The sequence below is a fragment of the Pleurodeles waltl genome, chromosome 1_1 (genome assembly GCF_031143425.1).
Source record: "Pleurodeles waltl isolate 20211129_DDA chromosome 1_1, aPleWal1.hap1.20221129, whole genome shotgun sequence".
Taxonomy (NCBI): domain Eukaryota; kingdom Metazoa; phylum Chordata; class Amphibia; order Caudata; family Salamandridae; genus Pleurodeles; species Pleurodeles waltl.
This window is the reverse complement of record NC_090436.1, coordinates 9,630,921-9,775,099: the sequence shown is the minus strand read 5'-3', so window position 1 is coordinate 9,775,099 and position 144,179 is coordinate 9,630,921. Positions and strand designations below refer to the sequence as shown.

The 144,179-nt window shown below is 48.3% G+C and overlaps 1 protein-coding gene across 1 annotated transcript; it reads right to left on the bottom strand.

Moving 5' to 3' along the window:
* Nucleotides 1-39,343: 39,343 nt before the first annotated feature.
* On the bottom strand, nt 39,344-143,772 carry CCDC142 (coiled-coil domain containing 142). Its single transcript, XM_069205747.1, has 12 exons — nt 143,679-143,772; nt 140,063-140,278; nt 137,682-137,848; nt 128,968-130,596; nt 126,482-126,568; nt 116,463-116,627; nt 103,729-103,886; nt 88,186-88,335; nt 84,833-84,947; nt 79,828-80,005; nt 56,852-57,063; nt 39,344-39,853 (listed from the first exon to the last, which is right to left on the bottom strand). The coding sequence occupies exons 3-12, from the start codon at nt 137,803-137,805 to the stop codon at nt 39,591-39,593; spliced, it is 3,081 nt and encodes a 1,026-aa protein (XP_069061848.1). The 5' UTR covers nt 137,806-137,848; nt 140,063-140,278; nt 143,679-143,772; the 3' UTR covers nt 39,344-39,590.
* Between the last annotated feature and the right edge of the window lie 407 nt (nt 143,773-144,179).

Below are 144,179 nucleotides of genomic sequence, written 5' to 3'. Positions count from 1 at the left end.
ATGCTCATTGAACAAGATAAGACCTTAGTTGGCACCTCTGGTGAGAGATTGGCTGATGGTTCACACTCTGACTCTGGGGCACCCCCAGTGAAAGGGTTAGAAGGGGACCTTCCAACCTGCCCCCTAGCAGGCCACCTAGCATGGCTGGTACTAATGTGAGTTCTCATCATAGTATAGAGGTAACCCCTTTAGGCCAGGTTGTTAGAGTGCCATCTGTTAGGGACAGGTCTCCCTCTGTTCATTCACACCATTCTTCTGTGTCAAGGCATGCCCAACCCACCCTCCCTGAAGACAGAATGTTAGAAAGGGAACTCAATAGATTGAGAGTGGAAGAGTCCAGGCTGAAGCTTAAAAAGCAACAGCTGGATCTAGACAGGGAAGCATTTGACTTAGAAAAAGAAAGGCAGAGGTTGGGGTTTGGACCCCATGGTGGCAGCAGCAGTATTCCAAATAGTCATCCTGTAAAAGATCATGATTCTAGAAATCTGCACAAGATAGTTACAAGGAGGGGGATGACATTAACAAGTGGTTTGCTGCACTTGAGAGGGCCTGTGTTGTACAAGAGGTCCCTCAAAGGCAGTAGGCTGCTATCCTTTCAGTGGAAAGGGTAGGGATAGGCTCCTTACTGTTAAATAAAGTGATGCCAATAATTTTACAGTTCTTAAGAATGCACTCCTAGATGGTTATGGCTTAACCACTGAACAGTACAGGATCAAGTTCAGAGAAACCAAAAAGGAGTCTTCACAAGACTGGGTAGACTTTGTTGACCATTCAGTGAAGGCCATGGAGGGGTGGTTACATGGCAGTAAAGTTTCTGACTATGAAAGCCTGTATAACTTAATCATGAGAGAGCATATTCTTAATAATTGTGTGTCTGATTTGTTGCACCAGTACCTAGTAGACTCTGATCTGACCTCTCCCCAAGAATTGGGAAAGAAGGCAGACAAATGGGTCAGAACAAGGGCGAACAGAAAAGTTCATACAGGGGGTGGCAAGGATGGCAAGAAGAAGGATGGTAAGTCTTCTGACAAGGGTGGGGACAAATCTAAAAATGAGTCTTCATCAGGCCCACAAAAACACTCTGGTGGGGGTGGTGGGCCCAAATCCTCTTCAAATCAAAACAAAGAAAAGAAACCATGGTGCTATTTATGTAAAATAAAAGGCCATTGGACAACAGATCCCAGTTGTCCAAAGAAAAGCACCAAGCCTCCCACTAACACAACCCGTACTGCTACACCTAGGGCCCCTAGTAATAGCAGTGGTGGTGGGAGCAAACCTACTAATAGCCAATCCAAGGGAGTAGCTGGGCTCACTTTTGGTAATTTAGTTGGGGTTGGTCTTGTTAGGGAGACCACAGAGGCTGTGCTAGTCTCTGAAGGTGCCATTGATTTAGCCACCTTGGTTGCTTGTCCCCTTAATATGGATAAGTACAAGCAACATCCCCTAATAAATGGTGTTGAGGTTCAGGCCTATAGGAACACAGGTGCCAGTGTTACCATGGTAATAGAGAAACTGGTCCACCCTGAACAACACCTACTTGGTCACCAGTACCAAGTGACTGATGCTCATAACAACACTCTTAGCCACCCCATGGCTGTTGTGAATCTCAACTGGGGAGGGGTTACTGGTCCAAAGAAAGTTGTGGTTGCCTCAGATTTACCTGTAGACTGTCTACTAGGGAACGATTTAGAGACATCAGCTTGGGCAGAAGTGGAGTTGGAGGCTCATGCAGCAATGCTGGGCATTCCAGGGCATATTTTTGCTTTGACTAGGGCTCAGGCCAAAAAGCAAAAAGGACAGGGTGACTTGGATCCTGGAAGAATGGACCAAGTGCTCCCTAAAGCTAGGGTTAGTAAAGGTAAAACACTACCTACTATCCCTCCCTCTACAGTGGATTCAACTTCTGAGGAAGAAGAATTTCCACCCTGTGCAGAACCTTCACCAGAGGAGCTGGAAGCAGACACTGCTGAGCTTTTGGGTGGAGGGGGGCCTGCCAGGGAGGTGCTGAGTGTGGCACAGCATACCTGTCCCTCACTAGAGGGTATAAGACAGCAAGCTGTCAAACAAGCAAATGGGGATGTCAGTGACTCTCAAAGAGTTTACTGGGAGGACAACCTCTTGTATACTGAAGCAAGGGATCCAAAACCAGGAGCTGCCAGGAGATTGGTGATTCCTCAGCAATACAGAGGGTTCCTCCTAACTCTAGCCCACGACATTCCCTTAGCTGGGCATTTGGGGCAGATGAAAACTTGGGACAGGATTGTCCCCTTGTTTCATTGGCCTAGAATGTCAGAGGACACAAGGGAATTTTGTAAGTCCTGTGAAACCTGTCAAGCCAGTGGCAAAACTCCAAAACTCCAAAGGCACCCCTTATTCCACTGCCTGCCTGTGGTTGGGGTTCCCTTTAAAAGGGTAGAGGTTGACATAGTTGGCCCCATTTACCCTCCTACTGCTTCAGGCAATAGGTTTATTTTGGTGGTAGTGGACCATGCCACCAGATATCCTGAAGCAATTCCTCTAAGGACCACTACAGCTCCTGCAGTGGCAAAAGCCCTCCTGGGAATCTTTTCCAGAGTGGGCTTCCCAAAAGAGGTGGTATCAGACAGGGGAAGCAATTTCATGTCTGCTTACTTAAAGGCCATGTGGAAGGAATGTGCTGTGACATACAAGTTCACCACACCCTATCATCCACAAACAAAGGGACTGGTTGAGAGGTTTAATAAAACTCTCAAAGGAATGATAATGGGACTCCCTGAAAAACTCCGCAGGAGATGGGATGCCCTGTTAGCTTGCCTCCTTTTTGCTTACAGGGAGGTACCCCAAAAGGGAGTGGGCTTCAGCCCCTTTGAACTCCTATTTGGACACCCTGTGAGAGGTCCTCTAACACTTGTGAAAGAGGGTTGGGAACAACCTTTAAAAGCTCCTAAGCAAGACTTAGTGGACTAAGTACTTGGCCTAAGATCTAGGATAGCTGAGTACATGAAAAAGGCCAGTAAAAACCTTCAGGCCAGCCAAGAGCTCCAAAAGCAATGGCATGACCAGAAGGCTGTTCTGATTCAGTACCAACCAGGGCAGAAAGTGTGGGTCTTGGAGCCTGTGGCCCCAAGAGCACTCCATGACAAATGGAGTGGTCCCCACATTATTGTTGAGAAAAAGGGAGAAGTCACCTACTTAGTTGACTTAGGCACTGCCAGGAGTCCCCTTAGGGTGCGCCATGTCAATCGCCTGAAACCCTACTATGACAGGGCTGATCTCACCCTGCTCATGGCAACAGAGGAAGGACAGGAAGAAGAGAGTGACCCTCTCCCTGATCTTTTCTCTTCCACAGAACAAGATGCTCTAGTGGAAGGTGTAGTTCTGGCAGATTGTCTTACTGCTGAGCAGAAAGACCACTGCATAAATCTCCTGGGTCAGTTTTCTGAACTCTTTTCTATTGTGCCAGGCACCACTTCTTGGTGTGAGCACACTATAGATACTGGAGACAGCTTGCCTGTCAAAAGTAAGATCTATAGGCAGCCTGACCATGTTAGGGACTGCATAAAACAAGAGGTTCATAAAATGCTTGAACTGGGAGTGGTTGAGCACTCTGAAAGTCCATGGGCCTCTCCTGTGGTACTTGTACCAAAACCTCATTCCAAAGATGCAAAGAAGGAAATTAGATTTTGTGTAGATTACAGAGGTCTCAACCTAGTAACTAAAACTGATGCTCACCCTATACCCAGGGCAGATGAGCTAATAGATACACTGGCATCTGCCAAGTATCTAAGCACCTTTCATTTGACTGCAGGGTATTGGCAGATCAAATTATCAGAGGATGCTAAAGCAAAAGCTGCATTTTCTACCATTGGAGGGCACTACCAATTCACAGTAATGCCTTTTGGGTTGAAAAATGCACCTGCCACTTTTCAGAGGTTGGTGAATACAGTCCTGCAAGGTTTGGAGGCTTTTAGTGCAGCATATCTAGATGATATAGCTGTCTTTAGCTCCACCTGGGATGATCACCTGATCCACCTGTGGAAAGTTTTGGAGGCCCTGCAAAAGGCAGGCCTCACTATCAAGGCTTCAAAGTGCCAGATAGGGCAGGGCAAAGTGGTTTATCTGGGACACTTGGGCCCATATTTATACTTTTTGACGCTAAACTGCGCTAACGCAGTTTAGCGTCAAAAAGTTTTGCGCCGTCTAACGCCATTCTGAAGCGCCATGCGGGCGCCGTATTTATGGAATGGCGTTAGACGGCGCAATCAGACCGGCGCTGCCTGGTTTGCGTGGGAAGAAACCACGTAGACCAGACAGCGCCGGCGTAGGGGGAAAATGGCGCATGGGCGTCTTAAAATGGGGCAAGTCAGGTTACGTCGAAAAAATCGTCTTAACCCGACTTGCGCCATTTTTTAACGACGCCCATCCCCCATCAACATGACTCCTATCATTGTAAAGATAGGAGTCATGCCCCCTTGCCCAATGGCCATGCCCAGGGGACTTCTGTCCCCTGGGCATGGTCATTGGGCATAGTGGCATGTAGGGGGGCACAAATAAGGCCCCCCTATGCCACCAAAATAAAATATAAAAAATAAAAAATAAAACTTACCTGAACTTACCTGAATGTCCCTGGGGTGGGTCCCTCCATCCTTGGGTGTCCTCCTGGGGTGGGCAAGGGTGGCAGGGGGGGTCCCTGGGGGCATGGGAGGGCACCTGTGGGCTCATTTTGAGCCCACAGGCCCCTTAACGCCTGCCCTGAGCAGGCGTTAAAAAGTGGCGCAAATGCGCCGTTTTTTGCCACGCCAACTCCCGGGCGTCTCTTTTGCCCGGGAGTATAAATACCACGTAAAGGCCTGGGAGTCATTTTTTAGACGGGAACGCCTCCCTTGCATATCATTAACGCAAGGAAGGGGTTCACGCTAAAAAATGACGCACATTCCGGGAACTTTGGCGCTATTCGCCTCTAACGCCATAGTATAAATATGGCGTTAGTTGGCGTTAGTTTTGCGTCGAAATTGCGTCAAAAAAAACGACGCAATTTCGGCGCAAACGGAGTATAAATATGGCCCTTGGTAGGTGGAGAACAGATGCACCACTTCAGGGGAAAATCCAAACTATTATAGATTGGGTTCCCCCTACAACTCAGACCCAGGTGAGAGCCTTCTTAGGCCTCACTGGGTATTACAGGAGGTTCATAAAGAACTATGGCTCCATTGCAGCCCCTCTTAATGAACTCACATCTAAGAAAATGCCTAAAAAGGTATTATGGACAGCTAGCTGTCAGAAAGCTTTTGAGGAGTTGAAGTAGGCCATGTGCTCTGCACCTGTCCTGAAAAGCTCCTGTTACTCCAAAAAATTCATTGTCCAAACTGATGCATCTGAATTAGGGATAGGGGCAGTCTTATCACAACTTAATTCTGAGGGCCAGGATCAACCTGTTGCTTTTATCAGCAGGAGGTTGACCCCTAGAGAAAAGCGTTGGTCTGCCATAGAGAGGGAGGCCTTTTCTGTGGTCTGGGCACTGAAGAAGTTGAGACCATACCTGTTTGGCACTCACTTCATTGTTCAGACAGACCACAAACCTCTACTTTGGCTAAAACAAATGAAAGGTGAAAACCCTAAATTGTTGAGGTGGTCCATATCCCTACAGGGAATGGACTATACAGTGGAACATAGACCTGGGAGTACCCACTCCAATGCAGATGGACTCTCCAGATATTTCCACTTAGACAATGAAGACTCATCAGGTCATGGCTAGTCTTATTGTCCTTCGTTTGGGGGGGGGGGGGGGTTGTGTAGGAAAGTACCATCTTGCCTGGCATGTTAAACCCATATTTCACTGTATATATGTTGTTTTAGTTGTATGTGTCACTGGGACCCTGCCAGCCAGGGCCCCAGTGCTCATAAGTGTGCCCTGTATGTGTTACCTGTGTTATGACTAACTGTCTCACTGAGTGTAGCCGGGCGCCTTCGGACGCCGCGGCTTGGTCAGAGAAGACGGCCGCCGACGGATACCCCAGGGGCATCCCAGGAACTCCTGACGTGATGACGTCTAACGTCATCCGTCAGGAAGAAATACGAAAGCAGGAAGACGGACAAGGAACGGAACGAAGGAGCGAGAGAGACGCCGACACCACGAGGAGCACCTCCGAACGCAGCAACCCACTGAGTCCGGAGGAAAACCCCGCCGCGAGAGGAGAAGGACGCGCGAAGAACGGAACACCCAGGGCACCTCCCGCCCCTGCAGAAGACAAGTCGGGAGACTGTCTAAAAGCCGGCCGCGTCCCTGGAGGGGCGTGGCCCAACCAGGTACGAGCGTACCAAGGGTGGAATTGGGGCTACGGGTGGCTGACTGGGCGGAAGGACGGCAAGGAGAGGGAGTTAAGTTCCTGCAAAGAGGGGGAGGTAGTATAAATGGGACCCTGGACCCTGCCTATAACTACAACCACGACCTAACCCAGAAACAGCAAGAAAAGCTAAGAGTAAAGGGGTCACCAAGAGGGCACTATAAGGAATTAAGAGACATAGCTTCACCTACCCCCCCCCCCCCACTACCTCGTCCCTCACTTCCTACTAACCGTAAAGGAAACAGGATATAAAGTATATTCCCCACTTACCTGTGCCTTATTTTTCTTTCTTCTTTATTTTGGGGAATCCGGTCCCACTGAGCGTCGGGGGAACAAGGTCTCTCTCCACACCGGACCAGGCCATTCCCGGAACTCTCGGCCCTGAAAGAAAAGGGATTCATATTAGTTTCTGGACTCTGACAACACCAAAGTTTTGTGACACGAGCTAGTGTCCCATCCGAGCAGATAGAAATAAAAGCACTAACCCTTAAAAACCCTGAGTCTGTCGCCTTCTTCCAATATCCTTTCGATTCGGGATAAAGAACCCGCTACACTGAGGCTCTGCTATCCAGAACCTCAGTGGTTATGCTCTCTCATTTCTTTCCAAATTGTCACTAACAGGCTAGTGACCAATTTCACCAATTTACATTGGCTTACTGGAACACCCTTATAATTCCCTAGTATATGGTACTGAGGTACCCAGGGTATTGGGGTTCCAGGAGATCCCTATGGGCTGCAGCATTTCTTTTGCCACCCATAGGGAGCTCTTACAATTCTTACACAGGCCTGCCATTGCAGCCTGAGTGAAATAACGACCACGTTATTTCACAGCCATTTACCACTGCACTTAAGTAACTTATAAGTCACCTATATGTCTAACCTTTACCTGGTAAAGGTTGGGTGCTAAGTTACTTAGTGTGTGGGCACCCTGGCACTAGCCAAGGTGCCCCCACATTGTTCAGGGCAAATTCCCCGGACTTTGTGAGTGCGGGGACACCATTACACGTGTGCACTATACATAGGTCATTACCTATGTATAGCTTCACAATGGTAACTCCGAATATGGCCATGTAACATGTCTAAGATCATGGAATTGCCCCCCCAATGAGACAATCCCATGATCCCACGGGTCTCTAGCACAGACCCGGGTACTGCCAAACTACCTTTTCCGGGGTTTCACTGCAGCTGCTGCTGCTGCCAACCCCTCAGACAGGTTGCTGCCGTCCTGGGGTCCAGCCAGGCTTGGCCCAGGAAGGCAGAACAAAGAACTTCCTCAGAGAGAGGGTGTTACACCCTCTCCCTTTGGAATAAGGTATCAGGGCTGGGGAGGAGTAGCCTCCCCCAGCCTCTGGAAATGCTTTCATGGGCACAGATGGTGCCCATTTCTGCATAAGCCAGTCTACACCGGTTCAGGGATCCCCCAGCCCTGCTCTGGCGCGAAACTGGACAAAGGAAAGGGGAGTGACCACTCCCCTGACCTGCACCTCCCCTGGGAGGTGCCCAGAGCTCCTCCAGTGTGCTCCAGACCTCTGCCATCTTGGAAACAGAGGTGCTGCTGGCACACTGGACTGCTCTGAGTGGCCAGGGCCAGCAGGTGACGTCAGAGACTCCTTCTGATAGGCTCCTCCAGGTGTTGCTAGCCTATCCTCTCTCCTAAGTAGCCAAACCTCCTTTTCTGGCTATTTAGGGTCTCTGCTTTGGGGAATTCTTTAGATAACGAATGCAAGAGCTCATCAGAGTTCCTCTGCATCTCTCTCTTCACCTTCTGCCAAGGAATCGACTGCTGACCGCACTGGAAGCCTGCAAAACTGCAACAAAGTACAAAGACGACTACTGCGACCTTGTAACGCTGATCCTGCTGCCTTCTCGACTGTTTTCCTGGTGGTGCATGCTGTGGGGGTAGTCTGCCTCCTCTCTGCACTAGAAGCTCCAAAGAAATCTCCCGTGGGTCGACGGAATCTTCCCCCTGCAACCGCAGGCACCAAAAGACTGCATCACCGGTCCTCTGGGTCTCCTCTCAGCACGACAAGCGAGGTCCCTTGAACTCAGCAACTCTGTCCAAGTGACTCCCACAGTCCAGTGACTCTTCAGTCCAAGTTTGGTGGATGTAAGTCCTTGCCTCCCCACGCTAGACTGCACTGCTGGGTACCGCATGATTTGCAGCTGCTCCGGCTCCTGTGCACTCTTCCAGGATTTCCTTTGTGCACAGCCAAGTCTGGGTCCCCGACACTCTACCCTGCAGTGCACGACCTCCTGAGTTGTCCTCCGGCGTCATGGGACCTTCCTTTGTGACTTCGGGTGAGCTCCGGTTCACTCCACTTCGTAGTGCCTGTTCCGGCAATTCTGCGGGTGCTGCTTGCTTCTGAGTGGGCTCCTTGTCTTGCTGGGCGCCCCCTCTGTCTCCTCACGCAATTGGCGACATCCTGGTCCCTCCTGGGTCACAGCAGCATCCAAAAACCCTAACCGCAACCCTTGCAGCTAGCGAGGCTTGTTTGCGGTCTTTCTGCACAGAAACACCTCTGCAAGCTTCTTCACGACGTGGGACATCCATCCTCCAAAGGGGAAGTTTCTAGCACTTGTCGTTCTTGCAGAATCCTCAGCTTCTACCATCCGGTGGCAGCTTCTTTACACCCACAGCTGGCATTTCCTGGGCATCTGCCCACTCCCGACTTGATCGTGACTCTTGGACTTGGTCCCCTTGTTCCACAGGTACTCTCGCCTGGAAATCCATTGTTGTTGCATTGCTGGTGTTGGTCTTCCTTGCAGAATTCCCCTATCACAACTTCTGTGCTCTTTGGGGAACTTACGTGCACTTTGCACCCACTTTTCAGGGTCTTGGGGTGGGCTATTTTTCACATAGGTTTGGGGTCCATTTGTGATTCGCATTCCACTTTTGGAGTATATGGTTTGTGTTGCCCCTATACCTATGTGCTCTCATTGCAATCTATTGTGACTGTACATTGCTTGCATTGCTTTCTATTGCTATTACTGCATATTTTTGGTATTGTGTACATATATCTTGTGTATATTTGCTATCGTCATACTGAGGGTACTCACTGAGATACTTTTGGCATATTGTCATAAAAATAAAGTACCTTTATTTTTAGTTTATCTGTGTATTGTGTTTTCTTATGATATTGTGCATATGACACCAGTGGTATAGTAGGAGCTTTGCATGTCTCCTAGTTCAGCCTAAGATGCTCTGCTAAGCTACCTTTTCTATCAGCCTAAGCTGCTAGACACCCCTCTACACTAATAAGGGATACCTGGACCTGGTGCAAGGTGTAAGTACCCCTTGGTACCCACTACAAGCCAGGCCAGCCTCCTACACATACCATGGTCTGAATTGCTTCGGTGGGGGGCCCCATTATGTGCTGCATCAGCCATTTCTTATCGTTTCATGTGTGGTGTGTGTAAGGATCCAGGGTGTGATTACTTATACTTTTGAAATAGTAACTCTGTGACACAGGTCCGTCTTCCCAGGCCCCAGTTGGAACCTGTACATGTGTGGTCATTGGCTCTGCTGTGTAAATCCTTATCTAGAGTCTCAGATGCCTGAAAACCTCAGTCAGCAACAGGAGAAAGACCGCTCATGGGAAGAACCAGTCAATCTGGGCCAGTCTGGGACTGGAGCATGAACATGGAGGCTGAAGAGAAGGGATCATGGAGGTGGGGGGAGCAGACCTGAAGATCCGAGGAGACAGAGGCAGGGACAAGGCTGTTGTGTTTCCCAGCACCTTGCGTCACTAGCTGTCTCATGTAGTTTTTTCTCTGCATCCTGGGACTTGTAGTCTGGTTTTCCAATATTACTGGCCCCAATGCAAAGAAAAAACCTGGACAGGGCATGTCTACTCATCGTTATTTCCAAACGTCATCTGTACACAGTGTTTCTTTCACATAAAAGGCACATTATAGAGAAATGAAGAACGTGTGTGTTATTGTGCATGGTGCACAAACCGAACTACCCTGTAATGTGGAAAATGGTCCTCAAACCCTATCAATAACTTGTTTTTTAAAAATAGGGCTTCCTACTACACAACTGTCATTTCTAAGCACTGTAGATAACTGGTAATACAGTACACAAAAAGAGGGGTCATCGTGAAATTAATTTATTTTCATGGCCATGACGGATTTGAGCTACTCTTTTAAAAGTATTACATCTAAGTCATTAGAATGTCACAGATAGTCACAGTGAAAACATATGTAAGGAAATTGCTCCCTGTTGCAGTTACCCCCCCCCCTACTTTTTGCCTGATACTGATGCTGACTTGACTGAGAAGTGTGCTGGGACCCTGCTAACCAGGCCCCAGCACCAGTGTTCTTTCACCTAAAATGTACCATTGTTTCCACAATTGGCACACAGATACATCCCTTGTAAAATGTACCAGTGGTACCAAGGGCCCTGTGACCAGGGAAGGCCCCTAAGGGCTGCAGCATGTGTTGTGCCACCCTAAGGGACCCCTCACCTAACACATGCACACTGCCATTGCAGATTGTGTGTGCTGGTGGGGAGAAAAAGGCAAAGTCGACATGGCATCCCCCTCAGGATGCCATGCACACAAAATACTGCCTGTGGCATAGGTAAGTCATCCCTCTAGCAGGCATTACAGCCCTAAGGCAGGGTGCACTATACCACAGGTGAGGGCATAGCTGCATGAGAAATATGCCCCCTACAGTGTCTAAGTCTATTCTTAGACATTGTAAGTACAGTGTGGCCATATTAAGTATATGGTCTGGGAGTTTGTCAAAAACTCCACAGCTCCATATGGCTACACTGAATACTGGGAAGTTTGGTATCAAACTTCTCAGAATTATAAACCCACACTGATGCCAGTGTTGGATTTATTAAAACAATGCACACCGAGGGCATCTTAGAGTTTTACCCAATTGTTCAGTGCAGGACTGACTGGTCTGTGTCAGCCTGCTGCTGAGAGACGAATTTCTGACCCCATGTGGTGAGGGCCTTTGTGCTCTCTGAGGACAGAAACAAAAGCCTACTCTGGGTGGAGGTGCTCCACACCTCCCCCCTGCAGGAACTGTAACACCTAGCAGTGAGCCTCAAAGGCTCAGGCTTCGTGTTACAATGCCCCAGGGCACTCCAGCTAGTGGAGATGCCGGCCCCCAGGACAAAGCCTCCAGTTTTGGCGGCAAGTCCAGGGGAGATAATGAGAAAAACAAGGAGGAGTCACCCACAAGTCAGGACAGCCCCAAAGGTGTCCTGAGCTGAGGTGACCCCTGCCTTTAGAAATCCTCCATCTTGATTTTGGAGGATTCCCCCAATAGGATTAGGGATGTGCCCCCCTCCCCACAGGGAGGAGGCACAAAGAGGGTGTAGCCACCCTCAAGGACAGTAGCCATTGCCTACTGCCCCCCCCAGACCTAAACACCCCCCTAAATCCAGTATTTAGGGGCTCCCCAGAACCTAGGAAACTAGATTCCTGCAACCTGAAGACGAAGAAGGACTGCTGACCTGAAGCCCTGCAGAGAAGACGGAGACACCAACTGCTTTGGCCCCAGCCCTACCGGCCTGTCTCCCCACTTCAAGAAAAACTGCAACAGCGACGCATACCCCAGGGTCCAGCGACCTCTGAAGCCTCGGAGAACTACCCTGCATCTAAAAGAACCAAGAACTCCAGAGGACAGCGGCCCTGTTCCAAAGAAACTGCAACTTTGCATCAAAGAAGCAACTTTTAAAGACCACACGTTTCCCGCCGGAAGCGTGAGACTTTCCACTCTGCACCCGATGCCCCCAGCTCGACCTGCAGAAAACTAACACTACAGGGAGGACTCCCCAGCAACTGCGACCCCGTGAGTAGGCAGAGTTGACCCCCCTGAGCCCCCACAGCGACGCCTGCAGAGTGAAACCAGAGGCTCCCCCTGACCGCGACTGCCTGCTTCCCGACGCCTGGTAAAGACACTGCACCCGCAGCCCCCAGGACCTGAAGGAACTGAACTCCAGTGCAGGAGTGACCCCCAGGTGGCCCTCTTCCTAGCCTGAGTGGTGGCTACCCCGAGGAGCCCCCCCCCCGCATCGCTGAAGAGACCCCCAGGTCTCCCATTGAAACCTATTGCAAACCCGACACCTGTTTGCACTCTGCACCCGGCCGCCCCTGTACCGCTGAAGGTGTACTTTCTGTGCTGACTTGTGTCCCCCCCAGTGCCCTACAAAACCCCCCTGGTCTGCCCTCCGAAGTCGCGGGTACTTACCTGCTGGCAGACTGGAACTGGGGCACCCCTATTTCCATTGAAGCCTATGTGTTTTGGGCACCACTTTGACCTCTGCACCTGACCGGCCCTGAGCTGCTGGTGTGGTAACTTTGAGGTTGCCTTGAACCCCCAACGGTGGGCTACCTTGGACTCAACTTTGAACCCAGTAAGTGCTTTACTTACCTGTGAACCTAACAAATACTTACCTCCCCAGGAACTGTTGATTTTTGCAGTGTCCATTTTTAAATTAGCTTATTGCCATTTTTGCCAAAACTGTACATGCTATTGTGATGATTCAAAGTTCCTAAGATACCTGAGTGAAATACCTTTCATTTAAAGTATTGTTTGTTAAATCTTGAACCTGTGGTTCTTAAAATAAACTAAGAAAATTTATATTTTTCTATATAAAAAACGATTGACCTGGAATTGTCTTTGAGTGCGTGTTCCTCATTTATTGCCTGTGTGTGTACAACAAATGCTTAACACTACCCTCTGATAAGCCTACTGCTCGACCACACTACCACAAAATAGAGCATTAGAATTATCTAATTTTGCCACTATCTTACCTCTAAGGGGAACCCTTGGATTCTGTGCATACTATTTCTTACTTTGAAATAGTATATACAGAGCCAACTTCCTACAACATAGAAATGTCACGTATAAGTCCAATGAAAACTTGGCAGCTGAGTGTCTAAGCAGTGCTGCACACACCTTACATTTGTCTACCTTTGTCTGTTCCCTTCCATGCCCATTTACTAACGTGTAATGAGCACTGCCCAAATCTCTGTAAGGAGCCTGTAGCATCACAGACCTCAGGTCTCACGGATCACGTGTGAGACTGAACCTTATTGATCAGAGAATGAGCTTTCACAAAGAAACAGCCGATTGTCACATACTGTGGTGTATTACCCAGGGGAAAAGTGCTAATAGGACATACACGAAAGCCTGGTCAATGTTGGCCAAGATTCCTCCTGAGAGCCTGTCAAAGCCAGGCCAAGAGCTATTATTAGTGAATTCTATGCAAGATTTTCAAGTGGATCACACTTAATGCCAGACAAACAGTCACCTAAGCTCTTATCACAAGTACACTTGTCTGTGGAAAAGCCCTGTACTTTGGAATCCCAGCCCATGTTCTATGCCGACTCCAAACCACCCAGAACACCGCTGGCAGACTCATACGGAACATGCTGCAAAATAACTGCATCTCTCCACACCACAACAATCTCCATTGGCTCCCAGTCCAGAAAAGATGTAAGTTCAAGCTACTCACCCACACCTACAAAGCTCTCCATAACACCGGCCCAGCATATCTTAACCACCTCCTCAGCTTCTACCAACCCAGCAAACACCGTTGATCTGCGTCCCAGGCAAGAGTACACCTCCCTCGCATCAAGAAGGCCAGAAGCCATAAACGTCTGAAGGAATCTCAAGACAAAGCTTTTCCAGATGAAACAGGCATGATCTCTGCTTCCCCTCTCAGGCTTGCCATACCCAGTGCCTGGATACCCTCAAGGGTGATTAACCGTGCTCTACAAATCCACATAATATAACAATGTCATCAGGTGGAGACTCCCTGGGCTTCGGGTCTGGGCTTGCACTCTCCTGAATTACAAAGTCATTCCTATCCGAGTCCTACGTAGGTGGAGTATCTTGTGGAGTTGCCTTATCACCATGTAGGAAAGTACCCTCTTTTTGGCATGTTACCCCCAATTTCTGCCTGATGTCAGTGTGCTTGACTGTGTCACTGGGATCCTGCTAGCCAGGAACCCAGTGCTTATAGTTTATGGCTTGCTTGTCAGTATGTTTCACTGGTTTTGAAAGTATGCTTGACTGTGTCACTGGAGTTCTGCTAACCAGGACCCCAGTGCTTATGTGCTCCCTGTTTCTAAATTGATCACTACATACTGGTAACTCAGTATTTCACTCCAAATTGGCATACTGGCCCCCTCTTATAACTCCCTAGTATACGGTACCTAGGCACCCAGGGCATGGGGAGTCCAGGGGATCCCTATGGGCTGCAGCATTACTTTTGCCATCCATAGGGAGCCCATGCAAAGGCTTCTGTGGGACTGCTATTGCAGCCTGAGTTAAATGGTGCATGGCCCTTTCACAGCAATTTTCACTGCACCAGGTCACTTATAAGTCATCTGTATGTCAGGCCTTCCAACCGTAAAGGCTGGGTGTAAAGTACCTGTGTGTGAGGGCACCCCTGCACTAGCAGAGGTGCCTCCACGTCGTCCAGGACCATTTTCGTGAGTGCGGGGACGCCATTTTACACATGCACTGAACATAGGACAATACTTATGTCCAGCTTCACAATGGTAACCCAGAATATGGCCATGTAAGGTGTCTAACAACTGGGAATTGTACCCCAATACTGATTCCAGTATCGGTTGCACAATCCCATGCATTCTGGGGGCTCCACAGTAGAGCCCCAGTACTGCCATACCAGCCTTCTGAGGTTTTCAAGGCAGCCCCAGCTGCTGCCACCTCACAGACAGGTTTCTGCCCTCCTGAGGGCTGAGCATCTCAGGCCCAGGAAGGCAGAACAAATCATTTCCTTTTGGAGAGGGGTGTTACACCCTCTCCCTTTGGAAATAGGTGTTACAGGCTTGGGAGGGGTAGCCTCACAGAGCCTCTGGAAATGCTTTGAAGGGCACAGATGTCTAAAAATGACCCTCTTAAACCAGTGAATCAGTCCACTGGGAAGCACAAATCACTATATAATTATAATAAACAAGCACTGGAAATGCCAACAGGTATGGCTTACAAATGAAAGTGCCTCTTCAGACATTAATGGGTTTACTCAATACATCATCACACATGCACCTAGTTGCTCATCCTTGCATTCCTATATCCCTTCAGCCATCCACTGATGTATTCTTGATTTCACACTTTCACTATTATATAAAACACAAGAATACATGCAAGTCAACTTAATACTGTAAAAGTAGAAAAAAGAAAACATGCTGCCTAGACAGGGCCAGGATATGCTTAAATTACAAAGGAATTAAACCTAGTAGCAGGTAGCCATTGTGCAACGATATTGTACATAGTGTATTATTTTTTTAAAGTTCCAGTATAGCTGCCACATTTAGAACCAATGTGCAGGCCATGTTCAAATGATAAAACAGTGGAATGCTATGAACACTGTAGGAAGTTGACTATATATACTATCACAAAGAGAGAGATAGTGAGCACAGAGCCCAAGGGTTCCCCTTAGAGGTTGATAGTGGCAAAATTAGATAATACTAATGCTCTATTGTGGTAGTGTGGTCGAGCAGTAGGCTTATCAGAGGGTAGTGTTAAGCATTTGTTGTACACACACAGGCAATAAATGAGGAACACACACTCAAAGACTTAATTCCAGGCCAATAGTTTTTATATAGAAAAATATATATTCTTAAATTATTTTAGAACCAGAAGATTCAAGATTTGAGGTAAGTACATAAAATGCAAGGTACTTCACACAGGTAAGTAGAGAATTTTGATTTAAAACAGTAGTTCACACAGTTTTAGGTAAAATGTCAATAAGCTATTTTAAAAGTGGACACTGTGCAAAAATCAACAGTTCCTGGGGGAGGTAAGTTCTTTGTGCACAGCACAGCTTAGGCCCCCAGCACTCCATCCTGTGACGCACAGCTTCCTGAGTGGTTCTCCGGCTGCATTGGATCCCTTTGTGTCCTGCTGCGTGGGCCTCCATTTCCACCTTCTTTGTCCCCATGCTGTGGGACTCCTGTGTGCGCTGCCTGGTCTTCTGAAGGCTCTCTGAGTTGCTGAGAACCCCCTCTGTCTCCCTCTCCTGGGTAGAGGCCACTAGGTCCCTCCTGGTCTCGGGCAGCGCCATTTTCCGCTCACCGTGAGCCTTGTGTGTGCCAAGGCTTGTCTGCGGAATCCAGCGATGCAAACCAGACTGCAATCATCCATCCGGCACGGGACATCATCTGCACCAAGCAGGAACCCGCATCTGTCTTCTTTGGTGCATAACTGACTTTGGGGGTCATTATGACCCTGGCGGTCCTGCTCCGCCACACGGGTGGCGGCCAGACTGCCAACAGCATGGCGGTGCAGGACCACCAAATTATGACATTTTAAGTAAACTGGCTGTATTGCAGTCAGTTCAACACCTGTACCGCCTGCCCGAAGGTTTCCCACCTTCGACCCAGCAGTCCACCTAACACCGCCCGCAGTATTTTGAGCATCCTTACCGCCAGGGATTCTGTGGCGGCAGCCCAGCCACGGAATCCTGGCGGTAACAATACTGGCGACAGGAATGCTCATTCCTGTCGCCACTGCAGGACTCCCTAACCCCCCCCCTCCATGTAGGACCCTTCCCCCACCCAGACCCCATCTGAAGCCCCCCAAGCAGTGACACCCCTCGCACCCTGATCCCCATTCTGAACCCCCCACCCCGATCCCCATTCCAAACCCCCCACCCCGATCCCCATTCCAAACCCCCCACCCCAGTACATCAACGCACACTCATTCACATACACACACAGCCACGACACCCCCTACCCCCTGCAAACACGCATTTACACATGTACACATACACTTGCAAACACATGCACACAAACACACACGACTCCCCCGCCCCCTCCATACATACATACACACACGCGCGCGCACACACACACACACCCCATTCACACACACAACACTCAACACCCCCCTCCCCTGTCGGTCAATCACCTTACCTGATGGTCGCGGTGGTCGTCCAGGAGGGAACGGGGTCCATGGCGCTTTTTCTGCCACCAGCGCCCGCCAACACAACACCGCCACGCCTACTACTAAGTCGTAATAGACGTGGCAGTGTTCTGTTGACGTGGCGGTGCCAGCGGAGCAATCTCCACTGCACTGCCAACCGCCAGTATGGCTGCCGGTGGCTTTCCGGCCAATTTATGGTGGAGAGCCGCCAGCAGTCATAATATGGCGGTCTCATGACTGCCATCACTGGCGGACTTGTGGCTGGCAGGACAAAGTCATAATGAGGGCCTTTGTCTTATCACCGGTGGTTCTTCTTTTGCACCTTCATCCACGTTAGCAGGGGCTCCTGCTCTTCCTGGCCTCTTCAGTGCTTCTTGGAATTGGTCCCCTTCTTCCACAGGTCTTCAGGTTTAGGAATCCATCGTTGGTGTCTTGCTGTCTCTTCTGTTTCTTGCATAATCTTCTATCATGACTTCCTGTGTGTTTCAGGAAACATACTGTGATTTACTCCTGTTTTCTTGGGCTCTGGGGTGGCGTCTATTACTTACCTTTGGTGTTTTCTTAGACTCCCAGCACCCCTCTACACACTACACTTACCTAGGTGGGAAACCGACTTTCGCATTCCACTATTTTAGTATATGGTTTGTGTTCCGCCTAGGCCCAGTGCAACCTATTGTGATTTTCACTGTTTGCACTGTTTTCTGACTGTGTACTTACCTGTTTTTGGTTACTAGTGTACATATTGAGTATAATACTTACCCCCTAAGGAAGTATAGGCTCTTAGGTATTTTTGGCATTATGTCACTAAAATAAAGTACCTTTATTTTTGTAACACTGAGTATTTTCTTTCATGTGTGTGAGTACTGGGTGACTACAGTGGTATTCCAAGAGCTTTGCATGTCTCCTAGTTCAGCCTCGGCTGCTCTAGACAGACTGGCTTCTAGGCACTGATTACACTTCACTGATAAGGGATAACTGGACGTGTTATAAGTACCCTTGGTATCCACTACAAGCCAGGCCAGCCTCCTACATTGGTAGTGCAGCGGTGGGATAAGTACTTGCACATGCCTTATCACCCTATCACCGGTGCTTTCCACAGGAAAGTGTACCCTATACCTAGAGCTATGGAAAAATATACCTAGTCTTTCCACTTGCTTGCTAAAAGACTAAAAGTTAGGTAAAGTGGGTCTTTCTCTTGACTTTCACTTTACTCTAACTTTCTAAACTATGTCGTCCTCTGAGGCCACCCCTGGAGTCATAGGAACTCCTAATGAGAACCTGTCTTTCAAAGTCTTAAGGGGGCTTTGCTCAGAGAGAGGATTAGAGGTTGGGAAGAACCCTAACAAGAGTTTCCTTTTGAATCTCCTTCTCCAGGATGACCAGGAGCAGTCTGGTAACCAAGAGGAGAGAGAGGGAGGGAGATTCTAACCCCCTAGACTCAGGGGAGCAGCCTGAAGATTCAGGGGAGGGCTCTTCACAAAATCTTCCCCCTAGCAAACCATCTAGTGTAGCTGGCAGTGGGAGGGGTTCACACACCAGTAGGACCCCCTTCACACCCAGAGGTCAGGTCACTAGAGTGAGTAAGCCTAGGGAAAGATCTGCCTCTGCACATTCTCATGTCACCTCAGTCTGAGGGGCTCACATATCCAATTCAGGGGATGACTCCCTAGACAGGGAACTAAGAAGGCTGAGATTGGGGGAGGCTAGACTGAGGCTGCAACAGTTGGCCCTAGATAGGGAGGTCTTAGCTGTGGAACGGGAAGGCAGGGTTTGGGGTTAGTTCCCTGTGCTGGCAGCAGCAACAGCAGTTTCAGGAGTTATGGTGTTAAGGAGGATACCTTTGATTCCAGGAACTTGCACAAGATTATTCCCCCTTACAAGGAGGGGGGTGACATTAACAAGTGGTTTGCTGCACTTGAGAGGGCCTGCGAAGTACAGTGGGTCCCTCAGATGCAGTGGGCTGCTATTCTGTGGTTGTCTTTTTCTGGCAAAGGGAGAGATAGACTCCTCACTGTCATGGAGGAAGATTCAGATAACTACAATGTTTTGAAGACCGCATTCTTGGATGGATTTGGCTTAACCACTGAACAATACAGTATTAAGCTCAAAGAAACCAGAAAAGAGTCTTCACAAGACTGGATAAACTTTGTGGACTGTTTAGTGTAGGATTTAGAAGGTTGGTTACATGGCAGCAAAGTGTCTGACTAGGAGGGTCTTTATAATCTGATCCTGAGAGAGCATATTCTTAACAATTGTGTGTCTGACTTGTTGCACCAGTACTTGGTACACTCAGATCTGACCTCTCCCCAAGAATTGGGAAAGAAGGCAGACAAATGGGTCAGAACAAGGGTGAACAGAAAAGTGCATATAGGGGGTGACAAGGACAAGAAGGATGGTAAGTCACATGATAAGGGTGGGGACAAAGATAAAAGGTCAGGATATTCATCAGGCCCACAAAAATCTTCTGGGGGTGGGCACAAATCCTTTTCCAACCAACAGAAAAAGCCTGGGTGTTACCTGTGTAAAAACAAAGGCCACTGGGCAAGTGTCCCCACTTGTCCCAAGAAGAACACCAAACCGCCCACCACCACAACCCCCACAGCTTCCACTAGTGCCCGTAGTAATAGCAGTGGTGGTGGGAAAAACACTACAAATAACCAGACCAAGGGTGTAGCTGGGCTCACTTTGGGTAATGTATTGGGGGTTGGTTTAGTTAGGAAAACCACTGGGGCTGTTTTAAGTCTCAGATGGTGGCATTGACCTTGCCACCCTTGTCGCTTGTCCCCTTAACGTGGATAAGTACAAGCAACAACCCCTAATAAATGGTGCTCAGGTTGAGTCCTACAAGGACACAGGTGCCAGTGTCACTATGGTGATGGAAAAACTGGTGGTCCCTGAGCAACACCTACTTAGTCATCAGTACCAGGTGACTGACGCCCATAGTAACACTGTTTGCCACCCCATGGCTGTTGTGAATCTCAACTGTGGGGTTGGGGGCTACTCGTTCAAAGAAAGTTGTGGTATCCACTGACCTACCTGTAGAATGTCTACTGGGCAATGATTTGGAGACTTCAGCTTGGGCTGAAGTGGAATTGGAGGCCCATGCAGCAATGCTGGGCATTCCTGGGCACATCTTTGCTCTCACCAGGGCTCAGGCCAAGAGATAAAGAGGACAGGGAAACTTGGATCCTGGAACAATGGACCAAGTGCTCCCAAAAAATAGGGGTAGAAAGGGCAAATCCTTGTCAACTATACCTCCCTCCCTAGAGGATTCCCCTTTTGATAAGAAGGAGTCAATTCCTTGTACAGAACCTATATCAGAAGCACTTCAGGCTGACACAGCTGAGCTCTTGGGTACAGGGGGGGGCCTGCCAGGGAGATACTGAGGGTGGCACATCAGACCTGTCCCACATTAGAGAGTTTAAGACAGCAAGTTGTCAAACAAGAAACAGGGGATGTCAGAGTTTTCTGGGAGAACAATCTCCTTTATACTGAGGCAAGGGACCCAACACCTGGTGCTACCAGGAGACTGGTCATTCCCTTGCAGTATAGGGAATTCCTCCTAACACTGTCACATGACATTCCCCTTGCTGGACATTTGAGGCAAAGTAAGACTTGGGACAGATTGGTCCCTCACCTTTACTGGCCTCATATGTCAGAGGACACAAAACTGTTCTGTCGCTCTTGTGTCTCTTGCCAATCCAGTAGCAAGACTGGTGGCACTCCAAAGGCCCCCTTGATCCCGCTGCTTGTGGTTGGGGTGCCCTTTGAGAAGGTGGGGGTTGGCATTGTTGGCCCTCTTGACTCTCCTACTGCTTCTGGCAATAGATTCATCTTAGTGGCAGTGGACCATGCCACTAGATATCCAGAAGCCATCCCTTTAAGGACCACTACAGCTCCTGCAGTAGCAAAGGCATTCCTGGGAATCTTTTCCAGGGTGGGCTTCCACAAAGAGGTAGTATCAGACAGGGGTAGTAACTTAATGTCTGCATACTTGAAGGCAATGTGGAAGGAATGTGGTGTAACATACAAATTCACCACACCTTATCTACAGACAAATGGATTGGTTGAGAGGTTTAATAAAACTCTCAAAGGTATGATCATAGGACTATCTGAAAAGCTCAGGGCATGGGATGTCCTATTGCCATGCCTCCTCTTTGCCTACAGGGAGGTACCCCAGAATGGAGTGGGCTACAGCCCATTTAAACTCCCTTTTTGGTCACCCTGTTAGGGGTCCACTTGCAGTTGTGAAGGAGGGGTGGGAGCAACCATTGAAGCTCCTGAAACAATACATTATGAATAATGTGCTTGGCCTTAGATCAAGAATAGCTCAGTACATGAGAAAAGCCTCAGACAAGCCAAGAGTTACAGAAACAATGGCATGACCAGAAGGCTGTCCTGACTGAGTACCAACAAGGACAGAAGGTGTGGGTATTGGAGCCTGTGGCACCAAGAGCACTCCAGGACAAATGGAGTGGTCCACATCTGATAGTGGAAAAGAAGGGTATGGTAACTTATTTAGTGGACCTAGGTACTCCCAGAAGCCCTCTAAGAGTACTTCATGGGAACCTCCTGAAACCCTACCATGATAGGGCAGACTTAACCCTACTTATGGCCACAGACGAGGGGCAGGAGGAAAAGAGTGACCCTCTCCCTGACCTCTTCTCCAACACTGCAGCTGGTGGCTCAGTGGAAGCAATTATCCTTGTAGACTGCCTTACAGCAGAGCAAAAGGAGGACTGCAGGAACCTCTTAGGTCAATTTTCTGAACTCTTTTCTCTGACACCTGGTCAGACCAGTTGGTGTGAACACACCATAGATACTGGAGACAGTTTACCTATCAAAAGTAAGATTTATACACAGCCAGACAATGTCAGGGACTGCATTAAATCTAAAGTTCAGAAGATGTTGGACAAAGGAGTGACTGAGCACTCAGATAGCCGCGGGGCCGCGCAGTGGTGTTAGTACCAAATCCTCAATCTCAAAATGGGAAAAGGGAGATGAGGTTTTGTGTTGATTACAGAGGGCTCAACACAGTCACCAAGACTGATGCTCACCCTATACCCAGGGCATCTGCCAAGTATCTGAGCACTTTTGACTTGACTGCAGGGTATTGGCAGATCAAGTTACCAGACGATGCAAAACCTAAAACTGCACTCTCTACCATTGGAGGGCATTACCAATTTACAGTCATGCCCTTGGTTTGAAGAATGCACCTGCCACTTTCCAAAGGCTGGTGAATACAGTCCACCAAGGTCTGTTAGCTTTCAGTGCAGCATATTTAGATGATATTGCTGTATTCAGCTCCACCTGGGATGACCACCTGGTCCACCTGTGGTAAGTTTTGGAGGCCCTGCAAAAGGCAGGCCTCACTATCAAGGCTTCAAAGTGCCATATACGGCAGGGGAAGGTGGTTTATCTGGGACACCTAGTTGATGGGGAACAGATTGAACCACTACAAGGGAAGATCCAGACTATTTTGGACTGGTCTCCCCCTTCTACTCAGTCCTAGGTCAGAGCCTTTCTTGGTCTCACTGGATACTACAGGAGGTTCATTAAGAATTATGGTTCCATTTTTGCCCCTCTTAATGACATCACTTCCAAGAAATTGCGCAAGAAGGTATTATGGACAGTCATCTGTCAAAAAGCTTTTTAGGAGCTTAAGCAGGCTATGTGTACTGCACCTGTCCGAAAAAGCCCAAACCATTCAGTTAGAAATGGGGTCTCCAGTTGGCAGTCGGTTTGCACCCTGTCCAAGTAGGGACCCTCACTCTAGTCAGGATAAGGGAGATACCACTCAGATAACCCCTGCTCACCCTCTTGGTAGCTTGGCACAAGCAGTCAGGCATGTCTCAGAAGCAATGTGTAAAGCATTTGCACATAACACACAATAAGTGAAAACACTACAAAAGGACACCACACCAGTTTTAGAAAAATAGCCAATATTTATCTATATAAAACAAGACCAAATACGATAAAAATCCAACATACAGTAATAAAAATATGAATGCTGAAAGATGTACTTAACAATACAGTTCCTTGAAGTCAATAACTCCACCTGGGGCTATCACGGCGTCGTGAACAACAAAACCAAAAGTTCAGCCTGGCCTCGGCGTCGGGGGCCAGCTGCAGTGTCGGGAAGACCCACAAACAGTACCTTGGATTTGCAGGGCGTCGTGACCCTCGCGATGAGCGGCGCCGCCGGCGTCGGTTCCGGAGTCGGTGGGCCCTTGAAGTCTCGTACCTCGGGGATCGAACTCCGGGCTGATGAAATCAGGCGCGCTGGCGGGGATGGCGTCGGGGCTGCGGTGCGAAGCGGGACAATGCGACGTGCGGTGCCCAAAGGTCACGGTGCAGGCAACGGCTCGGTGACGGCGTCGGTGAGACCAGGGCTGTGGTGTGAAGCGAGGCGGTGCAATGTGCGGTGTCCACAGATCATGGTGCAGGCAGCGGCGGCGTTGTTGCGGACGCGCTGTAGTCGGTAGGCCCAAGCCAGCGGTGCGGGATGGGACGGTGCTTCGTGACCCTCACAAGCGGTGTCCACAGACCACGGTGCAGGCAAGGATGCCTGGTGACGACACTGAAGCCGATGGTGCTGGCGTCGGTGGATCGGGGCTGCGGCGCGGGACGGGACGGTGCCTCGTGCTCCTCACGAGCAGTGTCCACAGGCCACGGTGCAGGCAGCGGCGCCGGTGTCAGCAGTAGCGACGTCGTCGGGGATGGCCAGGCTGCGGTGTGAGCAGGTGACGCTGGAGTGCGGGGACCTCAGGTCGCGGTGCGAGCAGCAGCTTGGTGAAGTCGTCCGATGACGGCGTCGGTGAGATCCGGGTCGCTGTGCGAAGCGGGGCAATGCGACTCCATGCGGCGTCGGCAGGTCACGGTGCAGGCCAGTGGCGGCGGCGCAGTGGTTTCTCCTCTTGAACAGCACAAAACACACTGTTCCCAGTGCTGCAGGTCGAGGAAACTGAAGTCTTTGGTGTCCCTGAGACTTCCAACAGGAGGCAAACTCTACTCCAAGCCCTTGGAGCATTTTCTCAAGCAGGACACACAGCAAAGTTCACCCTTTGCACTCTTTTCAGGCAGAAGCAGCAACTGCAGCCCAGTCCAGCAAAGCAACACAGCAAAGGGACAGTACTCCTCCTTCAGCTCTTCTCCTGGGCAGAGGTTCCTCTTGATTCCAGAAAGATTCTAAAAGTCTGGGGTTTTGGGTCTGCTTCTTATACCCAGTTCTGCCTTTGAAGTTTGCAAACTTCAAAGCAAAGTCTCAAGTGTTTGCAAGATCCTTCCTTGTCCAGGCCAGGCGCCAGACACTCACCAGGGGGTCGGAGACGGCATTGTGTGAGGGGAGGCACAGTCCTTTCAGGTGTGAGTGACCACTCCTCCCCTCCCCTCCAGCACAGATGGCTAATCAAGATATGCAGGCTACACCCCAGCCCCCTTTGTGTCACTGTCTAGAGGAGAGGTGTGAACAGCCCAACTGTCAAGCTGACCCAGACAGGGAATCCACAAACAGGCACAGAATGGATGAAGCAAGAAAATGCCTACTTTCTAAAAGTGGCATTTTCAAAAACACAATCTTAAAATCAACTTTACTAAAAGATGTATTTTTAATTTGTGAGCTCAGAGACCCCAAACTCCACATGTCCATCCGCTCCCAAAGGGAATCTACACTTTAATTAGATTTAAAGGTAGCCCCAATGTTAACCTATGAGAGGGACGGGCCTTGCAACAGTGAAAAACGAATTTAGCAATATTTCACTGTCCGGACATATAAAATACATTACTATATGTCCTACCTTAACCATACACTGCACCCTGCCCAGGGGGCTACCTAGGCCCTACCTTAGGGGTGTCTTACATGTAAGAAAAGGGAAGGTTTAGGCCTGGCAAGTGGGTAAACTTGCCAAGTCGAAGTTACAGTAAAAACTGCACACACAAACACTGCAGTGGCAGGTCTGAGACATGATTATAGAGCTACTTATGTGGGTGGCACAACCATTGCTGCAGGCCCACTAGTAGCATTTGATTTATAGGCCCTAGGCACCTCTAGTGCACTTTACTAGGGACTTACTAGTAAATAAAATATGCCAATTATGGATGAACCAGTACACAGTACAATTTATATGGGGAGCACTTGCACTTTAGCACTGATTAGCAGTGGTGAAGTGCGCAGAGACAGTAAACCAGCAAAAACAGATTCCAAAACCAGGAGGTCAGAAGCCAAAAAGACAGGGGAGACACGCTAAAAAGCTGCCAGGTCTAACACATTCTAAAAAGTTTATTGTCCAGACAAATGCTTCTGAGGTAGGGGTTGGGCAGTGTTATCACAGCTAAACTCAGAAGGCCAGGATCAACCTGTTGCTTTTATTAGTAGAAGGTTGACCCCTAGAGAAAAGCGTTGGTCAGCCAGAGAGAGGGAGGCCTTTACTGTGGTCTGGGCCCTGGAGAATCTAAGACCTAACTTATTTGGGACTCACTTCATAGTTCAGACAGACCACAAATTTCTCTTATGGTTAAAACAAATGAAAGGAGAAAACACTAAATTGTTGAGGTGGTCCATTTCCCTACAGGGGATGGACTTTACAGTGGAACATAGACCTGGCAGTAACCACTCCAATGCAGATGGGCTCTCCAGATATTTCCACTTAAACAATAAAGACTCGTCTGGGCAAGGTTAGCTTTATTGTCCCTCATTTGGGGAGGGGGGGTTTGTTTAGGAAAGTGCCCTCTTTTTGGCATGTTACCCCCAATTTCTGCCTGATGTCAGTGTGTTTTGGCTGTGTCACTGGGATCCTGCTAGCCAGGAACCCAGTGCTTATAGTTTATGGCTTGCTTGTCAGTATGTTTCACTGTTTTTGAAAGTATGCTTGACTGTGTCACTGGAGTCCTGCTAACCAGGACCCCAGTGCTTATGCGCCCCCTGTTTCTAAATTGATCACTACATACTGGTAACTCAGTATTTCACTCCAAATTGGCATACTGGTCCCCTCTTATAAGTCCCTAGTATATGGAACCTAGGTACCCAGAGCATTGGGGTTCCAGGGCATCCCTATGAGCTGCAGCATTACTTTTGCCACCCGTTGGGAGCCCATGCAAAGCAAAGGCTTCTGCAGGACTGCATTGCAGCGTGCGTGAAATGGTGCATGCACCCTCTAACATCCATTTTCACTGCACCAGGTCGCTTATAAGTCACCTATACATCAGGCTTTCCAACCCTGAAGGCTGGGTGCAAAGTACCTGTGTGTGAGAGCACCCCTGCACTAGCAGAGGTGCCCACACATCATCCAGGACCATTTTCCCAGACTTCGTGAGTGTGGGGACAATATTTTACGCGTGCACTGGACATAGGTCAATACCTATGTCCAGCTTTGCAATGGTAACTCTGAATATGTCCATGTAAGGTGTCTAACAACTGGGAATTGTACCCAAATACTGATTCAAGTATTGGTTGCACAATCCCATGCACTCTGGGGGCTCCACAGTGGACCCCAATACTGCCATACCAGCCTTCTGAGGTTTTCAAGGCAGCCGCAGCTGCTGCCACCTCACAGACAGGTTTCTGCCCTCCCAGGGCTTGAGCAGCTCAGGCCCAGCAAGACAGAACAAAGCATTTTCTTTTGGAGAGGGGTGTTACACCCTCTCCCTTTGGAAATACGTGTTACAGGCTTGGGAGAGGCAGCCTCCCAGAGCCTCTGGAAATGCTTTGAAGGGCATAGATGGTGCCCTCCTTGCATAATTCAATCTACACCGGTTCAGGGACCCCCAGTCCCTGCTCTGGCGCGAGTGTCCCTGGGTTTTGCCATCTTGGATTCCAAGGTGGTGGGGCACTCTGGGAGCATCTGAGTGGCCAGTGCCAGCAGGTGACATCAGAGACCCCTCCTGATAGCTGCTTACCTGTTTAGGTGACCAATTTGGGTCTCTCCTCTTGGTGTTTCTTCAGATTCGGATTGCAAGACTCCAGCAGGACTCTTCTGCATCCATTACTTCATCTTCTACTGACGGAACAACCGCTGACTGCTCCAGGAGTTTTAGAACTTGCAACAAAGAAGTAAAGATGACTTCTGCAACCTTGTAACTTCAGCTCCTGCCAGCAACTGCAACAGTTTCCAGGTCGTGCTTCCTCCGAGGACTGCCTCATTTCAGCCTGCACCAGAAGAACCGAAGGAATATCCCGTGGAATGATGGAGTCACTTCCCTGCTTCAGCAGGCACCTCTCTGCAACAACGACCAGTGGTGTGGGTCCCCTCTCCAGACGACAAGCGTGTATCCAGCAACACGGGTGGTGGACTAAAGTGACCCAGACAGTCCCAAGGTCCAGCTGTTCAACTTTGGTGGAGGTAAGAGCTTGCCTCCCCACACAAGACAGTACTCCTGTGCACCACACGACTTGCAGTTGCCAAGGATTGTGTATGACCTTACACGAAGTTCTTCATCTACAGCACAGCTGAGGCCCCCAGCACTCCATCCTGTGACGCAAAGCTTCCTGGGTGGTTCTCCGGCAGCGTGGGATCCCTTTGTGTTGTGCTGCGTGGGCCTCCATTTGCACCTTCTTTGTCCCTGTGCTGTGAGACTCCTGTGCACGCTGCCTGGTCTTCTGAGGGCTCTCTGAGTTGCTGAGAGCCCCCTCTGTCTCCCCCTCCTGGGTAGAAGCCACCAGGTCCCTCCTGATCCCGGGCATGGCAATTTTCCACTAACCAAGAGCTTTGCGCATGCCAAGGCTTGCTGGCGGAATCCAGCCACACAAACCAGACTGCAATCATCCATTTGGCGTGAGACATCTTCTGCACCAACCAGGAACCCGCATCTGTCTTCTTTGGTACATAACTGACTGTCTTCTCACCGGTGGTTCTTCTTTTGCACCTTCATCCGTGTTAGCAGGGGCTCCTGCTCTTCCTGGACTCTTCAGTGCTTCTTGGACTTGGTCCCCTTCTTCCACAGCTCTTCTGGTCTAGGAATCCATCATTGGTGTCTTGCAGTCTATTCTGGTTCTTGCATTATCTTCTATCGCGACTTCTTGTGTCTTTCAGGAAACTTACTGTGATTTACTCCTGTTTTCCTGGGCTCCTAGGTGGGGTATATTACTTACCTTTGGTGTTATCTTACACTCCCAACACCCCTCTACACACACCTAGGTGGGAAAATGACTTTCGCATTCCACTATTTTAGTATATGGTTTGTGTTCCCTCTAGGCCAGAGGTCTTCAAACTTTTTGATGCTGGGACCCGCTCTCAAAACCTTTTAGGCATAAGGACCCCCCTCCTGACAAAAAGTTCTAGAACCTGGTACTCCTCATCATCGACAATCATAAACATCCCTAATTCCCACTGCAAATAATTTTTACATTGAGGAAATAATATGAAACGGTGTTTAGCAAACCAAAGGTCAGTGAGTGTCAAGGGTGTGGCTAAAAACAAAGGTCCTCATTTATGAGGAATTGGCGTGGGGCAGCACCGCAAGTCTTTTTGCTACACTGCCCTATCCAAATATAAAAGGGCAAGAATGTACTGTATATATGAAATACAGCGCATTCCTGTCCGTACCCCCTGCGCTGTGCACAAATTGTGGCCTTGCGCCAACGTAGGCAGGATTGTTTTTGGCCAGGAAGTGGCACCTTCCTGTACAAAAACATCCTGAGAGGTGTTTTCCTCTTTCCATGTGCGCAGCAGAATGCAACACACATGGAAAGAGGAAAAAAGTAGGAGAAAGGAAGACATTTCTCCTCCTTATGTCTGTATAAGGTTTTGGCACTGCTCCAGTTTACGTTGTTTTGTAAAACCTGGACAGCGTCAAAATCATCCATAGGTGTAGCATAGGAACTCCCACTGCAACGCCCATGGAACGCCTCCTTGACATAGAGTAAGGCAACGCAACGGCTTGCACTGCTTTGACTTACTCCATATCTATGAGGCCGTGCAAAGCCGCGTAGGGTGGCTGTGCGTCGCCTCATAGGTATGACTGAAAGGCTTGTTCTGACGGAGCCCCAATAAAAGTGATGCTCTGGTGGCGCAAGCCTCTCATAAATATGTCCCAAAATATTCGGTACGTTTTTTTTTAGGTCTTTCACCGTCGGGCACCTGAATATAAAATAACAGGCAGTGGTTACTCATTGGGAAATGCACTGTAGTGCATTATGAAACCTCTATTAGTTAATGCACTGCAGAGGTCTGTGTGTAACCAGAGAGCCACAGAATTAAATCTTGTTTGGTGCAGTGGAGAATAGTGACTTGTGCATTTTTAGTGCCACAAGGTCACAGCCTGTGACAGAAAGCACTGTGAAAATGTAAGTCATTATTTTATACGTGCATTACACACTGTATAAGATAGGCCACCACAAAATGCACAAAAAAGGTTTAAGATGAAATGGTGTTTCCAAAATGTAGATTTATGTAATACCAGACCATATGTAATACATTTTTTTTAACAGCTGTCCCGTCAACACCCCCTCAGGGGTATTAAACACTATGTATATACAATTACAATTAAAAGTACACACTTCACAGCCCAGTTGTTAACTCTTTGCACTATCACTCAAAAAGAACAAATCTTTGTCATCACAAAGCTTTGAGTGATTGAATCATGTTGTATATTTGATCATTTGCAGACCAACTCGTATCTCACATTTGCATTTCATTCAGGAAGCAGGTGCCCTGGCAGAAAGGATTCTTCAGCTATCTGCACAGCTTCCTGTCACAGCACAGGAAACTCAATCAATAAAAGTTCAGCTGAAGCATTTTACGATCGGCTGGGGGAATGCGTGACCCCCTTTCCAGGACTCCACGGCCCACCTGGGGGTCGCGACCCACAGACTGAAGACCTCTGCCCTAGGCCCATTGCAATCTATTGTGATTTTCCCTATTTGCACTGTTTTCTGACCATGTTCTTAACTGTTTTTGATTACTAGTGTATATATTGTGTATAATACTTACCTCCTAAGGGAGTATAGTCTCTAGGGTATTTTTGGCCATAAGTCACTAAAATAAAGTACCTTTATTTTTGGTAACACTGAGTATTGTCTTTCCTGTGTTTAAGTACTGTGCAACTACAGTGGTATCGCAAGAGCTTTGCATGTCTCCTAGTTCAGCCTTGGCTGCTCTGCTACAGCTACCTCTAGACACTGACTACATTTCATTAATAAGGGATAACGGGACCTGGTATAAGTACACTTGGTATCAACTACAAACCAGACCAGCCTCCTACACACCGTTATCAAACATTTGGGAAAGTGGAGAGTTTCCTCTGTCTGTGTCATCTGGAACATCAAATGCCCATGAAGGCAGTGGTGATTCACCTTCTGGAGAAGGCACATCACAGTCAGTGTATGCGCACGGTCTATTTGGTGAATCTAATGTTTTAGTAAAATCCAGTTGTTGTAGATTTTTTGATGGAGGTGGAGTGGATCTATTAGTAATAGATTTTGGTGGCCCTGGAGTTTACAGTGCCTGTGAATTAGCATGAAAGAAGGTTATCTTTAGCAAATATATTTGACCATCTGCTGTAAATCACTGAACATCTCCCATGGTATCGCCACCATCTGTGGTGCAGGTCGCTCTGAACTGAAGCGATGCTACCAATAGTTGGATATTCTTGATGAATTCAGCTCTCAGGTTTTGGGAAAGAGAATGTGTGGTTCCTTCTCAATGTGTGAAACATATTTTTAAACCAAATGGTTTAACAACCTCATCAGTGTCATCGTCTTCCTTACTGAAAAAGGCCTGTATTTCAACCATGTTAGGGTCATCTTCGAAGTCTGGACCTGAAAAATAATCTTGTAGTAATTTTCTTGGTGGGATTAGTGGTACCAGAGAAATAAAGGTGTACGAAGTCAGTGCCAGTGCTTGTTCTGTTGAAGGTTTCTTTAACTTTGCCTGATGTCGAGGAGGAAATGCCGCAGTCGATGACTGTTTCACTGGTGTCATTGACGATGAGAGTCATCAATTCAGTACTTAAGTTGAGAAAAATAAAATAGCAGGACCCTCATCAGGGGGTCACTGCAGTTTGCACCACCCTCTTCCAGTGCCAAAGCTGCCAATGACAGCAGCAAAACACTGCTAATCATCACACTCTATTATTTATTTCTATTGCGTATTCAACTACTGAACATTTGTTGTGCTTATCTCTAAATTCGACTGTCAGCACCACCATGTGGCAGACTGTCTTTATTCCCGGTGTTGACAATTAAGTGCTGGTGTTGAGTACTGGAAACCACCAGCTCAAATTAAGCAGTGCTTCAACTATGTAACCATTAATGATAATTCTTTTGACACAGTCAGCAGCTTTGTTACTTTTAAATCTCCTGACAAGTGCGTAGATGGTGCAGTTGATGGGTGTTTCGTCGATATTTCACTAGTGGTTGTCTGCATCTCAGCAAAGAGATCACCGTCAACAGTACGGTTGTCATCAACAAGTTTTTCGTTGTCAACACTGATAAAGTAATGTCCCCCACAGACACATTTTCAGTTGCCATCATCGGGGAGGATTTGCAAACAGGTGGCTCACCTGGCTGTCATAATTCTTGCTCCGTTGACTTATTTCGAATGTCTAACATCAGTTTTTTCAGTCATGGATTTCTCGCCCAACTCAGCCTTTCATTTCCTTTTTTTTGGTATGCTTCTTAGGTTCATGAATAATTTCCAAAGAAGTAGTGGGCAGTGTTTGAGGAGTTGCCTGACTCTTAGAAGCAGAGTCTTTTAGCCTGCTTAGAAGGCTTGCTGACGTCTGTGACTAAGCCTCATCATCTTTCTCCTGGCCCGACAGTGTGGCCTTGTGCTCCTTCTCTTCTAAAATGGTTGACACCAATCTTCTTTCTCTGCCTTTAATAGTCTTTGAGGAGAAAGTAAGGCACATGCTGATTGTTTTTAGATTATTGGAGGCAGTAAATGAAGAGTGGGTTATCCATGTAGATCTTTTTCTTCCCACATGCCTTTCATCCCCTGAATAGAGATTTCTTTTTTTTGTCCCAGCTCAGACATGTTGAAAAAAGTTGTCTTCAGTTGAAAGAATTCTAAAGAAAAATCTTCCAAATAGAGAGCTTCTTCTGCGGGTTCCTCGCTGCGATGTGGGGAAAGAAACATCTCACAGCTGGAAGCCTTTGGCAGGGGAACGCCTGAGGGAGCAAGTCTCAGATTGGCTGAAGTTTGGACCATATTAATGGTGTGAATGGGTTACTGAAGTCTATTGTAAAATTCAATGCGAGTGTAGAGCTTACACTGATATTTTAACATTGTTACAGAGCAGATCCTAGTCAGGTAACGGAGAATAATTCAAGCATGTGAACCTATGAAGGATCTAATACTGGAGAACAACATTTACCCCTGATACCCATGAGATTGTCCGGCAAGGCCTCACTGAATGGCAGAAAGAGGATTGCTCAGGCTGTAAGATTTCATTGAGGATGCTACAGCGAATGAAGCTGTTTCATACTTTAAAAGGCCAGGAACATAATCCAGCCCAGTGTCAGAGGAGGCGCCCTACTCACCGCCCAACCTCCAACCTCACTTTTGAGGTGGAACTGAGTCAACACAGAGCCGGACACCACCACCTACTGGGGGGGCATGGGTATGCCGCAAACTCTTCCAGATCCAGTCTGACGCCTGGGGATATTCTAGGAGGGAGGAATCTAATGGGTAGAAGTAAACTTCATAAATATCATTTAAATACAATAAGTTATGCCTAATACAGGAATCTGCAGAAAGAGTAGAAGGGACTTGTTAAATGGAACACAAGGCAGACATTGGAAAGTCTTTGAACCAAGTGCAAGCAGGTGCTCAGAATAATCACTATAAGCTGTTTAGGAAGACAGGAGGATACAGAAGAAGTAATTGGAAGAATACATTAGGAGGGTGAACACTAAATGGATTATTCATCCTGGGGCAGAGATACTATCAATCTGGTTTGTTGGAAGTTCACTGAAATAAATAGAAATGAAATTAAAGAAGTTATAAAACCTTACGCCATTTCAGGCATTTGGCCCAGATGATGTATAGAAGATGGTCTATAAAATGGACCCAGAGATCTGGAGCTGGATACCTCTCAACATATTTTAATCTTATTGCACATCTAGGTTGCATCACTGGGAGCTGGAAAGGTTCATTGATTAGGAGCATTCCCCCCAAAAATATAACCTAGATGATCCAATGTTGCACTGATTAGTATCACTTCTTGAAGTCTCACTTAAAATATAAGGGAGAATGCGGATTATTTCTTTAAAGAGTTGAGCGCTAGCTGAGTTAATCCCTCTGGAGCAGGCCGGGTTCCACAATGGACACATCGGCACATTATAGCTCTGCCTCAGATTATATCATTTGTACAGTAACGTGCACAGATGCTTCAAGTGTTTGTTTTGTGGACTTTAAATCTCTTTTCACTCTGTGGATAGGGATAGATTATAGTAGAAAAGCCATAAAAGGGGCATTCCATAGGGATTGTCACCTTTACTGTTTCCTCTCCATACTAATCCTTGAACTCAGATCTATGTGGGTATGCAGAGAGAGAACCACCAGAATTTATACTGTTTTGGTTTCAAGAAAGAGTACACGTTTATAGCTTTACTTTTTTCTCTTTTTCTGCATGACAATCAAGAAACTATTAAAACAGCAAATGGTTATCTGCTAACAATAAACTGGCAGACATAATAATACTTTTTAATACACAAATGATTTGGCAATCCTGGATTGCGCTCCAGTAGGGCTGCAGAAGCAGCTAAATGGTTATTGTACCCCCTTATATGTTTAATTAGAATTTATATTGGATGTTATACAGCAAAAGATTGACTGATATAGTTAGGGTGTTACTTATAATAAAACGTTACAGTAGTTTTTTAATAAGGGGTTGACACTTATAAAAGTTTGCATGTTCGTGGTATCTGTAGAGTGTGAAGCCGAAAGGCACCAGAGAGCTGTACAACCAACCAGTGCTAGGAGAGGAAGCTGGTTCTGGGTGCAGAGGTGTGCAGGTAATGCAGCAAGATGTGATGTAACTGAAAGGATGTCCAAGCAGGTGGAAGGACTGGGCTTCTCTGAGAGGCCTTAGTGAAAAGCTTGTTGAGCTACAGTGGTTCCTAAAATCACATGTGGTCCCCGGGTTATTTAAGGACAACTCCCTCAGAGTTCAATGGTTTGAAAGACGAGCACTGAGGAATGCATTTTGGATTTCGCAGCCACCGGAGTAAAGGCCTTAAGGCTTGAGCAGTGGTTTCTTTCCATAAGCTCAGAAAGCGAAAATTAAAATATAAGATTTTTACCTTCACTGCTCAAACAAAATGTTTGTGGTGCCAGAATGTTTTAAAAATTAATGTTTAAGTGAATTACAATTTAAATAAGAATAAAGAACTTCAATAAGTTATTTAATAAACATCAGCTTTAGCTCAATCAAGTGACATTTACTAGACGTGACCCTCCATTATTGGGCAGAAAAAGGTCCCTGAAGTGAAGTCTATAGAATTGGTGTGTATATCTGAAACCAATTTCATTGAAATCTTTGCTGCACTTATCTCCGAACAGGGAGGTATCGGAGACTGGGAGGTAACTAATGAGCATGCCCAGTTCAACTTTACTCAGAATTGTTTTGTTGTTTCGTTTTGGGCAATTTATTACAATTCACAATACTACATGATAGTCAACTGCAGTTACGCGCAAGTGTTTGCACAGAGACCACGATGGACTTCTGCATGTCCTGTCCCTCCATCCCGTCCTGTTCTCTGAGAGGAAGAGAGATCGTAAGCCACTCTTGCATAACACAGGCCTCACAGTCTCTGAAGCATTTCTATTTCTTGGTTTTCTGTGTTCGGACAGGTGCTTTGTCCATAATGAAACTAAGGAGAAACAAAAGGTCCTGTGTTTGAAGCTCGTACCCTCCTATTTATTGCTCTATTTATAGCAAATGTAAAATATTTGAGATACACAGTTGAGTTCCCTTGTATTAAACACTATGGGATAGCTGTTTATAGGAACCTTGAAGTCATCATAGATACATCATTATTACGATAACATGATTCAGTTTGTTTGCAATAATATACACATTCAAAGATGCATCTTCCAACACTGTACCTTCTAAATGTTCCAGCAAAGAACACCTCTAAGCAGATACAGACTGCTTTGGGGTAACTGCAGTAAACATGTGGGGGCTCCAATCAGCATCCATGGTTGATGACATCAGCACTGGCAAACAATATTATTCTGCGTATAAGAATCTCACCAGTGGGATCACATTGTAGGAAAGTACCCTCTTTTTGGCATGGTTACCCCCACTTTTTGCCTGCTGTCAGTATGTTTTGACTGTGTTTAAAGGGACCCTGATATCCAGGACCCCAGAAACTGTGCTCTCCCCCTCTGGATTTGGTTGTCCCTAACATTTTACACCCCACAATTGGCATACTGGTGCCCCCATATAAGTCCCTAGTATATGGTACCTAGGTGCTCAGGGTATCGGGGCACTAGGGGTTCCCCATGGGCTGCAGCATGCATTATGCCACCCATAGGAGGCCATGCAAAGTGTTCAGCAGGCCTGCCATTGCAGCATGCGTGAAAGGGTGCATGCACCACGTCACTGTAAATCACCCCTATGGCAGGCCCTCCTAGCCTAGAGGGCAGGGTGCAAGTACCTGTATGTGAGGGCACCCTTGCATGAGTAGAGGTGCTTCCACGAACTCTAGCTCCATTTTCCTTGAATTCATGAGTGCTGGGAAGCCATTTTACCCTCCTACTGGACATAGGTCACTACCTATGTCCAGCTACATAATGGTAACTCTGAACCTGGGCATGTTTGGTATCAAACATGTTGGAATCATACCCCAATACTGTTGCCAATATTGGTTGTAAGATTCCATGAACTCTGGGGGCTCCTTAGAGGACCCCCAGCTTCGCTCCTACCAGTTTGCAGTGTTTTCCCGGGCGGCCTGCGCTGCTGCCATCCTTAAAACGAGTTTCAGCCCTCCTGCTGCTGGAACATCTCAACCCAGGAAGGCAGAAGACAGGATTTCCTTTGGGAGAAGGAGGCAACACCCTCTCCCTTTGGAAATAGGTGTTACATGGCTTGGGGAGGGGTAGCTTTCCCAAGCCACTGGTATGCTTTGAAGGGCACATTTGGTGTCCTCCTTGCATAAACCAGTCTGCACAGGTTCAGAGACCTTCAATTCCTGCTCTGGACCGAAACTGGACAATGGAAAGGGGAGTTACCACTCCCCTGTCAATCACTACTCCAGGGGTGGTGCCCAGAGCTCCTCTAGGTGGTCACTTGGTTCAGCCATCGTGAATCCAAGGTGGGCAGAGGCCTCTGGGAGCATCTGAGTGGCCAGGTTAGGAAGGTGATGTCACAGCCCCATCCTGATAGGTGGTCACCTTGCTAGGTGACCAATCCCCCGTCCAGGGCTGTTTAGGGTCTCCCTCTTGGGTGGGTGCTCAGATTCAACGTACAAGATTCCAGCAGGACTCCTCTGTAACGTTTACTTCAACTTCTGGCCACTGGAACCGCAACTGGACTTCACAGGAACCTACAATTTGCAGCTTAAGCGGTGACTTCGCTGTGCAACATTATTTCTCCAGCTCCTTCCAGCAACCGGCTGAGCATCCTCTGAGGGCAGCAAGTCTTCATTATGCACCAAGAAGAAAGAAGGAATCTCCCTTGGAGTGAAGGAGTCACTCCCCTGCATCCGCAGGGACCAACTGCAACGACAACCAGCTACGTGGGTCCTCTCTCCTGCAACTCTGTGTGGATCCTGCAACAGGTGTGCCTAGTGGGCCTCACTGCGACTCAATTAATCAGGGAATTTGTAAAGCGCACTACACACCCGTGAGCGCTGGGAAGGGGGAAGCGGGGTCTGCTCTGCTCGGACAGCCATGCCTTGAGATGTCTCCTCAAGGTAAGTAGGCCCTTAGTCTGACGCAGGTGGGTGGGAAGTGTTCCAAGTCTTGGTGGCGAGGTGGGAGAACGATCTGCTGCCGGCGGTTGTTCTGCAGATGCGGGGGGACAGTGGCGAGGGCAAGGTCCGCGGAGCAAAGCTGTCAGGTCGGGGTGTAGAAGGAGAGCCGTCTGTTGAGGTATTCTGGTCCGGTGTTGTGCAGTGCCTTGTGGGCGAGGAGTTTGAACAGGACTCTCTTGTTGGCAGGGAGCCAGTGTGATGTGGCAGTGGCGGGGGATGTCCAGGATGAGGTGTGCGGAGGCGTTCTGGATGCATTGCAGCCTCTTCTGGAGTTTTGCTGTGGTTCCTGCGTAGAGTGCATTGCCGTAGTCCAGTTTGCTGCTTACGAGGGCTTGGGTGACCGTTCTTCTGGTTTCAGTGGGAATCCATTTGTAGATCTTCCGAAGCATGCCAAGGGTGTTGAAGCAGGAGGAAGAGATGGCGTTGACTTGCTGGATCACAGACAGTGAAGAGTCCAGGATGACTAACAGGTTGCGTGCGTGGTCGTCGTGTGGTTCCCAGTGTGGCAGGCCACCAGAAGTCATCCCATGAGGAGGGGGTGGAGCTGAAGATGAGGACCTCAGTCTTGTCAGAATTCAGTTTCAGGCAGCTGTTCTTCATCCATTCGGCGATGGCCTTCATTCCTTCGTGGAGGTTGGTCATGGCGGTGGCGGGGTCCTTGGTGAGGGAGAGGATCAGCTGGGTGTCATCGGTATATCAGATGATGTTGAGGTTGTGAGATCGGGCGATGTTAGCGAGTGGAGCCATTTAGATGTTGAAGAGAGTCGGGCTGAGGGACGAACCCTGGGGTACTCTGCAGATGATTTTGGTGGCTTCAGAGCAAAATGGTGGGGGGACTCTCCGAGTTCTGTGCCTGCGACTCCTGTGCCTGCTGCATGTGAGTTGCCTGTGGGAGCTGCAATCACGACTTCTTGCTCTCCTGAATGCTGGAGGATGCCTGGGACTCCCCTTCCTTGGTCCCTGGCAGCTCCGCACATCTTCTTCTGCAACTTTTGCCTTTGCCAAGGCTTGTTGGTGGTTTTTCAGACTGCAACTCTTCTTCGGGCATGGGACATCGACTGCATCACTTATGGAACTCTTCCTCTGCTCCTGTGCTGCATAGCCAACTCCTGGTCTTCACCGTCGACCTGGTCCTGCATCTCCAGAAGGGTGGGTAATGTCTCCTGCCCCAAAAGGACACTCCAAATGGAACTGGATTTGAGCCCCTTGATTTGCAGGTGCTCTTCTGTCTGGATCCATCTTCTGTTTCTTGCAGTGTGGCTTGGGTCTTGCACAGTCCTTTTCTAAAGTTTCTCTGTGGGTTTTGGAAAACCAGGTACTTACCTCTTATCTCCTGGTCACTGGAGGGCACTCTCGTACTTACCTTGTGGGATACCTAGTTCCTCCAGCTCCCCTCTACAGATTCCACTTACCTGGGTGGGAGGGTCAAACAGTCGCATTCCATTTTTTTAGTATATGGTTTGAGCTCCCCCTAGATTCACTATTGTCTATTGTTATTGCACTGTTTTCTATTACTTTCTATGCTCATTCCTGGCAACTAAAGTGTATATAATAGTGTGTTTACTCACATGCTAGTAGGGTATTCCCTATATAGTATTTGTATCACTAACAAAGTATCTTTATTTTTGTAACACTGAGGGTTTTCTTTCATGTGTGTGAGTGCTGTGTGACTACAGTGGTATTACTTGAGCTTTGCATGTCTCCTAGATAAGCCTTGGCTGCTCATCCACAGCTACCTCTAGAGAGCCCTGGCTTCTAGGCACTGCCTACACTTCACTGAGAGGGGATACCTGGACCTGGTATAAGGTGATAATACCATAGGTACTCACCACACATCAGACCAGCATCCTATAAACATGATATGCAGAATCTACAACCAGACTACCTGTAACAACTGCCTAGTCCTGCAGTGACTACAGACAGGTGGCAATGCACCGAACCATTGCACCATTTTCGTAGGAGGGCATTCACTGTTGAACCTGGCCCTTACGAAGTCACAGCAAACCACTTCCATTTCTCTGTGTAGGCAATTTGTTAATATATTGCCTTTTTCTAAATATTCGTTGAGCATGTACACCACTCTAGCAGATTGAGTCACCCCCAAATTTAGTTTCGAAATTACATTTAACATTTCGCTTGAAAATTGGGTCTCAGCAGCTATGCATAAAAAACTACCACAAAACAATGAAAATTATTTCAGAAAATGTTTCTTATTTAAATCCAACAAAACATTTGTGCTTAAGTTATGAAAATAAAGTTAAATATTTTATCAAAATAGCATAAGGAAATAGGGAGCCTCCAGTCACTGAGAAGTGAAGTTTGAACGCAGGAAGGGAGTTTTCTGGCATAATACATGATTTGTCTAACCAGACACCGGGAGTAAATCTCTGCACAATTTTGTTCTCATGGTTCTGAATGATTGGCTGTGAGTGGGCAGGTCAAGGCTCTGGTGTCCTACTGACACAAGAGAGGCCAGGCATTCTCCAGCGCCGTCCACGGTGTAGGCGTAGAGAGAGCCACCCCTGCTGGTTTACCATCAGATAGGACTCTGGGTTGCTGCTGCTACGCATCTTGCTTAGAAGGTCCGCAGTGGCTGAAGAATGGGCTTCGAGCACTGTCCCGTTCCTCACAGTCTGGATGTCCAGGCTTTCAAGGCTGTTCAAGCTGCCACTGTTGAAGTCTTCATGGTGATTGCAGGCACCTGAAATGAGCACAAGAACAAAGGGTGATATTCCAGCGAACCTCTGAGCAACAACAGATCAAGTGGCGTAAGTACTGAAAAGAAGGTACCAATTTGTTTCATGGATATGGCTCAGGGTAAACAGCACAACTAAACACTTAGGGATAAGAAAAGGTTTATGTTGGACAGCTGACGTAGAAGGGACAAATATGGATGCTCTTCTGAGAAATGGAAAACGAGAGTCAGCACATATCTATATTTACTATCAGGAAAATGCAATCACATGGTCTCAGGTGAAGTCATGTGCCACATTATTCCAGTCAAAGCTTCTAAAAAATTATGCCTTTATTCATTCATATCGAAGATTAAATTATTCACATGGAAATTCAAATGGTGATCAATCTTTCCATAGCCAACGCGTTTCGTCCTTACGGACTTTTTCAGGGCTTACGGTCAACGATTATAACGTGCTCCCTAGTACAATTCCATCTGGTGACACTCATGCAAATGCTCTTCTGAATAATGTAAACACGGACAAAGCTGTCAATGCGGGCATTAGAATCGTCAGGAAGGATAAGTTACTTACCTGTAAATCCTAGTTCTCTTCCAGGGGTATCCTCATCAAAGTCATAAACATTGAATATTCCCGCCCTTGTGCGGAGACCCCGGAGCATATATAAAATACACACATATTAACATGTGTAAAAAACAGCAATGCAGGCTATAATGTTAAAAACAGGCTAAAATGCTTTATTTCTATGAAGTTTTTTTTTTTTTTTTTTTTATATTATAAAGCTACAATAGAGAATAAATATCTACCCAAGCCCCTCAAGCTAGGCTTAGGGAAGTAAGCAGCAGCAAACTCTAGAGAAAAAGAGAAAAAACTGCATTGAAAAACAATGAAGCATTCTTAGCCAATAGGCTGCATGCAGGTTAACACAGGAGAACCATAAAAACTTTGGCACCGTGCCTTTAAGACCCTGAGCACCTCCAGTATCCCACCATGCCTCAGGGGTGAAGGAAAGGTGACAGTTGGTTCACAGTTAGGTCAGTTCTTTTTACGGTGACAATTTGTATAACTGATTCAAAACACAGTCTGTCCTGCACTTCTAGGAGACGTGCGTCCGGGGAGGAGGGTGGGTTGTTTATGACTTTGATGAGGATACCCCTGGAAGAGAACTAGGATTTACAGGTAAGTAACTTATCCTTCTCTTCCAGGGGATCCTCATCAATAGTCATAAACATTGAATAGATTAGCAAGCCCATCCCTAAACCCAGCGGACTGTCCGATAGAAGTGCAGGAATAGATATGTCTTACGGAAATAGATTTCTTAGAGAGGCCTGCCCCACTTGGGCATCCGCTCTTGCATCTGAGTCTAAACAATAATGCCTTGTAAACATATGGACAGACTTCCATGTAGCAGCTTTACAAATCTCAGATATCGGAACATTGTTAAGGAGAGCAGCAGTAGCCGCTTTACCCCTTGTGGAATGCGCTCTAGGCCGCGCTAGCAATTGTTTATTAGCTAGCTGGTAAGTATTAACAATGCAAGAAACTATCCATCTTGATATTGTTCGTTTAGAAGCTGCCTCTCCTGTCCTTAAATGACCATAGTTTACAAACAAGCGGTTAGAGTGTCTAATCGATTTTGTCTTGTCCAGATAAAATTTCAGCACTCTTTTCAAGTCTAATGAGTGCAATGCTTTCTCTGCCGGAGTCTCCGGATTGGGAAAGAACGTTGGTAAAGTTATGGTCTGATTAATATGGAATTCTGACACCACCTTCGGAAGGAAAGATGGGTGAGTTCGCAGAACCACTCTATTGTCATGAAAAACCGTGTACGGTTCTTTTGCAGACAAGGCCTGGATTTCACTGACCCTCCTCGCCGAAGTAATGGCCACTAGAAAAGCCGTCTTCCACGTAAGGTGTTGTAAAGAGGCCTTATGGATAGGCTCGAAAGGAGGGCCCATAAGTTTTGCCAGGACTATGTTCAGTTCCCATGGAGGAGAAGGCCTCCGAATTGGCGGAAAAACTTTCTTCAAACCTTCTAAGAAATCCTTGACTACAGGTTTTGTAAAGAAGGATTCCTGAGAAGGTGATTTGCGATAGGCAGTAATAGCAGACAAATGTACCTTAATAGATGATACCTGCAGACCGGACTTCGCTAGATGAAGCAAATAGGACAGTATGACATCCTCCTGCGCCCGTATGGGATTATGACCTTTCTGACAGCACCATATGTAGAATCTCTTCCACTTAAAAGCGTAGGAACGCCGCGTGGAAGGTCGTTTGGACTCTTTCAAGATGCTCATGCACTCCTGCGAGAGTCCTAGGTGCCCATACTGCAGGAATTCAGGAGCCATGCTGTTAAGCTCAGAGAGGGTAGGTTGGGATGTAGGATCCTGCCCTCCATTCTGCTCAGAAGATCCGGTCTGCACGGCAGCCTCCTGTGAGGTTCTTCCGACAGGTTGAGGAGATCCGTGTACCAGAACTGTCGGGGCCATTGCGGCGCTATAAGAATCATTCTGGTCCTGGATCTGTAAAGTTTGCTGATCACTGCCGGAATGAGGGGAATCGGCGGAAAAGCGTAAAGAAATGTCCCTGACCAGTCGATCAACAGGGCATTCCCTCGAGATCCCGGACGGTAGAACCTGGATGCGAAGTCTGGGCATTTCTTGTTTACTTCGTCTGCGAAGAGGTCCAGTTGAGGCCGACCCCATTGCACGAAGATGTACTCTGCGACTTCGCCGTGCAGGACCCAATCGTGAACGTCCTCCAGGTGTCTGCTTAGAAAGTCTGCTTCCACGTTCTGCTGACCTGGCAGGTGAACTGCTGTCATTGAAATTCCTCTGGCCAGGAGCCAATGCCATATCGCTTGGGACTCTCGCGATAGGGGTAGGGACCTCGTTCCCCCCTGTTTGTTCAAGTAATACATCGTGGTTGTATTGTCCGTCTGTATCAAGAGAGTTTTCCCCTGAATTAGCGGTATGAAGGACTTGAGAGCGAGATGGACCGCTCTGAGTTCTAGCAGATTGATGTGGTACTGCTTTTCCTTGTCTGACCACAGACCCTGTGCTTGAAAAGGACCCAGATGAGCCCCCCATCCCTGAAGAGATGCATCCGTTACTAGGGTGTCAGATGGAAGCACCTGGTGAAACGGAGCACCCACTGACAGGTGAGGTCTGTGCATCCACCATCTCAATGACTGAAGTGCTACCTCCGGTAGCCGCACCGTGTCCTCCCAGCGACCTGTTCTCTGGCTCCAGTTGGTCTCCAATGCCTCTTGGAGGGGTCTCATGTGGAGTCTGGCATTTGGGACAATAAAAATGCACGATGCCATAGAGCCCAGTAGTGATGTCACCTGACGTGCCGTAGGTGCGCTGGCTCTCAACAGGTCCTGGCACTTCTTGTTTATTGAGGATAGTCGTTCCTCCGAAGGATACACTTTTTGTAGTTCTGTGTTTATGATAGCTCCTAGGTAGTGAAGATTCTGCGTTGGAGTCAAGGTTGACTTCTGGTAATTGACCTGAAGACTTAGAGCTTCGCAAACTCCTAGTACAATGTCCCGATGGCTTCTCGCCTGCTCCGGAGAAGAAGCCTTTAGTAGCCAGTCGTCTAGGTATGGATATATGTATATCCTATGTCTTCGGAGATGTGCCGCCACCACTGCCATACATTTCGAGAAAACTCTTGGGGCAGATTTCAGGCCAAAGGGTAGAACCCTGAACTGGTAATGCTGTAACGCTACTCGGAAGCGCAGGAATTTTTGATGTTTGGGAGCTATTGGGATGTGAAAGTACGCATCCTGCAGGTCGATGGAGCACATCCAGTCTCCCTGATGCAGTTGAGGGAAAATCTGGTGAAGCGCTAGCATTCTGAACTTCTGCTTCCTTATGTATTTGTTCAGCAGCCGTAGGTCCAGGATTGGCCTGAAAACGCCCTCTCGACCCTTCTTTGCCACTAGAAAGTAACAGGAGTAGACCCCCTGTCCTCTTCGTGCCGGTGGAACCTTTTCTATGGCATTCTTTCTTAGGAGGGCGAGAGCCTCCTTGCGTAGCAAGCTGAGATGAGATGGATTGTCTTTGGTTGGTGGCAAGTGTGGTGGAGGCTGTTTGAAAAGAAGAGAATAGCCATGTTCGACAATATTGAGCACCCATTTGTCTCTTGTGATAGAGTGCCACTCGTGAAGATAAGCCGTAATACTTCCCCCCACCGGAGTGGTGTACAGTGTCGAGGGAAGCGAGATTTCATTGCTTGGTGGGTGCTTTTGGAGTGGATTGTTGAGGTCTGCTTGACCCTCGCTCCCTTGTGTTTCTTCGTTGAAAAAGAGGTCGTCCCTGTCGCTGCTGTGACCTTTGCGCCCAATGAGGGGTTTGAACCCTCTGCTGGAAAGGGCGTCTATCATACGGCCTGTACCTCCTCCTGAAATCTTTCTTTCTTTCGAGGCCCACCGCCTTCAAGGTATCCACCTCTGTCTTCATGCGGGCCATCTCTTCGTCTGCATGGGCACCGAATAGAGAGCTCCCGGCAAATGGGAGATTCAGGATGCGTTGCTGTGCTTCCTGTTTCAAGCCTGTGAGCCTCAGCCAGGAAGATCTCCTCGCACAGATACCATGTGCATACCAATGAGCAGCCAAATCCGCCCCATCCGCTGCCGCGCTGATAACCTGGTTGGATACCAGGCATCCTTCTTGTAGTATCTCCTGGAAATCTTGCCTGTCTTCTCTGGGCAATTTTTCCGTAAATCTACTGAGGGAATCCCACAGAGAACGATCGTACCTGCCCAGGAGCGCAGACGCACTGGAGACCTTCATTGCTGAAGCCGCCGTCCCGCATATCTTTCTCCCTAGAGAGTCTAAATGCCTGCTCTCTTTATCCGGGGGTACCGTGGATGAAGAAGCCACTGAGTGGGTCTTTCGGGCGGCAGCTATGATCACCGAGTCCGGTGGCGGATCTTTTCTAAGGAATAAAGGGTCTTGTTCTGGAGCCTTGTATTTCTTGAGAATCCTAGCCGGTGCAGACTTAAGCGAGGCTGGGGCCAGAAAAGTGTCCATAGTTGGCTGCAGCAAGCCAGGCACCAGAGGCAGCAACTTTTTCGACGCTGATCTCTGTTGTAGAGTCTCAAAGATAATCGATGAGGAGGTAGATGGTTCTGGAACCTCAATGTTGAGTTTCTGCGCTCCTCTTAGCAACACCTCGTTGAATGTGGTAATATCATCCACCGGTGAGACTCTAGCAGGTGGTGAATCTGTAAGGGTGGGTGAGTAACGCCCGACAGAAGAACCTGATGAAGACCAAGAGGGTGATCTTCTCCTTGACCGCGACCTGGATCTCCGTTGAGAGCGAGATCTGCTGCGAGACGCTGTAGCAGAGCGTCTAGGCCTCGCGGTCGGTTGGCGAGGAGCTGAACGAGCCCGTTCTGCCCTGGCTGTCGGTGATGGCGTTCTTGGCAGGGAGGCAGTAGGTAAATACATTCGCGAATACTGCGAATCTGGGGATGCCGCTGGTCTGTTGAGGCTCTCCAGCCATCTCGGAGATAGATTGATGGGCGAGACATGCCCAGATGATGCCGCTCTAGACCGAGAAGAGCCGCTCGGTATGGAGACCACTGGAGATGGTGCCTTGTCTGGCGTGGGGCGATGTTCTGCTCCCTGTGGGACAGGTAAAACCTGCATCGACGTCGATGGCTGTTTCGACGTCGAGTGGGCGCCCAGCCGTTTGTTCCTGTCTCGCCGTTGAGTGCCTCGTTGTTGAATGTCTTGACGTCGAACGACGTTCCTTAGACCTCGACCTGCTCGCCATCGTGTGCCTCGACGTGGAGCGATGGGAGGTTGACGGCGGATGTTTCTCGTGCCGTCGTGGTGATGACGACGCCGTGTGTCCTGACGTCGGGGGGCGCACAGCCTTTGGCGGCGACCGGGCACGCCGGCGGTGGCTCGACGTCGATCGGCGGGCTGCCGTCAACGGAGACCTGCCCCTGCTCTGATGTCCCTTTGACGCCGTTCCCTTCGACGTCGGGTGTGTCGCCGTCGACGGCGATCTATGCCGGTGAGACGGTGGTAGCGACGACGTCGACGGTGAACAAACAGGTATTTTCCTACCTGTCGACATCGACCAGGCCATTCTCTCCTGAGAATGGCCTTCTGGATGTCTGGGAAGTGAGGAGGACGATGTTCTTTTCCTCTCCTGAAGCCCATGAAGCCGGATCTTCTCTCTGTCTTTCAGAGTCCTCCTAGACATGTTCTTGCAGTACTTACAAGTGTCAGGGCAGTGACTCTGAGGCAGGCACACTATGCACAGAGAGTGGGGATCTGACTGGGCCTTCTTCTTCCCACAAGCAGGGCATTTGACAAAAAGAGAAGGCATTTTTCTGTCAGAAAAAACCTTCCTAGCTCAGACAAAGATGTTATTTGGCGAGTGAAAAATGAAAAACGCTTTTTTAAATAATTTTTCTGAGAAAAAACTCAGAAAAACTGAGAGCTCAATGCTCCAGGATCCTCTCAGAAGAAGCCGGAAAAAAGAACTGACCTAACTGTGAACCAACTGTCACCTTTCCTTCACCCCTGAGGCATGGTGGGATACTGGAGGTGCTCAGGGTCTTAAAGGCACGGTGCCAAAGTTTTTATGGTTCTCCTGTGTTAACCTGCATGCAGCCTATTGGCTAAGAATGCTTCATTGTTTTTCAATGCAGTTTTTTCTCTTTTTCTCTAGAGTTTGCTGCTGCTTACTTCCCTAAGCCTAGTTTGAGGGGCTTGGGTAGATATGTATTCTCTATTGTAGCTTTATAATATAAAAAAAAAAAAAAAAAAAAAAAAAACTTCATAGAAATAAAGCATTTTAGCCTGTTTTTAACATTATAGCCTGCATTGCTGTTTTTTACACATGTTAATATGTGTGTATTTTATATATGCTCCGGGGTCCCCACACAAAGGCGGGAATATTCAATGTTTATGACTATTGATGAGGATCCCCTGGAAGAGAATTATCTAGTCAAATCTGAGTTCCCTTTGGATCTAAAATTATCCAACTAGACAGCTGCCCTAATCATAAGGGCAGTTAGAAATTCCAAAGCTCAGGACCATGAATGGGATAAGATTCCCTATTTGAGGTGTTTATCAATGTTTACCTACAGCCATGGTTGGAGTCTACAAACGAGAACTGAAGTAGCAAAACACGTAAAGCCATCAAATAGAGGGCACACTTCCCCTATAAGGTCATCGGTGATCATTGAGATACTATGATTGATAAGGACAATAAATGCTTCCTTCTCCATTTACTAAAGAGGTTCTGCAAGCAGGCTGAGGAGCGTTTTAATACACAGAGTCAATTCACCCATTTACATATCATCTACAATATCACGATAGATGGTTGTCACTTTTGGATAGAAAAGTTAAGTAGAAATGATTAAAGGTTAAGGTGGTATAATTTTTTTTTTTTTAATCAATCTGGCAATACATGAGAAACTCGTAGGTTTAGTGCTCAGGTAATAAACCTGCAGCTTCTGGTCAAACAATGCAAGCAAAGTCGCAAAGAAAAACCACCCCTGTTGCCCTCCCTCAGCCCACTTCCATTCCTGCAGCTCGTCCTGTCTTCTCGCCAACATATGTGCTGCCAGTTTCCCTTGGTCACCTTTACTGTGGAAGAAAACAGGAAAAACCTAGTAGATCTTGTCACCAAGAAGGGAAGAGCTAATGGAACCTTCCACTATACACTGAAGGGGAGGCCGAGCTTCCCTATGAATTGTCTGTAACTAATTTGAACTTGATCTCAAGCTACAAAAAAGGGTAACAGCTAGATCCAACTCTATTTTTCTTTCTTAACTGACCTTGTCCTGCCACTTTTTTCCAGAGTTTTGGGACAAGCATTCTTGAGTATATGAACTTATGGCAAAGGTACTATTTTGTATACATTTAGCATTTTTCCACTGGCCACGAGCTGACGGAGACCCATCTTCTAGTGCTCACCAATATATGTTTTATTCAGGTAAATATTGCTCTGTACCTCCAGTTGTTTCTGTTATTTCCGGCTGGTGCCTGCTGTCTCTGTGACTCACATGAGCTTTAGCACTGCACGTTTCTCTGGTATGAGACATTGGTCAGTTTTCCATGCACAACCTCACTTGATGAAGGTGGGTCTGATGAATCGCCATTAGCATATGAACAATGTAGTTTATTAATAGCAAAAAATTATGCGGAGTTCTGAAACAAATTAGGAGTCAACCAATGCTGTATCTGCTTGGGACACATTTAAACTGTCTACTTCAGGCCACATAATAGAAATTTGATTAGATCCGAGACAAGCTCTCTTATATTGCAGCAAATCGTACTAATATTACTTAAGAGGGTTTACAGAGGCCTCTCCTGTGACTTTTTTCCCAGTGTAATTGTGGGACTGAGTTAAGTTGGTGTTCAGGGTCCAACTAAGAGGACAGTGCAGAACCTGCTGAAAAGTGAATATTTTTTGTCTGACTAAAATAAGCCCTAGTGGGAAACAACAGGTTGAACGATGGGCTATTTCGCCCGAGTAACTACATGGACAAATGTGACTTCCTAAACTCTTCATAACTGCTAAATTGTCTCTTGCAGGTCTGGGTGCTAGAACAAAGACCATGTACAGATGTAGTTGAGTGAAATGGACCACATCCCATAGAATCAGCTAAGATTTATTGGGATTATTAAAAATCCTAGTTACCTCCATAAATGTTACTATGGAAGTTTTGTTTTGTAGCACAACTGAATGAAGAATATTACAGAATGGTTTTACAAGTCTTTATAACCAAAATGTGCCATTGTACTTGGTTATGTACATGGATGGTATTCAAATTGATAAATTCCATCATAAGATTAAGCTTTCTCTCTTACTGTAGGATCTCAGGGTGGCGACCTGTTCTGACGATTGTAAGGAGGATGAGTGTATATACATTGCTAATTTTGGCTATTTAGAAGAAGGACTATTGAAGACACAGGGAATATTTGACAGCTGTGCTAGGATATTTTCAAGTATGGTTCATCTGAGGGTGCACCAGCTAAATTAAGACACACCGTGGTAATTTTAAGATGGATATGTGCCTCAGTTCTCACAGAGTTTTAGTTCAGTTCTTAGATTATATATTTTTTTCTTTCACTGTTTTTTTATAATCATTGCTTCTTCTAATGTGGGCTGAATTCTTATAGTATCTGCATTTTTTTTTTTAATGAGTTTTTATACGCATAGACGCTAGATATTTGTGCTAACAGCGCCGAGCCCCGTTCATGCATTATGGCACTCCTGGCATCCTTTCTTGATGAGTGAATGAAACGGACATCTGCCAATCCAGAGACCAGCCAGTCTCCTGACAGCAAGGCCTTCAGTACTGAGCCAGAGAAGCAATTCAGGAAAGAGCTGAAAAGGGCGACTGCACTGATTCCGGATTGGTTGCAGTCTCCCGAAGGAACGTTTATTGAAGACATGAACAAAAGAATATTCCCACATACGTGTGGGGACCCCAGAACACTATAGCCCAAATAGAAGAGCACAGCTCAGGGCACCAAAAAAGCATCTGAAATGCCCATTTGTCAGACCCGATGCAGGGGCAGCTACTCAAAGCAGCGCAGCAGTGCCCGGCCACAACGATGCTAGCAGCGGGAGAAGGACACAATGTGGCACAATGATGTCCACCGCTCTAGGCCTCTGTTCTTCTGCAGCACACTACAGCACGGGGACAAACATCACTGGCTCAGTTCTTCTGTGGGCAACCACCACACTGACACAGGTCCAGTTGCAAGGGGCAGCACTCCAATTCAATGGTGTTTGCATGTTTTTTTCCCCAGTCCCTGGTAGTGAGGGTGCCCATGATAGTATTATGGTGATTCATGTCCAAGGCTATGGAGGGCTAAGATTGCCATGGCTCCAGAATTACCCTCCCTTTATTTTACCTTATTCTCAGATTCTTGTTGTTAATTTTACCTCCTTTGCTCCTTAGTTCTGTTCTTACCACCTCTTTGTGTTTCTTCCTGACGTTGTCTGGCTAAGATACAGCACAAGATCATATCTTGGATAAAAGAAAGTAAGACACATTTTTAGGTCAAACGCTCAAGGGCTTTTACCTGTCGTAAGTACTTTGGGCTTTTAACCACACCCACCTCATGCCCATCACTTTCATTCATTCGTGGTCTTGCCTTTCAAAACCGCCTTGCAGACTGACCCTCTTACATGGATTATGGCACGATTGCCGATAAGTTTTGTCAGCGAACTACTTTTTCCTTTTGTCTCTCTCCTTCGTGCTCATGGCAGCCGTGGCGCTTTGAATCTGCTTGCACTGCCGTCCCTAGCACCTCCCGGCTGTCCCTCAGTTTCCCGTTTGTGTCTGCCGTCCCCACCACCATTCCCACATCATTCCTTGTTATTTAACTTTAGTCACAAATCGCTGACATCTTTAAATGCCAACATTTCCTTGCCATTGTATTCAATCCCGCAGCTAATAGGTTTCAAAGACTTTATTACAAAGGCCTTGATGATATTAGATTGCCTGAAGCCTAAGTTTGTTCATATTTGCATTATATTTATTTATTTTTTGTAACATTGCATTTGAAGAAACACACATTTGCAGGCAGAGTTGACCAAGTTATGAAAAGCAAGAAAAGTCCGGTTAGAAGTTTACAATGGTAATAGCTCTAACTCAAGCAAACGCGAGACCCAATGCATACCAAATGCTTGTTAGTATTGTGGTTATAATACTGAGGACACCCCAACAAGAGAGAGATGTCCTACAAAGGTTCTTCTGAATTTGTTGCACAGATACTACACATGTCTACTACTCGCGATGGCGACTTCAAAACTCCACCACACAGAACATGTGGATGCCCAAAACCAGGCAGCCCTCTCTGGATTTCTCCTCTAGGAAGAGGCTTTGCAGGGATATCTCCAGTTCCCCTCTCTTGGTTCCTCAGTACCCCTTAAAAGACTGATACCCAGAAGCAAGTTGCAGTCCTCTCTGGGACGGTACCTCACCCCCTAGAAAACCATGCAGTCAGAGACTCCAAACCTGCATCACGTGTCTTCCTGTAGCCTAGTGGCTGCAGCCTCCCTTGGTCATGATGAATCTTGGAACACTGATAAGTAGCTCTAATCACGGTTTACACAGTCTTTCCAGGCATCTTTTTTAGATTTCGGGCCTCTGTTCACAAAAGATTTCTAGAAAGTTCACCATTTGGTATAAAGGCTGCTACCTGCTTTCAGGCACTTTGGGTACTTAACTCTCTTATCTTACCCAATTCCATCTCAAAACAAGCACTGGCAAAGCCAACAGGTCTCGCCTATGCAAGAGCTACTTACTTTGCCACTGTGTTTTAGCCATGTTGTACAGCAGCTTGGCTGCTGTTCAGCGTCGCGAAAAGCTAGTGACGTACAGGAGAATGCAGTGAAGCAGAAGGGTGATGAGCACCCTGGAGTTGCTTATAGTGGAGTGGCGTGTCCAAGAGTGTAGCGTTGTACAGATGAGTGTTGTGGAGTGTTCTAGAGTGTTGTAAGGTGGAGTGGGGTGTCGTAGATCGGAGTGGGTGTCATGGAGCAGAGTGAAGTGTCGTGGAGCACAGTAGAGTGGTGTACATTGAAGTAGAGTGGCTTAGAGTAGAGTGGCGTAGAGCGGCTTAGAGTAGAGTGGTGTAGAGTGGCATCGAGTGGAGGGGCACAGAGTGGAATGAGTGGATTAGAGAATCAGAGTGGAGTGGCATAAAGTATTGTAGAGTGGGGTGGCCTAGGGTTGAGTGGCATAGAGTGGGGTGGCCTAGGGTTGAGTGGCATAGAGTGGGGTGGCACAGAGTGGAGTAGTGTAGAGTGGGGTGGCGTAGAGTGGCACAGAGTGGGGTGGCGTAGAGTGGGGTGGCGTAGAGTGGAGTGGCGTGGAGTGGAGTGGAGTGGAGTGGCGTAGAGTGGAGTGGAGTGGAGTGGAGTAGAGTAGAGTGGAGTGGAGTGGCGTGGCGTGGAGTGGCGTGGCGTGGAGTGGAGTGGAGTGGCGTAGAGTGGAGTGGCGTAGAGTGGAGTGGCGGGTCGTGAAGTGTGGTAGAGTAGAGTGTCAGAGCAGCGACAAAGAAGAGTTTCATACAGCGTCAGAGTAGAGCGTGGTAGAGCAGAGTGTCAAAGTAGAGTGTTGTGAAGTGGAGTGACTTAGAGTGGAGTAATGCGTCATTGAAAAGGGTGGAGTAGATTGGAGTGTCAGGGTGGAGCGTCAGTGTTGGAGGCTTGCTCTCTATGTTGTGTGCAAAGCTAGGCACACTGTGCAGGAAGTCCGGGCAACCACACGTTGGTTTACAGGGGTAAAAACTAGACCACCTAATGCTCGAAGTTTTATGGTAGCTTGGTTGAGCAGTTAGGCCAATCCTGGGGAAGTGCAAAGCATATGCAATACTCACAGCATCAATCTCGAAACTCACATGCTCAAAGGAATAACTCAAGATAAATTTATAAAAATACTTCAGATTTTTATGTACATTTTAAATCCAAGATCATCAGAATTGGCTAAGTACGTTTCAAGAAATGAATTTTTGAAGTTTAATAAAGATAGTCTTTCTGTGGTAATTATGCACCATAGGAATCAATGGAGGATAACCTTTAAAAATACACAGTAAATCACACAGTTGGTTTACCAAGTTCTTCTTTTGCAGGTTAGTCGAAGTCGTCGGTGGACACTCTGTGCCAGCTGGAGAAGTTTGGGCGGTCTCAGTTCTGGCAGAAGCCGCAGGGAAAGGTCTCTGGAGCTGATGCAGGGCCACTGCGAGGGACCACTTGGAAAAGCACTGCACAGGGAAGTTTAAAGGTGAATCCTGGGGGTCCCCCTGGAGTGTTGTGGTCGCAAAGGGTGGGGGACCCTTAGGGCACAGCAGGGTTTTTGGTGCAGGGCACAGGCAGCAGGGTGCAGAGCGAATCGGTGAGCCAAGAGCTGTGAGTAAAAGTGCCCTCAGAAGCAGGAGGTAGGCAGGGTAAAGGGTCGTTTGCAGGGGAACGGGGGCACTCTGGTGGGAGGTGTGGGTTGTTTCTGAAGTCCCTCGACTGGGGCTTCCGCTTGGGCCTTTTTCAGCCCTGGGCGAGTTCAACTTCCTTATGTCCGATGTGGGCTGGTTTGGCCGCTAGAGGGCGCAGTGCCACCAAACTTCGCACTCTGGCAGGGGTTGTCCTCGCGGTCGTTGGGATGCAGTTTGGGCCAGCTGTGAGATCCAGATCGGGAGTTACCGGCTGGTCAGTGAAGTGACCCTCACTGGCTTGCTGGTTTCTTTGTGGTTTTAGAGTGGTACCTCCACTCTGGAGTGAGTTATCTGGCGATTTGTGGAACCTGGAGGTCCTCTGGGGCTTTTGTACAGTTGTCCAGCAACTCCTCAGCCGCAATTGTCAGGTCCGGGGTGCAGCAGGCAGGGTTTGGTGCCTTTTCTTTGATACAGCAGGTCCACAGTTCTCGCACTTTGGATCTTCTTGGTGCTGGTCTTCTTTGCTGTTGAATCTGAGTTCTTAGTCTAGAGATGCCCATTAAATACTGTATTTAGTGGACGTTTTAGGAGGAACCTGGTAGTGACCAATGGGTCATCTACCTTAGGGTGGCTACACCCACTAAGTGACCACTTCCGGTGGGCAGAGGTCACATCCCTACACCTGATTGGCTATGTTGCTTCCATCCAAGATGGGGGGGAAATGAAATGGAGAGTCCAACTTGCATGCAACACCTTAGTGGTGGTACATGCTAGGTAGGGCAACTCCTGTCATCCAGGTTTGAATTTCCCACTGCTGCTCCCACCAAAAGTAGGGGTTTGCAACAAGGCAACCATTTGCTGTTAGCAGCAGGCCTGGAGGTCGAGTTTCAAAGGTGGTAAGCCCTTTGAAGCTCGCCAACAGGGCAGTGCACATTCCCGAGGGTGGAGGTGTTAGCACCTCCACCCAGGAAGGGCTTTGTCTTGTATCTCAAAGGGCTGAACACCTCACCCCAGACCAGGAAGTGTCTGGAAGTGGCAGGCTGGTTAGGACCAGTCAGGAACTATGTCAGGATTGTTTGCCTTTGCAGGGGTCACCTCTAAGGTGACCCCTGGGTACATTTTATAATATATCCAACACTGGTACGAGTTTGGATTTATCATTCTGAGTTGTTTGATACCAAACAACCCAGGGTTCAGAGTGGCCATCATGTAGCTGGGAAACCCGTACTGACCAGTGTTCAGCACATGTATTAAAATGGCTGCTCTGTTAACTCACTATGTCCCAGGTTTGGCAAGGACGCAGTTGGGGCATATTGTTCATGCAGCTATGTCCTCACATACAGTATGGTGCACCCTGCCTTATGGCTGTAAGGCCTGCCAGAGGGGTGCCTTACCCAAAGTGCATGCAGTGCAAAATGAGTAGGGCACACAGTCAATGTGCCATGCCGAGTTTGTGTTTTTGGTTTTGGTTTGCACCAGGGCACTTAGCCTACAATGGTATGTCTGGGTGCATCTGGATGCCTGGCCTAGAGGGTGGCACAATCAGTGCTGCTGCCCTCTGGGGCCTACCCTTAGTACCTCATGTCCTGGTTACCTAAGTACCATTTACTAGGGGCTTATAGTGGCAGCTAAAGATATTGCCAATTGTGCCAATGCATCACAACAGTTTAGGGAAAGAGCTCTGGCCCAGGGAACCTGGTTAGCAGGGGACCTCGGTACTACAACTTCTAGGCTGCATCATACATCAGGCAAAAAGTGGGGACTGACCATGTTAGAAAGGGGCCTCTCCTCACAGTCAAAGTGGACTGTCAGCCAACGTTGTTGTAGAACAGAGTGAGGTAGAGTAGGGTGCCACAGATTAGGGAGTTGTAGAGCGGAGGGTCATAGTACAGTAAAGTGTCAGTGTGCAGTGTGGTGGCATAGGGTGGAGTAAAGTGTGGAGTGTCGAAGTGGCGTAGAGTGGAATCGCTTAGAGGGGCATAAAGCCTTGTAGAATGTTGTAGGATGGGGTGACATGGAGTGTCAGAGTGGAGTGGCGTGTAGAGGGGCCTAGAGTGAAGCGGCATAGAGGGTCACAGAGTAAAGTGTCAGAGTGGAATGGTATAGGGTATAGTGTCAGAGCGGAGTAGAATGGAGTGGGATAGAATGGAGTGGAGAGTTGTAGAAAGGAGTGGCATGGACTGGAGCATACGAGTGGAGTGGTGTGGAGTTGCATAGAGTGACCTAGAGTGGCTCAGAGTGGAGTAGAGTGCTGTAGAGTAGTGAGTCACAGAGTGGAGGTGCACAGAGTGTAAGTGCACAGAGTGTAAGTGCACAGAGTGTAAGTGCACAGAGTGTAAGTGCACAGAGTGTAAGTGCACAGAGTGAAGATGCATAGAGTGGAATAGAGCAGCTTAGAGTGAAGTCAAGCATAGAGGTGTGAAATGGCAGCGTGGGGTGGTGTAGAGTTGCATAGAGTGACCTAGAGTGGCTCAGAGTGGAGTAGAGTGCTGTAGAGTAGTGAGTCACAGAGTGGAGGTGCACAGACTGGAGGTGCACAGAGTGTAAGTGCACAGAGTGTAAGTGCACAGAGTGGAGATGCACAGAGTGGAGATGCACAGAGTGGAGATGCACAGAGTGGAATAGAGCAGCTTGGAGTGAAGTCAAGCAAAGAAGTGTGAAATGGCAGTGTGGGGTGGTGTAGAGTTGCATAGAGTGACCTAGAGTGGAGTAGAGTGCTGTAGAGTAGTGAGTCACAGAGTGCAGGTGCATAGAGTGGAGATGCATATTGTGGAGATGCGTAGAGTGGAGGGAGTACAGCAGCTTGGAGTGAAGTCAAGCATAGAGGTGTGAAGTGGCATAGAGTGGACTGGTTTTAGTGGAGTGCAGTAGTGTGTCAGAGTGGGGCAGAATGGCGTAGAGTGAACTGTCAGAGTGAAGCATCCGAATGGACTATCACAGAGTGGAGTCTGAGAGTGTGGCAGAGTGGTGTGGCAGTAGTGTGTTGTGGAGTAGAGGGGAAGGTCGTAGAGTGGAGTGGAGTAAGGTGTCAGAATAGAGTAGGGTGGAGTGTCGTAGCATAGAGTGGAGTAAGAGTGGCGTAGAATGCAGCAGCGCAGACTGTCACGGAGTGTCAGTGAGTTGTAGAGTGGAGGGTTGTAGAGTAAAGTGGACGGAGAGCAGTGGGGCATAGAGTGTTGTAGAGTGGAGTATTGGAGAGGGCAGTGGCTTAGCGCAGAGTGGAGTAAAGTGCAGTAGAGTAGAGTGCCATAGAGCATTGCAGCGTGGAGTGTCGTGAAAACTTGTAGACTGGAGTGGATTGGAATACAGTGGAGTGGTGCAGAGCAGAGTGCAGTGACCTTGAGTGAAGTGGCGTAGAGTGGATTGGAGTTTTTCGTAGTGTGGTGTGATGTAGAGTGTCATAGTGGAGTGGGACAGAGTGGAGTGGAGCGTTGTGGAGTAGATCAGAATGGTGTAGAATGGTGTGGAGTAGAGTGACCTAGAATGGCGTAGAGTGTAGGTGAGTACAGAGCCGTAGAGTGTCATGGAATGAAGTGGAGTGAAGTGGCACAGCATTGAGTGTCAGAGTGGTTTGGCGTGGAGAGGCGTAGAGTGGAGTAGTGTGTCACAGAGTAGGGTGGGGTGGAATAGAGTGGAGTGTCAGAGTGAAGCGTCAGATTGTCTATCAGAGTGGAGTGTTGTAGAGTACACTTTGGTACTGGAGTCTCAGATTAGAGTGTTGTGGAGTCGTAGAGGGAAAAATCGCAGAGTGGAGGGTCATGGAGTGGAGCAGAGTGGAGTACAGTGTAGTAGAGTGGAGTGGAGTGTCATAGCGTAAAGTGAAGTAAAGTAGGGTGGTGTGGTAAGGTTGTACACTCACTGCAGTTCCCGAGTGTACCATTAAAGACATGAATAGTGGATTGGAGTTTGGCAAGGACATACTCACTGCGATTAGTTTTCGAGTACTTTCTAAGGCATTGATATCGGACTTCAGCATGGTAAAGATATATATATATTCACTGTAGTTCAGGTAAGTACCACCAAAGGCAAAAATAGTAGATTATGAAGAAATGTGCAGGTTTGTAAGGGCATCCTACTCACAGCAGTTTCGGAAAGGGTGCCAGGCTTCTGAGGGCATGTACGTCTTGCTGGTCGGCTGCTGCAACAGGCATATGATGGCGTTATCTGCATGCTGGAACACTCTGTGGGACAAAACTGCTTGTCTTACGTCCTGAGATAGGTTGGAATCCTGCGACTGGATCACATGCCGTACCATGTCAAAGTCCTGCTTCAGCTGTAAGGCTCCCTGAAGGCTATAAAAATATTGGCTCAGGTCAAATAAGACGGGCACACTAAATAAAGAACCAATACATTTAGAAACATCTTTTTTTTGTTCAAAAGAAAAGAGGAAGAGGAAAAGAAAACAAGTTTCTCTCCTGTTATAGTGTTCCAGACCCACCACCTCGGCTAGGCAGTGTAGGAGGCTGGACTGGCTTGTAGTGAGTACCAAGGGGTACTTGCACCTTGCACCAGGCCCAGTTATCCCTTATTAGTGTATAGGGTGTCTAGCAGCTTAGGCTGATAGATAATGGTAGCTTAGCAAAGCAGCTCAGGCTGAACTAGGAGACGTGTGAAGCTACTACAGTACCACTTAGTGTCATATGCACAATATCATAAGAAAACACAATACACAGTTATACTAAAAATAAAGGTACTTTATTTTTATGACAATATGCCAAAGTATCTTAGAGTGTACCCTCAGTGAGAGGATAGGAAATATACACAAGATATATATACACAATAGCAAAAATATGCAGTATAGTCTTAGAAAACAGTGCAAACAATGTATAGTTACAATAGGATGCAATGGGGAAACATAGGGATAGGGGCAACACAAACCATATACTCCAAAAGTGGAATGTGAACCACGAATGGACCCCAAACCTATGTGACCTTGTAGAGGGTCGCTGGGACTATTAGAAAATAGTGAGAGTTAGAAAAATAACCCTCCCCAAGACCCTGAAAAGTGAGTGCAAAGTGCACCAAAGTTCCCCTAAGGACAAAATAGTCGTGTTAGAGGGAAAATGCAAGGAAAACACAAATCAGCAATGCAACAACGATGGATTCCTGACTGAGGGTACCTGTGGAACAAGGGGACCAAGTCCAAAAGTCACAAGCAGCTCGGAGATGGGCAGATGCCCAAGAAATGCCAGCGGTTGGTGCAAGGAAGCTCTTACTAGGCTGAAGAACTGTGAATACTGCAGGAACGACAAGGGCTAGAGACTTCCCCTTTGGAGGATGGATCCCCCACGCCTTGGAGAGTCGTGCAGAAGTGTTTTCCCGCCGGATGGACGCCAACAAGCCTTGCTACACGCAAATCGTGCGTTTGGCGTTTTTGGACGCTGCTGGGGCCCAGGAGGGACCAGGAGGTCGCAAATTGGACCTGCAGAGAGAAGGGACGTCGTGCAAGACAAGGAGCCCTCACTGAAGCAGGTAGCACCCGGAGAAGTGCCAGAAACAGGCACTACGAGGATGCGTGAAACGGTGCTCGCCGAAGTTGCACAAAGGAGTCCCACGTCGCCGGAGACCAACTTAGAAAGTCGTGCAATGCAGGTTAGAGTGCCGTGGACCCAGGCTTGGCTGTGCACACAGGATTTCCGCCGGAAGTGCACAGGGGCCGGAGAAGCTTGCAAAGTCGCGGTTCCCAGCAATGCAGCCCAGCGAGGTGAGGCAAGGACTTACCTCCACCAAACTTGGGCTGAAGAGTCACTGGACTGTGGGGGTCACTTGGACGGTGTCGCTGGATTCGAGGGACCTCGCTCGTCGTGCTGAGAGGAGACCCAAGGGACCGGAAATGCAGCTTTTTGGTGCCTGCGGTTGCAGGGGGAAGATTCCGTCGACCCACGGGAGATTTCTTCGGAGCTTCTGGTGCAGAGAGGAGGCAGACTACCCCCACAGCATGCACAAGCAGGAAAACAGTCGAGAAGGCGGCAGGATCAGCGTTACAGAGTTGCAGTAGTCATCTTTGCTACTATGTTGCAGGTTTGCAGGCTTCCAGCGCGGTCAGCGGTCGATTCCTTATCAGAAGGTGAAGAGGGAGATGCAGAGGAACTCGGCTGAGCTCATGCATTCGTTATCTAGAGTTTCCCCAGAGACAGAGACCCTAAATAGCCAGAAAAGAGGGTTTGGCTACCTAGGAGAGAGGATAGGCTACTAACACCTGAAGGAGCCTATCAGCAGGAGTCTCTGACGTCACCTGGTGGCACTGGCCACTCAGAGCAGTCCAGTGTGCCAGCAGCACCTCTGTTTCCAAGATGGCAGAGGTCTGGAGCACACTGGAGGAGCTCTGGACACCTCCCAGGGGAGGTGCAGGTCAGGGGAGTGGTCACTCCCCTTTCCTTTGTCCAGTTTCGCGCCAGAGCAGGGGCTAAGGGGTCCCTGAACCGGTGTAGACTGGCTTATGCAGAATTGGGCACCTCTGTGCCCAACAAAGCATTTCCAGAGGCTGGGGGAGGCTACTCCTCCCCTGCCTTCACACCATTTTCCAAAGGGAGAGGGTGTCACACCCTCTCTCAGAGGAAGTTCTTTGTTCTGCCATCCTGGGCCAGGCCTGGCTGGACCCCAGGAGGGCAGATGCCTGTGTGAGGGGTTGGCAGCAGCAGCAGCTGCAGTGAAACCCCAGGAAGGGCAGTTTGGCAGTACCAGGGTCTGTGCTACAGACCACTGGGATCATGGGATTGTGCCAACTATGCCAGGATGGCATAGAGGGGGCAATTCCATGATCATAGACATGTTACATGGCCATATTCGGAGTTACCATTGTGAAGCTACATATAGGTAGTGACCTATATGTAGTGCACGCGTGTAATGGTGTCCCCGCACTCACAAAGTTCAGGGAATTGGCTCTGAACAATGTGGGGGCACCTTGGCTAGTGCCAGGGTGCCCTCACACTAAGTTACTTTGCACCTAACATTTACCAGGTAAAGGTTAGACATATAGGTGACTTATAAGTTACTTAAGTGCAGTGTAAAATGGCTGTGAAATAACGTGGACGTTATTTTACTCAGGCTGCAGTGGCAGGCCTGTGTAAGAATTGTCAGAGCTCCCTATGGGTGGCAAAAGAAATGCTGCAGCCCATAGGGATCTCCTGGAACCCCAATACCCTGGGTACCTCAGTACCATATACTAGGGAATTATAAGGGTGTTCCAGTAAGCCAATGTAAATTGGTAAAAATGGTCACTAGCCTGTCAGTGACAATTTGAAAGTAATGAGAGAGCATAACCACTGAGGTTCTGGTTAGCAGAGCCTCAGTGAGACAGTTAGGCACCACACAGGGAACATATACATGCACACCTATGAGCACTGGGGCCCTGTGTGACAGGGTCCCAGTGACACATCCATATAGGCCACAAACCTATGAGCACTGGGGTCCTGACCAGCAGGATCCCATTGACACATAACAACCATACTGAAAACATGGTGTTTTCACTATGAGCACTGAGGCCTGGCTATCAGGATCCCAGTGAGACAGTGAAAACAGTGACAAAACACCCTGACATACACTCACAAACAGGCCAAAAGTGGGGGTAACAAGGCTAGAAAGAGGCTACCTTCTCACAGGCAGGATAGACACTTTTTGCAACTATCAAAGAAGGTCTCCTGACAGAGACGTGGGGCCTAATTCAGATATTGGCGGAGAGGTTACTCTGTTACAACAGTGCTGGATTTCCCACCCGCTGAAATCGAAGTCCCATAAAGTATAATGTGACTTAGATTTCGGCGGACAGGAAATCCGTCAGCACTGTGACGGAGTAATGTGTCCGCCAATATGTAAATCAGGCCCTTCATCTGCCGTGCAAGCAATCAAGGGTAGGTTTTGGCTACTATAGGACTTGGACTTCATGTTCAACAATGTGGCAGGAAGGCAGCGTACGGAAGCAATATAAACACCTGGAATAAACATGATTGAGACGGGGTCCAAACTCTCTCTACTTCTTATCTATCATCATAAGGTTCTCTGAGAAAGTAATGTGGTTAAAAATGGCTTTTGTGAGGCCCAAAACGGCGTCTTAACTGGGAACAGGCAATGAAGTGGACTAGTGGGAAGGACCAAGGGCATTGAAAATATACTCGTCTTAGTTCTCCATAATAAATATTTTTAAACTGCGTATTTCCACCCATGTGCACTATCACACAGCACATATTTGATTGTCAAATTTACGTTTTATTTTTTATGAGAGAAAAAAATCTAGTTTCCCAAAGGTGTTTTTCATAGATTCGTCTGATGTGTCCCCCAGACAAGCATGGATCTCCGTTGTCCAGAAAATACTTGGAAAATCTCACTCATGACTACAGACACCAAGTGACGGATACAACAAAGAGCCTCATTATTGACTTTTCCAAGACAGGCAGAACCACTATTACGTTACACCTTAATTAAGACCAATAGGCCACAGCTAAACTTGTGTCCGTTGTCATACCACCGGTTGTGAGGAGATGGGGTGCATTATGTGGTGTGGTTATGCGGCCTCACTGTGTAATACGTTACCAAATCCTTTAGGACCAGTGGGTTTTGTTTGTCAGACCTTGAGCTCAACCCTGGGTGGCTGCGGCTCTGAGCAGCAAGGCTCACACAAAGGAAAAGTTGTAAAGCATTTAAACAGCACCAAAACAACTGAAGAAGAAATTTGACAAGACACTCAAGAAATCCAACATGAATTTATAAAATGGACTGTATTTTATGCATTTTGAGACACCACAACTAAAAAGACCCACTGGAATGTTTTGAAGCTAGAGAATTTACAAGGTATAGTAAATCAAAGCATTTCACGCACTGACAAATTCACCAAATTTGACACTTAGAAAGCTTTTCATCAAAAAGTTTGGGCTAGCTGTAATGCGGTCACTTAGAATCACTTTAGGCGACCCACTGCAGTAGGAAGCAAGTCAAGGGTACACACAAGGTCCTCAGAATCAGCTGCCTCAGCAGGAGGAGCAGTCCTGAGCCAGTTCCAGGCACTTTGATCCTTTGAAGGGCTTTCCTATGGAAGTGGTCCCAATGCAAGGGATGAAGGATGCTGAAGATGCTCAAGGTTTGCAATGGATTCCTATGGAATGGTCCTGATGCAAGGGATGAAGGACGCTGAAGATGCTCAAGGTTTGCAATGGATTCCTGTGGCGTGGTCCTGATGCAAGGGATGAAGGACGGTGAGGATGCTCAAAGTTTACATTGGATTCCTGAAGACTGGTCCTGATGCAAGGGATGAAGGACGCTGAAGATGCTCAAGGTTTCCAATGGTTTCCTATGGAAGGGGTCCTAATGCAAGGGATGAAGGATGTTGAAGATGCTCAAAGGATGTTGCAGGTGTGATGCGGGCAACGGGGGGTTTCTGCGACTTCTCCTTATTCCACGAAAGGGGTGAGGAAGTCAAGGTTACAGTGCCGACATCCCACAAAGTCTTCTTGGTGCTGGCAGAAGCCCAAGCCCCACTGGACTACCGGTTGCCCAGTATTGCGGTGACAGGCCAATCCTTCCTGAGTCGAAGGGTGCAACAAACTTGGCTTCAACTTTTGTGCCAGGTCCTGGTCCCAGGTGCTGTATGTTGGAGGTTGGTGGCGGGGTGAAGACTTTGAGCTACCAACTTGCCCCAGCAGGCATCTCAGCTGTTGTGTCCCTGTGCTGTCAGCAGGCGGCCCGATCACTGACCCTTGCTGTCTCTTGGCTTTGGCTGGGCTCTGGAGACGGCTTCTCCTCAAGCAGGACACAACAGGCACATTCCCTCTCTCATTGGCTAGTCACCAGGTGCAGTCCACTCCGGTGCAGTTCCTCTTTGCTGGTTCCACGGTGCAGCTGGACAGCCCTTCTTCCAATCCAATCGATATCTGAGTTTGAGATGCCATGGGTGTCCTACTCAGAAAATGCCCTAAGAGCAGGATATGGTTGGTAGCCAATGGGCTACTCCTCGGTGCATGAAGCGAGAGGGGTGGTCCTGGCCACAGGGTCGACGTCCCTCCAAGTCCTATCAGTGCTGGTAGAAGTCCTGCTGCCCGCTATCATGGTCACAGCCAATTTCTTCCCAGGGTGATAACTCAGCTTCTGGGTGACCAAGTTGCACTCCGACCACTCTGTTGGGCTCGGCGAATTTGGTTGCAACTTTCAATAAAGGGTCCTGGTCTCTGGTGCTACACGGCGCCGATCTGAAGATTCTGGGCTACCTATACATCCCATCAATCTTCTCAGCTATTGTGGCCCTGTGTTGTTAATAGGATGACAGCAAACTGACCCATGGAGTATCTTTGCTTTGCCTGGGCTCCAGAGAAGACTTCTCCATGAGCAGGACACAGCAGGAACAGTCCCTCTTCTTTGCTAGCCACCAGATTCAGCACATGCAATCCACACCGATGTAGCCTCTTGTTGCTGGTTCGACGGTGCAGCAGGGCAGTACTTCACCGGTTCTTCTTCCAGTCAAGATCTGAGTTCTGGGTGACGGGGATGCCCAATCTATGTTGAGAAAGTGCCCTCAGGGTACAGGCGGTCAGTAGATAATGGGCCAATAGGTTCCCTCCCTCCTGATAACCACTTCCTGGAAGAGTGGTATCTGGCTACTCCAAGATGCACCATTCTGCCCACTCCCAACATGGCAGAACCTTTCTCTTGGCGTCCAGCGATCCTTAGCCCAACCCAGAGGTGCGACTACCTAGAGGACTATTAGGTCAGGAAAAACCGGCTTGACAACAGGTTTTCTTATTCCTTCCCCGGTGCCAGCTAGTCTGCCTAAACGACGGGGCTGCCCCTCTCCTAAGTGTTCCCCATGTGCCCTTTAAAGGAGTCTTCGGATTTGAAGCTCGCCTTTTGGGCCAACACCTATGTGGCTTCCTGAAGGGGGAGATTACACCTCTCTTCAGTGCAGGCCCCTATTGTCTCCTTTCATGGCAGTCGTTAGCACGTCTCCCTAGGAGAGAAGAAAGCTTTCTCCGGGTCAGGCTCCTTGTGTAACTATTACGTGAAAAGGAGGCTGAAGGCAACAAAGTGGCCACTTTGTAAAACTTGCACACTGTCAACTTGTTACATTCATTATGACTTGAGGATCAAGTCGAGCTTAATGCAACAAGCTGTTTGATACCCTGGGGTTTCAACTTTGGCTGCAGCTTTCAGGATTTAGCACAACTGAGGGGTCGGCGTGTAACCCTGTACTCGCCAACGGGGTGACCAAGTCTTTCCACAGTAACAGGTTCGCATTTTTACTGCCAGAACACGTAAAATACATGTTCTATCCTTGAGATATGCTGCACCGTGCCTTAGGGCTCGGTAGTCCTGCCACAGGGGTCACTTACACAAGTTTCAGGGGGACGGTCAACCTTGCCACAGCTTTAAATGGCAGAACCAGGCAGCCGCTTGAAACTGCTCTGTAATGAGGGGCGCGGAGTCTTGTTTTACCTTTGTCATATTCAGGGGGGCACAACCACTGCTGCAATCCCTGGGTGACTCTCTAACAGGCCCTGGGTACCATATACTAGGGACATGTAAGTTAGCTTATGCCAACTGGGTACAGCCAATATAACGTACATGTTTTGGGGTCGAGCACTAGCACTGAGGTCTGGTTAGCAGGCCTCAGTGTACCCTCAGAGTCGAAAAACCAGCAAAATCAGTCAAACAACTTGGGGGGGTGATCATATAAAAAGAGGCACACCTGTGATCATCCTATTTTCCAAAGAAAGGACGGACTGTGCACAACCGAAAAAGACCCCGGACAAACGAGTTAACAGCTGTGGAAGGACAGCGGTCTCGTGGTTCCCGTACTGCTAGAGGGTATGTTTGATTCTGAGGGTACCATGCATCTTGTATTCTCAGAATGGATTCAATCCCTGAAGAATGCAGCTCGTTTGCAGACCCACTTTTGGCGTCATGTCCCATACCCCTTGGGTCAAGGACTCAACAACTCCCAAAACTGAACCTGAGATTATACATTTTTACGAGAGTTCTCCTGTGACCCTAAGAAAGCTTTTGACAGAGATATCATGATAATTTTTTGGGACAGTTATAAAAATGCTGAACTTGGCCATCATGGCTAAAGTAAAGAGGCTCATTCATGATCCTGACGTCCTGGAAGGATGGACACAGAGGGCAACGGCACTGCTAGGCAAGGTGAACACACACAAAAGATATTCTTTGGCCTGGAGATAATGCCTTCTGGGTGTGCAGAACCGGATTTCGTTCCAGCTAGCTGGATTCCTAAGATACAGAACTAGGGCCACATGTTTTAACCTTTCTCTTACATCGTCCAAAAGCAGAATTATCTGCGTAGCATAGCACTGGCGTAGAACTTTCATGAAAAGCTGAAGGTTCAAATCAGTATAGACAGGGTGCATCATAGAGTCTGAATAAATTAGGGATGCGGGAGGAGTCTCAAGGAGCACTACACGTGAGAGTGACAAGGGGGAGGGACGCACCACTGTACACCCAGTGATAAAAGAAGACAATCGCTTGAGTCCTTGAGGGATCTCTGAACTCAGAGTTAGGTAAGTAGTGCAGAACGCAGCACGGCGTCGAAGGTCGCTAACAGGTCTAAGAGATTCGGGACCGCAGCAGCACCCTTATCCTAAAACACCCAAGGCTTTTCCACAACAGGGATGAATACATCCTCCATTGCACGCAGAGGTGCAAGTCCTGCTCGAGCAGGGTTGAGAACCCGGATATCGTTAATGAATGTGGAAGTTATATGGTGGCTTAGTTTTCTATTACATGGGCCAGAAAAGAAGTAGGAAGAAAAAAGGTAAAGTTGCCATGGTTTGCATTAATCACAAAAGTCTGTTTACTGACCGTAGGCACTAAAGCCTTAACCAAATACAGACCGCACCGGTCTCTTATAGGATGGCTCATTTTTCTGTTAGTCTGTGCAAGAAAAGAGGTGGACGGGGTCTAATGGAGACACTGATTTAATAGAAACAAGCGTTGATCTGGCGCTTGCCTGTTCATGGTTTTACTAAAGGTACCCAGGAGGAGCTGGTGCTGAAGGCTGTTACACTCGCTCCTAATTTCCGGGATGCCTATATCAGTCAGGGTTCTCATGGAGGCTCGGATCCTTGACAGGTATTATGATGAAGAAATTATATGACGGCAAAATTATTTCAGTTGCCTTTTTTTATTCCACTTTGATTAGGTTGTTTCCTGGAGTGTGAGGTTCCAGGACAAGAACTAGGCTTTTTAAATGTTTTTACTTGAATTTAGCAAGTAACTTCTGGTCGAGGCTGTTAAATCTTTGCTCTCAAATTTCAGAGGTGTATGTGTCCTCTACATCTACCCCACATCTATTTGGTTAGGTGCCGTACATTTGGCACAATCTACTTTTTGTTTAATAGGCTTTGTTTTGCATTTTAATAGTTAACAAACAAGACACATTGATCAAGGTATCCAGCATACATCAATGTGAATCAGTGAATCAGTAACCCAAGTAAAACAAGAAGGCGTGTATCATTACAAGTTACAACATAATTCAACATTGGGCAGTGGAGATCGGGCGGAATAGGAGCAGGTCCAAAGTTGTCCGACTGTTCCCCCTATACCCAGAGTGAAAAACATAGGCCTCTAAGAGGTCAGCTATTCCAATGTGTTTGGGTTGGTGTATTAGGGAGGGTCAAGGCTCTTTTCTAGGGCCAACTGTGATGTGGTCATTTTGAGAAGAGTCTTCCGTCTACTCCGGGGATAAAAGAACCCACATGACGGAGACTCAGAGAGTCCTAGACATGGTGAGATGCAGGCCCCCAACCTACCTTGATGGTGGATGTAAGTAAAGAAGGGGTGTTAAATGGTCTTAAATTTGGCCTGCTTGTCTCTAAGCACTGCCGTGAGCTTCTCCATGGCATACGTTCCAAACCTTGCTCCACCACAGATTAATGGTGGGGGTGTATGGCTGTTTACACATTTGGGCGATACAGGGCATGCCGCTAGTAGGAGGAATGATAAAAATCGGCCTCTGGAGGTGGTTGTGGGAAGAGCCCTCTCCGCGCCGGGATCTCCCAGCAGGACCAATAAAGGGTCACATGGCACTGTAAAGTTTGTGGATTGTTGTTTACTTCCCAAAAGTATTGTATTATAGGGCAAACCCACCAGGTGTGTAGAAAGGTGCCCCCCGTTCCCCACACACCTTCCAGAACTCCCAAACATTCTTTGTAAACGTACAGTATACAGTATACAGTCATATACCAATGGGTAACTCGTTTGTAGGCATTTTCTCTATGTTTAAGACATAATGATGAGGCAGACGCTCGTTCCATATGGAGCACCATGTGGCTTCAGGGATTTCAGTTCCTTTTTCCCTCTCCCACTGTATCAAGTAGGCATGTTTCTTGGCGGGTGTGAGTGCAAGAATATAACAAGAGAATAGTGAGATTTGTTGCCATCGACAAAGCTAAACATTTTTGTACGGATATAGATCAACGTTGGGTGAGGAATAGAATAAGGAACGGTCTGGAGGACGCATAGAAGGCTAGGCAAAAGATTTGTCTTGAAGCAGGTGGGCCTGCCCATCCAGGAAATTTCTATCTTACCCCAACGGTAGAGGTCTTTAAAAGGGGCAATTAACAAGGAAGGAATTTTGTCTTGGTATAGGTCTGAGGTGCTTGAGGCAAGTTGGATACCTAAATAAGTAATAGTGCGCGTGTCCCATTGGAACCCTGCCCGTCGTACAGGATGTTCTAGGTCGCCTTGTGTATCCGCCACTCCCATACCCCAAGATTTTGCAAAGTTTACTTTGAAGCCACAAATTTCAGAAAAAGCATCTAGTTCCTTCATTAATGCTGGTAGCGAGGTTAAAGTACGTGTGAGGAAGCACAGAACATTGTTGACAAATGAAGCCAATTTGTGCTCTCCGTCCCCCACCTTGATGCCCTGGATGTTGGGGTTGTTCTGGATTCTAGCCACTGAGGTCCATAGACAGTGCGAAAATAGAGGGAGAAAGGAGGAAACCTTGGCGAGTCCCTCTTGTGAGAGAGACAGTCGGGGAGAGGGTGCCATTGATCTTCAGTTTTGCTGTAGGCCGACAAAAGTTGGCTTTGATATGGTACCAATTTGGGGCCTATATGGAGTTTAGCCAAGAGTTTGGGGAGATACGCCTAATCTACACTGTCGAACGCTTTTTCTGCGTCTAGGGAAAGGAGGATCAGGGGCTTGCTGGCCCATTCTGCTACTTTCGTGAGGGCAAAGTTCAGAAAATCCGGCCATTCCTGAAACTGGAACCAGAACCGGTCCTGGGACTTCATTATTTGATTCACAAGCCTAAAAAGACGACAGAGCAAACTGGTATTGTTACCAGACCTTGCGTACTAAAGGTGCGGATCATCAGTTCGATCTCAACTGAGTTTAGCAGAACAAACAGGGTAGAAGTAGCGTCAGAACTACAAAAAGGTGTTGGCGCTGCAGGTCCATTTGGCACCAGGACAGACGGGAAATTGGCCATGCTAGGAGGACAGGAAGTACAACCAGGACAGGAAGTACAACCAGGTCGGACACACCCCTGAGGTGAGCTGCGTCCCACTCTAGGAAAAGTTCACCATCCTGGTGATGGCAGAATTAGGAATCCTGGGTAAGGGTTATGCCCTCTTCCCGGGTAGAGGTCATATATGGGGTGTATTGACCCCAAGAGTAAGGAGCCCATTAGCTACTACCTTTCACTTCCTGTAACACCCCTAAATCTAGTATTTAGGGTAGCCCATGACACCAGGAAAGCAGATTCTACTGACCCAAGAAGAAGAAGGACACCAAAGAGCCATGAGAAGCAACAACAGAGGAGTAGCGACTGACTTGGAGCCAGCCCTGCCGGCCAGCCTGCTGTCCCAGACAATTGCGCAAAAGACGGCTCATCCTGCAGCTGACCAGCCTCCAAAAGCCTGGGAGGGCTGCCAGCACTTCGAGAAACAGCCAGCATCTGCTCTGGAGTAGCAGAACTACTCCCCTGCCCCCTGAAGCCACCCCCAAAAGACAGAGAGACCCTCTGCCAGCACTACCCCGCTAGACAGAACAACATTGCACACAGCCCAAGTGCAAGTGAATCAACGGTGCACCTGAAGAGCAGGGACTCTCAAAAGTTGAGCCCCCATTTAGGTTTAATCAGTCTGGACCCCCAGTCTCCACCTGTAGCCTCTTTCTGCAGGAAAGCAAGAACCTGAAGAGAATGTGACCACCGCAAACCCGACACTAAAAAGCACCACTACACCGAGCCTCCCAGTCCGAGCAGAAGTGGGCCAACAGTCCTGAGACCCTCGAGAGCTGAGACTCCCTTTGGATTTGGTCAGACCAGACCCCCAGTCCCTGCCTCTAGACTCTATTGCAGGGAACACAGAAACCGCAAGTGTTTCCCACAGTGTGACCCCACCTGACAAACCACCACTGCTTTCGGAGCCTCACAGCCCAAATTGCAATGGAACAACGCGTGTCCCTGGGTGTCGGGGATCCTTGAGAACAGAGTCCCCCTTGTGGGTTCCACTGGACTGGCCCCCCAGTCCTTACATGAATCCTCTCTTCATTAGGACCATTTTCCCATTGAAATCAATGGGGCAACCAATGCTGAAAAGCGTCTCTGCACCCGGACGCCACATTGCCACCCAATATGACCTGTTAATGGTGCCTTGGACCTTGCCCCATACTGACCTTAAGTCCCAGAGAACAGTCCTCTAAGTCGTTCCTAAGGGACCCTATGCAGTACATGTTTATTCCCCATAGGATAACAGTACAGTGTTTGTCAATGCAAGTGTACTTCTGTCTACTTAAAGAGTGATAACTTGAAAAGAACTTACCCAATTACGAACTCCTTGGTGTCAAAAATATATAAAAATGTGTTATTTTTCTAAAGTGATGTGGATCTCCTTTTTGTGAGTAGGTGTATCATTTATTGACTGTGTGTGTGTTTGCAGATGTCCCCTTTGATAAGCCTAAGGCTGCTCGACCACACTACCCCAGATCGAGCACCTTCGGATTGGTAGAGCAAGCCCTTGTCCACTTATAAAGGATACCTGGACTCTTTACACAGCATACCGCTTTTTGGTACTCTATATAAAAAGCAAGCTTCCAACACATTTGCACAAAGATGAAGTAACAACGTTTTGTTGTGTTACTGTTATAGCAGGAAGTGAAAGAGTACTGCTGCCTCAGAATGTACATCGGCTCTGCCCTTGGAGCGCTGAAGGTTTTGGTTGGGATGATGAAGGGGTTGCCACGGATGACTCTGATGGAAAGGAAGATTCCTAGAGTTGCACTGGAGCTTCTGCGACCGCAGGAACAATTGGCACAAATTAGGTGTAGGAAGTTGGCTCTGTATGCACTATCTCAAAGTAAGAGATACTGTGCACAGACTCCAAGGGTTCCACTTAGAGGTAAGATAGTGGCAAAAAGAGAGAATTCTAATGCTCAATTTTGTGGTAGTGTGGTCGAGCAGTAGGCTTATCAAAGGGTAGTGTTAAGCATTTGTTGTACATACACACAGGCAATAAATGAGGAACACACACTCAAAGACTTAACTCCAGGCCAATAGGTTTTTGTATAGAAAAATATATTTTCTTAGTTTATTTTAAGAACCACAGGTTCAAGATTTACAAACAGGGGTCTCTTCAGCAAAGCAGGCAGGCAAGGGGGGGGGGGGCTCCTCGGGGTAGGCACCACCTGGGCAAGGGAGAGGGCCACCTGGGGGTCGCTTCTGCACTGGAGGTCGGATCCTTCAGGTTGGGGGCTGCGGGTGCAGTGTACTTACCAGGCGTCGGGTTCTTAGAAGCAGGCAGTCGCGGTCAGGGGGAGCCTCGGGATTCCCTCTGCAGGCGTCGCTGGGGGGGGGGGGGCTCAGGGGGGTCAACTCTGGCTACTCACTGGCTCGCAGTCACCGGGGAGTCCTCCCTGTAGTGTTGTTTCTCCGCAGGTCGAGCCGGGGGCGTCGGGTGCAGAGTGCAAAGTCTAACACTTCCGGCAGGAAACGTGTGGTCTTTAAAAGTTGCTTCTTTGTTGCAAAGATGTTTCTTCTTTGGAGCAGAGCCGCTGTCCTTGGGAGTTCTTGGTCCTTTTAGATGCAGGGTAGTCCTCTGAGGCTTCAGAGGTCACTGGACCCTGTGGAACGCGTCGCTGTTGCAGTTTTTCTTGAAGTGGGGAGACAGGCCGGTAGGGCTGGGGCCAAAGCAGTTGGTGTCTCCGTCCTCTCTGCAGGGCTTTCAGGTCAGCAGTCCTTCTTCGTCTTCAGGTTGCAGGAATCTATCTTGCTAGGTCTGGGAGCCGGGTGTGTTTAGGTCTGGGGGGTTAGTAGCCAATGGCTACTAGCCCTGAGGGTGACCAGAGGGAAGGGGGGCACATCCCTAATCCTATTGGGGGAATCCTCCATCTGCAAGATGGAGGATTTCTAAAAGTCAGAGTCACCTCAGCTCAGGACACCTTAGGGGCTGTCGTGACTGGCCAGTGACGACTCCTTGTTTTTCTCATTATCTCCTCTGGCCTTGCCGCCAGAAGTGGGGCCGTGGCCGGAGGGGCCGGCATCTCCACTAGTTGGAGTGCCCTGGGGCGCTGTAACAAAGGGGGTGAGCCTTTGAGGCTCACCGCCAGGTGTTACAGTTCCTGCAGGGGGACGTGAGAAGCACCTCCACACAGTACAGGCTTTGTTACTAGCCACAGAGGGACAAAGGCACTCTCCCCATGTGGCCAGCAACATGTCTGGTGTGTGGCAGGCTGGTAAAACTAGTCAGCCCACACTGGAAGTCGGGTATGTTTTCAGGGGGCATCTCTAAGCTGCCCTCTGGGGTGTATTTTACAATAAAATGTACACTGGCATCAGTGTGCATTTATTGTGTTGAGAAGTTTGATACCAAACTTCCCAGTTTTCAGTGTAGCCATTATGGTGCTGTGGAGTTCATGTTTGACAAACTCCCAGACCATATACTCTTATGGCTACCCTGCACTTACAATGTCTAAGATTTTGCTTAGACACTGTAGGGGCATAGTTCTCGTGCACCTATGCCCTCACCTATGGTACAGTGCACCCTGCCTTAGGGCTGTAAGGCCTGCTAGAGGGGTGACTTATCTATGCCATAGGCAGTGTGAGGTTGGCATGGTACCCTGAGGGGAGTGCCATGTCGACTTAGTCATTTTCTCCCCACCAGCACACACAAACTGGCAAGCAGTGTGTCTGTGCTGAGTGAGGGGTCCCCAGGGTGGCATAAGACATGCTGCAGCCCTTAGAGACCTTCCCTGGCATCAGGGCCCTTGGTACCAGGGGCACCAGTTACAAGGGACCTACCTGGATGCCAGGGTGTGCCAATTGTGGAAACAAAGGTACAGGTTAGGGAAAGAACACTGGTGCTGGGGCTTGGTTAGCAGGCCTCAGCACACTTTCAAATCATAACTTGGCATCAGCAAAGGCAAAAAGTCAGGGGGTAACCATGTTAAGGAGGCATTTCCTTACATTAGGGAAACGGCTAATGAGCATGGCAAAGTACAGCGTTGCTTCAACTTCCTCAAAGTGGAACTGGCCTCGTCACCGTAGAGCGGAGTGCCGTCGAAGGGCACGTCCATCAGTGTAGCCTGGACAGCGAAAGAAAATCCTGAAGAGTGATCCAGGCATGTCTTGAAGTGATTGCACTGTACAGGATTCCAAACTGCTCAATCCAGCATGAGTACAATATCTCCTTGGCTACATCTTGAACACACTGTGCAGTCGGCGCAAATGAAATGCACAAGTCCTCAGGAACAGTAGGAAGAACCTCCTACATCATCGGATGGAAGGACATTAGGTTCAGGTTTACATACACCCCAAGAGTTTCTGGACAAGGGAATAGTGTCAAGACAGCTATCAAGTTGATACCTGTAGGAAAGTGGATTATTACGTGGAGTGGTTGTGAGACATCACCAAGTAATGACGTCACAATCTCCAACAGGTCCACTTAGGTTCTTTAACAGAAACCCTTAGTCCAGCCCTGGATAGCTGATGCACAGAGCAGTCAGGCTTAGTCAAAGGAACAAATGCGCTGCATATAGATGTACCTAAACAGTTAATAAGTAACTTAACACAATAAAAATCCAAGAACAATAGAGTGCATTTTAGCTTGGACACCTAAACAACGAAATTCTACGAAGGATAACTGGAAAAGTGTTTTTTCCAAAGGTAAGTAAAATATTTTGGATGCAATAAATTGTGGCAAGAAGTTACTAGCCAATGGGCTAAAACACCTGTTAGAATCCTCCCAGACTAACCACAAGGGCTGGGGCCAGGCACAGGGACCACCCAAGTCCAAGGGGACAGTTTACCTGTCGTATTCAGCAGTCTTATGGTCCTCAATGTACTGGTCTCTTTTAAAAAGGTCCGGCCAATGCTGGGAATGAAGGATACTGAGGATGCTGGGGTTGCAGTGCTGCTGAAGATATAGGCTGAGTTCTCGTAGGCTAACCAGGGGTCCACGAACTTAGGGAGTGATCTCTGGCCTAAAGACTATGTTCACGTTGTAGCTGGAGAGTCCAGTGCAAGTCCAGTCATCACTTGTCGACTGATTTCTCTGTTACAGCAGGTTCACAGGTTGCTTACAGGTAAGGAAATCCTTTTGTTTGAGGGATTACAATCCACTTTGACTTCGACTATGCGTTCCACGGGCTCAGGGACATCTCGGGAAAGTTCAGACTACGTCACCCACGGCGGCTGACAGGTATTCCTGGCAACTGGGCTTTTGACAGGTGTAGGTTCTTAACATGAACATGAGGCTAGACACCAAGTCCTAGGAGTCACTTTTTCCGTCCTGGCACACGTGGAGCTCTTTCCCATCTGTGGACACAGCAGGCACAGACATATTTGCAGGTCCCTTGGGTGCAGCAGGTGAAGTCCAGTCTTTGGTGCAGCCTCTGCTTGCTGGGTCCAAGGACAGTAGAGTGGTCCTCCTTCTGTCTTCCTCCTGTCCAGTTGTGACCTCAGGACTGTGGGTCTGGGGACCTTTTATTTCACCTTCTCACTTATGGGAGGGGAGGACTCACTAAACAAAGTTCTGCATTGGAGTTTCTCTCGAGAGAGAAGCCAGCCTGTCTGCCTACACAAAAGAGCGGGCAGGCAATGGTGTGATCACCATTTGCTTCATTAAGGTGGTGGCTTCTTAGAAGCTGGGCCACCTTGGGCCACCGCCCAGTAGTCATCCCGCTTGAGAAGGTCAAACCTCCTCCCTTCAGCAATTGTCTTTGTTCTCTGTTCCCAGAAGGGCTTCATACTTCCTAGCGGGAAAGGCAGCATGTTGTTTTGGTGACAACTTTCGCAGATAGACAGGAAAGGCTATCGAAGGTTTGGGCAACAAAGTGGTGACTTCCTAAAGTTACCTTTGTATTAAAAGTTACCTTAAATCCTGTCTCAGCAATGAGTCGGTTTTACTGTAAAGATTAATTTAATACCTTGGAGTAACAGCTTTGGTGGCCTTAAATGAAAACTGGTACTTAGCGTGGCTTCTGGTTAAACTCCATGATAGCCAAAGGGACAACCGGCCTTGCTACAGTACATTTTGTGTTTTCACTGTCAGGGTGTGCTAAGTATAAAAGAAACATGCCCTTCTTTTTAACATTAAGCACCGAGCCTGGTGGGCTACCAGGCCTACCGTAGGGGGGGCTTATTAATATGAAACAGGAAAGATATGACCTGGCTAAAGGGTTTATTTTGCCATGTCAAGTTGGCAGGTCTAAAGCTTCCCGACGAGGCTGCAGTGGTAAGCCTATAGTCATGTTTTCACCTTGTCACTGTAGTGGTGGCACAATTAAGATTTGCAGTCTGCTTGTGACATTTAACTCACTAGCCCTGGGTACCTCTTGTACCAGATATTAGGGACTTCTAAGCAAATTAAATGAGCCAGTCGGGGATTAGCCAAAGGCAGGCATACTTTGGGAGCCACATCACATGCACTGGGGCCCAGTGCACTAGAGTCGAAAAACCAGCAGCATTAGTCCAAAAACGTTGGGGAAGATGGAGGGATAGTCATACCAAAGAGGTCCTTTCCTACTGGAGCCTCCCCCACCCAGCCCGTCCAGATGAAAGGCGATAAGCAACTAACCCATATCCCAGTAGTGCTTACTATCTAAGTGGAAAAACCTGAAAAGGCCATCTGCACTGGTTTGGTCACTCCCAGGTGTGTGATCCTCCATAAAGTCCATTCCATGTAGGGAAATGGACCACCTCAATAGTTTGGGGCTCTCTCCTCTCAGCTGCATGAGCCACCTGAAAGGCAGGTGGTCGGTTAGAACTTTGAAGAGTCCCAAACAAGTAGGGCCATTGCTTCTCCAGGGACCAAAGCACAGCAAAGACTTCCCTCTCAATAGCCTCTAACGCCAATCTCTGGGGAAGGAGTCCGCTACTAATAAAGGCAACTGTTTTTTCCTGGCTCTCATCATTTACCCATGACAACACTGCCCCAATATCATGTTCGGAAGCATCTGGATGGACAAAGAACTCTGTGCTGTAGACAGGTGCGTCTGCACAATAGTTCCTTCATGGAGTCGAAGGCCTTCTGACACTTCAGACCAGATGACTTTCTTTGCTGGTTTCTTAGAGGTGAGTTCTGTCAGTGGGGCCCCAATAGTGCCGTACCCCTACACAACCCTTATGTAACACCCGGTCAGGCACAAAAAGGCTCTTACCTAGGTTTAAGACTTGGGAGGCCCCCAAGCAAGACTTGTCTGAATCTTGGGCTGGAGAAGATGGACCTGCCCTTCTCCTATCAGGTGGTCTACATGCATGACAAACCCCTGTCCTATTTAGCATCTACTTGCTTTAATAATCAGGCCAGCCTGTTGCAAGGCCCGAACCACTTCCTTCTGGTAGGTTAGGTGTTCTTCTATGGTGGAGCTGAATACAGTAATATCATTTATGCTGCACTGAAAACTTACAAACCTGAAGGAACCCCGTTCCCCGGTCTCTGGAAGGAGGCAGGTGTATTTCTCATGCCACAGGGCACCACTCTAAACTTAAAGTGGACTTTTGGCATTAAAAAGGCAGACCGCTCCTTTACACACTGGGTAAGGGCTATCTGTCAATAACCTGACCACAAATCAAAGGTGCTTAGGTACTTAGTAGCCCCCAACCTGTCAATGAGTTCATCAGCTCTCGGGGTGGGGTAGGCATCAGTCTTGGTGACTACATTAAGTCCTCTATAGTCCACACAGAACCTCATCTCTGGCTCCCCATCTTTTGGGTCGGATTTAGTTACCAGCATCACTAGGCTGGCCCAAAGAATACTGGAAGGCTCAATCACCCCCAACCCCAGCATCTTTGCAACTTCAGATTGATGCTAGTCTTTACCTGGTCAGCAAACCTGTAGATATTACTCTTGCAAGGTAAACTGTCACCTCTGTCTATATCATGAACACAACACTGGGTCTGACCTATTGTTAGGGAAAGTAGTTCAGCAAACTGTCCCTGCAACTGGTGACAGTCCCTCTGCTGCTGGTTAGTTAGAGGTGACAACTCCATCCACTGAGCCGTCTTTGCCCACTCATGGAAGAGAGCTCCACTTGTGGCAGGACAAAAGAAGTGACTCTAAAGGCTAGTTGGCTAGCCTCCTTTTGAGCTTTGGGACCGCCAAAAGCTAAGGCACCCTACAGTTCTTGAGAGCTCAGCTCCCCTGGAATGCCTACCAGCCGCTAGACATTAAAGTGCCTGATAGGTGACCAAGTACTGACTTGATCAAGTTGCCCTCAGGCCTGTGGGACTTCTACCCTAAGTTGGAGTGAAGCCTAGCCCCCGCGTTGTAGGAAATTGAGTCCTGAGGTCAGAGACAACCCATGAAGTTTGTGGATGCCAGTGTAGCCCCCAGGAAACCTCAGAGCATCTTTCCTGTGTCTTCAGCATCTCTGCATCAGGACCATTTCTTTCCTGGACCACATTGAAGGAGCAAAGAAAACTAAGGACCCTAATGTTGCTGGAAGTTACTGTTGCCCTGGACCAGAGTGGTCCCTGTGATGGACCCCTGTCCTGTCATGGCCCGTCTAAATAAATACAAGTATCTGTTCTAGCCAGTTGCCTTCTGACTGCAAAAACGCTTACAGAAATGTCTTGCATCTTTTAAAAAAGAATCTACTTACCTTTGAAACATTATATTTCCGGATTCCCTCCATTGATTTTTGTTGTTTTGGTGACTATTTTAAGATGCAACTTCACTTTATTTTTTATAAACTAGTGTGGTATTTGTATTGTATTGGGTTTCTTACTTACCTGGTGTTTTGGTACTAAATAATTTACTCGTATTCTTTGATTAAGCCTGACTGCTCTGTGACACAGCTATCCAGGGCTGATTCGCATGTTCTGTAACTGAACCTGATAGAGATTGTGACTTCACTACATGGTGTTGTCTCACAACCACAGCACATAATAACCTACTCCCCTACAAATCCTACATTTCAGTCTGATGATCTCCTTATTTACTAATAATGTGGCACAATAACGTGCTATTTGGAACAAGTATAGTGGTACTGGTCATTCACAGATGTATTCTTCAGAGTAAGGATCGATCTCCATGTTATTCCTACAGTACGTCGTAATAACAGCAGGAACGGCTGTTAGCTGTTTCACAGAATGAAATTTGCCATGATGTGATGAGAAAACAACTCATCTAAGTAGGGTGGCTGTGGGCCTGAAGCCCCCTCTAAAGGTAGGGTGTCAAGAAAGACCACGTTGTGTGGGAGATTGTAGCGCCCCATTGCCTACGCTGTCTCTTTTTTTAACTTCTCAAGTGTGGAGTCCACTTGAGGGCCGAAAAGGTGTTCCTTAGCGAATGGCATGGTAAGCACTGCCCGCTGTACCTCTGGTTCAAAACCGGAGTACTGAAGCCAGGCAGGTCTATTTAGAAGAACACTGTTATTAATGCCACGTGCTGCTGTATCCGTTGCACCCAAGTCACAGCATATTGAATTATTAGTTATAGTCTGTCCTTCTGCAACTATCTGCTGTCCCCTTTCTTATGTTCTTCTGGGGGTAATTGGAGAAGTTCCTCCCTTTCGTTCCAATGTGCTCGGTTGTATCCGACCAGCAATGCGCCAATGATTGGCTGCTTGTGCAGCCACCCTTTTGCCAGCAGCATCTAATTTTTTACTTTCTTCATCAGGAGGGGGTGAGTCTCCTGTAGATTGACTACTAGCACGTTTTTCTTGCAGTGGTGGCAACAACTGAATCTGGAGGATCACTGACCTTATGTACACTGGGTTCGCAGGGACAGGCTTATGATTTTATCTGCCCTAGGGGTGATAACTCTAGATCGTACTGGCTCTGTAGAAATGTCATCGGCATGACAAAGCCTCTCAGGTAACTAAGGTAGGAACTGGATGTCCTTATGAGTGGATGTCAGAACAGAAAATCCTGCTTAATAGGATGTGTATGCATTTCCACATTGTGGAAGGAGGCTGCTCGAGCTAGCACTTGTTGATAAGATGTACTATCCTCTGGTGGTGAGAGCCGTGCAGGGTAGAGATCTGATCAATGGTTAAAATAGGATCCGGCTCTTATGTATCCCAAGGGTCTGTTTCTTGAAGTGTACCCCCTAAATCTTCACCCATGTATCAGGGTGAGCCCTGTGGTGTACACCCTGCTGCATTACGTAGTGCAGGTGAATGAGATGGGGATGGAGGTGGAGAAGAAGCAGGAGGAGGCGTGGAGAAGGTGGATCAGAATAAGGAGGTGGGGATGGAGACGGCTTATGCGGAGAGGAAGCCTTTTCTTTAGAGGTTTTCTTTGGAGGTGGAGAAGTGTCTGACCCTCTTAGAAAGATAACTGCCTCTTTAGAGGGAACAGGTGGGGAGGCAATAATTTGTCCTGTTCCTTCTTGGAAGTGGGTTTATCAATGACGAGTGTCCACTGTCTCTAAAATAGGTTTCACCAGTGAAGGGGTGGCTGGAGACTGACTCGCGTCTGTGAGTTGAAGCCTTATAGTCTGTGCTTTTACGTACCAAAGACTTGGGGTGGTGGGAAGGTTTCTGCATCGAAGTCGAAGCCTGTCAGCTCGGTGCTGAAGTTGTCGGGCTATGTTTCGGATCGAGACCGAAGCAATGTACCGGGCCGAAGCACGGAGGTCTAGGTTGAAGACGACTTGGGCTTATTTTTGGTGCAAAGAGGAATGGTGGAAACAGTTTTTCGGATCCGACCCTGGCATGGTGGCAGTCTGGTAATCTCTGTGTGGGGCTGCTTTGCAGTCTTTTGCTGAGCAACGGGGGCCACTTTACTTACAGGTTGCGCCGGCGTCACCTGGTGGCTCTCGATGTCTGACTGTACATCGGAGTCCTGAATGGAAAAGTCCTCCTCTTCCTCTGCCTCGTCCTGGGCATGTTCTTCCCCGAAGATACCCAGTGTCATCTACAGTGTTGGCCACTATCTCTAACCAACGAGCTCTTCAATCCCATAGGGTCTTCTTCGACCTGGAGGACCGACAGGCATCACAGGTAGCCTTGTTGTAATTGGGGGAGTGGCACAAATTGTACACCAGATGTTGGTCGGTGTGGGGGAATTTTAAGTGGCATGGAGGGCAAAATTGAAATGATGTTCGTTCCATCAGCCCTGTATAGTCTAATGCCACGTGTTGAGATAGGCCCCAAATGGGTTAGGACACTCTGAAGGGCAGACGGTTGGTGCCCGACCCGAGAAAATGGAACCGAGCACGGAGTGTAGGAGAAAAACACAATTGAAATACAATACAGCCGCTGGAAAGACGGAAGACAGAAGAGAAACGGTTTGGACCGGATCGAGCCGAAAGACAGAGCATGAGAAGATACACGTTTAAACCCAACAACAGAGAGAAAACAATCTAACAAAGTACTCAATGCCCATGTGCAGTATCACAGAGAAGAGGAGTCACTCGATCCCATGACTGGAAATGCTTCTTCAAAGAAAAATAACACTTGCAACACTCACGACCCAACACTAGATGGCAGGATAAAGCAGAGCATGTGTATCTACAGCCACACATGCCATCGAACATACAGATACACATATTTAAAATAAATACATTCATAAAATACATACACACTCACAGGTTTCATGACTAAAATATAAGGCATAATTCCAGCACACATTCAATCTCAATGCCTCAGGCAAAGCTGCTCACCTGAATCTTATTTTATGGTGCAGGATATGGTCCATCCAGGCTTCCATGAACACGCCTAGGACATGCGTCAGTGCAGCAATCTGGGACTCCTGTGGGAGGGGCTGGATGCCCTGCAGAGCCTGGCCAACTACAATCTGTACAGCGGCTGTGGCGTACTCACTTGGCTCATTCGGAACATCTATGATCAGAAACCAATAGACCATGTACACAGTGAAAAGCACAACAGTTCCAGAATCAGCAATGAATGACTATTAGCAGTGTAACGTTTTGAAAACTGTAGTCTACAACTGAGATGTCAGGAGCATTCACAACATCTTGACACGGGCACTGTCGTGCTTAAAGGTTTGTTTTACACACAGTCTCACTTACATCTGAACTTAGACAGATCACGATCTCCCAGGTACTGAAGATAAACCGCAGGAAAACAGGAGTGTTTCCTCCCATGGATACTACTAAGAACCTGACAAACTTTGGTGTTCTGCCACTAGTCCGCTCAAACAAACGTGTAATGCCAGAAACATGCACTTTTACAAGCTTTTGTGGGCTCAAATGGCTTCTTCCTCGGGGAATGAAGTTAAAAAACACTGAAGCTTAACATCTGAAATATGAAGTTTTCTTGTTAAGTATCTACGATACAATAATCTGCTATAAAAATGGACATTATGACTCTCGGGTCCTTGTCGTGCGTGTGACCGAAGAGACGCACACACGGCAGTATCACTCTTGTGGCCTTGTCGTGCGTGTGACCGAAGAGACGCAACCACAGCAGTATCACTCTTGTGGCCTTGTCGTGCGTGTGACCGAAGAGACGCAACCACAGCAGTATCACTCTTGTGGCCTTGTCGTGCGTGTGACCGAAGAGACGCACACACGGCAGTATCACTCTTGTGGCCTTGTCGTGCATGTGACCGAAGAGACGCACACACGGCAGTATCACTCTTGTGGCCTTGTCGTGCGTGTGACCGAAGAGACGCAACCACAGCAGTATCACTCTTGTGGCCTTGTCGTGCGTGTGACCGAAGAGACGCAACCACAGCAGTATCACTCTTGTGGCCTTGTCGTGCGTGTGACCGAAGAGACGCACACACGGCAGTATCACTCTTGTGGCCTTGTCGTGCATGTGACCGAAGAGACGCACACACGGCAGTATCACTCTTGTGGCCTTGTCGTGCGTGTGACCGAAGAGACGCAACCACAGCAGTATCACTCTTGTGGCCTTTTCGTGCGTGTGACCGAAGAGACGCAACCACAGCAGTATCACTCTTGTGGCCTTGTCGTGCATGTGACCGAAGAGACGCACACACGGCAGTATCACTCTTGTGGCCTTGTCGTGCGTGTGACCGAAGAGACGCACACACGGCAGTATCACTCTTGTGGCCTTGTCGTGCGTGTGACCGAAGAGACGCAACCACAGCAGTATCACTCTTGTGGCCTTGTCGTGCGTGTGACCGAAGAGACGCAACCACAGCAGTATCACTCTTGTGGCCTTGTCGTGCGTGTGACCGAAGAGACGCACACACGGCAGTATCACTCTTGTGGCCTTGTCGTGCGTGTATCTGAGGAGGTGCACACATTGCTAGCCCCAAGAGCGATGCGTCAACCCATCTCTATACATACGTCTGTGAGACAAGGCAACGAGGATCCCATACTTGGGATGACAAGATGACTTACCCTCAAAGACAGTAATGACCAGATCTACACTTTTACCTGTTGTTTTTTTTGTGTGACTTTCTTTAATCTTTGTGAGCAGAGAGGGTCGCCGGCAGTGATTAAACCACCCATCCCTATTTAGAGGGTTATGATAAGGCCAGAAACACGTTGGCCTCTCTACATGGGTCAAAACAGTCCCTATAAACTTTTAACCCTATCCAGGGGGAACAAGAATAAAGTATATGGATGAACACCATAGAATTAGTTTTACTTACACTGTCCAATCAGCTCTGCCTAACCCACCCCACACATCCCTGGCCTCTCTTCACCAACTGATAGACACCAATTCATCATCATGGCCAAGTATTAAAAAAGCAATACATTTTCTTACGCATTAAACTCCCAACTCTTAAGTTGTAGCTCACGCTTCGATCTAAGAGACGAGTGTCAGAAAGACTAGAAGATCACATATGCCACTTTAACGGTGGGAGATGACTTGTCATCCTGTTAACGGAAAGTCCTGACGTACTCGATTGGTGGATACAGAGGCTCAAGGTCAAGGACAGATTTGGTGTGTGTTTTGAGTGAGCCAGGGACATATCTCAGGACAGTTTCCCATCCTAGTCTTCATCCCTTTTGTGCACAGTGACCATCCTGGTGGATCTGATAATCTGGTCTCAATAACTAGCCCTGGTAGTTCTATTCTTTTTATGCAGATTTTAAAAGGACTGAGGAACATGTAGGGGTGTGCTCGTCTGTGCCCCGTCTAGCTTGAAGTGAGACCAAGGAACCGATGCCTGGGTATGATTTAATCAACTAAAGGGCTCAGGGGTGCCTACACTTTGTTCACGGACCGCAAGCCTGAACATGGTGCTGCTCAGCTCTCCATCACCTTACAGGCGCCACACTGGCCGGATGCTTTATGCATAAAGCTGCCACATTAGTGATGGAGGACAAGGCCATTTCCTCGCTGCCGGAGGCTGCTTATGCTAATCGTTCTTCAGATACCATGTCCAAGAGGGGAACAATGCCATACTCATTGCCAGTCCTTCCTCCCACAGGCATCCACACACGATCACCTTCATTCGAGAGATTCCTCCTTGAAACCACAGAGAAAACATGTATTTTACTCAATACCCACTGAGAAATGAAACCGCAGTAGTGATACAACTACATAAAAGAAGGTGACTTTACAGTATGACCGGGGGAGAGGTTAATGAACAAGCCCCTTTGTGGTATCACGCTGTTACCCCATGCACCGTCTGCATCCCAATAACTAACGTCTTCCTTTTCTACCTCCGTCCTCAGCTCCTCCACCATGCACCAGAGAGCCGCGTAGGGAATGTTTACCTGCTTTTCCTTGCACTGAATACTTGGTTAAAGCAGGTTGGTGAACCCTTGGTGGAGAAGAGCAGCTGTGGGTTATATGCATGGTACTGGTGGGAGACTTTGGGGCTGAACAGGACAAAGTGTGCAACTGGCCCCAGGAAACCCCTACTACATTAGTCCATCATTATATAAGGTTATGACAAGCAGTCTGCTGGCATTTGCATCACAAAGGTCATGGATATGCAAACCCCATAGGGCAATAAAAAACATTGAGAGGTACCTTCTCTGTGGATTTTATGTGTTTCTTCCCCTCCAAGCCTGGGAAGAAGGTTTTATCTAGCCGGCCAGGATCTATGGATCCCTCAACTACAGCTGCTCTTCCTCACCAGAATCTGGTCACACAGTTCTAGTGCACTGCAGTTAGAGACACGTGTATCACTGGGACCTTGGAAAGCATGAAGAACAAGCCAAATAAACCAAAGTTACCGTCGGCAAGACTGCGGATCAGGTTGTTCACTCAGTTGCGTCGTAATGGTCTTATGAATGCTGACGAAGTCACCAACATGAACTGTGCCACTGATGAGGAACTCGTCAAAAAAGGGGATGTTGTTGATAATGTGACTGAAAAAGCGTCATGGACCACGAGGGGAAGTGGAAAGTAAGAGGCAAAGTTTCCTCCAGGATGATGACAGCATTACCTACAAGGCAACTGTCAATAAGACGTTTGTAGGTTTAGATGTTATTCCAGAACATCCTTTCAGCCGGGAGGGCATTATTTCCACTGAACAGGACCTGATCACTCCAGAAATAGTCACCTGTTAATAAACATTAGGTGGAATACCAATATGATTCTGCTCTTGTGTCTTTCTACATGTAGCAGTAGGGAGGGTTTAAATGGTCAGTTTTCTGCCTTAAAAAGAGGCTGAGTCGCAGTTAGGTTGAAAGTTTGAAGGAAATGTACATAATTTATGCTTACCCTTCATTGAAGCACCCGGACAGACCTTCTGAGAGAGACATGGAAGGCTGCCACTGGGTGAGGGGAAACCCCCACAGATGAGAAATCAAAGTCAACATATCCGGTCTGTAACAGAAAAGTATGGACTCCATAGCTGTGGACTGAGGGTTTGAGCCCCTCTACAACAATGTATGTGTTATGATACTGCTGTGTATATTATTCTAACAGAGATCGGCAGCCCAGTGGCCGGACATAATTCAAAGAATGAGAATCTACATAAGATCCAAAGTTGTATAAGTGCAATACTATGGTGGGGCTTGGCTTGGTCTGCACCAAAATCCATTCATCCCACTTCAACACCAGGCTATGTTTGAAACAATCTTCACGTAAACCACACTCCTTCAAAACATGTGACAAACTCGGTCATACAAACAGGCCTGTGCATTTGTAAGGGTGGGATGCTTACAACAGTGGCGAATGGTTGTGAGCTCTGCAGCTTTGGTAGTGACGTACAACACGTTCTCAGAGGCCCAAACGTCAAGAGGTTTGCTGTGTTTACACCAGTGAGCTCTTCTGGCCTTTAAGAATCCCTCCCTTCTGGTCCTTCATGCTGGGTGTGAAGGATGAGGAAACGCGCACTGCCCTGGCTGCCAATGGTCCAGCTCCTAGAAGTATGCAGTAAGTTGCTTAGGCAGTTTGCCTAAAGTTTACTAAACATAGTTTGCTCCGTTTCATACACTGTAGTGAGAAATGGTACTGCCATCCAGAACAACCAGAGGTATATGCACAAATGACCATATGACCACAGCTAAACCGGCTTTCAAACTCCCAGGAAGTGCCAATCGTAAGCTCGTATTTTATTCTATATTATATTGTTTACGAAGCTCTAGATATCACTGTTGCTGACTACTAGAAAGTTTGTGATTCACAATTGTATTTGTTTCAGCTTGCTTTGCCACTGCATTTTCAGCTAACTGGTGCAACATTTCACATTGCCTGTATTAGGAAGGCTTTCTGAACCCCACACTGTCTAGAAGCACAGTTTTTCCTGGTACGGTCCGCACAGATTACCTGTCTGAAGTCGCGGCCTCCAGTGCTTTGCTGCTGGCATCTTCTGAAGGAAGAGGTCTGCTGACATCCTCCGGCAGTCGTCTGAAAACAGCTGCAGCACCTCCGACGAGAACCTCTGTGTAAGACAAGAGTGGATCCTTCAATGCCAGCACGGCTGTACGCTGGAGGCTGAATGTTAACAAACCCGAATCACACAAGCTGGCACCAAAATATCTCTTACATTCCTGTCCTCTGAAAGATGACATGGGTATGTTTTCTAATTATCTAGTAGGCAATGTCAGAGCCCACACATCACCATAAAACCCATTTTAGAAACACTGTAAGGGGAGCACAGACCACAAAAACATTCATCTTTACGTGAATATATTTTTATGTTTCAGGTACAGACAGTTGTTGAAGGAATTATTGTGTATAATACTAACATGTACAGTAGGCTTTGAGTCAGCGTATGGTTTATCGCTGGTTGGCTTCCTTGTCAATCTCATTTGTTTGCTGCTTATTCAATGGCTGCCCTTCCTCTTTTGGTGTTTATTCCTCACCCGCAGCATCGCTCTTTTACCACCTGTTTGACTGGATTGTAGGAAACTGGGGTTTGGTTGCAATAATCCCCCCCACTTGGTAATCCATGTAACTTTGACTGGAGTGCACTCGGCTCCTGCTAACCAGGTCCCCAGGGCCAATGTTCCTTCTCCAAAACAAGACACCTGGTCACTTGATCCCCAAGTGACCAGGCCCCTTTAGCACCTCTGCAAGTCCCTAGTAAATGGTACCACTGGTACCTAAGGCACAACTTGTGCCACTCTAAGGGACCCAGCATCAACCTGATGCCGACTGCCATTGCAAGCTGCATGACAAGGTGCTCCCAAAAGTAAAAACACGACAAGGCACACCACCTGTGCACTATGTCCCCTAAAACACTGAATGTAATATTCGCAAGTCACCCCTACAGCAGGCCTTACATCCATAAGGCAGGGTGCATTATATTACACATGAGGATATTTCTGCATGAGCAGATATGCCCCTGTGCTGGCCAGTGCAATTACTGACAGTAGAAGTCAACAGGGAAGCCATTTTAAAGGTATGTACTGGGCACTGGTCAAAACGAGTTCCCAGCTACATAACGGCTTCACTGAAACCTATGGCGTTTGGTATCACACACCTCCTATGATTCCAGTGATGGATTTATTAATATATGCACCAAGAGGGTACCTTACAGGTACCCCCTGAAAATCTACCAACTATGTGTGCTGGCTGACTGGTCCTGACCAGCCTGCCACCACAGACCAGTTTCTGACCCCCTGGAGGTCACAGTATACAGTCTCTGAGGTCAAAAACAAGGTCTGCTCTTCTGGCAGGAGGTGCTGACACCTCCTCCAAGCAGGACGGCTGGTAATCAGCATATCAAGGCAGGAGGCTTCAAAGGCCTCCACTGCCTTTGATATGCAACTCTGGCTTCTGCCAGACAGGGGAAATGCCAACCCATGCCCAGGGCCCATATGGCACCATGACAGGTGGGTAGCTAGACTGGAGGTGTGCTCCCCCTCAGGCTCGTACCACCACTAAGGCGGGATACCTGAAGTGCACACAACTAGGAAAATTCCACCATCTTGGTTTTTGGTGGAATTTGGTCCGCTGGGTCAGGGTTACGCACACTTCCCACAGAAGTGTCATGTCGAGAGTATACTCACCCTAAACGTAGGCAGCCCATTGGCTACTACCTGTCAATCCTTATAACAGCCCTAAATACAGTACTTAGGTGGGACCCCTGATGCCTGGAACTAAGATTCAACTGACTCCCAAAGAAGAACAAAGAAGCAAGAATAGTGGGAATTAACATATACTTTTGACGATCCTTTACTCTAGGCGTAGATTCCAGAGAGTAACATTAGATCATCAAGGAGAAACACCATGCCAAACACACATACATTTGCACAAAGATGCATGCACAATGATTCTTGGAAGTGGATTTCGGCTCTGGATCCAGCCTCTGCTCTCCTCCAAACCTGGTCTGATCATGCACCCAATTCACACATTTTCTCCCCGGCTCATGTGAGGCACTTCAATGACTCTTAGTTGGTTACTGCTGGCATTCTTCTTCATGGTCCATTGTTCACACACATAGTGGAACCTGTAATATGCCCAGTATCCTCGTGACGTTACTAGATTGAGAGTGGATGCGTATGGTTATGCTGCAGGCCCTGCAGACCAACACAGTGTGTGTTAATGCCTTGGCAAGGGGCCCTTCGATTGGTTTGGCTGGCTGTCATCCTAAGGGCACTGGGATGAGCAATGCTATCTTCTCTAATGTTTACAAACCATTGCACTAATGTATGGGCTCAGATTATTCCCTTTGGAGAGCTACTTCATGGGTGTTGGTGAGCTACCAGTAGCTCTCGAGCTGTTCTTTGGAGACCCATGCTATAGACAAAGATAAGGATTCCCCTGTAGGTCCCCAAAAACCTGTCCAGGAGGGTGGACCCCAAGACACTTCACAAAACAAAAAGGAATACATGAGTTGGGCCTGGGATCCCAAAAAAGGCTTAGTGCTTTGCCTGTAAACAGACAGTGCTCCAAACCAAGAACGGTTCCTGTCCTAACTACAAACCCACTAGTATACCTCCCAGGGTTGCCTGTGTAGCCTTTGAGGATGGCTCATCAGATGAGGACATCAAAAGCTCACACAACACTGACCATATTGGAACTCTGTGATATCGCCCCTTCAGTTCCTTGTATCTTTCATGAAAAACTATAGCAGTGCAAACTATGCAGTAAGCTATCACTGGCTCCATTCAGAGTAAACCTGTGTCACGTTAACATCATGTTCATCATGAGTTCCGGGCGCAGAGTGGAATACATTTTAATCTTCCAATCAGAAGAACTAAATCCTATTCACAATCAGATTGCCAGAATTATGCAAACAAAAACGCAATATATCTACAGATTTTTTATGTGCGCTCAGAGGAGTGGTTAACTGCTGAGAAAATCGAATGTGCTTTGAGACTTCCTCAGCTGGCCCCAGACAATCTTATCACTCACTAAGTACATTTTCATTTTGTCATTCCAATCTCTTCATGTACCTTTTAGTTGGACAGAATGTGCTTTCAGGTTAATAAAAATAAGTGTGTTTTTCAGTATGTTTAAGTTTGTGTATATCAAAAATGTTTATTTTGTTTACTTCTTCCGGCCAATAGAAAAAATAAAAACATTAAACAAAGAAGCATTGTATTGTGTAACAAAGAAGTGTGCTGAATAGGTTACAGAGCTTGGATAAAAAGACAAATTAACGATGAAATAAAGCACTGAACAAGCCAGGGAGTCTAATGCCTCAGCGGCATGTACTGACGACTACGCACCTGAAGACTGGCAGCTGCTGTTTGAATCTGCAAGCAAAGCTTTGCAACCTGTTGGCTCGTCCCTGATCCCCGGACTGCTGGCACCTCCATGTCCTCTGGGCACGCCTCTCGCACTAGTGCAATCATCTTTTCGGTTTCTGCGGTCAGAAGCTGTAAAGGACCCAATGTGGAGTCAGACAATTGCAGAATGAGATGCGCCATAGTAGGTAAAAAACAAACTAGAATAGATGCAGGTCCACCAGTGAGTGACTCCAATAGTGACTTCATTTTACAGTATGACCCAGCGTATGTCATGTTAGAAAACCTTGAACCCTGAAAATGGTACAAACTAAGGCACTATTTATTCAATAACAATTGAAAATAATTTAAACTAAGAAAAAGATAAAGGTCAACTACCTGTGAGAGTTTCACGTTTCAAAAATTCAAAAAAGCAGCTCAGAATCCCACACAATTGATAAATAAAAAGTGATGAGCCTCATGAAACTAGTATATGAGCTAGTGTTTTTAAGCTTTTTATGGGTACTTTTGTGAGGATGTTGGATTCTTCATTGGTAGCAGAACAGCGGTCCTGTAGCATGGTGCTGCTTTTGGGAGCCTCCGACATGGGTGTCAGCGTGGTGTAGAGACTGTTCTGCTTGCAGTTGCTTTAGTATAAGACAAGATTTATAGATGGAGCAGAAGGGTAAGAATGAGTAATGAATGAGACCGGAAAAAAGGCTGAGCAAGGAAGCAAACAAAGCAGTGAGGTGGTTATTTGGCAGATTTACAAAGGGACACCACTCCGGAAAAACAGCGCGTGCACAAGAAACATTTGAATCTAGACAGTGGCCTCCGAGCAGAGCAACCAAGAACAGTAAAATCAGAAAACAGGCACTAAACATTCCTTCTGAGACAGTAGCCCTAAACATTCAAACCAAGAAAATGAGTGCTAAACATTCCGACCCAGACAGAATGGTCAGAACATGCCAACCCAGAACAATCAAGCCAGGAAACAGGCACTAAACGTTGCTTCTGAAGCAGTAGCCCTAAACATTCAAACCAGGAAAATGAATGCTAAACATTCCTTCTGAGGCAGCAGCTGTAAACTTTCATACAAAGAAAATAAGTGCTAAACATTCCTCCCAGACAGCATGTGCTGAACATGCCAACCCAGAACAATGAAACCAGAAAACAAGCGCTAAACATTCGTTCTGAGGCAGCAGCCGTACACTTTCATACCAAGAAAAGAAGTGCTAAAACATTGCTACCCAGACAACAGGCCCTGAACCTTCCTCAATAGAAAGCAACCAGGCACACTCCTACAGGGTATACAGCCTTCCCACCACAGAACTCTCACCACTGGCGTGTTTCCCACAAGCATCCCACCACTGGTGCGCACTACACCTGAGCTGACACTTCCAATATCCGCATCCCTGGAGAGGACGCCAACTCCACCAACCTGCCTTAGGTTCACACACTTCAACCCAGACATCAGACATTGCTCAGTTTAGAAAATCTACCAGATCTGCCGTGCTTAAAAAGAACAAAGATATTTATGGTTGGATATGCACAGTTACGTCAAATGTGTGGATATTGTATAATAGAAATGCTGGATAGCACAGGAAATAGCAGAGCAGGAGTTAAGCATGCCACAATACACGTATACTGAAGCATTTATAATGGATGTATGAACTAACATTTCAAATTGTAAGAAAGGAGCTGCCTGATCTAGTTTGAAGGATGGAAATACAGTGATCGCTAGGAGTTGTGTAGGAAGACACTTCCATTTAAAAAGTGCCACAAGCACATGAATCTCCAGGAAGCACAGGGATGCCTCCCCACAAGGAAAAGGCTGAGATTTGATGAGTGAAGGCCCACGCCGCTCATGCAGTCCACACTCCACAAGAGATATTTAAACCCAGAACTAAGGCTGTGAATATTCACACAAAAGCAGGATGCACAGACCACATCTGTGTGGACAGCAAGTCTTCAACATTCCCAATCCAAAGAAGGTACTTCAATATTACTTCTCCAACAGAAAATTATGAACATTACTACCAGTTACACATAAACATAAGCGTAAAAGTTACCCAGCCCCACCAGCAGACTCTGAACATCCTACCCAGTGAGCCTTTATCAATCTATGCACAGGAGGTTCTGAACATCAGGGGCGGCTGGTGACATTTGACAGTGGTGGGGCTGGACTTGGCAGGGGAAGGGGGAAATCGTAGGTGACGTTAGGGGTTCATCTTAGCTGGGCACAGCATTTTTGTGAGGTCAGAGCCATTCCCTGTGAAAATCTGTGTTTAAAACACAATGGGGTAAGATGGTGCATAGCCCATGTCCTCCCAGACTAGACACACAGCCCGACACAATGCACTTACGGTACACAACCTAGCGATGAGAACATGCAAAAATACACTAATTTTCAAAAAGCAAACATGATGGATTTCGTAGTATGTCACTGACAGCAAGATATTGCAAGTGTGCAGGAATGAAAGAGTGTCTGCTCGACTCCATGGTTGCTGTTTTGATAGCAGCCAGTGTGAGTGATGGTCTCTGAAGAACGTCCGATCTCAAAGGCATTGATTACTACTTGGGGACCAAATAATACTCTTTGTCTGAGCCCTTCCTCGACGTCTGTAGCCAGTCGCTCATTGATGGAATTTCCATTGTAGGCTAGGGGATGCTTCCAGTGACAAGTCAAGCTTCCCTTTACTGGCTGCTGTGTCCGGGAGAGCCAATTTACAACATTCAGCAGGGGTCAGTGGTTCCACCAGAATGACTAATGCGGTTTATTTATTCCACAGCAAGGTCACATCTCCTTTGGCCAGTTTTACCTTCATTTTAGGGTGAAATACCTCGACCAAGATTGCTGTTGTGCAGCTTTTCAAGGGCAATATTTTGTTATTAAAGCACACTGCTGAGGATTTCATGAGCTCTTCCACCATGCTACTTCAAGTGTGGCATTCCTCGTTCATCATGACCTCACCACTTTACAGTGCCATGCTACGTACAGGGCAAAATGTGTCTGTGATTCTCAGAGACCGTTGGGTGATGATACTCTTTGTCGGGGACTGAGTGTTTTAGGAAGTACTTACAATCTAATAGTGATTGCAGGATTTCCACTGCAGGATTGTGTTGAAGCATTGATTCACCGTTACTGAAATGTAAACGAATCTGTTTTAGGATCGTATATTAAGCCTGTGATTTTTTAAGCAGCACACTGCCCATGTGCCATCGCCCTGTCGCGTAGGCTTTCATTATCTTAATGAGACTACTGGATTTTGAGCAGCAAGATCGTCCACGATGTGGGGGACTGAGCTTGACCCACGGTGGATGACACCTGCCACTCCAAATCCGGGTTTTGCTCCGGCTAACTAGCAGTGCCTAATCTCTCCCGAATAGTAGAGATGATTGGGCAGCCGAGCGCATGACATCTCAGTACTTCTCAGGGAAGTCGTGGTCACTAAGGTCACAACCGGTTCTCTCATACACAGTACAGTCTCATATATAAATGACAATAAAGGCAGTGTAAGTTTTAAAGATTGGTTTAATAAAACAACTGCATTTTGGATAGCAAAGTATGTGCTGCAATAACCAGAACTACACAACACAGTAATATTAAAATAGTGACGATGAGAGTGAAGCACAAGAATAAGGCTATCATAGAGCCGCTAGATTATTTTTCTCTCTAAGTTATATTTCGAGCACAGCATGTTAAGCTCCAAGCCTGCCTTTCAGGTTCCCCCGGGAGTTCATCGACCCTCATACCTGAGCAAAGGCCTGTAATCTGCATCAGCATCTGCAACGGGGCGTTCAGCATATAGTTGTGGTTCCCTGGCTGGAATCTCCTTCTTGACGTGTACTAGGACCAGAAAGTGTTTTTATAACTAACACGGAGATGTTCTAAGAAAATTTCTCTACGGAAGGATGTGTATTTTCTACGAATGCTGGAGACTAAACTTCTACCACGTTTACCGGCAATATACCAGACTGTAGCCTTGACTGAAGCACAGGACGATCAAGAATGCATTACTTGAGAACATAGGGCTGAACTAAGCTAAACAGTGTGATAGAGGAAATTAAAACAAGACCGTAAAAACTGGTTATTGTAAAATAACAGTGCGAAGCTGAATAAAATATATCTAGGGCAAAGTGCCAAGCGGCCTAGTATGTTAAACTAACGTGCATGGAGCTATACTTAAAATGGCTACACAACAGCCCCATGGTTCATGGTGGCACCTTGGTAATGGTGTGTGTGATGCCCGAGTCCAGCTAAGGATGGGCTTGCTCTCCTCACCTCCCTCTTTCCAGGGCTACTCCAGAGCCATGCCACACGTATTTCTGTTTCCTTGCACTTTGGTGCCACTCTGCCGTGATGAGGCTGGCTGGAGCCCGCATGCCCACCTCTCTTAGGGGCTCACACTCCAGCACTCAGAACATTACAACCCCTTCTGCCTCTCGTTATCGTCTTTTTGCAGTGGTTGCAAGACAGGGCTGTCCAACGTAGGTGCAGTAGGACCAAATATATGTCAGAAGTTCTACTTAATTGCATGTAGATATAACTGATGTGATCATCTTGGAGCTCCGGCGGGGGTCAGCCCCTCCGTGGTCTCCGCTGGACACCCCTGATTGGGGACCAGTACTGCAGAGATTGTGAATCCCTAATTCTTCCGAAACTCCTGCCCAGATGGCCAACGTGAGGAGATTAATGGGCAGTAAAACGTTGATAGCCCCCCTTGAAAAAAAACATAGTGACAACAAGTAAAGCTGCGAAGTAGGGGAGACACTCTGAGGCAGCAGAGCCCTACAAGAGGGTGCCATCTGACGCGCGGCCCTAAGCGCAGAGATGGGGTACAGTGACAGGGGGAGCAGGCACTCACTGAGCCCTGCTCTAGGGAGTGATAGTGTGCTACTAGAATACTGCTGTGTCACCTACAACTTGAGAGCTGGTTATTATCCCGGCTTCGCACATGTATCCTTCACCCTTCCAATTCAAAATATACATAATGACCCTAGATAAGTGTCTTCAACAACATGTTGGCGGTCAGGCCTAACTGCAAAGTTTTTTCCCTTTGCTTACAAACTCCTGGGGGTCCACTCACAGGGTTGAGGGCTGTCGGTCACCCTCATGACTGAAGGGGACTTAAAGGCCACGTTAACACAGACACCTTGTCGGCTCTTCAGCTCCTGGCTGCAGTGAGTCCACACACCCTGGAGCTCAGAGGGGAGCCACAGCCCTGCAGCGCAGGACGCCTCGAGTCTGCACAGTGTCTCCAAAAGCCTTGATGACAAACAGCGGCAGACTCAGTGTCCTGGCTTTCCACCTGCAGCCTCTAACACACCCTTTCCCATCGCTTCTCAGTGACGTGAAGCCACAGCTCTACAGGGGTTCAGTCTAAAACACCCAGGGCTTATTTCATCCTCACGCCATCAAGGGATGGAAACTGGTCCTCAAGCCAATGTCTTTGCTGAGCTGATGACCTCCAGGGCCCCAGGGCTGCGAGTACGTCAGCCCAACAAATACTACAGACTTTGGGCGTCTCGGGCAGTGTTTCATGAGGAGCCATCATCACACCGGCCACAAACAAGACTTTGCTGTCATTTAGGAAATGGCCTTCCCTGGGGATAAAATTAAAGGGGGCAGAGCCTGACGCTCTTGGACAGAAACCGCCACTTCTGAACGCACGGCCCAGTTAGGATGTTCTCACATTCTTCACCAAGTAGCAGGTCCTGCTCATTCCTAAGTAGTCAAAAGACAGAACATCCGTATAGCAGGCTTTGCACATTTCTCTCTGAAGGGCAGGCCCTGGCCACTCACGCCCTTAACATGTTGTCCAAACATTACCAAAGCAACAGCAAACCACAGACGTTGCTACTCAAACAGTAGACAATGCATGTTCGTACCTAGCGATCAAATTCCGAGAGCATTGCTACAATGCTAGTGACACTGGAGCATTGCTGCAGGCCTTTACAGGTAACAAATGTTTAACAAGCATTTGCAATACAATGGGTCTCGTGTTTGCTCGAGTTAGAGCTCTTACTGTTGTAAATTCCTAACCGGACTTTCCTTGCCACATAAATTGAAAATGAAAAGTAAAACAGTTGACATAAGCAGCTGATTCAAAGCGCCACGGCCCCCATGAGCGTGAGTGCAAAGGAGACAAAAAATTAAAAAGAAGTTCACTCGCAGTCAAACGTGTCCGCAATCGTGCAATTATCCATGTAACAGGGTCGGTGTCCAAGTTAGTAACCAAACCACCCCAAGGAGGGACAAATGTAAAGCCTTTAGCAATGATAACAAACAATTTTTGAAAGGCAAGCCCACGAACGAGAGAAAGTGATGGGCATGAGGTGGATGTGCTTAAAAGCCCAAATAGATACCAACACGTCAGAAAAGCAGCGCTTTCGCACTGCTATGCTCGGCCTAAAAAAGCACAAATGTTGAAAAAGCCGGATCTCAGTAATGCACAGTCTGGCAGTATGGATGCAATCCTGAGAGCCACACTGTCAGCACGAGGTGTCGAAGTTGGTAATTTAAATGAGCGAAGGGAAACTGCAACTAGATACCAGTGGCAAACTGCATGTCATTACTTTCCAATAATAATGAAAGAATTCAGACCAAAATCTTCACCTTTTTTACTCCCACAGTCCAAGCTACACACACTGCTTCTGTGTTTCACTCATCTTTCAATGGCCATACCTTAAGACTCTTCTTTCTTCCATTTACTCTGTCAGAGAGGCCTCTTTTTGCATAGTTAGTCCTGCACTTTTTGCCTCGGAACTTATGTGGCTTCGAACTGTAGGTGCCCTGGGACCCTGCTAAACAGGTTCCCAGGGCCAGATCTCTTCCCCAAAAGTGGCACTTCAGCCACCCATGTAAGTCCCTAGTAAATGGTACCCCTGGTACCCAGAGCATGGGTACTGAAGAAGCCGCCCCCCCCCAGTGCTGCAGCACCAATTGTGCCACTCTGAGTAGTTCACACCAGCCTCATGCAGACTGCCACTGCAAGTGCATGCAAGGTGTATTTAAAAGTTACAAACTCGACAGGGCACTCACCAAGAGTGCCCTGACCATTAACACTGCATGCACTATGGGTAAGTCACCCCTCTGGTGGGACTTACAGCCTAAGGCAGGGTGCATTATAATACATGTGCGGGCATATGTCTCTATGAGCAAATATGCCGCTACTGTGTCTTTACAAAACCTTAAAGCAATGTAAGTGTACAGGGGAGTCATAGCAAGTACTTGTGCTGGACACTGGTCATTATGAGTTAATCAGTTACATGATGGCTACCCTGAACCCTGGGTTCTTTGGTTTCAAACAACTCAGAATAATAAATCCTCACTGGTACCAGTGCTGGATTTATTGTACCATGTAACCAGGGGCCACCTTAGAGATACCCCTGCAAAACCTACAACACCATGGCACGGTTGCAGGCTAGTCCAAACCAGCCTGCCACCTCCAGACATCCGTGGGGTGAGAGCTCCTGCTCTCTGGGACCAGAAAACAAAGCCTTTCCTGGGCGGAGGTGTCACACCTCAACCCCCCACGAATGTGCCCTGCTCTGGCAGGAAGCTTCAAAGGCCATGCCAATAGGGGAGTGGCCACCCCCAGCCTTCACCACCCCCCCGGTGTGGCAGGCGAGGTGACCACTCCATTTCTTTTTCCTCCATCTTGGATGGCAGGAAAATATCGAACCAGGGTTAGGAATGTGACCCGCCTTCCCACAGGAAGGGGTCACATAGTGGGTGTAGCCGGTAATGCCCACTAAATACCGTGTTTAGTGAGTATTCCAAGACCTGGAAATTAGATTCGACAGACACGAGAAGGCCAGCGACAAAGAAGACCAAAGGATCGAGGACAGAAGTCTTGCTGCCAGAAGGAAAAGGCGCCAAATACTGCCTGCTGCACCCAGGACCTGACAACCACAGCTGAGAGGTCGATTGGACATCGGACAGACTCTAGAGGACCTACAACCTTCTACAATTCGCCAAGAACCTCCCTCTGAGTGACGACATCACTCCCTGCACCCTGCAGGCAAGAAACCAGTGAAGCCCAGTTCACCGACCAGCCGCTGACCAACAAACCGGATGCAGCAGCTGGACTAACTTTCACCCAACTGACCCGAAGGACAAACCCTGCAAGTGTGCTAAGTTTGGTGGCACTGCGATCTCCAGTGATGGAGATGTGCTATAGTCCGGGGGACTGACCCTCAACGTCAGACACCCAGAAGAAAAGTCCACACCGGACTCCCTGAGGACCAGAAGCAATCAATAGGCGAGGGACTTCAGGTCACTCAAGAACCACCCCCTAGAGTGGCCCTGCTGACCTGCAATCCACCCTCAAAGTGACTTGCACTTGGTTCTAAAGGCTCATTGACGCGCACCACACTTGGCTAACGTATCTGCTCTGCACCCTGTCACCCTGGCCCCTGAATTGGAGAACCAGCTGTGCTCAAGGGGTCCCTAATCCCTTGCAACCTCGACCCTCCAAGGAGACCCACCAGTCTTAGCTCTAAGTACCCCTGTGCAGTGTGTTGCCAAGTAGCCCCCTTCCCTGTGGCGCACCAGCTCCAAGACTTTCAGCCGCTGCTCCCGCCAGAACCAGGAGCAGTCTGAACTTCTCCAGCTGGCCCACAGGACATCTCAACGACCTTGACACAGAAAGAAAAGGTGACACTTGTGAGAGCACTGCCTGAATTTATATGTCATTTTAAAGTTTTCTCCCAATGATTCATATGGTGCGTAATTACTCACAGAAACAAAACATTTTCTAAGCTGAATATTCATAACTTAAACAGTACTTACCCGATTTTGAACATGTTCGTCTTAAATGTGTTATAAAAGTGGGAAGTCCTTTTGTAAATTGGTATGGAGTTACTCTTCCGAGTGTGTGTCCACACTTACTGAAACTGTTAGTACATCAAATACTTTGCACATCTCCTGGATTAGCCTAACTGTTCGACCAAACCACCACAAAAATACAGCAATAGATGGTCTATTTTTGCCTCAGGATACCAAGGTGGGGTTGTTCGGACTCTCTGCACTGTGCACATCGGTTTTGTACACTATAAAGAGAGACAGCCTCCTACATTCACTCACAGCCCACACCTTTTGGTGCTCTGCTTGCCATCAGCATTTCTCTTTCTTGAACTCTCAAAACATTTTACAATCAGATCTCGAAGAGCCGTGCTTTCATCCTCAATGAGAGCCAAGAAGGTATGCAGGGCATGCCTCCACTTCTCAAGTGCAGTCTAATGGAGAGAAAAAGAGTTGTGTCACTTCTGTCTCCTTTGGTCGACCGCGTGCCGCCTCTTACACTGCCCGTTGGGAGTAAAAGCAGACCACAATTAGGTAGAAAATACCTCCCGGATTGCAACAAATCAGAACTCATTGATACCGACACTGCATCCAGAGTGCAAGTGTTAACTATTTTTCGGCATTAGTGGTTTTGTTCTTTATAAAAAAACACACAAATATGGTTGTACACTTGAGTATACATGCACACACCGATATATTACTATTGTGCTTGAAATGATGTTGCTATGTTGTGTAGACATGTATTTTCTCCCTCTTGTCAACTAGGCCTCAACTGGAATCTTGTTAAAAATGGATATCACCCTTGCACATCTCATTGGGTTCCATTACGCAGCACACAGTCAAGCTGAATATTATTTATTTATTTCCATGATCATTCTGTTGTCAATAAACTTTCCTTGGTAACAAAACTATTCCTTCAAGGTCTTTCTGCTAGATCAGTGTACCCCATTCCTTCATATGACACTTTGGGGGTCATTACGACCCTGGCGGCCGGCGGTAAGCTGGCAGTAACACCGCCAACAGGCTGGCGGTGTTCCGCCAGCTATTATGACCGTGGCACAATAGCCACGGCCATACCGCTGGCCCCTCCAACATACCGCCAGGCTTCCGCCTGGCGGTCATAATCCCCAGGGCAGCGGGGATTAGGAGTTCCCGACCACCAGCCTGTCCGTGGAGGTAAGGGGACTTGGGGTGCCCCTGGGGGGCCCTGCACTGCCCATGCACTTGGCATGGGCAGTGCAGGGGCCCCCAGGCATAGCCCCGTCGCGCATTTCACTGCCCGAATTTCGGGCAGTGAAATGCGCGACGGGTGCTACTGCACCCGCTGCACATCAGCATTGCCGCCGGCTCTATTACGAGCCGGCAGCAATGTTGATGTGACTGTTCCGCTGGGCCAGCGGACGGTAACACTGTTACCGTCCGCTGGCCCAGCGGAAAAGTCATAATAGGGAGCCAGGAATACCGCCGGCAATGGCGGTATTGTGGCTCCCGCAGCCTCGGCGGTCTTTTTGAAAGACCGCCGAGGTTGTAATGAGGCCCTTTATGTATTTTATTTGTTCTAGCTTCTCTGGGTCACATTAGCATAGAGGGGGCAGGCCAATTATTCATGAAGTAGGATAATGCTAGATGCCAAGGCAAAATGACGTTTTAGAAGTCAGTGCTCTGCTGATGAAATGACACATTTGCTCACACCACCGTGAATCTGCAGTTCTGGCACTTCATATACAAAAATAATGTATAAAAACCCCTGACTTTGCAGTTGACCCGGAAGATTTTCCTATTCCACTACAGATGCTGTTGGTGTCTTTCCCACCTAGATTAAAGTTTGATTTTTTGTTACTTTGTATAGCCATGTTCACTGACAGCCTTTATGGGATTGTCTCTGTATCACCTTATTTTGAATTTAGTAATAAAACCCTTTAACTATTCCACTGATAAAGAACTCTGTTACAGAGTGGGCCCTTTACTTAATTTACTTAAATTCTGATATTTTGATGTGTTGGGAGGTGCTTTGACGCGGAACTCACTTCTTCATGAAATTGAAGTTTATCATCAGCCTCGGTTCATTGAATTGTGGGCAATTTGATTGAGGTAAAATTTGGAGTGTCTGAAACCAGCAAACTGTCAGACACACCCACACATAGCGCTACAGAATCACAAGAGAGTGAGCCTCCAGGGAGAGCAATTACCATAGAAAAGGGACTTGCAATAGCCAAGTGCAGGACATGGCCTTTGAAGAAATCTTGAAACTAAGCCATGGCTATGCAGTAAGAAGAACAGCTCAGCAGATTCAAGTCAGATCAATATTTATGAAAAGAGTGTATTTAATAAAATTTTGGGTTTCTTGACTGAAAAATATGAATGGTATCCTTTTGGATGAAGAAACTCAGTTTCTCATTGTAACTGTTTCATTAAAGGGAACATACTCTTTAAAGCGTATAAAGGCTTGCACTATATTTAATGCTTTAAACGTTTTAGTTTAACAAAGACAGTCTCTGTTGTTAGAGATCAGTTCTTTCATGCTTGCATCATGCATGGTCATTTCAAGATAGATGATAAGTGCACAAATTTTAATCAGCGGACCTAGTCCAGCCTTGGCTATTAGATGAACCCTATGGGGAACAAGAGTGTGCAGGAAAGGGGCAGCGTGAGAGCTCACGTAAACACTCCCTGAAAAGGAGAAATGGGTCAGGACTAATAAATAGGGCTTGAAGGTTACACATGCCTGTTGCAGTGTCTCTCGTTCACACCAATTGAAGGGGGCTCCTTTTATAGAAGGCTAGCTGCTCAAAAAAGAATAAAGACTTCAATAAGAGAATAACTTACACAGTATAAGTGCTTTGTGGAATAAAAAAATAAAACCAGCGTGCTTCCTTAGGTCAAGCACAGATTGCCATATAAGTGTAACAGTGTGCCATATTTACGACTGTATGTTAAATGGAGCACTTTTGCACAGAGGCAGGTTAAGTGGTGTGGTTTGTCTGCTCCTGCTGTGGGCAAAATCCTCTACCAAACACTGGGGCAACAGTTTACTACTCAAGCCACTAAAGTGTCACTGAAAACTGCCATCCAACAATCAGAACATCTGGCCACCATAAGCCAGATGATATCAATGCATATCTGAACAGCCATTGTCACTATTCCAGTCTTCAAGATAATTGTATACATAAGTATATGTGCAACCTAAGGGTGTTCTTGCACACCAGAGGAGGGTAACACATGGTTCGCCCCAACGCTACAGTTCTACGAGTGCTGCACGGCTCTTTCAGGCTTACTACAGAGCTCCTAGCTAGTGTAACTGTAGGGTGAGCTTCTGCTTATCATTCCTTTCCTTAACACACAGACCAGAGGTTTGAAGGTGTGTGTGTGTCTGGAAACTCTATGACACTGTAGCACGCTACAGACTGTTCTCTCAAGAAGTCCTGGTTACTTAACCACCGGCTAACCTCTGCAAACTTATCATGGCTTTACTTAAACTATGGCCAAATCTGGTCATATTACACCACCTCCACTACGGAGACGCAACAACTGAACCTGCTCCCTTGGGGCACATCACTTCTTCTTAGTTACATGCTAGAGACACTAGAAAGGACGAAAACAAGTTTGTGGGCTCCTTTTTTTGTACTTGAATTTACCAGAACATTTGACCCTTGAGAAAGTCTTTGTATGGGCGAAACACGTGTTGGCTGCCAGATGTTTGTGGAACGCATGTGTTTGCCAATCAAGATTATCTAAAACGCTTGAAGTGGTGTGTAAGGAAATGCCTCCTTGGCATGGTTAACCCCTGACTTTTTGCCTTTGCTGATGCCAAGTTATGATTTGAAAGTGTGCTGAGGCCTGCTAACCGGGCCCCAGCACCAGTGTTCTTTCCCTAACCTGTACTTTTGTTTCCACAATTGGCACACCCTGGCATCCAGGTAAGTCCCTTGTAACTGGTACCTCTGGTACCAAGGGCCCTGATGCCAGGGGAGGTCTCTAAGGGCTGCAGCATATCTTATGCCACCCTGGGGACCCCTCACTCAGCACAGACACACTGCTTGCCAGCTTGTGTCTGCTAGTGGGGATAAAAAGACTAAGTCGACATGGCACTCCCCTCAGGGTGCCATGCCAACCTCACATTGCCTATGAAGTATAGATAAGTCACTCCTCTAGCAGGCCTTACTGCCCTAAGGCAGGGTGCACTATACCATAGGTGAGGGCACAAGTGCATGAGCACTGTGCCCCTACAGCGTCTAAGCAAAAGCTTAGACATTGTAAGTGCAGGGTAGCCATAAGAGTATATGGTCTGGGAGTCTGTCATGCACAAACTCCACAGCACCATAATGGCTACACTGAAAACTGTGAAGTTTGGTATCAAACTTCTCAGCACAATAAATGCACACTGATGCCAGTGTACATTTTATTGTAACATACACCCCAGAGGGCACCTTAGAGGTGCCCCCTGAAACCTCAACCGACTACCAGTGTAGGCTGACTAGTTTTAGCAGCCTGCCACACACCAGACATGTTGCTGGCCACATGGGGAGAGTCCCCGTGTCACTCTGTGGCTAGTAACAAAGCCTTACTGGGTGGAGATGCTTATCACCTCCCCCTGCAGGAACTGTAACACCTGGCGGTGAGCCTCAAAGCCTCACCCCCTTTGTTACAGCACCCCAGGGCACTCCAGCTAGTGGAGTTGCCCGCCCCCTCCGGCTCGGCCCCACTTTTGGCAGCAAAGCCGGAGGAGATAATGAGAAAAACAAGGAGGAGTCACTGGCCAGTCAGGACAGCCCCTAAGGTGTCCTGAGCTGAGGTGACTCTGACTTTTAGAAATCCTCCATCGTGCAGATGTTCCACAAAGACTGCAACTTTGCAACAAAGAAGCAACTTTGAAACAACACATGTTTCCCACCAGAAGCGTGAGACTTTGCACTCTGCACCCGATGCCCCCGGCTCGACTTGTGGAGAACAAACACCGCAGGGAGGACTCCCCGGCGACTACGAGACCGTGAGTAGCCAGAGTTGACCCCCCTGAGCCCCCACAGCGAAGCCTGCAGAGGGAATCCCGAGGCTCCCCCTGACCGCGACTGCCTGCTTCAAAGACCCGACACCCGGTAAAGACTCTGCATCCGCAGCCCCCAGGACCTGAAGGATCCGACCTCTAGTGCAGGAGCGACCCCCAGGGGGCCCTCTCCCTTGCCCAGGTGGTGGCTACCCTGAGGAGCCCCCCCCCTTGCCTGCATCGCTGAAGATACCCCTTGGTCTCCCATTGAAACCTATTGCGAACCCAATGCTTGTTTGCACACTGCATCCGGCTGCCCCCGTGCCGCTGAGGGTGTACTTTCTGTGCTGACTTGTGTCTCCCCCCCCCCCCCCCCCCCCGGTGCCCTACAAAACCCCCCTGGTCTGCCCTCCGAAGGCGCGGGTACTTACCTGCTGGCAGACTGGAACCGGGGCACCCCCTTCTCCATTGAAGCCTATGCGTTTTGGGCACCACTTTGACCTCTGAACCTGACCGGCCCTGAGCTGCTGGTGTGGTAACTTTGGGGTTGCTCTGAACCCCCAACGGTGGGCTACCTTGGACCTAAACCTGAACCCTGTAGGTGGTTTACTTACCTGCAAAAACTAACAAACACTTACCTCCCCCAGGAACTGTTGAAAATTGCACAGTGTCTAGTTTTAAAATAGCTATATGCCATTTGTCTGAAAACTGTATATGCTATTTTGCTAATTCAAAGTTCCTAAAGTTCCTAAGTGAAGTATCTTTCATTTAAAGTATTGTTTGTAAATCTTGAACCTGTGGTTCTTAAAATAAACTAAGAAAAGATATTCTTCTATACAAAAACCTATTGGCCTGGAATTGTCTCCGAGTGTGTGTTCCTCATTTATTGCCTGTGTGTGTACAACAAATACTTAACACTACCCTCTGATAAGCCTACTGCTCGACCAGACTACCACAAAATAGAGCATTAGAATTATCTCTATTTGCCACTATCTTACCTCTAAGGGGAACCCTTGGACTCTGTGCATGCTATTTCTTACTTTGAAATAGTACATGCAGAGCCAACTTCCTACATGGTGAAAATAAAGGAAAGAGAACGTATGGACTGGACTCCTTGAGAACCAGTGATAAGGAACAGAATTTATTGTGCTCCAGGGTCAGAGAGTTTCTATGTTTTTGATTGTTTCACAATCAATTATACAGCTCACTGGTCAGGACACTGTTCAGAGCGCCTCACGTACAAAACATTTAATATTTTGGAATTTCATCTGGATACTGGTTTATTGCACTCTTACTTTGCTGATCTTAGTGGTTGTGTGATGAAATAAGACAACAGCTACCACGAAGTGTGTAGGTATGGCTCAGTTTGTAGAGATCTATAAAGCAGATATGATTCCGTTGTTTTAGAGTGGTATTTGTTTTCAAGGCGTCTATCAGCAGTTGCTTTAGTGGTGTACGCCCTCTCATGGTGCAGTTGGGTGTTAAAGAAGAGGGGCGGATACTGCACTGAGTTTAGCAGACAGTGGTGCCTCCAAACCCCGTGCCACGGTGGAATGAACAGGAGCTCTAAAGACTGTGGTCTTGATGTCACTGGCCCCATCTGCATTCACAGATGTAATAAAAGCACATGAAAGGAAAGGACAATTTATGTCTACAAGGAGTTAGACAAGCTCTGGGCAATGTCTGAAGAAGAACCTTAAGAGCGACAAGACATTGTGATGAAAAAGCTACAAGTCAAGAATCACCCAGGCCTTACCACAAGATCTGCTTGGGTTACCAACAGGAACTGGTTGATGGACCAGGAGGAGAGGAACTGGTAGGCTTTGGTCATCACCCAGGAGCACACGGACTGCAAGGTGGCCAGACAGCGGCTGAGCACAGCGAGCTGGAGAGATGGGAGCACTGGGTCCACCACTGTGGAGCAGAGGGGGTACATGAGGGATTAGAAGATAACAGACAGTCCACAGCACAATAATGTATTCAATTCTTCTTAAACATGTCGCTCTAACTCATGTACATGACGTCAGTACTGCCCTCACACCAAGTGTGCATTCATAATGTAGACTTCTTCTGACATCGACACTTCTCAGTTAACAAGCATTAGGCTGGGCCTATAGACCTGAATGGCCAAGGGAGCAAAACTGGACCTTCCAAACTAAAAAGGACAATTCCCAAAACTTAGATAGAGAAAGTGTGGTACAGAATTGTGGGCACTGGTCCCAAGAGGACCACCTGGTCTGCCCCACAAACCACTGATCCACTGATTATTTGTATCTGGCTGGGTCCCCATTCAACTCCATTAATTGGTTCAGAGACTCTTCATTCTGTTTAGCAGCACCATTTAAGAGATCTCCAGAAGAAAAGACTAAGGGGAAGGGAAGGGGAGTAGGTATGTGGAGTCTGTAAACATCTAATTTAAGTAAATAAAGCATATTGCAGAATAACTATCACAAGAGAGAAAGTATCTGGCCTGCAATAAGTATTAAACACGCATCGTTTCTACGTTGATAGGAACTTGTGAGGCTGTGCAGAGGAAAGGACTGAGATCCACTTAGAAGTAAATCCACTTAATTTTGGGAAAGTTGGTATGAAAGACCATCAGCCCTTGATGCAACTGACCGCCCAGACAGAAGGGGCACAAGAGACAATCCTATAGTTTTAGAAACTGCATGATGTTCATTCTGCTAGATGAGGTCCCCAAATACACCTTCCTATTGCAATAATATAGCCTTAGAACCCGCCGTAGCGGGCTCTACCGGCTATTAAAGGCCCGCTCCCGAGTTAAATGCCCGAGCCGAAGGCTACGGCGGGTTCTAAGGCTATTAGAACATTCTGCCACTCAGGGCAGAATGTTCTCTTAAAAAAAACTAATTGCTCACGGAGCCCGAGGGGATTAGAATCCCCTCCGGCTCCGTGAGGCTTTGTTCACAGCTGCTGCTGTGAACAAAGCGAACATTGGAATGTTGGCGCTGCGGGCTTTTACCAGCCAGTAAAAGCCCGCAGCACTCCATTGTCTTCAATGGAGCTGCCAACTTCCAATGTTCTAATATAAATGAGATAAAATAGAAACCCCATAACAAGACCAACCAAATGCAGAGACAGCAACACACAAACACATCGACACACACGCAGCCGCCCCAAACCTCACTGGCCCTGCATAAGTTCCCGAAACTAAACACGTGCCCGCCGTCTACCTTAACTGCTTTCTTCTTCACTTCAGTAATTCTCTGAGCTTCTTCATAATCAGCATGCCTCCAGGCTGCTCACCTAACCTATGCACTGCCACTCAATTAGAAATCAATAATATTGGAAACAGCATTCTAAAATCAAATGTCCTCTGACTTTCAGTTTCGCATTAACCGCCTTCGTGATGTTTGCCCTTTCCACTCCTGCTGGCTTTCACTTACTCATTGCGGGCACCAGCTCCTTCCCTGTCAACAAATCAAAAAGGCGAACACTTGTTCCACAGCGGGGCATTTTATACTCCAAATTGGGCTACTGCTCTCAGATGTAATGGCAGCTTTTCAAGACCTCGCACGTCACAATGATATAATCCACTTCCCACTCCTATAAGGCGGGTGGAGCTTCATGTGTGTACTCCTTGATACAAGCGGGCTAGCTATGTGACTTTTTACATTCCATATCAAGTGAACTACGGAAGACGTGGATTTGGAAATTCTTTATGCAGCCACAGATCCTGTAGAACACAGACAGCTACTCTGAAGAACACTGAAGTTGATGACCAATCATCCACTTATAAAACTACAAGTGATTTTTGTCTTCTCAGTTGTCATCCCCACCATCTACTTAGAGAATTCCTCTAGTGCAGACTTCAGTTCTGACAGGAGAACCCTGCACTGGTGATGCAGGTGTTTAAACTGGATCAAAGGAAATTTATGGTATGACAACTAGGAGTATGGTAAATACCTCACACATTCCATCTAATATCCTGACCGTGCAGCTTTCCAACTGCTTATTTGCCATTTTCAGGAGTAAATACCTGTTACAGACCCATTTCCTAACCAATAAAATATACAGGACTATCTGCCATTTGTCCTTTGTATTTTCAACACTGCTGCTCTGTTCTGCAATAGGGAACCTGTCTCCGGAATCTGCTAGTTCAAATGGACCTGCTTGAAATAGTCACTAAACAGTGGGAGGTGAGCTCCAGAACGTGAGGGTGTAACCCCTCATGCAGCCGGCCCCCACAATGTGCAGACCTTCGACGGGGGCGGGCGGGGTGGTGAACGGGGGGAGGGCTGGGGTGGTGAGTGGGAGGGGGGTCTGGGGTGGTGAGTGGGGGGGGGGGGTCTGGGATGGTGAGTGGGGGGGGGGGGGTCTGGGATGGTGAGTGGGGGGGGGTCTGGGGTGGTGAGGTGAAAGGGTGTATGGGGTGGTGAGTGGGAGGGGGGGGCTGGGGTGGTGAACGGTGGGAGGTGAGCTCCAGAACGTGAGGGTGTAACCACTGCATGCCGCCGGCCCCCACAATGTGCAGACTCCCCTGGTCATGCTGCCGGAAGACGTGAGGGGGTACCTTTGACGGGAGTGGACAGGGTGGTGAGTGGGAGGGGGGTCTGGGGTGGTGAGTAGTAGGGGTTGAGTGGGAGGGGGGTCTGGGGTGGTGAGTAGTAGGGGTTGAGTGGGAGGGGGGTCTGGGGTGGTGAGTAGTAGGGGTTGAGTGGGAGGGGGGTCTGGGGTGGTGAGTAGTAGGGGTTGAGTGGGAGGGGGGTCTGGGGTGGTGAGTAGTAGGGGTTGAGTGGGAGGGGGGTCTGGGGTGGTGAGTAGTAGGGGTTGAGTGGGAGGGGGGTCTGGGGTGGTGAGTAGTAGGGGTTGAGTGGGAGGGGGGTCTGGGGTGGTGAGTAGTAGGGGTTGAGTGGGAGGGGGGTCTGGGGTGGTGAGTAGTAGGGGTTGAGTGGGAGGGGGTCTGGGGTGGTGAGTGGGAAGAGGGGGTCTGGGGTGGTGAGTGGGAGGAGGGGAGTCTGGGGTGGTGAGTGGGAGGAGGGGGTCTGGGGTGGTGAGTGGGAGGAGGGGAGTCTGGGGTGGTGAGTGGGAGGAGGGGAGTCTGGGGTGGTGAATGGGAGGAGGGGAGTCTGGGGTGGTGAATGGGAGGGGAGTCTGGGGTGGAGAATGGGAGGGGAGTCTGGGGTGGAGAATGGGAGGGGAGTCTGGGGTGGAGAATGGGAGGGGAGTCTGGGGTGGAGAATGGGAGGGGAGTCTGGGGTGGAGAATGGGAGGGGAGTCTGGGGTGGAGAATGGGAGGGGAGTCTGGGGTGGAGAATGGGAGGGGAGTCTGGGGTGGAGAATGGGAGGGGAGTCTGGGGTGGAGAATGGGAGGGGAGTCTGGGGTGGAGAATGGGAGGGGAGTCTGGGGTGGAGAATGGGAGGGGAGTCTGGGGTGGAGAATGGGAGGGGAGTCTGGGGTGGAGAATGGGAGGGGAGTCTGGGGTGGAGAATGGGAGGGGAGTCTGGGGTGGTGAATGGGAGGGGAGTCTGGGGTGGTGAATGGGAGGGGAGTCTGGGGTGGTGAATGGGAGGGGAGTCTGGGGTGGTGAATGGGAGGGGAGTCTGGGGTGGTGAATGGGAGGGGAGTCTGGGGTGGTGAATGGGAGGGGAGTCTGGGGTGGAGAATGGGAGGGGAGTCTGGGGTGGAGAATGGGAGGGGAGTCTGGGGTGGAGAATGGGAGGGGAGTCTGGGGTGGAGAATGGGAGGGGAGTCTGGGGTGGAGAATGGGAGGGGAGTCTGGGGTGGAGAATGGGAGGGGAGTCTGGGGTGGAGAATGGGAGGGGAGTCTGGGGTGGAGAATGGGAGGGGAGTCTGGGGTGGAGAATGGGAGGGGAGTCTGGGGTGGAGAATGGGAGGGGAGTCTGGGGTGGAGAATGGGAGGGGAGTCTGGGGTGGAGAATGGGAGGGGAGTCTGGGGTGGAGAATGGGAGGGGAGTCTGGGGTGGAGAATGGGAGGGGAGTCTGGGGTGGAGAATGGGAGGGGAGTCTGGGGTGGAGAATGGGAGGGGAGTCTGGGGTGGAGAATGGGAGGGGAGTCTGGGGTGGAGAATGGGAGGGGAGTCTGGGGTGGAGAATGGGAGGGGAGTCTGGGGTGGAGAATGGGAGGGGAGTCTGGGGTGGAGAATGGGAGGGGAGTCTGGGGTGGAGAATGGGAGGGGAGTCTGGGGTGGAGAATGGGAGGGGAGTCTGGGGTGGAGAATGGGAGGGGAGTCTGGGGTGGAGAATGGGAGGGGAGTCTGGGGTGGAGAATGGGAGGGGAGTCTGGGGTGGAGAATGGGAGGGGAGTCTGGGGTGGAGAATGGGAGGGGAGTCTGGGGTGGAGAATGGGAGGGGAGTCTGGGGTGGAGAATGGGAGGGGAGTCTGGGGTGGAGAATGGGAGGGGAGTCTGGGGTGGAGAATGGGAGGGGAGTCTGGGGTGGAGAATGGGAGGGGAGTCTGGGGTGGAGAATGGGAGGGGAGTCTGGGGTGGAGAATGGGAGGGGAGTCTGGGGTGGAGAATGGGAGGGGAGTCTGGGGTGGAGAATGGGAGGGGAGTCTGGGGTGGAGAATGGGAGGGGAGTCTGGGGTGGAGAATGGGAGGGGAGTCTGGGGTGGAGAATGGGAGGGGAGTCTGGGGTGGAGAATGGGAGGGGAGTCTGGGGTGGAGAATGGGAGGGGAGTCTGGGGTGGAGAATGGGAGGGGAGTCTGGGGTGGAGAATGGGAGGGGAGTCTGGGGTGGAGAATGGGAGGGGAGTCTGGGGTGGAGAATGGGAGGGGAGTCTGGGGTGGAGAATGGGAGGGGAGTCTGGGGTGGAGAATGGGAGGGGAGTCTGGGGTGGAGAATGGGAGGGGAGTCTGGGGTGGAGAATGGGAGGGGAGTCTGGGGTGGAGAATGGGAGGGGAGTCTGGGGTGGAGAATGGGAGGGGAGTCTGGGGTGGAGAATGGGAGGGGAGTCTGGGGTGGAGAATGGGAGGGGAGTCTGGGGTGGAGAATGGGAGGGGAGTCTGGGGTGGAGAATGGGAGGGGAGTCTGGGGTGGAGAATGGGAGGGGAGTCTGGGGTGGAGAATGGGAGGGGAGTCTGGGGTGGAGAATGGGAGGGGAGTCTGGGGTGGAGAATGGGAGGGGAGTCTGGGGTGGAGAATGGGAGGGGAGTCTGGGGTGGAGAATGGGAGGGGAGTCTGGGGTGGAGAATGGGAGGGGAGTCTGGGGTGGAGAATGGGAGGGGAGTCTGGGGTGGAGAATGGGAGGGGAGTCTGGGGTGGAGAATGGGAGGGGAGTCTGGGGTGGAGAATGGGAGGGGAGTCTGGGGTGGAGAATGGGAGGGGAGTCTGGGGTGGAGAATGGGAGGGGAGTCTGGGGTGGAGAATGGGAGGGGAGTCTGGGGTGGAGAATGGGAGGGGAGTCTGGGGTGGAGAATGGGAGGGGAGTCTGGGGTGGAGAATGGGAGGGGAGTCTGGGGTGGAGAATGGGAGGGGAGTCTGGGGTGGAGAATGGGAGGGGAGTCTGGGGTGGAGAATGGGAGGGGAGTCTGGGGTGGAGAATGGGAGGGGAGTCTGGGGTGGAGAATGGGAGGGGAGTCTGGGGTGGAGAATGGGAGGGGAGTCTGGGGTGGAGAATGGGAGGGGAGTCTGGGGTGGAGAATGGGAGGGGAGTCTGGGGTGGAGAATGGGAGGGGAGTCTGGGGTGGAGAATGGGAGGGGAGTCTGGGGTGGAGAATGGGAGGGGAGTCTGGGGTGGAGAATGGGAGGGGAGTCTGGGGTGGAGAATGGGAGGGGAGTCTGGGGTGGAGAATGGGAGGGGAGTCTGGGGTGGAGAATGGGAGGGGAGTCTGGGGTGGAGAATGGGAGGGGAGTCTGGGGTGGAGAATGGGAGGGGAGTCTGGGGTGGTGAATGGGAGGGGAGTCTGGGGTGGTGAATGGGAGGGGAGTCTGGGGTGGTGAATGGGAGGGGAGTCTGGGGTGGTGAATGGGAGGGGAGTCTGGGGTGGTGAATGGGAGGGGAGTCTGGGGTGGTGAATGGGAGGGGAGTCTGGGGTGGTGAATGGGAGGGGAGTCTGGGGTGGTGAATGGGAGGGGAGTCTGGGGTGGTGAATGGGAGGGGAGTCTGGGGTGGTGAATGGGAGGGGAGTCTGGGGTGGTGAATGGGAGGGGAGTCTGGGGTGGTGAATGGGAGGGGAGTCTGGGGTGGTGAATGGGAGGGGAGTCTGGGGTGGTGAATGGGAGGGGAGTCTGGGGTGGTGAATGGGAGGGGAGTCTGGGGTGGTGAATGGGAGGGGAGTCTGGGGTGGTGAATGGGAGGGGAGTCTGGGGTGGTGAATGGGAGGGGAGTCTGGGGTGGTGAATGGGAGGGGAGTCTGGGGTGGTGAATGGGAGGGGAGTCTGGGGTGGTGAATGGGAGGGGAGTCTGGGGTGGTGAATGGGAGGGGAGTCTGGGGTGGTGAATGGGAGGGGAGTCTGGGGTGGTGAATGGGAGGGGAGTCTGGGGTGGTGAATGGGAGGGGAGTCTGGGGTGGTGAATGGGAGGGGAGTCTGGGGTGGTGAATGGGAGGGGAGTCTGGGGTGGTGAATGGGAGGGGAGTCTGGGGTGGTGAATGGGAGGGGAGTCTGGGGTGGTGAATGGGAGGGGAGTCTGGGGTGGTGAATGGGAGGGGAGTCTGGGGTGGTGAATGGGAGGGGAGTCTGGGGTGGTGAATGGGAGGGGAGTCTGGGGTGGTGAATGGGAGGGGAGTCTGGGGTGGTGAATGGGAGGGGAGTCTGGGGTGGTGAATGGGAGGGGAGTCTGGGGTGGTGAATGGGAGGGGAGTCTGGGGTGGTGAATGGGAGGGGAGTCTGGGGTGGTGAATGGGAGGGGGGTCTGGGTGGTGAATGGGAGGGGGGTCTGGGATGGTGAATGGGAGGGGGGTCTGGGATGGTGAATGGAAGGGGGTGAATGGGAGGAAGGGTTGGGGTGGTGAGGGGGGCTGGGGTGGTGAGCGGTGGGAGGTGAGCTCCAGAACGTGAGGGTGTAACCACTGCATGCAGTCCCCACAATGTGCAGACTCCCCTGGTCATGCTACCGGAAGACATGAGAGGGTACCGTCGCCGGGGGCGGCCGGGCGGGGTGGTGAATGGTAGGAGGGGTGAATGGGAGGGAGGGTTGAGGTGGACAGTGTTGTGGGGCGGGGCAGGGAGATGAACGGGGGGTGAGATGCTGAACAGGAGGGTGGGTGAGGGTGTTGAATGCAGGGCAGGTGAGGGTGTTTAACGGGGGTTGTAGGAGAAGGTGAGGGTGCTGAATGGGAGTTGTGGGTGCTGAATGGGGGGCAGGGGTGGTTGGGAGGAGATAGCAGCAACACGGAGAAGGGGTATGTGGGAGGAGATAGCAGCAACACGGAGAAGGGGTATGTGGGAAGACATAGCAGCAACACGGAGAAGGGGTATGTGGGAGGGGATAGCAGCAACACGGAGAAGGGGTATGTGGGAGGAGATAGCAGCAACACGGAGAAGGGGAATGTGGGAGGAGATAGCAGCAACACGGAGAAGGGGTATGTGGGAGGAGATAGCAGCAACACGGAGAAGGGGAATGTGGGAGGAGATAGCAGCAACACGGAGAAGGGGTATGTGGGAGTGGAAAGAACCCATGCACAGAACACAAGCGAGAGCGCAAGCATAAAATGCGCTACCGCAGGCAGGGCATTAAAAGTTTTTAAAAAGTACCTCAATCTCAGCACAAGCAGCGGACAGGCACTAAGAGGAATCAGTCTGTACGTGGTCCATGTGCCAGAGAAGAAACAGGAATTGACGCCTTGCCTGCGCTGACCAATTAGGCGGCAGCAAATAAGAGTGACACTGAAGCCAACTAATGGTAAGCAATAGGTGGACTCAAAGCCCTTTATTGTAAAAAATAAGGCGCAAGAGCGAATGCGCTAATGCAAGCTCACGCAGGCTCAGTCTAAAAAGGAATAGAGTCACTATCTCCATGAAGAGAGACATTTATCAGCACGGAGTGTCTTTTGATTTTGTTACTAGTTTAAAGTGCTGTAGTAATTATTCAAGAGAATGCAAATAATTGATCAAGACGGTAACTTACTAAGACATTATCTGCAAAATAAATGAGATGAAGAGCTGGAGTTAGCCAGTGCCCAAGATGGGCAGCGTTATTGGAAGGTCCTGCTGATGGCACGCTCTGTCAACTGATCAACTAGAATCACACACAACAGAACCCAGGGAGCCCCAGAAGCAAACTGAGAAGGCACCAGAGAGGCAGTGAGACCACTGAGGCACCCCAGCTCAAAAAACAGAGAAAGCCCTGATCTCCCCTAACACTGTGATCTGCATGTTCCCCATCCGCAGTGACCAGCTGCACTGAAGTGATGGTCCAGCTCTGCTCCCACTCTTGAGCGCGGGGAAGAGTGGGCAGAGCTAAAGACTGTTGTTGCTGGCAGGCCAGAGGAACCCGAGTAAAGCAGAGACTCCAACTGTGAGACAATGCTAGGAGAGAAATATGAGGAGCTGCGGTGAGAAGAGCAGATAGCCCTTCGGAGACTGCCCTGTCTGTGCCTAAACTCCCTGCTATGCTGTGGCGCCTGGGGGAAGGACTAAGGGTGTCTGTGGGTTGAAGGACCCACGCTAGCTTCGGTAAGTACACCCTGCGCCTCACCCTCTGGTTCATAAGCAGATAGTACCTTATTGCTTTTACAGACCGCTTCACAGAAATATGAGAAACGCAGGAGGAGAAAGGAAAACAGCTTCTCACTGGACACTTCCTTACATGGGACAGGGCAGAAGCGCAGTGTAGATGACCGGCTCAAAGACACCGAGCTGACCAGGGGCGAGCAGGCCCTTCTGTATGCCTTCCATACTGATCTGGACAAAAAGCAGGACTGGGGTAGCAGTGCTCTACTGAGGAGAAGCCGGAAAGCCTAAGCACTAGAATGCGACAGGTGGGACACATTTCTGCATTAATATCTGCCATCATGTTCAGCTAGAGGGTCAGAGTCAAAATACCAAAGCTGCAATAGGAGATCTGGCAGAACTCAAGACATTCAGTCAGGCGCTTGATCAAGCTGGGGCAATGCTGGGAGGCTGCAGATAATAATAGGGAACGATGCCCAAGCCAGAGTGTTGACTCCCTAATTTGCTTATAGTTCGCTATGCGCAGATACAGTGCAGGTTTTGAAATCTTTGATGCAATCTGAGGAGGATGGACGTCAGTGGTCAGTACACAAGACCTAAACAATGCCCTTGAGGGTGAAGGATGGGGACACTGCTGTAGGGAGAACAGTGATGGTGACACTGGTTCTGCAAACAGCAGAGAGTTTTGAGAGGAGGAGTACGGGGAAGCTGGTGGCGCTCCAAAAGAGCCAACTTCTACTATTTACAAATCTATGCACCAACACATTGGCTGCACTGATAGCGAATGGAAAGGAGGTAACAACTAAAGCCTTTGAGGCATCAGTACGTTTTTCTGTATGAAGGAAAGGACCACTTTTCCCATAACCAGCCGTCTCCCACCCCTCCCACAAGGTTTAGGACTGATGCTGCTGGTCTGTCGACTCTGTAGTGCACTGGGCCTAACTGTGCAGGTGCTCTGACCCCTCAAGGTTGTGTACAATTGACTGACAGCCGAACAGTTAACTTAACTTTTAAGTCCGTAGTATGCAGTACCAGTGGTACCCAAGGCTTGTAAGTTAAAATGTCAGTAATGGGCTGAAGCACTTCATTGTGCCACCACTATAGTGAGAAGGGGAAAACATGGCTCTGGGTTTGCCATCGCAGCGTAGTTGGGCAGCTCTGACCTCCCAACAACCCTTTTGCCAAGTCCAAACCCCACTTTTTAATATTAATAATTAACCCCAAAAGAAGGCATTGGTAGCCCCAAGTTGGGGTGCTAAATATTAAAACGGAGGGCATGTTGGTCATGTGCTCGACATGCCCTGACGGTGAAAACTCAAACTGCAGCTTTGACTGCAGCGAGGCCGTAGCCCGATCGGCTAACATGGAGTTCCATCAGCCATCGTGCTAAGTGACAACTTCCATTTGGGACCAGCAAAAATAGGACTCCAAGGTATCAAGTAACAGTTACATTGAACTCAACTTACTGACGAGATTGGATTAAGGTAACTTAACTGAAACGTGGGTTTAGAGAGTCACCCCTTTGTTGCCCAAACCTCTGGTACTCTTTCCGGTCTATCTGCGACAGTTGTCACTTGAGACAACATGCTGCCCCCTCAGCTAGGAAGTGTGAATTGGACCCAGGAGCAGGGAACAAAAGGGAACTGCTGGTGGGAGGAGGTGTGACCTCCTCCAGCATGAGGACTACCAGGTGGTGGCCACAGATGACCAGCTTCAAAGAGGCCACCACCTCAGTAAAGTAAATTGTGATCACACTTTCCCCTGCCCGCTCTTGTGTGTAGGCAGACAGGCTGGCATCTCCTCCAGAGAGGGAAAACCTGTCGCAAAACCAGTTTTCTAGGAGGAATGGGGGATTATTCTGGGTATAATCAAGGTGAATTACAAAGTTTGTCACAAAGGAAGAAGGCTTACGCCCCCAGGGAGCGGTGTAAAGTGGGAAGGGTTGCCTCCTGGGAACTACTGTCTCATTAACTAGTGAGACCTCATCTCCCACAAACGTGAATATGGCATAAAAGGTGCACCCCAGACACACAGCCCTCGAATTACTACTGGACTGGAAAGAAGACGGAAGCCCTGCTGCTCCCTGCACCCAGGGCGGCTGCACCAAAGTCTGGACAGCACCTGCTGCACTCGAGGGACCTGCAGAGAGGACTATGTAAGAAGGCTATTTCTGCAGCGCCCACTAGTGGAAAAGAGCTCCACGTAGTCCAGGACTGAAGGAGCCACTCCAAGGGGTAGGCGGCTAACCTCCTGTTAAGCTTGCAGACCACCAAAAGCGAAGGAAACTTGCACTCCCCAAGAATCCAGCTGCCCAGGACCGCCTAACCGAAGCTGGGCGATGAAGTGCCTATTCGGAAACTGAGTCCTGACCTGCCCAAGGTACCCCTAACACTGGGGGGCCTGTAACCATAATTTGAGTGGACCCTAGTCCCCAGAAAGAAAAGATTTGCTTTCCTGTAAGCAACCGCTGAAACTGATGTAACTGGGAGACTAGTTGGCCAGTGGTGACTGAACCGGCAGTGCTGAAAAGTAGAGTCCTGAGGCAAGGCACGACCTCTGACAGTCACAAATGCCAGTTTAGACCCAGGAACACTCATCACATCTCTTCAGCATCCTCAGCATCAGGACCACTTCTTGGATGGGCCACGGTAAAGGAGAAAAGTGCACTGAGGACTGTAGGACTGCTGGACCAGATAGGTACCTGTCTCCCTGGACCACAGTGGTCCCTGTGACTGGCACCCAACCCACTGTCCCCCATCCAAGAAACAAGAAGTAACTGTACGAGCCAGGTGGCTAAAAACTGTTAAAACTGCTTCTAACGATTTGCTGCATTTCCCAAGAGTGAAGGGGGTCGGGGTGAAGAGCAAGAGTGAACAAGAGTAAACAACAGTGATTTGCTTACCTTTAAAAATTCATATCTCCAGTTTCCCTCAATAGATTTTTGCCATTTGGCGTCTAATTTCAGATAAAAATACAATCTATAATTATTATAATTATGTTGTGTTTCTTGCGTATCAACTGTTTTGGTTCTTCTAAATGCTTTAAATGTGAATATTTGATTAAGCCGGACTGCCTTGTGCAACAGCTACCCAGAACTGAGCTAGGGATTTTATTGAAGAAAGCTAACTGGACCTGTGGCATCATTACATGGAGAGGTCTCACAACCATACCACGGAATTATCCACTTTCCTACACCGTACAACTGAGAGTGACTCGTAAAGCCGTTTTGGGGGAGGGGGTGAAAAGATGGGTTTAGAGGCTGGTGGCCTGTATGTGCCTATATATTAGTGCAGTTTCCTCTAGGGTTGGGCGGGAGACAGATACAAGCCCTCATTAGCGAGACAATAACTTGTTTAGAGATGCGGTGGGGGCTTTTTGTCTTTGATCTATGCATTTGTTTTCATTGCTCCATAACTTGTCACTCTGCTATCTTCACTGCTCCAACTATCAGCTCCCTCAAAACTGTGGTGTTTCAGGAGAGGGATTACTGGTGCTATCTTACAGTTAAAAATGTAGTCACGCCCCTTAGTAAGGCCAGAACTTGAATCTACAAGGCTATGCTGTCTATCTGAAGATATTCAGTAATTTACATTATATGGGTTTTGATAGGTATCAATAAAAATTATTGGACATTTAGAAAGGGCCTAGAAATATATGAGACATGCCAATACTGAAAAATTATTTGATGTACAAAAAATTCCATATACAGCAGAAGCAAAGCTCTTAATGTCAACAAAATATGTCATAATGCGAGCACACAATTTTAGAGGACTTGCGTGGTATATTGGTTGGGTAAGAGTTTTTACCCTAGTGTCAGATTTCCCTCTGAAGACACAGTTTAAGAACAATCTCACCCACCCCTGCTGCTCCCCTTACAGGCTGCTACTCACCAGAGCACTGCATCTTTCTCGTGTGTAGACTTTCTAAGACAAAGCCAAGAGCTGGGAAGAGGTCCAGCAGGAGTCCGGCTGTCCTGCTTCGCACCAGCTCGTCGCCTCTGCTTGAGTCAGGAACGCATTTATCATTTAATCCAGACCCGAGTGCTCTGCAGAACCCTGGAAGAAAATGAGACGACAACTCAAAACAAGTACAGCTCGCAAGGTATATGCTGTCAGAAGCACAAATAACAGACCTAAAATTCCTATCAGCACTACTTCTGATAAAAACGGTACCCCACTTGTGTAGCTGAGTCTTGCGCCTATAACAGAAGTATGAAAACTGGACCGTAAGAAGTCAACTTGGTCTTTGCATGGTCTGTGGTTTGGTCCATTCCTGTGGCGGGGATGCACCCAGGTCACATTAACCTGGACTCTCATGGGTGTCTAATTGTTAGAAATGTCTGCATTTGGTAGGTTTCAGTGGGCGGCGGCTGAGCTCGGGCCCAAATTTCGCATCTACGAACGTCACCAAAAAGGGTATTTTTTCACGCGTAAAAATGTATGTCTCCAACTCGCGTTTTAAGAGCCTTATCTGTCCCCCATGCTAGGGTCTGCCACACAGTGGGGCATCGTTTTTATTGAGAGAAATGTGGGAAAGATGACTGGTAGGAATTTTGTGGATCCCCACAAATTCAGGAACTTTCTCTCACAGAAATATGAAGAACGAGTGTGATTGTATCCTTGCACATCCCATCACCACGGACGTCTAATTTTCAGAAATGTCTGGGTTTGTTGGGTTTCTCTGGGAGATGGCCAAGCAAAACTTCTGCAGCCACCCACATCACCAAAACGGGTTGTTCCATGCCCAAACCCTGAAGTCTGTCCATCACGTTTTAGAGTCTTTCCTGTCACAGGCGCTAGGCCCAGCCACACAAGTGGGGTATCATTTTTATGGGAATGCTGGGTGGTAGAAATGTTTCAAATCCCAGCAGATTCTGGAAATTTTCCTCACTGAACAGATATTCAGTGTATTCTAGGTAAGAAAAGGTTGTGGCATCCGTCCAAGTCACCGCAATCGTGACTTTGATGGGTGTATAGTTTGCAGAAATGTGAGAGTTTGGTAGGTTTCCCTGGTGGCGGCAAAGCCTGGGCCCAAACTCCACAGCTACCCAGACTGTTAAAATTGGTCATTTTACAAGGCAAACATCTGATGTCTCCATGTTGCAGGCGCTAGGCCCACCCACACTTTGTGTACTGTTTTTACACAAAGAAGTGTAGGAACACAGAATAGTAGAACATCTGTTATTGGATTTCCCTCCATTTTGGCTTCCAAATGTAAGTCAGCGTGCAAGAAAGAACACTTTTTTGCTAAAATGCCTTGTGAATCACGATGGTGTGGGTGACCCCAAATTCAGAGGTGTACAAATACCCACTATTCCTAAGCCCGTGTATCTTGTGCACATTTCAAAAATATGCAGGTTTCCTTCACACCAATCTTTCATTCATAGGTTTTTACTATAGGAATTGCTGCATTGTAGGTACAATGAAACATCATTATGAGCTGTAGCTGAGCTGTGGCTCCGACTGTCGCGTGCTCTTAGACAATCGAATCCTTCTGCGACCAGAAGGGTCTGATAGCCGTAACTCTAGATCAGCAAGCGAAGCACAAAATTAAAAGATCACCAATTCCTATTGTGTCCTACTTATTTTCATTATTTTTATGTCAACAATAACTTTCTTCAGGAAAACCATGAGGAATCAACACAAACGACCCCTTGTTGAACTTGAAATTGTAACTAGTTTTCAGAAATAAATAGTTTTCAGGGTTCACATGTTTTTCACATCTGTTTGCACCACATACCGCTGGTAGGTTTTTACCAGACAAATAGAAAAATGGACTACCAGTTAGAAAAATGCAATAGTTGGCCAAAAATTGGTCTTCTTTTACAATTCAGTCTGTTCCTGAAAAATGGGAAGATGGTGATCTTCACACAAAAGCAGTTTCCCCAGGATGAGTTCAAGAGAGAAAAGACCCAGACTATCAGTTCTCAGAGAGTTCCCAGCAGGACTGTCCCTGTGCACAAGGTCTTGTCTCACTAGATGCTCTGTAGAGGGACAAACACCTGGAAACCTTCTGAAAGTGATTCCTTGCCAACAACAATAGGCAAAACCGGAATAAAAACGTCTGTGCTCCCCTTTGGATGTGAGGTAAGGGGAGGGTTGTGCACCAGACCAGCAGTGAGCAGCATGCATCAGGAGGGTCTCCTGGCATCACTTGGACATGGGCCTGGGCAGATCCCCATGCACAGCTGCCTTCTTGTTGGACTTGGTCCCAATGGGACCTCCAGTGGTGCACTCTACGGTGGCAGAAAGTCCGAGAACACACCCAGAAACCTGCGAATATGAAGAGCTGAGGATGTGAACGCGTGCAGTGCGTGCCTCGGAAAGGAGAGCAAGAATCCAAAAGGTCCCAGTAAAGGAGGATGGAGTAAAGGTGAGGTGGTCACAGCAGGGTGCCCCATGCAGCAAGGCCATGATCGTCGCCAGTGAACAGATAGGAGGTGGAAGGTAAAAATAGCGCTTTAAGAAGCAGATCACACTAACACTACCGACTGCATCAACTCCCTCAATCTCCCAAAGGCCAACCTATGCCGGCAGAACTCCAGCCAGCCCATCCACATTCCATAGTCTACATTCCACTGCGAGACTGACCAAACAATAATTAGAACTGATTCCCTTCTGCATGAGAAACAGATCACACTAACACTACCGACTGAACCAACTCTCTCAACCTCCCAAAGGCCAACCTATGCCGGCAGAACTCCAGCCAGCCCATCCACATTCCATAGTCTACATTCCACTGCAAGACTGAGCAAACAATGATTGTGACTGATATCTTCGGCATGAGAAACAGATCACACTAACACTACCGACTGAACCAACTCTCTCAATCTCCCAAAGGACAACTTATGCCAGCAGAACTCCAGCCAGCCCATCTACATTCCATAGTCTACATTCCACTGCAAGACTGAGCAAACAATGATTGTGACTGATATCTTCGGCATGAGAAACAGATCACACTAACACTACCGACTGCATCAACTCTCTCAACCTCCCAAAGGCCAAGCTAAGCCGGCAGAACTCCAGCCAGCCCATCCACATTCCATAGTCTACATTCCACTGCGACACTGACCAAACAATGATTATGACTGATCTCTTTGGCATGAGAAACAGATCACACTAACACTGTAGGAGGCTGGACTGGCTTGTAGTGAGTACCAAGGGGTACTTGCACCTTGCACCAGGCCCAGTTATCCCTTATTAGTGTATAGGGTGTCTAGCAGCTTAGGCTGATAGATAATGGTAGCTTAGCAGAGCAGCTTAGGCTGAACTAGGAGACGTGTGAAGCTACTACAGTACCACAAGTGTCACTTGCACAATATCATAAGAAAACACAATACACAGTTATACTAAAAATAAAGGTACTTTATTTTTATGACAATATGCCAAAGTATCTCACAGTGTACCCTCAGAGTGAGGATAGCAAATATACACAAGTTATATGTACACAGTACTAAAAATATGCAGTATAGTCTTAGAAAACAGTGCAAACAATGTATAGTTACAATAGGATGCAATGGAGACACATAGGGAGAGGGGCAACACAAACCATATACTCCAAAAGTGGAATGCGAACCACGAATGGACCCCAAACCTATGTGACCTTGTAGAGGGTTGCTGGGACTATTAGAAAATAGTGAGGGTTAGAAAAATAGCCCACCCCAAGACCCTGAAAAGTGAGTGCAAAGTGCACTAAAGTTCCCCCAAAGACAAAGAAGTCGTGATAGAGGAATAATGCAGGAAAGACACAAACCAACAATGCAACAACGGTGGATTTCCAATCTAGGGTACCTGTGGAACAAGGGGACCAAGTCCAAAAGTCACAAGCAAGTCGGAGATGGGCAGATGCCCAGGAAATGCCAGCTGCGGGTGCAAAGAAGCTTCTACTGGACAGAAGAAGCTGAGGTTTCTGCAGGAACGAAAAGGGCTAGAGACTTCCCATTTGGTGGACGGATCCCTCTCGCCGTGGAGAGTCGTGCAGAAGTGTTTTCCCGCCGAAAGAACGCCAACAAGCCTTGGTAGCTGCAAATCGTGCGGTTAGCGTTTTTGGACGCTGCTGTGGCCCAGGAGGTCGCAAATTGGACCAGGAGGTAGAGGGGACGTCGAGCAAGACAAGGAGCCCTCTCAGCAGCAGGTAGCACCCGGAAAAGTGCCAGAAACAGGCACTACGAGGATGCGTGAAACGGTGCTCACCCGAAGTTACACAAAGGAGTCCCACGTCGCCGGAGACCAACTTAGAAAGTCGTGCAATGCAGGTTAGAGTGCCGTGGACCCAGGCTTGGCTGTGCACAAAGGATTTCCGACGGAAGTGCACAGGGGCCGGAGTAGCTGCAAAAGTCGCGGTTCCCAGCAATGCAGTCTAGCGAGGTAAGGCAAGGACTTACCTCCACCAAACTTGGACTGAAGAGTCACTGGACTGTGGGGGCCACTTGGACACAGTTGCTGGAATCGAGGGACCTCGCTCGTCGTGCTGAGAGGAGACCCAAGGGACCGTTAATGCAGCTTTTTGATGCCTGCGGTTGCAGGGGGAAGATTCCGTCGACCCACAGGAGATTTCTTCGGAGCTTCTAGTGCAGAGAGGAGGCAGACTACCCCCACAGCATGCACCACCAGGAAAACAGTCGAGAAGGCGGGAGGATCAGCGTTACAGAGTTGCAGTAGTTGTCTTTGCTACTTTGTTGCAGGCTTCCAGCGCGGTCAGCAGTCGATTCCTTGGCAGAAGGTGAAGAGAGAGATGCAGAGGAACTCGGATGAGCTCTTGCATTCGTTATCTAAAGTTTCCCCAGAGACAGAGACCCTAAATAGCCAGAAAAGAGGGTTTGGCTACCTAGGAGAGAGGAAAGGCTACTAACACCTGAAGGAGCCTATCAGAAGGAGTCTCTGACGTCACCTGGTGGCACTGGCCACTCAGAGCAGTCCAGTGTGCCAGCAGCACCTCTGTTTCCAAGATGGCAGAGGTCTGGAGCACACTGGAGGAGCTCTGGACACCTCCCAGGGGAGGTGCAGGTCAGGGGAGTGGTCACTCCCCTTTCCTTTGTCCAGTTTCGCGCCAGAGCAGGGCTAAGGGGTCCCTGAACCGGTGTAGACTGGCTTATGCAGAATTGGGCACATCTGTGCCCAAGAAAGCATTTCCAGAGGCTGGGGGAGGCTACCCCTCCCCTGCCCTGCCTTCACACCATTTTCCAATGGTAGAGGGTGTAACACCCTCTCTCAGAGGAAGTCCTTTGTTCTGCCATCCTTGGACAAGCCTGGCTTGACCCCAGGGGGGCAGAAACCGGTCTGAGGGGTTGGCAGCAGCAGCAGCTGCAGTGAAACCCCAGGAAAGGCAGTTTGGCAGTACCAGGGTCTGTGCTACAGACCACTGGGATCATGGAATTGTGCCAACATTGCCAGGATGACATAGAGGGGGCAATTCCATGATCTTAGACATGTTACATGGCCATATTCGGAGTTACCATTGTGAAGCTACATATAGGTAGTGACCTATATGTAGTGCACGCGTGTAATGGTGTCCCCGCACTCACAAAGTCCGGGGAATTGGCCCTGAACAATGTGGGGGCACCTTGGCTAGTGCCAGGGTGCCCTCACACTAAGTAACTTTGCACCTAACCTTTACCAGGTAAAGGTTAGACATATAGGTGACTTATAAGTTACTTAAGTGCAGTGTAAAATGGCTGTGAAATAACGTGGACGTTATTTCACTCAGGCTGCAGTGGCAGGCCTGTGTAAGAATTGTCAGAGCTCCCTATGGGTGGCAAAAGAAATGCTGCAGCCCATAGGGATCTCCTGGAACCCCAATACCCTGGGTACCTCAGTACCATATACTAGGGAATTATAAGGGTGTTCCAGTAAGCCAATGTAAATTGGTAAAATTGGTCACTAGCCTGTTAGTGACAGTTTGTAAGAAATGAGAGAGCATAACCACTGAGGTTCTGGTTAGCAGAGCCTCAGTGAGACAGTTAGGAACTACACAGGGAACACATACATATAAGGCCACAAACTTATGAGCACTGGGGTCCTGACTAGCAGGGTCCCAGTGACACATAACAAACATACTGAAAACATAGGGTTTTCACTATGAGCACTGGGCCCTGGCTAGCAGGATCCCAGTGAGACAGTGAAAACACCCTGACATACACTCACAAACAGGCCAAAAGTGGGGGTAACCAGGCTAGAAAGAGGCTACTTTCTCACAAACACTACCGACTGCACCAACTCTCTCAACCTCCCAAAGGCCAAGCTATGCCGGCAGAACTCCAGCCAGCCCATCCACACTCCATAGTCTACATTCCACTGCAAGACTGAGCAAACAAGAATTAGAACTGATCCCTTCGGCATGAGAAACAGATCACACTAACACTACCGACTGAACCAACTCTCTCAACCTCCCAAAGGCCAAGCTATGCCGGCAGAACTCCAGCCAGCCCATCCACATTCCATAGTCTACATTCCACTGCGACACTGACCAAACAATGATTATGACTGATCCCTTCGGCATGAGAAACAAATCACACTAACACTACCGACTGAACCAACTCTCTCAATCTCCCAAAGGCCAACCTATGCCGGCAGAACTCCAGCCAGCCCATCCACATTCCATAGGCTACATTCCACTGCAAGACTGACCAAACACTGATTGTGACTGATCCCTTCGGCATGAGAAACAGATCACACTGACACTACCGACTGCACCAACTCTCTCAATTTCCCAAAGGACAACTTATGCCGGCAGAACTACATCCAGCCCATCCACATTCCATAGTCTACATTCCACTGCGAGACTAACCAAACAATAATTAGAACTGATCCCTTCGGCATGAGAAACAGATCACACTAACACTACCGACTGAACCAACTCTCTCAATCTCCCAAAGGACAACTTATGCAGGTAGAACTCCAGCCAGCCCATCCACATTCAATAGGCTACATTCCACTGCAAGACTGAGCAAACAATGATTGTGACTGATCTCTTCGGCATGAGAAACAGATCACACTGACACTACCGACTGCACCAACTCTCTCCCAAAGGACAACTTATGCCGGCAGAACTACAGCCAGCCCATCCACATTCCATAGTCTACATTCCACTGCAAGACTGAGCAAACAATGATTGTGATTGATCTCTTCGGCATGAAAAACAGATCACACTAACACTACCGACTGAACCAACTCTCTCAACCTCCCAAAAGCCAACCTATGCCGGCAGAACTACAGCCATCCCATCTACATTCCATAGTCTACATTCCACTGCAAGACTGACCAAACAATAATTAGAACTGATCCCTTCGGCATGAGAAACAGATCACACTGACACTACCGACTGCACCAACTCTCTCCCAAAGGACAACTTATGCCGGCAGAACTACAGCCAGCCCATCCACATTCCATAGTCTACATTCCACTGCAAGACTGAGCAAACAATGATTGTGACTGATCTCTTCGGCATGAAAAACAGATCACACTAACACTACCGACTGCATCAACTCTCTCAATCTCCCAAAAGCCAACCTATGCCGGCAGAACTACAGCCATCCCATCTACATTCCATAGTCTACATTCCACTGCAAGACTGACCAAACAATAATTAGAACTGATCCCTTCGGCATGAGAAACAGATCACACTAACACTACCGACTGAACCAACTCTCTCAACCTCCCAAAGGCCAACCTATGCCGGCAGAACTACAGCCATCCCATCCAAATTCCATAGTCTACATTCCACTGCAAGACTGACCAAACAATAAGTAGAACTGATCCCTTCGGCATGAGAATATCAAACCCCACAACATGTCTCAATCTCAGACTCAGCCGAGTAACCCCAATTTGTGTTAAAGTACTGTTCATCTTTCATTGCTTACAGCTCGTTCTTTCAACTACTTGATCCAAATTCAATCATGTTCGAGAACAAACACACCCAGTGGGTAATGTTACCTCCCAACATGCTTCCTTGCATCATGGCAAAAGGTTGATGTCCTGTTGTTTCCGGGTAATCTCATGCAATATACAATTTCCACAACCGTTATCAGTGGTGAGCATCCCTTGCATCCAAAAATTAAATCTTCTCCTGTGAACACAACTATACTTCATTATCAGTAATCAGTTGTTGCTGCAAGCCCTCTGCCAAACACATATTTTAAAGATTTGGTACCACATTTAGTAATTCCATGCACAAAATAATACTGAAACGGCTCCGACCAATAGCCTATAGGTACTACTGTATATATTGTACAACCTTACGTTGTGGTAAAGGGTCCCTTATGTCAAAGCCCGTTTTTCCCCCACTCTTATTCGGTGTCTCCACCCTGTGCAAAGGGGTGGGGGTTCTTGATTCTTTTGTATTTTATCATTTCACTCTCACTGTGTATATAGTCCTTACCAATATTTTCATTACCTACACTAACACCAGGCCGACATGGTTTTCCGCTTACCACTGGTGTGGTTATACTCCTGCTTAAATACCTCTCACCGGCTTGTGGAATACTCTTACAAGGCAGACTGCAGTAGAGCAAATCTCAGACCCCACCGACTCGCTGTCCATTCATCCTCAAAGCAGCCAGACCTGTCAGCTGTGCTCCATACAACCTCTGGCTAAGCCTTCACCCAAGCGCTTCAACACCATATCTACCTCACGCACTTCCAATAGTCGCCCAAGCTCAAAGGACGCTTAACCTCGCTGTCCACACCGGGAGGGAGGGACAGACGGACGGACGGACACACATCTTTAGTATTCTCTCACAGTCATCTAAAATAACAACAATCTGCTACCGTCCCAAGCTTTGCAACAACATAGTGCTTTCTAAAGGCACTAGGTTACACCTCTTATAGATGTAGCTCCTCATTTTTGTACTCTATACATCAACTGCTTAAACTTATGTCTTATGGTGTAGAGCAGTGGTCTTCAAACCTTTTAATACTGCGCCCCCCTCCAGTGTAAAAATAAACCCATTGAGGCCCCACAGAATTCTTCACAATTTTTCTATTAAATTGGAAAAGTTTAAATATGACTAGACTTTTTAAACATTGAATTTAAGTTCTGGTACCTATTTTAAAAATTCAACCACATGCATGATTACCAAACATACTATTCTGGTTAACTAGACCTTGCTAATGTGTAAAGGTATACACAATGTGAATCTCAGAAATGGGGGTGGGGAGCCTCCAGGACTATTTGGAGTCCATTCCTCTTATGACACATACTCCCAAGCAGATATAAATGAGAAATGAAGTTAGTGATGGCCTAATACAGAGTTGTTGACTATTGCTTTTTTTTGTTTGCTTAAAACAAAGCGCTGTTATCAGCATGATTATTACTTTAGCCAGAGCCTGGTACCACCCCCATTCTCCCACCCCCAGATAATTTTCAGTCCCCCAATTTGTAGACCCCTGGTGTAGAGAACACCTTAAGCAAGAAGTAGTATAATAAATATTTTTCCTTGCTTTTCCCTTAACGATACACCAAGATGTTTTTATCTGGCACCGAGTTTCAGACCATTTTCAGCCAGTGCACTTATGTGAGTCACACTACATGAAATCACCCAAACACAAACCTGCCCCTTTCTGGTAAGATTGCAATAAATCAAGGTGTTCAATGTCAACTTGCAGCTGTTCACAGAACTCTGGCCCTGGCTCAGATGTAAACTGTGTGGCTTTCTGTGGCCGCGTTGAACCACACATCCCATACCAGTGACTGCCACCGACCTCCACAAGGAAGGCACAGAGGCTGGTGAAGGACCACTGTCTGATACACACAACACACATCCCTGTAGGCCTCGCCCTCTTCATTCCTCACCTCCCCCAATTACCTCCGTTTGAACACTGGAGGGTCCAAAGGCATCAGCAGTACTGAGGCAATGAAAAAAAGACATCACAATACAATTAAAGATGTGCTCCCTTTCCAACAAACCCCTTACCGTGGTCCCAACCAATCAAGGCTGTTCTTGTAAGAAGGTGCAAGCACAGGTTCCAGCTGCCCACCACGCACTCTTCCGGAACGGAGGCTGAAACGAGACCAACGATATTAGAAAGCGGCCTTCATTCATGTACTGGGTGAAAGAACAGCTCATGCAATCACTGTCCCGCTCCAACCGTACCATATTACTGGGGTACTGGATCAACCAGACTGCTGATGTCCAACAATAAATGCTACATTAGGGCTACAGAGAATGGGTACTCCCTGGTCACACCAATAGGCCCAGCATTCAAATTACAACTCATACTGGAGGGCTGGCCATATGAGGGAATTTCCATGACGAACAGTCAAGTGGGTCGCTGGCACGACGAATAAATACCTAGAACGAACAGATGTAGCCAAGCACAGAGGGCGTTATAGAACACTCATAATCCCTTACAGAATCATCTCCATGAAGCTTTCATTTATTTGTAGTTTGGGCCCAAACTGAAGGAATGGATAAAATTGTGGTTCTTTTTTCATTCCAACTGAATAATCTGCCAAGCTGGTGTCTACTCTACAAACATACGGACACTGGCGAGCTGGTGACTGTAATGTTGTTGGCACTGGAATGTGCCCTTCTTGGTGAACAGTTATGTTGTCCTGCCTTTGGTGCTTGACTGCCTATATCTGGAATCCCGATTCTTGAGTATGTCCCTAGCCTCACATTAATCTAGAGTGTGCACAGAGGCCCATTGACATGAGGTCGTGGACCTGATCTGTGAACAAGAGGGGCACACGAAGCGTGTGGTCCATTTTGGATGCCCGTGGCCTATCTTTTTGGACAAGATGGATGTGAAGTTGTTTTCAAAGACACTGGACGCGTACTGCTGACATTTCTGAAGCTATACAGAGGACACATTGACAATAGTGTCCTCCTTAAATGGAGGGAGAACATCTGAAATGGCGACGGAGTAGGCAAGCCTCTCATAGAAATGCTATCCAGCCGTCACCTGAGAGGAGCTGCTGCTTAGTTTTCTTGTATCCCTCTAACCTGGTAGACGATGAGGCTGAAGAGTGGGTCTGCAGTCTCTGTTGCTCAAGATAAAATGGACATCTTAAGTGAGGCCCGCATTTTGTCTTTCCCCAGTCACTCTCCAGTGTGGCTGATGGCAGCCAGATCCAACACTCTCAGACCTCTCTGCGTTTTGTTTTGTGGGTGCTCCAAGCTGGACACTAGATGCAGTGAAAAGCATCACTCTACACAAAGGCTGTGTCTGGAGAGCAGCCTGGAAAAGACACCACCTCAACCTGGTTTTGAAGCGAGACAGCAGATCCACACCTGCACTGAGTGCATAAAAGTGGGACGCACTGAAGAAGACCACAGTGACCCAATCGAATGGGATCAGTATTGGTGAGCAGTATTTTCACCACAATTAGTTAAATGCAGTTAGATTCTTCCCCCAGCAAGATCCTTATCTGGCCTGTGTATCACCTCCTGTGGCCTCCTACCCTTAGACTCCCTCATCCCGCTGGGTTGCACCTTGGCCCTGAGCCATCCAGTGCAATATCACTGAGACTTCCGAATGCTGAAATGGGCTAACCATCGCGGTCTTTGATGTATTTGTGTTATATATTTGGAGATCATTGTCCTGCTACTTAACAGACTAATTGTGAAGGATGCTAGCACTCTAGCAGTCTGTAATACACCCTTCCTCTGTGCGAGGGAACACCCTGCATTGCAGCTCGGTTTGCTGTGTGCACTGCATGATTTTCAATTGATGCCTGTCCCCTCTGTCCTCACTGAACCATGAAAACACTTCCTTTATATACAAATCTACAAAACCCAAAAAGAGTTGCTGAATGGCATCATCTAACAAGCTTGTTTTTCATGAATCACAGACAATTTCAGATCAACTTTGTAGCTGGCAACATTTTTTTTTCTTTTTTCTTCCTTGGGATTCCTTTTCCAGCCCAGCCCAAGCTTTTTGTCCAGATTTCTGTTCAAATGTGTGTGCATGCATGTGGTGTGAGTCCGGGTGTGTGCAAGGGGTACGTTTGTGCAGCGATGAATGAACGCAAGGGGGGGAGAGAGCATAGTACAAAGAACATAGTGGGAGTCCTCTGCTGCCATCTTTGGGAAACCCAGCACTGCACCATGAGATTGCATTTGAGATCCCATCCCATCTATGGTAACGTGTAAACTGAGAGTATCTAACTCTTGTGAGCACTCCATCGAATGTAAAAGGAGAATCCCACTGCCTTCTATACCACACATTATCCCCCTGCCACCCAGACCAAATGTCCTGGGAGCAGCTCTAACATGTTGATAGCTCCCGGAACGTAATCAATATCTCCTCTAGTGTTTAATATACTGAACAGCAGTAACAGAATATCAATCAATCAATGTGGAGCAACTACAAATGGTTGTATATATGCTGAGGAACTTTCACATGAGTATCTTTTTTCCCTAGTGGCACTCCAGGCTTTAGGGATGAAGGCACTCACCGTCTTTCATCATGTCTTCCACGCTTAGAGCCACAGCCATGCTGGCTCCTTCCTTCAGCAGACACAGGCATCCCTCGCATGGGGCAGTACCAGGATGAGCGTACAACCCATCGAAGAAACAAGACATGAACTTCTTCCACAGCAGCGTGCGGTACCGTGTGTGCAGCACCCCTACGGCATCTGGGCGTGGGGTTCTTAGTCGGTGTGTCGAGTCCAGACTCCCATAAATGTGCAGTTTCTCTTCTGCATGGATTACATCTAGATCACCGTCTGCAGCCAAAAGTTCATTTTCGTCTTGAGATGGCTGCAACATAGGGTGGGCTTTAGCTGACTGAGGACGTTCTAGCTTTGGCTTCTTAAGAAAGTGATGCCAAAACGTATCTGTTGAGGACACCAGCACATCCAAAATGCTTTCCATCAACTGGTCATCCTCTGCACATATGGCTTCCATCAGCCGAGAGGCGCTTAGATGACTACATGCAGGCTGGCACAGTCTGATTTTGGGACTAGACAACAATGGCCTTATTTGTTTTGTACCAGTGACCGAAGAAGAAATGTTCCCAAACAAAGGCACCTTGGCATTCTTCCAGTCCACGGAACACAAAGAACTTCTGCTCACACGATGTAAGAACTCCTCCTGTTGCAGAAGAGACTGGTGGAATCGTTCTGCAGCCTGCTGCCCTCTCTCCTCAGAGATAATGCTCAAGACTCTAGCAATGGGGTATGTGCCAGGTCTTCTCTGAGCATGCCATCGCTGCAGAGTGCTGTTGGGTCCTGGTGCAGACTCTGGCACATCAGCACTCAACTGGCAGTCTGGCAGTAGCCAAACAGCTGAACTTTCTGACACAACTTGGTTGTAAATCTCCACTGCTCGGAAGACGTCTGTCAGTTCCTCTGAAGAAAAGCTGGGGGCACTGGCATGAGCCAGGGATTGCAGGATGGAGTTTATGCAGAGTTCTATGAGTTGTGTGGCCTGGCATGCTAGCCGTGACAGAGTCCTCCTCATCTGGGCGAAAGTGTTCTGCTTGTGGAGTAAGAGTGGCCGCAGACAGTGGTCTCTTCGGATTCTTCTCTGCAAGACACGCCAGTGGCCGGTATGTGTCCTAAGTTCTTCGCACAGTACCTTCAGCGTTCCTGTCTGTACCAGACTGGCTGGGACTAGTGCTACCAGGATGTCGGAGAGCCGCTGTGTAAAAGCCCAAGCACCCTTTAGGCGCATGGTGTAGTCTTTTGCCAGGTTCAGGTAGTGCTGCTGCAGGGTCAGGGCATGGAGCCAGCTGCCATTCTGGGCCACACTAGCATAAACCGGATGGTGGTAGAACTCACCGACAGGGGGTTCAGTGGATGACTGTTTGAAAAACCCCTTCAGAGTATTGGCCCCAGAGTCATGCTGGATCACCAAGCAGTGATGGAGCCCTGAGAGACCGTGCTCCACCTGAGGAACAGGAACACCAGCAGATGGGAGGCAATGGGAAGCCAACACAACATCGTCCTCGTTGTCATGGTCATGAAAGTTACCACCCCCGGAGAGATGAGAGGGGCTGCGTTTCACCACCGGAACCAGATGGTTACGAAGCTGGACCTCTGTTCTATGCAGTGACTTATCAAAACTTGCATCTGAGGTGGAACCTGAAAGAACAAGAAAGTCACTGAATTGGTTTCATATTTTTGTTGTTTTACACATTATACCAGGTCTGAATACTCTGATGAGCCTCTTCATTTAATTATGAGATGTTTCTCCGACGCCCTCACCATAGCACAGAAAGCATGGAACAGACACCAGCAGAAGGCCCTCTGGGAGGCAGGCACTTCTGTGTTTACGCCTTCCTCCTTCTGCCGCTGAGGCAGGTTACAGGTCTCATTCTCCACAGACAAAGCCTAAGAGCAAACATGTGCGGCTGCCACGGGAGATCCCTAATCCAGGCAAAACCAGTGGCCCGACTGGATCACAGTAGGCAAACTGATGTTCGTTTATACATTTGTCCTGATCTCTCCTCTCTAGTAGGATCATGTCTAATGTCTTTAGTGCACCTAATAGTAATGACGCTCCTATAAATCAGCCCTGCCGCCTGTCGCCCCTCTGGCTATTGAGAAGATTGGGATGAAGCAACATCTGAGGACCTTAGTAGAAGGCGAGTTGTTTCCATCTATCCTTCGAAGATATCCTCTGCCTGACTGAATCCACTTGCTGTGGCTTCCCATGTTGGGATCCATTTATGGGGAACCCTCTAACGCGCCGTCTGAGGGAGCAGCCAACACTCCTTCCAGCATGTAACATGTACAACGTGGTGGACTTACAACGCAATCCTTTGCAACTAACTTAAGCACATCAAGGGGCCTTTTTAAGCGTTTTATAATGCAGGCCTTTACAACACAGGCATTTTTTAAATTCCCAAATTTTTATGTCAAGTAAAAAAGGGAGGGGTTAAGGGATGGGGTATTAAGGGGTCAGGAATGAGGTAAGGAGTTTAGGGTTCAGAGAAGGAACAGGTAAAGGGAGGTAAGGGTTTGTAGGGTGCAGGTGTGGGCAGAGATCAAGAAAGGTGGGTTGTTTAGGGGTCAGCAACGGGTAGAGGGATGTCATGGATTTTTAGGGTTCAGGATTGGGTGGTGATAAATGAAGGTAGGGTTAAGTAGAGGGAGGTAATGTGTTTTTAGGGTTCAGGTGTATCAGACAAGAGGTGACCGCGACCAGGGTTAGGATCAGCACATGGCACTCTCTCTCTAGCTCTTGGCCTACAAAGCGCTTCCCTCATAATCCATGACCCTCACCATCTCTGCCCCTCCCTGGTCCTTTCAGGTCTTACATAACCCCAGAATATCAAGCCCTTCTGCCCACCTCTACCCTTCCTCACCTGTGCTTCAGAAAGCAGCTAAAGTGCGAGATGCACAAAAAACACAGTCTCATAACCCTGGATGAACAGCACTGGAGAACAACCTCAATTTGGTATCAAAATACAAGCGAACCCGAATATTGTGCAGAATCAGCAACATTAACCTACGTGATGTCTGTTGATTGGCCAATATCCCCTGAAGTATTGCACTACTGAAACAAGGATGTGATGAGAGAGGTTAACCTCTAAATGTAGGTTATATAAATGTTTTACTAAGCAAAACTAAAGTATCATTACCAACACTGTATATTTGTAAATGTAATGAAACAATAAAATCCACGTTTAAGAATAGCCAAACAAAACTTAGTCAAAGAACATTCCATACCTCAAGTCGAAACAGGGGCGTCCACTAAGACCAGGAGGGATGGATTGATTTCTAGTGATTCAGGATACCAGTTGGAGGTACATATACATACTATGCTTTCATGTGCTAATACTATATATATGTGTGTTACTCTGAAATCCGGGCTTGCATCAGGCCCTCCTGGGCACATGAATACAAGGTAAAACTTGAGTATCGCACATCAGCGAGTTACAGACCACTGTGATCAGTTTGAAACCTGCAGGTCACTGCTTTCAGTTTTAGTAAGAAGTGTCAGGCTGCAGAGACCTGCGTCTAACCTGAAAGCAATAGGTTCTAGTCCAAGAAAGAGGCCTCAACTGCAAGGATTGGCACGCAACTTGTAAGCACCAGGATCAACCCTAAAAGGGCTCACCACAAGGTGCAATAATAGTGCAAATGTTGATTCAGGAATTCTGCACAGTTAAAAAGAGACAACTGAAGAAACAAAACAGACTTACCCCTACAGTGCAGTACTGCTCTGCCCAAGCACACCCAAACGCTACGGATGCCAAGTCCAAACCCCTTCTCTGCACTGGCACTTCCCGGTACCCAGGGCCCATCCCATTTTACGCTTTACAGCCACTGCTTATTGATTTAACCCACCAGAGTTAGTAAGATCAAACCACCAAACCATAGAAGCCAGTTTCATCACAGACCCTTGACCTCCAGATCACACTGACGAAGAGTACATCACTTGTCCTTTGACCTCTCGAGGAGAAACTTTATATGTACCTTCCTCAGGCACCTTCGGCCAAAGCAAGGGCTGATGGGTCGGGCTAGGGCTACTACCTGGCACATGTCATGTGTTCTGGGATCAATGCTTCAGCTGCAACTTATTACCACAAAGGGGATGAAAAGCAGTATTACATTGCTGGAATTACTTTTCTCGAACTTTCAGCTGGATAGCAAATAAAAGTTAAATAACAGCTATTCCCAGACTCTAAGGCCTAGTGCAGGAACGGCCGCTATGTGCAAAACATCAGGGGGTGTTTTTCTGTGTGTTTTTTTGTTATTTTATTTTTTACAGAAATCTCTGCAAGGGCTTCTCTCCACGAAGCACACTTTCTATGACAGAAGGATTAAGGAAGGTTCTCTCTAAGATCACACAGTTTAATCAGACTTTACAGATTTAAGTAAATTCTGGCATGGCAGGTTCTCCCAGGACCTTCTTTCTGGTTGCAGTGGATATGCTCTTCAATGTCCAGAGTTTTACACTCGTCACTGCTGTCCCTGCTGCAGGTCTGCGGCAGTGAGGCATGGCTCTGTCCTGGTCTTGAACCAGGGATGGGCTCTGCATTGAAATGGCCTGTCCAGGTAGCTGCATCTTTGTAAAGAGTAATTTTGCATTTTGTTCATTTTTGTCTCCTGGAAAAATTGAACGCATAATTGTTTACATCTGTATGTGTGGTTGTTTAACCTTCCTATATTTGACTGATAGTCCGCTTGATGTACCTTCTGCGAAGGGAGCTTTTGGTGCACTGTCCTTGCAGGTACGAGGCTGCATCTTCATAACAACGCACCGTCTCTCCATACATCACAGAACTGTACTTTCACCTCATAGAGCAGTGACACTGGAGATACAAGGGAGCCGACCCTGAAGATACAAAGGAGCCGACCCTGAAGATACAAGGGGGGCTGACCCTCAAGATACAAGGGAGCTCCCGCTGCACTGTCCTTGCAGATGCGAGGCTGTATCTACATAACAACGCGCCATCTCTTCTCACACCACAGAACTGTCCTTTCACCTCATAGAGCAGTGACCCTGAAGATGCAAGGGAGCCGACCCTGAAGGTGCAAGGGAGCCGACCCTGAAGGTGCAAGGGAGCCGACCCTGAAGGTGCAAGGGAGCCGACCCTGAAGGTGCAAGGGAGCCGACCCTGAAGGTGCAAGGGAGCCGACCCTGAAGGTGCAAGGGAGCCGACCCTGAAGGTGCAAGGGAGCCGACCCTGAAGGTGCAAGGGAGCCGACCCTGAAGGTGCAAGGGAGCCGACCCTGAAGGTGCAAGGGAGCCGACCCTGAAGGTGCAAGGGAGCCGACCCTGAAGGTGCAAGGGAGCCGACCCTGAAGGTGCAAGGGAGCCGACCCTGAAGGTGCAAGGGAGCCGACCCTGAAGGTGCAAGGGAGCCGACCCTGAAGATTCAAGGGAGCCGACCCTGAAGATTCAAGGGAGCCGACCCTGAAGATTCAAGGGAGCCGACCCTGAAGATGCAAGGGAGCCGACCCTGAAGATACAAGTGCTGTGACCTTGAAGATACAAAGCCCCAGAACCAGATGATACAAGGGCGCTGACCCTGAAGATACAAAAGGAGCTGACGCTGAAGATACAAAAGGAGCTGACGCTGAAGATACTAGGGAGCTGACGCTGAAGATACTAGGGAGCTGACCCTGAAGATACTAGGGAGCTGACCCTGAAGATACTAGGGAGCTGACCCTGAAGATACTAGGGAGCTGACCCTGAAGATACTAGGGAGCTGACCCTGAAGATACTAGGGAGCTGACCCTGAAGATACTAGGGAGCTGACCCTGAAGATACTAGGGAGCTGACCCTGAAGATACTAGGGAGCTGACCCTGAAGATACTAGGGAGCTGACCCTGAAGATACTAGGGAGCTGACCCTGAAGATACTAGGGAGCTGACCCTGAAGATACTAGGGAGCTGACCCTGAAGATACTAGGGAGCTGACCCTGAAGATACTAGGGAGCTGACCCTGAAGATACTAGGGAGCTGACCCTGAAGATACTAGGGAGCTGACCCTGAAGATACTAGGGAGCTGACCCTGAAGATACTAGGGAGCTGACCCTGAAGATACAAGCAGCGTGAACTTGAAGACACAAAGGCCCAGAACCTGATGATACAAGGGCACTGTCAATGCTGATCTCGCAGCGCTGTCCCATCCTGCAGTACGCACCATCCTCTCTTTACTTGTAGTGCCCTCTCCTTAATAAAATGTGTTGTCACCTGATTACAGCACTGACGATGCCAAAATATAAAATAGCTGTCCAGTATCATGGGGGGGATGGTGTATGTAAGCCCCTTCTATCCACAAGATCCTACATTTTGCTCCGGAACGTTATACAATCTTCCCACGCATGCCCCCGCCTCTTCATATTGCCAAAACGTAGAGTGGTTCTAATCCAAATTTATGACGAAACTTGTATTCAAAGCAGTGAATGGTTGGCTCCCAGCTACCTTTCCAATATGCTTTCACACCACAGGCTAATTTAAAAACTAAAATCCATCCACTAAACGCAGCTTCGGAGTGACACTGAAGCTGCAGTGTGCAGGGGTGAAGTTGCAAACCCATTGTCTTTTAAGCCCTCTTCGTGGGAACTTTCTTTTCCACCATTCAAACAACCCCCATATTCAGCAGAGCTCCATATATCCCAAAAAAATTTTACAAAACATTACTCCGGTTGGCTGAGGGCACTTTTTCTTTCATTTGCCATTTAGGGTTTGCAGATCTAGAGTCGGGTCTGTGAAACCAAAACAATCTGAATGAAAATTTTTTGCAGCTGCCATTACAGGATGCCGGGATTTGGTTCCCCGTCCTGAAAAAAGGTTATAAGGCTACAAATGAGGGCAACATGAGCACACCCTGACTCCAGAGGCTCAGGTGGGGCGCGAGGGGACAAAAGGAACCACAGAGTGTCTACATTTTGAAAAAATTGCCATTTTCCAGCAGGGTTTGCCGATCTAACGACTGAATTCACAGTCCCCATTGATGACAATCAGTCCAGCAAATCCTGTCTGGGGGCCACAAATCCAAAGCAATCTTTACTGTCTCGTACCACAAACCCCGGGCAATCGTGATAGATCATTGGTGACCTATTGTTGGAGTCACGGATCTAGTTTCATAAGCAGAAAACCAAAAGCAATGCTTATGACCTCAGAACAGTAACACCAGCAAAAAACAATTAAAGGCAAAATAAACTTAAATAAGAACACATAATAAAACCAATTATGATACTACATTCACAGACACCTTTGTTGAGGTAGTAAGAATAATGCGATGTGTATTGTCCCCTATAAGATCATTTACATTTGTAATTGAATCTGGTTTACTGAGGGTGAGGTCATGAGCATTGCATCTGGCATGCGAGTTATGCTTTGCGTGGCTGTTGTCCAAGTAATAGATTGTTGTCCTAACCATAAAATGTGAGTGCAGAACTGGACTCAAGACACTGAAGTCCTGGACCACACGTGCTTAGAAATTTAACCAAAATTTACGCCACAAGAATAGAGCTTAAACAGATATTGCTAACAGGTACCACAAACAGTTATAACTTTTCACATTGGCCCCAACTTTTTTGTCTGAGTTATTGCATTATAAGAAGACCTGGAATCTGTAACATACAACATGTGCACAGTTAGTTACAGTACAGGCTTTAATTACACTTGTAACCTAGATTCTAATTTTAGCATAGGCCTACAAAATGTCTGCATAAACCCGTATACCACCTAGCAATGCACTGTAAGCCTCTTGGCTTCACAAAACCTTGAGCTTTATGCCTCGTTCTCTACAAGGACAACTTTATGCCTACCCTGTTTAGGTCGAGCCTACCAGACACAGCAACCTGCCTCGTCGAAAAAAAACTATTGTAGGCTTACCAAGAACTTACACGGTCTTACAGCCCACCCACTGCTTATCAGTGGCTGGCTCTATTGTCACTCTCATTTGCTTGCTTCTTATTTGATGTCTTTCCTTTTACCAGCTTGTCCATCTAGTGTTTGTCCCTCCTCTGGAGCACAGACTCCTTACCATCTCTTGCAGTGACTGGCTTTTTTTTCTTCCAGTGCTCACTTTTAGGGAACTACATTTTTATTTTTACTTAAGGACACCATGAGAGTGCATGTGTTTTCCAACCCTCTCTTCACATGCTTCGCCCTCCCTTGTCAAAAACCCATCAATGCACTCCGTGTTGCTGCTTGTGTTTTTCTACCCTCTACCCCCGCCCTGCTTTGCCACACTCCATTTTACTTTCTAACTTGTTGGGGTCTCCATGTCTGTGTTGCTCTCACTCATGTGGTACTTCCACCCCGCCACACACACACTCCCCGTTTATTTCTTTTTGGTAGGTGGGGGAAGTATGAGGTAGAAAACTGCTGCTGCCAGCCCCTCTGCCTTAAATAAACGCTTTTGAAGTACTTTTTCATTATTTTTTTTTTTTTTTTTACCAATTCATCTTGGATTACTAAATAAAAGAAATGGTGTGTGTGCAATTCTGTAGGTGCTCATGCATAATGATGCACATCGTTACAGCGTTGCAAAATGCTGTGGTCAACGCTCCCACTTAAAAAAATAAAATAAAATATATATATATATATATATATATATATATATATATCTTTTACGCATGCTGTATACATCCAGGCAGTTCGCTGCACGTCCCTAAAGTGAACGGATTAAGCCGCACAAGGGAGGTGGGGAACACAAGTGACTGGGAATATTCCAACGGTTTGCTAAGGTCACTACTTACTTGGGTTTGTGGCCTCCGCCTTTTCGCTTCTATGGCCCACATCACAAGGCACCACTTTCCTCTGCACAATCAGTGCACCGAGAGGTGGCAGGATCCCTCCTGGTGCATGTGGCATCCGTGACATAATCACCCAAGGTCTGCTGTGTTTGAAGGAAAGTCATCTGCAGCTAAGTGAGAGAGATAAAATAAACAAGTGATTAATAGCAGTAAGAGGCTTTGCTTCAACTTTACCCTTCTTTTCCTGCATCTGAAATCACCAAGTCGTCAGCTCAAGCAGATCTGTGAAACTCAGCTCCCAACTCACCTACTTTTTCTCACTGAAACCTGGCTGGATCCTGCATCTGCACCGACACTGCCACAGCCATCCCCCTAGCTACAAGACTGCCAGACAAGACAGACTTTACGAGCACAGGGACAGAGTTGCCATCATCCACACGAACACCATCAGCTGCACCACAGACACATCATCCTCCAGCATTGAACTCCTGTCATTCAAACTCCACGTCACAGCCAACTTCCCCCTAAGCAGCACTCTCATCTACAGACCACCGGGACCATGCACCAACTTCACCGACACCATCACGGACTTCATTGTATCACTCTCCCTCGATTCCAGCAATTACATCCTACTCGAAGCCCTGAACTTCCAGCAGGAAGTCCACATGGACGCCAACTCAAGAACACTCACTGAAGACCTTGGAAGCTTGGGTCTCACCCAAAGAGTAAAGGAACCTACCCACATCAGCGGAGAACTCATGAACCCTATTTTCACAATTTTCTGTAACATCCAAGTCAAAAACACCACACTAGTTCCCTGGACAGATCACCCCCTCGTCAAGTTCAGCATCTCTGTTCCAGTCTAATGCAGATGCACCACCACCAGACCACCTTTCAACACCCAATGAGCCGAACACTGCAATAGCCTCCCCAAAGCCATTAGTAGTTTTAACAAATAGATCACCTCTTGCCCTCCCCCCAAACAAACAAGTTCCAGACCCCAGGTGAGCTGGAACACGGGGGAACTCAGACTGATGAAACGCCACCGCAAACAACTGCAACGCAAATAGAGAATAAGTCAAACGAATGAAGGATGCTGAAATCCACCAAAGAATATGGACCACCAAACGCCACACTCTAGCGGACCACATCAGTACCAGCAGCAACAGAAGCAAAGAAATCTACACCGTTGTGAAAGATTTCATCTCACCATTGCCCGCTTCCAACTCAATCACTACCTTGTATGACTTCTGCAACAGTCCCTCTCAATTATTCAGCAACAAAATCACTGCCATTTACAGCATATTCAGCCTGCAGCCGGACCCTACGAGACTACACCAAACGCTGTATAATCATATTTAAAAAAAATCAATGTTAACCACATGGCCCATCATCAACCCAGAAGAAACCGCTGCCACCATGAAGTCATCCACTCAGGAGCCCTCAGGACACCTCAACAATTGTATCTGCTTTCACAAACTTTCCAGACACCGCTGCTCATCCGGACCCTACTCGCACAAATCTTACACATACAGAAAACTGAATCCATTGGTGAAGCCTTTCCCTACATCTCTCCTAAAGGGTGAAAGAACCCACGGCTTCACATTAGAGCCTCTTCCTCACTTTTTGAATTCTGCAAGAAGCTAAAGATCTGTTTTTTCGAGTAGTACCACTAAGTCCTAGATGTACCTAAACTCACAACTACTCAGCACCAGCATATCCCCCCGGCTACAAATCCGCAAAACATAACAAAACTGTTCAACTATTCAGGACTGTTGAGATGATCACTGTTAAAAGTTGTGATCATGTTCATACCCAACACATTGTTATTTTCACCAGCTGAGCTGCTCCGACAAACGCTTCTATTTGTCGTTATAAATCCTGACACCACACAACGCAGCGCACTCTGCAGCTGGCCTAGAAAAGGTTTATATTTTCTCTACCTGTACCGTATTCCGGTTCGTATTAACTACCAGCAGCCTCAGAACATTAGCGGGGGCTCTAGGTATGCCGAGCACTAGCATCAACTGAAAACGTAATCGCTAACTGTAAACATAGCGCTACTATCCCTGACGAGGTCTCAAATCGCTATTCGGCAAGTAGTACTCTACTTCAGAACCCAAAAGGATTAGTGCTGGATTAGTATAGGGAAATAGGAGTTAATTAACACAGTGGACATGTGACTAATGATATCATTATATCAGGAGTGTTAACACTGGCCCATGACAACCAAATCTAAGCCTCGATTAAAAGATATCCACATGGGTTAAAACCACAAATTAATTGTAATGGAAATAGGTTACATCATGGTTATACTTAAAGCACAGGTTCAACTCTGCATTTAGACTCATCCTCGATCCCACAGTTTGCAGGCGGGGTGTTACCTGCCAATGTTCAGCACCCGTATCTCGGCTCCCTCCAAAGGCAGAACAGGCTCCTCAGCCTGGTACTGCGCCGCCACCATCGGAAAGGGTCTCCAACCATAGCGCTGCTGGAGCAGCCACTCTGCCAGGTCTCGATCACTCAGGAAAGCACGAAAAGATGTCTATGTCATTATGAAGGAGCCACAGGTTTCTTGTGTGAATATCAACAGCCAGTACCTGTGAACAGAGAAAAAGTCCCTACTAAAGAATTTCAGTCATTACTGCAAAATTGGAAATCTTGGCCTGGGGTAGTGGGGTAGTTTCCATCTTATTAACAACAGGAACACCTTTACTGAAGTCTGGTCACTGTCCCTAGTCCCACTGGCAATCTGCCCAGCATTACGTGTGGCTGTTATTTCTAAGGTTGTGTGGAACAGTAATTTCTTAAAGTGATACTTTAGAACAAAGGTTAGTTCACTGGCATGTTACATCACTTTTTTTGTTTGCTAGACTAGAGAACAGACCTCAAGCGAAAAGGTCTTACAGAATACTGGCACGAGACTGGCTGGAGCAGAAAATGTCTTTCGGGAGTGCACTTTCTCTCCAGACTAGTCTCCCGTTGGCATCTCACAAGACCTTTATGTGAAGTACACCCTTGGGTGAAAAAAAACTAGAGGATGAATAGAGTTATGGTTAAGAGCCCAGGGAAGTAGAGGTTGAATGGAGTTATAGATAAAAGCTCGGGCACTAGAGGATGAATGGAGTTATAGATAAAAGCTCGGGCACTAGAGGATGAATGGAGTTATAGGTAAGAGCCCGGGAAGTAGAGGATGAATGGAGTTATAGATAAAAGCTCGGGCACTAGAGGATGAATAGAGTTACAGATAAGAGCCCGGGGAGTAGAGGATGAATGGAGTTACAGATAAGAGCCCGGGGAGTAGAGGATGAATGGAGTTACAGGTAAGAGCCCGGGGAGTAGAGGATGAATGGAGTTACAGATAAGAGCCCGGGGAGTAGAGGATGAATGGAGTTACAGGTAAGAGCCCGGGGAGTAGAGGATGAATGGAGTTATAGGTAAGAGCCCGGGGAGTAGAGGATGAATGGAGTTATAGGTAAGAGCCCGGGGAGTAGAGGATGAATGGAGTTACAGGTAAGAGCCCGGGGAGTAGAGGATGAATGGAGTTATAGATAAGATCCCTGGGAGTAGAGGATGAATGGAGTTATAGATAAGAGCCCTGGGAGTAGAGGATGAATGGAGTTACAGGTAAGAGCCCGGGGAGTAGAGGATGAATGGAGTTACAGGTAAGAGCCCGGGGAGTAGAGGATGAATGGAGTTACAGGTAAGAGCCCGGGGAGTAGAGGATGAATGGAGTTACAGGTAAGAGCCCGGGGAGTAGAGGATGAATGGAGTTACAGGTAAGAGCCCGGGGAGTAGAGGATGAATGGAGTTACAGATAAGAGCCCGGGGAGTAGAGGATGAATGGAGTTATAGATAAGAGCCCGGGGAGTAGAGGATGAATGGAGTTATAGATAAGAGCCCGGGGAGCAGAGGATGAATGGAGTTATAGGTAAGAGCCCGGGGAGTAGAGGATGAATGGAGTTACAGGTAAGAGCCCGGGGAGTAGAGGATGAATGGAGTTACAGGTAAGAGCCCGGGGAGTAGAGGATGAATGGAGTTACAGGTAAGAGCCCGGGGAGTAGAGGATGAATAGAGTTATAGGTAAGAGCCCGGGGAGTAGAGGATGAATGGAGTTATAGATAAGAGCCCTGGGAGTAGAGGATGAATGGAGTTATAGGTAAGAGCCCGGGGAGTAGAGGATGAATGGAGTTATAGATAAGAGCCCGGGGAGCAGAGGATGAATGGAGTTATAGATAAGAGCCCGGGGAGCAGAGGATGAATGGAGTTACAGGTAAGAGCCCGGGGAGTAGAGGATGAATGGAGTTATAGGTAAGAGCCCGGGGAGTAGAGGATGAATGGAGTTATAGGTAAGAGCCCGGGGAGTAGAGGATGAATGGAGTTACAGGTAAGAGCCCGGGGAGTAGAGGATGAATGGAGTTACAGGTAAGAGCCCGGGGAGTAGAGGATGAATGGAGTTACAGGTAAGAGCCCGGGGAGTAGAGGATGAATGGAGTTATAGGTAAGAGCCCGGGGAGTAGAGGATGAATGGAGTTATAGGTAAGAGCCCGGGGAGTAGAGGATGAATGGAGTTATAGATAAGAGCCCGGGGAGTAGAGGATGAATGGAGTTATAGGTAAGAGCCCGGGGAGTAGAGGATGAATGGAGTTATAAGTAAGAGCCCGGGGAGTAGAGGATGAATGGAGTTATAGGTAAGAGCCCGGGGAGTAGAGGATGAATGGAGTTATAGGTAAGAGCCCGGGGAGTAGAGGATGAATGGAGTTACAGGTAAGAGCCCGGGGAGTAGAGGATGAATGGAGTTATAGGTAAGAGCCCGGGGAGTAGAGGATGAATGGAGTTACAGGTAAGAGCCCGGGGAGTAGAGGATGAATGGAGTTATAGGTAAGAGCCCGGGGAGTAGAGGATGAATGGAGTTATAGGTAAGAGCCCGGGGAGCAGAGGATGAATGGAGTTACAGATAAGAGCCCGGGGAGTAGAGGATGAATGGAGTTATAGATAAGAGCCCGGGGAGTAGAGGATGAATGGAGTTATAGGTAAGAGCCCGGGGAGTAGAGGATGAATGGAGTTATAGGTAAGAGCCCGGGGAGTAGAGGATGAATGGAGTTACAGGTAAGAGCCCGGGGAGTAGAGGATGAATGGAGTTATAGGTAAGAGCCCGGGGAGTAGAGGATGAATGGAGTTATAGGTAAGAGCCCGGGGAGTAGAGGATGAATGGAGTTATAGGTAAGAGCCCGGGGAGTAGAGGATGAATGGAGTTACAGGTAAGAGCCCGGGGAGTAGAGGATGAATGGAGTTACAGGTAAGAGCCCGGGGAGTAGAGGATGAATGGAGTTATAGGTAAGAGCCCGGGGAGTAGAGGATGAATGGAGTTATAGGTAAGAGCCCGGGGAGTAGAGGATGAATGGAGTTATAGGTAAGAGCCCGGGGAGTAGAGGATGAATGGAGTTATAGGTAAGAGCCCGGGGAGTAGAGGATGAATGGAGTTATAGATCAGAGCCGGGGAGTAGAGGATGAATGGAGTTACAGGTAAGAGCCCGGGGAGTAGAGGATGAATGGAGTTATAGGTGAGAGCCCGGGGAGTAGAGGATTAATGGAGTTATAGGTGAGAGCCCGGGGAGTAGAGGATGAATGGAGTTATAGGTAAGAGCCCGGGGAGTAGAGGATGAATGGAGTTATAGGTGAGAGCCCGGGGAGTAGAGGATGAATGGAGTTATAGGTAAGAGCCCGGGGAGTAGAGGATGAATGGAGTTATAGGTGAGAGCCCGGGGACCTGCTCGTGGACGGGGCCAGAGGTTAAGGGGTGAGCGGTTAAGGGGTCAGAGGTTAAAGGGTCAGAGGTTAAAGGGTCAGAGGTTACGGGCCCGGCACTCGCTGCTGCCCGGAGTTACCGGCTCTGAGTGTGACAGTCACTGGGACCAGAGCTGAGGCCCGGAGGCCTCGGTCATCACCCGAGCCGGGGCCCGGGCACCAGGTTTCCCGCGGACCCAGAGCCCTCCTTACCCAGGGTGGGGGCCCCGCGCCCCGGCGTCTCTCCGACGGCGGCTCCGTTCCCTTGGCTACAGACGCGGCCGGCGGCGCGCACCGATGACGTCACAGCGACGTTGGAGCGGACTGAGCATGCGTGAACTGTGTCGGCGCCCCCGGGGTACCGTTACGAGGCTCCTGGGGTATCACTTGGGTCTGCTCGCAACAAGGGCGCGAGGCAGGGGAGTGCGGTAGTTATTAGGCTGCAGCCGCCCGCCACGCAGCGAGCGCTAGAACGCTAACCGAGGGGCGCGTCCGCGGCGGCGCCATGTTGGGAGAGGAGGGCCGCCCCCCCCGAGAGCAGGCCCCCGCTCTCCGCTGCAGCGCTCGGGGGCCGGCCCGGCGTTGTGTAGAACTGTATATACGGCCCGGTATTCAGTTTAGCGCCCCTTTCCTGTCTTTATTTAGTGATGAGTGGGGGTGTCAGGCGGCTGCGGAGCACGTTAACCCGTCATTGGAGGCCGCTGCGGGCGGGGG

Bases quoted from the DNA above. Each gene is read 5' to 3' on its own strand.
- CCDC142 (XM_069205747.1), bottom strand. From the start codon at position 137,805: ATGTCACGGATGCCACATGCACCAGGAGGGATCCTGCCACCTCTCGGT. The intron at 88,336-103,728 runs GTAAGGCCTGGG...GGTCCTTTACAG, and splicing joins TAACCCAAGCAGATCTTGTG to CTTCTGACCGCAGAAACCGA. The intron at 84,948-88,185 runs GTGCGTAGTCGT...TGTCTTACACAG, and splicing joins CAGCAGCTGCCAGTCTTCAG to AGGTTCTCGTCGGAGGTGCT.